The 144179-nt window shown below is 39.5% G+C and overlaps 4 protein-coding genes and 1 long non-coding RNA gene across 16 annotated transcripts in view; 3 read left to right on the top strand and 2 right to left on the bottom strand.

Moving 5' to 3' along the window:
• The window catches only part of slc8a2a (solute carrier family 8 member 2a), a 138883-nt gene extending 130685 nt beyond the window's left edge, over window positions 1–8198 (bottom strand). Inside the window, exon 1 of the mRNA XM_048237603.1 lies at window positions 7852–8198. The gene's annotated coding sequence lies outside the window, so the exon portion shown is untranslated. The remainder of the gene's footprint in view (window positions 1–7851) is intronic.
• A 19530-nt stretch (window positions 8199–27728) lies between these two features.
• atxn3 (ataxin 3) lies at window positions 27729–114433 on the top strand. Of its 10 annotated transcripts, none has more exons than XM_048270395.1 (12): window positions 27729–28000; window positions 28604–28768; window positions 28857–28901; window positions 28998–29083; window positions 49634–49700; window positions 61670–61757; window positions 72312–72447; window positions 77272–77432; window positions 92695–92842; window positions 99776–99834; window positions 102421–102524; window positions 112240–112526. In XM_048270395.1, exons 1-12 carry the CDS (start codon window positions 27977–27979, stop codon window positions 112255–112257), a joined length of 1101 nt encoding a protein of 366 aa, XP_048126352.1. In that variant the 5' UTR covers window positions 27729–27976; the 3' UTR covers window positions 112258–112526. The 10 variants fall into 10 exon arrangements, with proteins under 10 accessions (XP_048126352.1, XP_048126392.1, XP_048126400.1 ...); XM_048270387.1 differs by having other exon boundaries at window positions 27730–28000; window positions 92689–92842; window positions 112240–112521; XM_048270404.1 differs by having other exon boundaries at window positions 27731–28000; window positions 92689–92842; window positions 102439–102524; window positions 112240–112520.
• LOC125312019 lies at window positions 46080–49026 on the top strand. Its single transcript, XR_007196556.1, has 4 exons — window positions 46080–47942; window positions 48290–48428; window positions 48733–48783; window positions 48937–49026. It is a non-coding gene; the product is annotated as an uncharacterized LOC125312019 (long non-coding RNA).
• Window positions 114434–120820: 6387 nt separating the features above from the next.
• Window positions 120821–127763, top strand: serpina10b (serpin peptidase inhibitor, clade A (alpha-1 antiproteinase, antitrypsin), member 10b). Of its 2 annotated transcripts, none has more exons than XM_048268007.1 (5): window positions 120821–120934; window positions 121357–121967; window positions 124097–124199; window positions 124333–124480; window positions 127502–127763. In XM_048268007.1, exons 2-5 carry the CDS (start codon window positions 121376–121378, stop codon window positions 127691–127693), a joined length of 1035 nt encoding a protein of 344 aa, XP_048123964.1. In that variant the 5' UTR covers window positions 120821–120934; window positions 121357–121375; the 3' UTR covers window positions 127694–127763. The 2 variants fall into 2 exon arrangements, with proteins under 2 accessions (XP_048123964.1, XP_048123955.1); XM_048267998.1 differs by having other exon boundaries at window positions 123926–124199.
• A 6459-nt stretch (window positions 127764–134222) lies between these two features.
• Window positions 134223–144179, bottom strand: part of si:ch1073-416d2.4 (coiled-coil domain-containing protein 42 homolog) — a 31199-nt gene continuing 21242 nt past the window's right edge. The window contains exons 7-11 of one of the 2 annotated variants that reach the window (XM_048238071.1): window positions 141175–141347; window positions 137757–137867; window positions 135263–135379; window positions 135101–135166; window positions 134223–134458 (exon numbers count right to left, since the gene is read on the bottom strand). In XM_048238071.1, coding sequence (XP_048094028.1) covers window positions 134375–134458; window positions 135101–135166; window positions 135263–135379; window positions 137757–137867; window positions 141175–141347 — 551 coding nt within the window. In that variant the 3' untranslated portion in view covers window positions 134223–134374. Of the gene's footprint in view, window positions 135167–135262; window positions 135380–137756; window positions 137868–141174; window positions 141348–144179 lie in introns of both variants that reach the window. The other variant, XM_048238070.1, reaches the window with a different exon arrangement.

Here is a 144179-nt window from a genome sequence, read left to right as displayed (position 1 = left end):
CCTTTCATTTGACGTAAGCATTTAATTATCAGTATGCATTTTGGATAACCAAAAGTATTATGGGGAGTTTCCATAGGGCATTTTACAAAAATGCATGAAGCATACCTTGGCAAATAATGGTCCAAAGTACTCATATTGTCATTCTATATTGATCTACTTTTGCACACAGCTTCACAAGACCTCATGCTAGGACTCAAATCCTATCAAGTCAAGACCTAGAGGGCTGAATTGTGGTCAGTTCAGAGATGCTTGTTATCCGGTAGAAAAAGAAAAGAATATTCTAACCTCTGTAACTCTGTGTCAGTACATCACACAGTTATTCTAATTGTTTTCCAAATACAGTAACTACAGTGTCTCAGCTTACCAAAGAAATCAGGCATTTGATTATCGGCTAAAGTATGTACGAACAATGCCCTTCTAAGTCAAAATGGGGCAAAAGTATAATTTATAATTGCTCAGATTTGCAGAGGAAAAGATTTGACACATGGCACTGAAAATTCAACAATGGGCCTACCCTATTCTCCACCACCTGAGCATCCACTAACCAAGGGGCTTTCCTCTTAGGGTGAATGAGAGGATTTGTGGACATCAGACATTTTTGAAAGACAGATGCAATGATTAATGCATCCATGGTCAGGATATAATTATATAATATGACATGATTTTAAAAGTCACCTATAACAATATGCAATACACTTTACTTTATTTAGTGCTAAATAACCTAGACTGGGCTACTTGTTCTGAGCAAGTGTTGACAGTGAATAGGCTGTAAAACTGTTGACTAAGTTACAGATACACTTATAAACAACTGATGCTAATTATCTGGGAAACATTCTCTAGCAGCAGTCATGTTGTCATTGTTTGTGTCAAACAAGTTGTGGATTTGTTGTAACATTAAAAGATGACTTATTCTGTACTGAAACTGATGCTCAAAGCTCCAGTGGTTTTCTCTAAAGATGAACAAAACTTTCGGAAGTAGGTAGATTCACTGGAACAATTCCAGAATACGCGTTTTTCATTGGTTGTTGTGTTAAATCTTACCCAGATACAATAGTGCTATTATCTGATTGGCTATTGTGTAGCCCCTTTCGTTATTTTTGACTGGCTGATAAGTGGCAGGCTCAACTCCAGGGGAGACACGCTTGATTCCTGCCGGTTCCATAGTGAGAGTAGTGCGGCCAAAGACATTTTGGGCGCTACGGCATATTAAATATATTATAAATAGTTTTTCTGCGTGAGAAATACAATGTGTGGCGGGAGAGCATGACAAAAGACTGAAATGAGTGACTGTCACGCTCAATGCATGACACTTGAAAGCCCTGCATTTCAGTTAGCTAGTTACGGTAGTTAGCATTAGGCAACGTTCCAAAAAGACGGTTTTGGTAACATAGCAACAATGAACACTTGATCGAAGCGCTGTCATTCCCCGATGTGAGTCGCTACCAGTGTTGCCACAGTTACCTTGAAAAAGTAATCTGATTACTGATTACTTACTTTACTGATTACTTGATTTTAAAAGTAACTAAGTTAGATTACAAGTTACTTTATTAGTTACTTTCAGCAGCTGCCGACAACACCCCCACCGCCTCAACATAAAAATGATAACCGGTTTTGCCAATACTCACTATACTGGAAGTGCATTTTAACAGTAATGCCAACAATGTATAGCAGACATTCCAACCTAACCTACTTAGATACTGAAATTCAGATGTTTGTTCAATCATGTCTAGTCAGTACACCAAATAAGGAAGGCCTATTTACCTAGTAAAATAAGTAGGTTTTGGTAGTTTAGCCTTTTCATGTAGCCTTGGCAACTAGCCATCTAGTATAGGCCTGAGTAATATGCAAATGAAATTACACTTGTTAAACTCGCCTCAACAAGTCTTTTGCAATCATTTAACCCGCCGTGAGCAATGCTAAAGTCACTGTTACAAACAGTGCAGTGTGCAAGACTATCATTATGTTTTACTCTTATGAGACAATTGGGTACACTTTTTGTAGTCTGATGTGAAATGGGTCTTAAATGTTCCTTTTTGAGGGGCACTGACTGCCATGACACTCCTGTTCCTAGATACACTAATTGAACTGATTAAGTTCGGGAGAAAAGAGATATATAAGCTAAGCCCACCTACACTGAAAACTGATTGGTTGATTTAGCAAAACAGACCATGCTCTCTGTCTTGGATGCGCTTGCAGGCACACACGCACCACTCCTCTCTCTCTCCCTCTCCGTTGTGTGCGCGTTAAACTCAGATGCACAAGCGATTTGAAGTCCGGTCTTGCGTGCTCTTGTTCGCTCTTGGTTCCGGGAGATTTTATGTAATTTGCGGGCGTCAGGATATCAATATGTGGGAGTCTCCCAAAACTTCGGGAGACTTGGGATCTCTAGCTAGACAGCACTTTGTCACCAGCACAGAATGTACAATGTACCTTAATGTTGTCATGTTTAGCTGACACAAACTCAAAATAATGACTGTATAGATAAAATGTGCATCTCTCCTCCCTCCATTGTTTACGTTTGTATTGCTGCGTGGTTTTACATGTGAGTTGTCCTCATGCTGAAAACGTGAGCATAGCCTACATGACGTTAATCCCTGAGACAAGAAGAAAGCAAAGAATATATCTTTTTACTAAGGAAAATGACAAAAATAGTAACGCACAGTGACTTAGATAAGTAACTTTAATCTGATTACTGGTTTGTAAATAGTAGCGCGTTAGATTACTCGTTACCGAAAAAAGTGGTCAAAATAGACTAACGCGTTACTGGCATCACTGGTCGCTACTGGATGTGAGTGGCGCATGCGTCACTTTGCTACTTTGCGAAAACCAGTGTTGTTAGCCACAAAATAATGACATTAGCCTACATAGCAGTAATGTATTATTTAGCGTAAGGCATCACATTTGCACGGCATGATCTCTAATGTCAATTCTAGATTAGAGGCTGAAGTAGCCTGCTAGCGAGAGACTTCTGTAATGTCAATAAAAATGGACCTACATAACAAAGTTTCTTCACTGCTGGCAAGTAAGCAATTACAAGTAAGCAATCAAGCACAACAAAGGCTGTCGCATTTGCTAAAGTTAGCAATCAAACAATCTTAGATAGCTAAAACGTTTTTGAAACAGAAAAGTGTATTATTTCATGGATTTCAGTCGGATCCCTTGGCGTTATGCCGTAAAACCTATCAATCTGAGCATACGCGACTCAAATCGGGGAGTGACAGCGCTCTGAAAATGAGGTTGAGGGCGCTGTCACTGCAAAAAACGTGATTGGTGGACACAGGCCCTAGCCCTAAACCTTGACCGCATTTAGTTCTATATTAGGCTGGGATCTCATAGCCAGAGGCAAGCGGCAGCTGCAAGTGTAACGCAACACTCAGACCATAATAAATTCAATCTCGTTCCTATGGTAACACAAACGGTTTGCCTTAACTGACAATCGAATACTCCCGCGTTACAGTTTGAAAGTTGAACCAAGTTCTGCCGAACCACAGAGAACAATACGAAATCTGCCGCTTGCCTAGCTGATGTGATCCCCGCCTTACTGCACTACCACAAATTGATATAAAAGTTAGAGTTGCTGCGTCTCAACGTTGCTTGGCAACCCTAAATTAAATATATTTCTTGGCAGAAGAATGATTATCTATGAATAAATGGTTACATTTCTCATGCTGTGCCTTTATTTTATTAAATCTTGTCAGATATACAGTATGTAGAAAAGTAATAAGTCTATCGAGTCGGTAGGTTACACTGATTTTAGAACAACTTGCGCATGGTGCCTACTAACGCCCCTTAGCTGTTCTAAAATCAGTGTAACCTACAGCCTCTCCTGGGTTTATTGCTTAAATATACACAGTCCGACCTGTATAAATCTCTTGTACTAAAAACAAAAACACCCTAAACACAGCATATTGGGTTCGTCATACTGGTTAACTAAACAATATGGCGCAAAGAGTGAACTTGGTAGCATTGGCATGGATGTTGCCGTGGCTGTGATTTGGCCATAGGTAGGCCTACGAAGCTGGAGGTAATTTGACAACCAATTTCAATGAGCGAAACAACATGTGCAAAATAGTATGCATCCTTGTTTGTCTATATGTCATGTTCACCCTACTCCATTTAATCACTCAATAACTGTCAAATGTGATGTTCGCTGCCCTCTCACTCTGAATGAGTGGGATGTAACATCAGACAATGCAATACAAAATGTGGAGAGATTACTTGTGATGAAGAGTCAGAGTGGCAATGTCCTGGGATATCAGCAGGATGAACAGGACCCTGTTGCATAGATGTTATGTTAATGTATTATGTTATATAATACATAACATTTTGTGCAGATATCATAGCGATGTTGTTCAAATTAAACAGATGGAACGAGAGTTTACACATGAAAATTGTCTTTGCATTAGGATAGGCAAAGCTACACTGTACTGCAACCTGGAAACAGGAGGCACTAGACCGGTAATTAGAGATGATGCTCTATCCGCTGAATGGTTAATACCTCAACAAAACTGAAGAAAGTGAAGAGGCTCATCATAGCTTTCTGAAAGAACACCTACAGTAGATGAGCTTGAAGACAACTGTTTTTTGAATGGATACATTTTTTTGCATTACAATTAGACTAGTTTTCTAAAACTATTTTTACACTCCACTAAAGGAATGCTTTAGTTGCGGCCCAGTGTAGCCTAGCTGTTATGCTTGGTTAAAAAATGACCAGCCAAAATGGGTACAGATGACAAAACTATGAATATTCAGAGGGCAAACACGTGCGGTGGAAAAAGAGAACTCAACTGACAGCTCATGAAAACCAAAAATCAGTTTCTGAAAACATTAGAATAAAGATGTTATAATACAGAAATGTTGGTATTCTGATCTTTTAATCTTAGTTTGGTTTTGTAGACATAACCACAATCATGGGAAAGACTGCTGACTTGTCAACCAAAAAAACAGAGTCGCCAAAAATCAAGCTGTTTGCATCCCTGAATATTGCAATGTGCAATGCTGGATTGAACTATTGTGGTTAAGATTGTGGATTGTCCTCATAACTATATATTCAAATAGTGCATTTATCGTCTCATAGCCCAAATAGGTAATAATACAGCCAATACAGTATGCTTCAAATGCAATACCTACATACAAAATGTGTTCTTAAAACTTCTATCTTTGTTATCAATGTGATTGGAGACTTGAAGTATGACTGGTTAATTCTTCTCTAGCAGATTGTATTGGAAGCACACATAACATGACTGTCAAAATAACAGCTGCTGTTGTGTCCTGACAGCACATACCTTAATTTAAACTATAGTATATCTACTAAAGTTTGTACACTTTAAACAATGTTTTAACCCTTTAACCAATATCAATCGGTTAAAATTCTGATTGTTGGTTAACAGTAAAATAGTTCATGAACATCCCTAAACAGAGAGCATTATAGAGATAAGAGTAATTTGAGAATGCTATGGTTTATCATAGGCACTAAAAGGAATGCAGTGTGATCAGTGTGCTGTGGGGGAGATGGGATGTTCCAGAGTAGGCTTACCTTACTGGACACACACGATGGGGTAATGTTTCTAGTCTGAGTGTCAGGATGCTTTACCATTGGATTACTGCCTTTACAGTCCAAGAGTAGTGATGGACAGGCAGTGTGTGTTGACTTTGGGGAAATGACATTGAGAAATGACCACACTGAGAAGTTTACGCTGCATTGCCTGGGTCTGCCCATATATACAGTATTATTACAATGATGCTTGTGGTTGCTTAATTTGGCACAGGTGCATATAATTTGAGGTCATCAGATGACAAGATTTGTCAGTAAAGCATAGTTTGCTATTTAAATCTGCTATAAAATGACCTAAGCATGGGTTATACAACAGAGTGCTTAAAACATTCATTACCTACAAAGCAATTCAAGTGAGCATGTGGTCATAGCAATCAGGTAAGCAATGAAACTGACTAGCATTTGTACAAACAACCTTATGTGAACTGATGATATGCCAAGTGGATTTTTTTACTTTAATACTTCTTTCTTGAATTAAACAATGATAGATTTCCGAAGATTGAATACAAACATGTCTTTAACTAAACTAAACAAAACAAGCAAACTAAACCTGTGCATCTCAAACTACACAAATACCTAAGACTATGGGCCCGAGTTTGGCAGCGATATAGGTAGAGGGAAGCCATGTCAACCTGGGGACTCTTAAATGGGCGAGACGTGTTCGGTGAAGTGAAATTGAATAAACCAATCACATGCAACCAGTGTTAAATTCTGATCTATCTATCTATCTATCTTTTATGAATGAACTTCGACCTGACTCTTCCCACTTTGTGCGTCTGACTTTGCTCTGGCCACAGTGTGTTGTATGTGATAGGTCTCAGTATTGCATCCTTACAAAGAACAAGAGCTTTTTTCAGGATCACTCATGATAATCAATAGCTTCCTTTCTTCATCATGTTCTACCATTAACATTGTTATGTTTTTGGTAATGCCACTTAGTTGCAGTTTCTCAGGTACATTTTTTGCTGTTTCAGAGTGACATCAACAGTAAAATTATTAGGAGGATGTAGGCCTAGCCTATGGTGCTGAATTGTACTGCCTTGTATTATTAAAGTTTCTCTTATTTTAGGCTATCCCATTTACATCAATAAGGGCAAACTAATTAACATAAACATTTCAGTGTATAATGCCTACAGAACTTCTTCTCAAAAGTCAGTTTCCATGACTGTAGTACCTTAACACTGTGTAAAGTTCATCAGGAACTGGTAGTTTAAAATAGTCCTCAAGCCAAGATACCCTGAGGCCAAAATGACCCCTTTCATACTTTGTGCCACAGAAAATATTTCTAAAGGATTGCTTATGCCAATTTCATCACTTTAGTGCAGGACAGCCCCCTACTGGAATAAAGCATTTTGTCATCTGAGACTGTTCTGGACTTGAACGGGGCCACAAGGGATATCTTGATTACATTCATAAAGCAAGCCAGGCATTCACACAAAGCTTTACAAGTGAGTGTTGAATGTTTTTCGAGGTAATAGAAATGTGTAAAGTGAAATATCTACTGTAATGCACACATCTTAAAACATACAGAGGACCCAAATAAAAAATTTTGTTAAAAAATGTTAAATAAATAAAATGAAATAAATTGGCCAAAACAAGTGCATTTCCTCTGGACCTTAAATTTAATTTCCGCATGGCATCAAATTCACGAAAACAATAGGCCTATTACAGACAAGTAGCCTAACCCAATCCTGATTTTAGTTTTCATTTATGAAATGTTTTAATCTAAAAAAATCTAAAACAAAACTATTTTTGTAATTTCATTCACAAGTTAGCATTACTTGCTTTACCTGGGAAAACAAGCCAAGGCATTTTCTACAGAGTGAACATAGAAAGTCACCGATTAAAAAAAATGAAATGAGGACCCAATGAGGAAGGCCTACCCCAAACCTGGGGAAACATGTTCCATCTACCAGAGTTCATCATGGGGGGGGATTATGGAAATCACATAGAATGATGAGCATGAATGACATGCACTCTGCAACTCTGCATTGTGGAAACGGATCATGAGACATCATTTAGGCCTGACATACTGTAGGCTAACCTATAATAAGGTGTTGTAAAATGTACTTCAGCTTGAGCCTATTCAGATTCAAGACAGTTCAAGTTGTTTATAGTTTTGTATGGGAACAAAAATTATAACAAGGAGTGTAGTGCTACAACACAGTTTCAGTTGGTATGGAAAGGCATGAGGCTACAATTACAACATAGGCTACATCTAAAGTTACGTCTCGTGTCATCATTGCAGTCCCATTAGCTTTTCGTTGTATGTCTGATAATGTTTATAAATCTCTTACCTTTAACACTTAAGCCAGTGCAGGAGTCTTTGTTCATACATTGGTTTAGTGAACCAAGCGAAGATCACTTTAAAGAATCCGGACTAAAGAGGAGCATAGGCTATTTGACAGGTGTGATCAGAGGACAGACGATTAACTGCGCAGCGGCGAAAACTTGAGCAATGATTGGTGCATCAATGTAGGTCTACCGTGAGTTGGACATGTAGCCTACAAGTAGGCTGATGTAGACCGTAGGCTACATTTTTAGTTGGTTAGTTATGAAGATTCAATCATTGAGCAGCAAGTTAACGACAAGTTAAGACGTCTTGCTTCACTGTTTTTCTGAACAATTCTAGGCTACAGAAGTAGGCTAGCAGACATGAACGCGCCAGTTGTAGCCTATCTAACTGACAGGTGAATAGAGTACCGAAGTGTGACATAGCGTTTCCATGACGGCAGAATCACTGGGTCTAAACCAAAGATTCTAGAGCGGAGTGCTCTAGAATCTTTGGTCTAAACAAACTTTCGAAGTGGCTTAAATAGCATTGAATGTAGACATGTGGCATCATTTCTAGCTAATAAATTGTTTTAAATGTAGGCTATAGCCATTTAAACGTGCTTTACCTGCTAGGCAGCAGCTTACCACATAACACGGATTCCAGGTAGCCTATTTCTTTATAGGCAGGTGTAATATAAAGAAACAAAATTCCAGTGGATATTTCACGTCTTTAGACTGGCGGCTGTTAAGAGTAACGTTTTTTGCATGAAAAATAAAGTCAAAATACGTCCGTGAATTTAAGGATTTTAACCGCATGCTGTGAAGTTACATACAGATCTCTTTTGCGGAGGAAACCCATGCTAAAATAAAACTTTGTAGTCACGAATTTGATCGTGTTGGTATGAATATATGTTGTAGTGATTCCTACGGTGAAAAAAAAATGTTTTTCTTTTTAAAGAATGGCTTGCTAATGTGAATTCTCCCAATGAAATTCTCCCACAGCGACAACATTCTAACTCGATTTCATAATAGCATATACGAGGCTGAAGTTTCGATTCCACCTTAAATATTGCAATTTCTTACCGCCAGGGGGCAGCGTTGATCGCATTTCCGAGATGACACAGGCATACAAGCAGTAGCCTACAAACCATAGACTGTTATATACAGTCTATGGTACAAACAGGCACTCTTCACCTAGACTTAGGCTATAGCCTACTAAGCCTCTATATTTTTATTCTACATTGTCGAATCTTTTGATAGATTATGTCTTATATTAAATACATCTGTAGATAGCCTATTGCACTTGTTGGGGGTGGAAGGGCATTTAATTCAATTTTAAAGTCATTATTAACTTCAAACTTAACTTTCAAATCAAAAGTCCATAGGCTATATTTTAGATTATCAACAGTGTTGGGTAAGTTACCTTTAAAAAGTAGTATTTGCCCATTACTCGTTACTTCTTTAAAAAGTAATCTGTTAGCTTTAACAACTTTACTTAGTTGCCTTCTATGGAAAGTAACTTTTTACGTTAGGCTACTCGTTACTTTTATGTTGCTCGACTTTGGGCAGAACCCAATTTCTGTTCCTAAATGTGTAGGCCTACATAAAGTACTATGGAGGACATAACAGGTATTTCTTTTGTGCTCTTTATTATAAATATAAACAGAGTACTTGACAAGAAAACATTGGGCTATTAGGCTTCAACACCGCCACTGAAGCCCTATTAACAATACCAAATAACATATAGCCTCAATATATCTTATGGGCATATAGGTGAACACAAAATACATAAGGGCTTATTTTATAGCCTTACACTCACATTCCTCCGTTGGCTGCTTCTCGCTTTCCATGACTGCTCTTCATGCCATCAGCCTCTGTCACATACCGTGTGGAGTTTGTGACTGTTGCGCAAGCGCGCAGTAGAGAAGGCAGTGTCACTGTCAAATCTGTCCCTGGGAAAAGTAATGTTGCGCCGAATTGAAAAAGGAACTACGTTTTGTTACCAAATTTTCAGTAGTAGCGCGTTACACTACTTTTTACCTGAAAAAAGTTGTTATGTTACTGTAACACACAACACTGATTATTAAGCATTTCAGCACTAAAATTGGTCCCTATTGCTCAAAACTAATTTGGTGCGAGAAATTTCCCCACATATGGATACTAGAGACTCCCCTCTTTCATATGACCCCCATGGGCAATTCCATTGGAGAAAATAGGAATTTATTTTGATTTTAAAGTCATTGATTTTTTCTTGACACTATATTCAGCACTGAAATTGGTCCTTATCGCTCAAAACGAATTTGTTGTGTATGGGCCTGTATGGGCATACAAAAATCCATACGTTCCAATACACAAAAAATATATTTTAAATGTATTTTCATGACTTACATATATTTTGAAATATATGTAAATATTCGAAATTGGCCTCAAAAATATATTTTTGACACTTAAAATATATTTCAATATATTTATGTTCTGTATGCCCATAGGGATATGGACCAACTTCAGTACTGAATGTAGTGCCAGATTAAGTCAATAATGACTTTAAAATTGAATTAAATGCCAATTTTCTCCAATGGAATTGCTCATGGGTGGTGTTAGGCCTATATGAAAGAGGGGAGTCTATAGTATCCATATGTGGTGGAATTTCTCGCACCAAATTAGTTTTGAACAATAGGGACTCATTTCAGTGCTGAAAGGCTTCATAATCTGAAATCTTTCAAAATATTTGACAATGGAATCACCAGGAAAAAAATATATAGAGATTGTTATAAGTCTGTGAAGAGTGCCTGTTCGTCTGCTACTGCTTTGCTGGCAAATGCCTGTGTCATCTCGGAAATGCAGTCAACACTGCCCCTTGGCGGTAGAAAATTGCAATATTTAAGGTAGAATCGAAACTTAAAGCAACACCAAAGAACGTTTCCTCTGTCGCACACACACTTTTATTTGCAAATAACGATGTCCACAGACAAGGTAGAATATGTTGCATGATTTTATTAAAGTACGATGTATTGTGACATCAGATGCAAGTCATTTTAATTTCTTACGTCTCATTCCATCAAACTACAGATCCGCTACCCGATCTGGCAAACTAGTGTGGTTATAGGGAGGGAAAGTGAAAACCAGCGCCCCAAGTGGTTGCGTTCCTATCGAAGAGCAGCTCCAATGTTAAGTCCCATAGACCTATTTTAAAAAAAATATTGTGAAGCCAAATCAGCGATGTTATCCACCAAAAATATTTTTCAGTGTCTATACGGTAATAATATTCTAACTGTGAAAATGTCAGACCCTATTTTGCCTTATTTAAGAAAATCGAAATTGCTCCTTTTGTTTCATAAACGAACTACAAAAGAAGTCACGTGACTTTACCCTTCAACGTTACTCACGGTAGCATGGTTTGTTTATTAGCCTGGTTAGCATTGACACTTAACACTTACAGCTAGCGCTTCATGTGAGTAGAAGCACAACACCAGTTATCCTGACATAAAGGTTATCACCACGCGGTTTACATCACGTTCCGTTATTACAAAAATATGTTAAGCCAGTTAAGCAAATTGCGTATTGATCAGTTAGAGATTAAGCGCCCAAACATGTGAGGTCACATGCAGCTGTAGTTCCTCATCACCATGTTACGACAAAAACTCAAAACAATTCAACTGATCCTAAAAATAAGGTATGACCACTTGAAGCAATAGAGGTGACCCCAGTGCCTAACATATGGAAGGCATTAAATTAAGATCCCACTGTGCACCGAGATATATTTTTTCTAAAAAAAAATCCCATCCACTCCGCTAAACTCTAGGAACGCAACCACTAGATGGCGATGAGATTACTTTCCCTCCCTATATGTTTTGATCCCGTGAGGGAAATAGCCGATAGAGGGCCGCGTAGGGAATGCAGAAGTGCCGTTCACCCTGTTACGAGTTGATGAACCACTGAGACGATTTTGGAAACATTATTTTAAGGTACAAAAAACTCTTTGGTGTTACTTTAACTCCACCGCATTTTAAATCTTGTCCCAAGTTCAGCCTCATAGTTCATATTAAGTTCTTGAAACCTGATAACGTCTGAGTCCGCCTGTAGATGGGTTCCCAATCAACCTAGCTTGTAAAGTGATGAATGGGAAGCCTGAGAGGAATCGCTTGAAATTAGCAAATCCCTAAAAACTAGGCACATCACACCTTTAGAAATACAGTTAGCAACTTGGATTTTACACCTCAAGCAAGACTTGACACGATGCAAACCGCTATCTTACACCCTCTAAAAATCATTACGCCACTAGAAAAACCTGGTCTAGGCTATAGCGAAAGGCACATGTAAAGCACAGCTGAAGACGCACTGTCACAAGATGCAATCAGCCCCAAACAACATCTCTGTAGGATAAATAGCCTTAGAATTTTAATTCAGTCATTCAAACATTATTGGGGTAATTGTTGCTTTTTCTGGCTATGTTTTCGATTGTAACCCCATGTCAATCAAAAGTGAAAGTAAATAACTGAAGAACTGTTTTGCATTGCCTATGAGACCACGGTGATGATAGTTTCACTTTGCCTTTGAGTTCAAATAATAGGCGAGTGCAGACTGCATGTTGTCACAAACAGGTTTAGTGGAATCCCTGTGTTGTATACACGGTCTCTCATGCAAGCAGATTCCTTCAAATGCGCCGCTGACTGGCAAAATACTGATGCACTGAAGTTGCACTGAAGATGCATACTGATGCACTACAGTTGCTCTGCTTGCTATTAAAGGGAATGACAGATGTCACTCTCATTGGTTGAAAGGATGTAATGCACAAAACACACCCATGACTGACTGATGGAATCGCCCTTTAGTGAGCGCAACACAGCTCGGATCTTAACCTGCTTTATCCAGAGGGAGACATTTTTGGATGCAGTGACAAAAAGCCTACCATGGACCTGGCTGGGAAATGTGACAGTTGTGGAGTCGGCATTCACAGCCTGTCGTTGCAAAACAGTAGCCATCTCCAAACTCAAAAACAGTAGACTAACAGTCAATAAAAGTGGACTGTCAGAGCAGCACAAAATACTAAAAGCCAGGCCTTTGCATCTTCCGTCAAGGGTTTTCGCTGCTTCTTCGCCGACTCTGCCATTATACACACGTTTGTAACAATCTCTCGCGTTTCGTTAGCCTGCCTCTGTGCTGTAAACTGATCCTTTCTTCCTACAGGCAGTAGGAGCAGGCGAGAGAGCCTTCATTCGCCCCGTAATGAGTCATTTAACCATACCGACTTACGAAGATGATTAATTAACACAAAAAAGTTGCCTGGTGTCCCTTTAAACTTTTCATCACATTTGGTGCATACCTAGCCACTTCGTAAATGTGTTAGAATTCGTTCTGTAGGCTACATGAAAAAAAACATTTTGAGCAATCACATAGCCTACATGCAATGTTATCAGTTACATGCAATATTATCAGTATGTGCAATTTGCTTTTGAGCAGTATCTTACAAGAACATTTCGAAATGAATGGAAAGACACAGTGATGATGAGATTTTGCACTCAGCTGTAGCCTAGGCCTGTTAGTGGTGAGCCTATTTACTTGTAATGCTATTCTATTAAACGCTGTGTGCTAGTTGATTAAACGCTGCCTGGTTCTCACACTATTTCCCCCCATGATCATATTGTTTCAGTTATCCAAAAGGCTCGAAGGATGATCTATATTTTTTTTATTATATTATAATGTATATTTACTATACTATATATTTATATAATATGTATATATATATATATATATATATATATATATATATATATATATATATATATATATTATATTATAACTAAAATAAAAAAAACTAATAAAAGTGAGGTGAGGTAACCCCCTGTCAGTGCTCATGGCCCCCACCCGTTGCTCTCTGTCGCCGACCCTGCCTACTCGCAATAACCAACGCAACTCTAATGTAAACAGAGCATGATGTTAAAGGAACACGCCACCCAATGTCAGTAGTAATATATGTTCTTACCTTAACTTTCACGAGTTGAGTCATACCTCTCCCGTGTCGGTACGTGCACTCAAACGCTCTGGTGTGCGGCGCGAATGTGTTAGCATGTTGCTATGCTAGCGGGCTCAGACGTAGCCAGACGTAGAAGTAATCAAAAACATCCACGTTTTCCCGACTTAAATACAGTTACACGAGTAGTTGATTAAAATGTCCATGGTCAAACAACATGAAGTGTGGCGATTTTCCAAGCGAATAAACAGGAGAACTACAATGATGTTGTTAACGTCTGTCCATTGGGAGCTTGCTATGGCTAGCTTTTGCCCTGGGCCTCTTACATCCTTCCCATCCATCTGTGAGCCGGTGCTGCACTTCACTGTCTGGTCGAGGGGATTTCTCGGGACAACAGCTGGAGCTACTCTGAGAAAGATCTGCTGAGGCCGCCGAGCTGTTTCTGACCAGTGAGCTGCCATGCCAACTGCCTGGAGTCTGGATTGAGCAGACTACGTTAACGTTAACATTGAAGAACTCTGCATTACGGACCAACAAACGGTCGCTGTTAAACGTCCACCGAGTTGCTGATTTACAAGATCGCCAATGACTTCGGACTGTTATGCTTCCAGACTGCCAGTGAGTGTAAAGAACTTTGTTGGCGTTGCATGCATCGGTTGTGGAGACACAGCTGTGCGCAGTTTCACGCGAGTCATCATTGCCCTTGGACATTTTCAGCCGGTTGGAAATTGGACTAATTTTAGTTTTAATTTGTATTTATTTGATTTATTAATTTGTTTGTTGTTTGTCTTGTATGTCTTGGTGTCACGGTGCGCTGGCGACTACGCGCCCGTCCGCATCTTTTGCGTTTGTTATTTCTTAAATGTAGTTCTATGTCTTGGTGTCACGGGTACGCTGGCGACTACGCCGCTCCGTCCACTATTGTCTTTGTTAGTCTATGATTTTGTATGTGTCAATGACAATGTCTTAGCCTATATGTGGAGCGCTTTGGGTGGCACTCTGTGCACGTTAAATGCGCCTAATTGTAGATCCTATCCACCACAGAGTTTAGAATCATGCTTGATCGACCCCTCAGCCTCCCCCTCCCCTCTGAGCGAGAGAGAGGCACACACACACTAGAGATGCGCTGATGGACTATTATTTCAACCATAGCAAAACTTCCATCCATCTGTCTGCTGACAGGGCCCGACGCTATTGTAAAGCAATTTACAAAAGATTCACTGAACAAAAATGCTGATGTGGTACATAAACATTTAGCTAAAAATGTGGAGAATGCAATGCAATCAAGCATTTTGGATGATATATTTGCACAAGCTGGCAGAATAGGCAACATGCCGATGTGCGCTTTATTTGGAGACAGTTTTGCGAGACAGAGACTGAGTTTGCTGCTGATATTCTGGGGATAGGCTACAACATAGCCAATGTAGGACTTTAGCCTTTTAATATATTTGCTGCATTGGATCAGTCTTTCTAGAACAGGCAAGAGCTTTCTAGCCTCACGTCAGCAGCGCAGCAGCGCTGCATCACCCATACATTAAAACAACCAGCGGATGGTGGGCGGGTGCTGTTTTGAAAATTGGTCAAAAAACTTTGGTGCTGATGGATGATAAGTTTTGCTATGCAGTTATGGATGAAATAATAGCCCATCAGCGCATCTCTAGTGTGTGTGTGCCTCTCTCTCGCTCAGAGGGGAGGGGGAGGCTGAGGGGTCGATCAAGCATGGATTCTAAACTCTGTGGTGGATAGGATCTACAATTAGGTGTTAAAGGTCACATTCACTGAGAAACCGTTTAATACTTGTTACTTTCGAAATACTATAGCTCACTCCAAGTTGCATATGCATGCTGCACGTGAAAATGATCTTCTACCCCTATTGCCCGCATTAGCCAATGAAAGAAAATACACGGAAAAACAAGTTTAATCAGAAAGAGCCCTTCCCAATGACGCCCGAAGGAAACTGACTATTCATGGCCTCGCCCACCTTGGCTTGTGACCGCCAACAGGAAGACTGGAAGATTTTGCGGCTAGGGGATTGTCTCTCTGCAGCTAGTAGGAGCTAACAGCAAGTTGCCAACATGGCGGAAAAAAAAATCGTTTTATTTCTGGCAATAACACATCAATGTTGCATGTCTTGCCTTAGAAACATGAGTTGAGGAAGAAATGGTTCGGATTTATTGTTGGAACACCACCACCGAAGTAGTGCAACATTAGTTCTGTGTTCCAATCATTTCGAGGGGTACTGGTGTTGCCCATTTTTCTAACCACATGAGCAATCCCCTTACAAAAAAGTAGTATAGGAATCTTATAGTATTTGGGACAAAATATTATAGTAATCTTATAGGAATAATTGGGACATACTGTAGAAGTACTACTAATAACTCTATAATATAACCGCTATAGTTTTTAGTAGTCTTATAGTACTATAGTATTCCTATAAGATTACTGCAATATTTAGTCCCAAAATACTATAAGATTCCTATAGTAGGCTACTTTTTCTGTCATACGTGACAGAAAACTTGAGTAGGCTAACCTCTGCCAATGTCAGGCTATCAAAGCCATAGTTCTCATTACCGGAGAAGTCTTGCAGCACACATTCTCTGCTTCTGTAGGCATTCTGGTACAATTCCAGCAAAATATAGCTAGGTAGGCGTGTTTGCATTTAGATCTATATATATTGGGCTATGACCAAGTGGTCTTTCAATGATAGTATCATGGAATTCAAACCATAACTATCTAGCTATTCCGATAGCATTAGCAGGCTAGGTCAGTGGCTGAACTGCATTTAGGGTGCTTACCTGTGTTGTGAAGTAAAATATCTACTAGGAAGATTGCAAAGACTTTTGACTGTGTAAAGAAATAGGTCTTTATTTTAAAACGTTTCCAACTGTTTATTACTTGAAAGCAAGATGACGATTGTCACAAACGTTTACCTCTTTTAAGATAAATTTTAAGCTGACAGGCAATTGTTAACATTCTATTAAACCAACATTCACCGACAAACGATCAGGAAGCGGTTATTCTTCCTACTCGAATACTAGGATCAAACACATGAAGTTGTATCTCCGAAGACATTTTGTGCAACAGTTTTGACTCGAGTTTTAGCCAGGTTTTAGCACTGTAAAGTTGAATATGGAGCATAGCACAGGCAGAATCGGATGAGGACGCACTGGAGGAAGCGCCACAGTACTGTTAGCCAATCAGAGGTGAATTCATTAGCATGTCATTAATATTCATGACTAGAGGCAAAATCCAGTCGTTCCTCCCCGCCCACCTTCCCCACCAAACTAGAACAGCATGAAACAGACGCAGGACAGCATTTTTTTCACCAAAACCGGCTCACAGGGCATTCATCAATACTACAGACTACTGCAAAATTAATGAAAAAACGATGAGATGAGACCTTTAATTAATATTACTACACTAGGTCTGTTTATTCGCTTGGAAAATCACCACGTTTCATGTTGTTTGACCGTAGACATTTTAATCAACTACTCGTGTAACTGTATTTAAGTCGGGAAAACGTGGATGTTTTTGATTACTTCTACGTCTGGCTACGTCTGAGCCCGCTAGCATAGCAACATGCTAACACATTCGCGCCGTGAACCAGAGCGTTTGAGTGCACGTACCGACATGGGAGAGGTATGACTCAACTTGTGAAAGTTAAGGTAAGAACATATATTACTACTGACATTGGGTGGCGTGTTCCTTTAAGCAGCCTGTTTTTTTTAGTTTTCTCAGCCTAACAACTTTTGCGTTGACAGTGTAATTCCATTGTGCCAATACAGGTCAATAGGTCATTCGCTTTATCGCCTGCTAGTGCCACCCAGACGACAATTCCCCATTTTTTATTTCAGAATGTCGTTCCTCTCTCTCTGCTGAACAGGGGCCGTATTCACAAAGAATTTTAAGGCTAAAAGTAGCTCCTAACTGGCGAATTTAGGAGCAGCTCCTAAAAATAATGGACTCCTAACTTATTTTTTCACTAAAATGTTTTCACACATTTCACTATATGTTTTTTATAAGAGCACTCAGTAGTGTAGTGACAGAGGCTATAGTGGAGGAGGTTGGTGACTCCTATTACACCTTGAAAGTTGATGGAACTTGATGGAACTCAGTTGCATTTGGTTGTGGTTCATGCCATGTCTGCAGAGACCGCACTTTTGGAGTTTTTTGATGTGTGCAATTCCCTCTACAAATTCTGTAGGAAGCCAACGGTTGCTATGCATTATAAAGGTGTTCATCTTAAACGTCTTCTGGACCAGAGATGGACAGGGCATCTTGCCACTGTCTCAGTCATTCTTAAGCAGTGTTGTGTGTAACGCGTTAGAAAGTAACGTAGTTCCTTTTTCATATCGGTGCAACGTTACTTTTCCCAGGCAGGGACAGATTTGACAGCGACGCTGCTTTCTCAGCTGCGCGCTTGCGCAATAGGCACGAGCTACACACAGCAGCCTACCTGACAGAGGCTGGTAGCATGAAGTGTAATCATAGCTCCACGGTATGTGACAGAGGTGGCAATGAAGAGCAATCATAGCAAGCGAGACGCAGCCAACGCTAACTTCTGAGGGATGGAGGTATTCACAATACTTCGAACTCGTTGAAACTGAGTGTTAGTTGGAGCCTACACTGTGCCCTGATTTTGTCCACTGCCGTTAACTCAACTGCCAGCCTATTGATACGATTTGCACTAGCTTTGCACCAAATTTCGGAGGAGCGCCTGTTTAATGAAAGGCTATAAAATAAGCCCTGATATATTGTGTGTTCACCTATATGCCGAAGATGTATTGAGGCTATGTTATTTGATATTGTTTCATAGGGCTTTAGTGGTGATGTTTAGTGGTGATGTTTTCTTGTCAAGTGCTCTGTTTGTGGCATTTTTTTTATAATAAAGACCACAAAATAAATACCTGTTATGTCCTCCATAGTAGAACTTTATGTAGGCCTACACATTTAGGAACAGATATTGGGTTCTGCCCAAAGTCGAGCAACATAAAAGTAACGTAAAAAGTTACTTTCCATAGAGGGTAACTAAGTAAAGTAAAGGGTTACTTTTTTGAGAAGTAACAAGTAACGAGCAAACACTACTTTTTAAAAGTAACTTCCCCAACACTGTTCTTAAGTCATTTAATGACATAAAATCGATTCGGATCGATGCTGACACTGTGCTGAACTATGGCGCAGAGACGAGAATGGAAGCTACAGGCCTACTGCGCGAGGTATCAGAGCCAAGTTTCATGTTCCTTGGCAACTTTACCCACAGGATCCTTTCTCTGTTGGACCCACCGAATAAGCTTCTCCAGAGAGAGGACACTGACTTGTTGACGGGTTTAAGTGCAACAGCATGTGTTAAAAAAGTGCAACAGCATGTGTTAAAAAACTCTGTTGTGATGAGTTTAAGCAGGTGCTGGATACTGCCACGGCCACCAGCGAGTCACTGACTTCCGGGTCCAAACGGAGATGCATAGAGTACACGGATGGATGGTTACATCGTTATGGGGTCTACAGGAGGACACAGATGTGATGATGACTTCGAAATTGAAATTCGGAGATTGTACAACACAATTGATTCGGTGGTTGTGGAACTGGAGCGTAGATTCAGCAAGCGCAACTCACAACTTTACTCCACTTAAACGCACCTTGCGCACGGAAGGTGATCAAACTTCCCTGATGTGAAAGCTGTGAAGCATATTCTCAACCTGTCACAATCAAATATCGTTGACGGCGCTGAGTTTGAAGTTGCTAAAGAGTTTTTAATGTCACAAAAGCAAGCAATGGAGGGAGACTGGACTATACAGCACATCATCTCAACATACCACAACCATCTGATTGCCATGCCTAGTGTGCTGACTGCTTTCAAACATGCATTAACATTTGGCGCATGCACGGCAATGTGTGAGAATTCATACTCCACTCTGAGAAATGTTTTTTTGAAACACAGACGCTCAATGCTACACGAGAGAAAGGCCCGGTTGGTGCAGCTTGCATTCGAGAAAGACTTGACACGCAAATGCACAAGCGAATGGAAGGACAATACTTAGAAGGTTCAGCAGCAACACTCGTCGCCTGCAACTCTTCTGACCAGTGCCGCTGCTGGCCATTTTAGTATCCTAGGGAATTGCTTTGTGGTGCCACCAAGCCCACCCACGACGCGAAAAAAAAAACACGTTTGTAGTTGATTGTGATGAATACACAGACTATTACTGTCTGTGTTGCTGTGTTTGTTTTAGTCATTCATTTGAAATGTTGTTTTTAATCAATTAATTTTAAATAAATGCTGTTTGGTGCATTGTCACTTTAAGAGAGTCTTTCTTATAATGCCCTTTTGCTCTTGCTTGTTTGTATCGCACAATAGCAAAAATATGCACAATATTACATTATTAGCAACATTCATTGCTTTTAAAATGTAATAGCATTTATTTGCTTCACATTTATGTCTGAAATTAAATGTGAATTATGAGCCTGGTAGCTATCTGAATGGAATGTGTTTCAATCAGCTCCGCATGTCATTTGTTTCAATGTAAACGTGTCTTATATTAAAAAAAATAGATAGGCTACACAATGACAAGCCAGCTGGAATCTGCCACTCTATTTACAATGACAAACCTTTCTCCTGTGTGCGCAAGGTGCGTTTAAGTGGAGTAAAGTTACAGACATCCCAAATCTCCCGGAAGTTCCGGGAGTCTCCCGCATATTAACAGCGGCTCCCTGACGCCCGCAAATTAGATAAAATCTCCCGGAATCTAGAGCGAGCGATCAAGAGCGTGCACGCGAGACCAAGACTTCAAATCGCGAGTGCATCTGAGTGACAGGGGGGGGAGAGAGGGGTGGTGCGTGTGTGCCTGAGCATAGACATAATATACATAGACGCCGCATTGGCTGCTGGAAACAAGAAATGCGGCCGCCATCTTGGACCGGTCATACTCCTCGTTGCGTTGCAGCAGAAGACACAAGATGACAGCACTGTGCAGCATGTTCCTTCTCAAATCGGCGGACCATACCGGGGATTTACTTTTCACAAGTAAGATTTAACATAACCGTACTATTGGTTGTATTTTGTGAATAGAATATTACCAGAGAGCTGAGAAGGAGCAATCTTTGATATTACTGTATGAAAATCGTAGCCATCTAGCTAGGCTATGTTTACTCGGTGTTCACCCGGCTATGAACTGAGACTTGATAAGTCATATTCCATAACACTGACTTAGATTACAACTGACACAAGAAGGCTATTGTAGAAATAAATCATACTAGATTTGGCTGGCAAACTTTACACAAGTGGCACAGACTAGCCTATTGGGCAATCGCTAGCTGCTACTTGTAGCATAAGTGTGTTGGTGGTAGCCTCACTATTTCCTGAATAAAGTAACTTTTCAATAGCTCAACTTCTTTATTTTTCAAGTAGCTTAGCCAGACAAGCTACACTTTTCTTGTCATGTGAAATTAGCACAATTTAAAGTAGCTTCCTATGTAGTGAACTAGCCTACTGCTGTGTTTGTGTTAGGCTACTAATACATTTGACTGGGTGGTAGTTTTGTGTAGTGTTTTATTCATGGCAGAGTAACTGATAGTTTAGCTCACTAAAATTTAGTATTAAAAGTAGCTTGCCCAACACTGTACTATTCACATGTCATTTACCCTAACAAGAATAAGATGCCTCTCAAATTCCTTTTCATTCATTTATTTATTATTTTGTATCTCTCCAGAACAACTGCCTTGTTCAAGAAGACTGTGAATGAACTGAACGGTCTCCTCACACCCCTGGAACTGAGGAAGGTGCAGCTCTTCATTGCAGTACTGCAGGTCATCTGCTACACTATGACTGAATGTTTGATTTATGAGCTCCACCTTCATCACCTGCATTCGCCACTCTGTGACCCATTTTCCCATCGTCTGGTTGACTCAGTCCTCTTTTATGGAGTACCCAGTTTACTATGCCATCTTATTTGCCCACCTGCTGTCTGAAGCACTTTTGTTCTCAGCCAAAGTGTACCCAAGCAATTTTAGCAAGGTGGGAACATACAAAATGACATGCACCAGTTGTCGAAATCATAGAACCAACTGCATCACGGTAACTCTGTCTCACTGAGCCTGTGAAGACACTCCCTGATTCTTTACTGATTGCAATGAACGGGTTGATCTTAGCAGTTTCTAAAACGTTTCTTAATTCCTTTTTATTTAATCTCTTCATTGGGGCTGGAACCTTTCTGTGAACTGTAAATAACAGATGTTGTTGATGAACCCATTGACACTGTACAAGTGACAAGTCACCTTTTTGTCTTGAATTGATGAACTGTTACACTTACTATGCCAAACCAATGTCTGTTTTTTAAGGATCAGAAACAAACCTACAAACTTGCACTTTACAATATTTATGGAACTTGTCTAACAAATGCTATTGATATTGAACCCAGTTACTCCATTTCCTTTATGCCACACCAATGTCTGTTCATCACTTTATTTTTGATGGCACTGAACTGAAAATGTTAATGGATTTTTTTCTGTAAATTTAACTCATTAAAACTTGTATCAAACCAGTTTTTGTCTATGCTGTCAAACGTGGATTAGTTAAGTTCCCAGTTTTTATATTGGATGTCATCACTTTATAATATATCATATATCAGAATATTCTATTACTGTTAAGCCCACTATGAATATTAAAATACACACAACCGTGTTTCCTGTATCATACAGCTTTTCTACTGGGAGGTTTACAACTTATTCTGAGTCAATTTACCCAAGTTTGTCACTAAACCACATAGGCCTACTTGAATACCCCTCAGATGTCTGAATGGCACTGATCTCACTTAAATGTTTATGGAACCTTTCTGTGTACTGTGAATAATGCTGTTGATGGAACTTTTCTGTCAACTGTGAACTATATTTAACTCATTAAACTTGTATCAAACTAGTTTTGTCTATGCTGTCAAACATGGATTATGTTCCCAGTTTTGATATCGGACGTCGGGTCACTTTATATCATATATCAGAATATTCTATTACTGTTAAACCCACTATGAATATTAAAATACGCTAAATCATGTGTCCTGTATCATAGCTACATGTATGACCTTTGCAGCAAAAAAAACCGCGTGAGAATCTGTTCGGTATTCAGTGAGATATGATTAATTAAGTGCGCTGACAGTAGTGTTAATTTCGTCAGACGAGACGAGAGGAAATATGTTCGTCAACAACCTTTTTTTTCATGACTAAGACGAGACGATGACGAGACGGCAGTATTGTCCTGAAACACTGACTAAAACTATCTTAAGATGCATTATTGTTGACGAAAAAAGACGAGACTAAAATGTTTTGCATGAAATAAAAACTAAGATAAAATCTCTTCATTTTCGGTCTACAAAATGAGAAGACAGAACATCTAGCTGTTATGTTTTCAAAATATTCGAATGAGTTCATACGCTAACAGCTTTCCTGTAGGCTAGTCTACGTGCTGTTGCTGCAACCCTGTAGCTGCAACACGAAACTACATGGAACAAGAACACTGGAGATTTCTGCAAGAGTTAGCAAGCTAACTATAAGCTTTATGCCACAATGCTACATACCCAGAAGTTGAAGGTTCTCTCATACAAATTAACATCCCCCAGAATGTCCATACGAAAATGTTTATCATGTAATGTCAATTATTTAACTAGTTAGACTGATGATGCAAAGTTTGCTAGCAAGTAAGCTAATATAGAAAGTTCGCTAGCAGGTTAGCTATGGCTAAGATGGAGAGTCTGATTGGGGAATGTGTTGTGTTTGAAAGCATATCGCCATCTAGCAAGGCGGAGTAAAACATTAATACTTTGGCCTACAGTGTTTCTCAAACTTTTTCAGTTTCAGGACCACTAAACTAACCCTATCTAAAAAAAAAAAAGATTAGACCTACTTCAACAGTAGCCTATAATTAGTCTACACAATAGGCCTACTCACTGAACCACTTTGCTTATTGTGTGGATTCATACTGTATGATTTAAACTGGCATATCTTACATAGACAGTGTTGCAGAACTGTTTTTACATACAAGTTGGTTCAATATTGCAAACAACTCATCTATATTATATTTTACCACGTCTGCTCGCGGACTACTTGGGATAGCTTGCGGACCACCAGTGATCCACGGACAACACTTTGAGAAACACTGGTCTACGAATATGACAGTGGTCCAGTCAAATCTTTTACTGTCTATGGTCAAATCCCAGCCGAGCTATAACTGTATAAATCAGAATGAGTAATTATAACAGACGAGTAGCCCTGTGGACACACAATATTGTTGGAAAATTGAGATGTGTGAAACACTATTTGACTCAAATGGTAATCAGAAATAATTAGTTATAAAAAAAAGACTAAAATGTGTTGACTAAAACTGACTAAGACTAAGATACCTTTAGTTTTTTTTTTGATTAAAACTAGACTAAAATGACGAGACTTTTAGTCGACTAAAAACTTGACTAACAAAAATGATATTTGAATGACTAAATATGACAAAGACTAAAAAGGACATTTCGTCACAAGACTAAGACTAAGACTAAATTAAAAATAGGTGACAAAATTAACACTAGCTGACAGTTCATCTCACCGGCCAAACAGATTACACTGAGTGGAGTGGATGACCGGTCCAAGATGGCGGCTCCAAATCTCGTCAGCGCTAGTAAGGAGTAGCGGTCGATGCGGCGTCTATGTATATTATGTCTATGTGCCTGAGCACATCCAATACAGCGAGCATCCTGATTGGCCTGTTTTGCTAAATCAACCAATCAGTTTTCAGTGTAGGCGGGCTTTTTATCTCTTTTCTCCCGAACTTAATCAGTTCAGTGTATCTAGGAACAGGAGCGTCATGGAGTCAGTGCCCCCCCAAAAAGGAAAATGTAAGACCCATTTCAAAGTGTACCCTGGTCTCATAAGAGTAAAAATAATGATAGGCCTAGTCTTGCACGCTGCACTGTTTGTAACAGTGACTTTAGCATTGCCCATGGCAGGTAAAATGATTGCAAAAGACATGTTGAGGTGAGTTTAACTAGTGCCAATTCATGTGCATATTATTCTATATTCAGGCCTATACATGGCTAATTGCCATGAAAAAAAAAATATTAATCTGTATTTCAGTATCTAAATAGGCTAAAGTTTTTTTTTTTTGGGGGTGGGGTGTACGTAATACCTCCCTGAAATGACTTTTTGCAGGTTGGGATGTCTGAAGTTAGGTCTGCTACGTGAGAGCGGACTCAAAAGTAGCATCCTTGCATGTAGCCTACAGTACCATGGCGTTGTTACATTATGACATTATAAAGTTCTCAAACTATTTAGAGGTGGATAAACTATTTCTGACATGTCAGAGGTGTGTAGGCTAAACTGTATTTATTTGCGTTTAGCCTCTACGACAGCCCTTGTGTGTCATCTGAGTGATCCTCCGTCCTCGCTGGAGTAGAGAGAAACTTTATGCTAGGCCTAAAAATCAATTTTACAAAATAGGGGGATGCCGCTGAGCGGCGTACTTTGACCTACACGCAGTAGCCGGCGTCACGAGACTCTAATGTATATAATGAGCACTGCATTAATCAGCGTCTCCTCCGTGGCACACATAGGAAAGGCAGCGCTGTGCTATATAGCACTTTAAGAATTGCATCGCCGGTTAGAATCCGGCCTGATGCACCGGCTGCCGTTACGGCCGTTTCCGTGATCTAATGTTGTTTTACGCGACGCCGCCCGCTGGTCAGCGCGTTCCCGATCGCACGCGACATCTTATGAAGCCTGTTTGCGTCCTGTTTGTTGTGCTTTTTTACTGAGGGCAATCATATTGATCATTGATATCAATTGCAACACCCAGAGGAATAGGCTACTTTCTACTTATTATTATCGACAGTGTGTGTGTAGGGCTACCACATAGCCTCTAATTATCATGATATGGAAATTAACAACAACAAAAAAACTAAATAATAGGCCTAATTAAGAAAAACATAAAATATTTCTCAAATGGCAGTGCCCCCCCACCAATGACCCAATGCCCCTCCAGTAGATCTGGGGCCGTATTCACAAAGAATTTTAAGGCTAAAAGTAGCTCTGGCGAATTTAGGAGCAACTCTTAAAAATAATGGGCATGTCACTCCTAACTTTAGGACTCCTAATTTGTTTCACTAAAAGTAATTCACGAAGCATTTTAGACCTAAAAGTAGCACCTAAGTCTGGGACAGCTTAAAAGAAGTCGAGAGGACTCCTAACTCACTAAGACCTATTCACAAACCGTTTTTAGTGGCATTTCACGTCGCGCTGCTTGTGTAGCGCACATAGGCTATTCTCAGACCTGTCACCTGTCACTCATCATCGTAGGGGAGGTGTTTGGAATCATTCCCTCGTTACAATTATATATAACGGTCACTTCAGTCATGCTCGTGCATGAGTAACGACATCATCCATAGCAACGAAGACTCACTCTTAGTTTAAGAGTTTGCATTTTTCCTTACTAAGAGTAGCGGACCCTGACCCCCATATTGAAGGTACGCTTGCACCTTCTCTGTGCAAGCATCCTCTAACCTGGCCTTTTAGGAGGCTTTCCTCTCAAGACGAATGAGAGGATGCTTAATTGCTTTTTACCTGACATTTTTGAAAGACAGATGCAATGATTAATGCATTCATGGCCAGGATATATCTAGGCCTATACAATATGACAAGATTTTAAAAGTGACCTATAACACTGACTATTCAATACACTTTCATTTTAATTCAGCTCACGCCTGAATTTAGGCACGGTGCCTGAACACTTTAAGCCTGATAATGTCATCGTGTGATAACGACTGTGCGTGCGTGCGTGCGTGCGTGCGTGTGTGTGTGTGCGTGTGCATGTGTGCGATGCTGGCCAAAAATCCTGACATTTTGACCATCCAATCGACCTTTTGTTTGTAAGCAACTTTTCAAGAATCTAACCCAAGATAAAACCGCCATTGTAAGTGACAATTGTATAGCTAAAATTAGTAAGAATGACAATTTCTAGTTATTTGTTTAGTTAACTGCTTTAGCTTTATTTAATAGCAGACCTTTATTATTTTGTTATATTTTCAACAGTTTTAGTTGTGGACACCTGGGGCAGTATTGAGAAAAAAAGGGGAATACATAATTAGGTTCTGCTTTTTTTGCTTATGTGGAATAAACTTTCCTTTCTCTGTCTCTCCTTGTCCCACACACTTCCATCTCCACCTTACCATTTCTAATGAACCTCCACGGTGCGTGCTCCCCCACCACCACCTATGTTATGCTACGCCATTTTTGTAGAGTCAATAAGGCTGTGCATACGCTTATGGACGAGGCACGCTTCAATTAAACTGAAATACACATTTTGGCGATCATGTAGAAAATCCGGGACATTCAGTGTCCAGGATTTTTATTTTTATTTTCCTGGACAGACCATGAAAATCCTGGACAATCAGGAAAATCCTGGACAGGTGGCAACCCTACTTGAGAGCCCTGTCTTAGATAGGCCTCCATATAGGGCCTATTCATTGTGAAAGTGATCAGTTCTCATGCATATTCTATTATGAGAGCAGCAGTCAAGCAGTCAAGTTTATTTAGCACATTTCATACAGGGAGGTCACGGACACCCCTCCGTTTGACTTAGAAGATATGTTTTATAGCCAAATAATGAAATAAACGGCCACATGCGCTATTGGCCTATAACATTTTGTCAATCATCATAGTTAACACATTGGAGACATGCTGGTGACTATTTACTAAAATAATTTTCAACATTCATGCCATTCGTAGCCTTTAATCACAATAAATAACACCGTGGAGACATACGGTCGAATATTGGATTGTTTATTTTTCAACACACCAGTCACAACAATAGCGAAATCGCAAGCAGACTGTTATTTTGATAAGCTTTTTACTACTTTCGGCCGCCATTGCCAAAAGCCGGAAGTAAACCGGAAACCTTATTTAGGCTTATTTAGGCTGCCGTCTCCCTGCTCTGAACCAGAACTCTGACGGAACTCTAAATAGAACACCGGAAACCTAACAAACCTCACATCACAGAATGTCTAATAAGTAGACGGGCTCTGCTCACATGCTACTCTGTAGGCTGTGTTATCGTGTAACTCACCAATGAGAAACGTAGTCGACGGCCCAATAAGAGAAGGGCTTTTACCTATTGCGCTCCTGTAGTTTCGAAGCTTCGCACAAGTTACCTCAACATGGACACGATTTTTCACGAAAAAGTAAGCTCCGGTTTGTCATACCAGTTGCAGTTGTAACCGGTTCAACATGTTGATTATTCTTAATGTATTGCTAGGTTAGACAGACAGTTGGCTGCTAAGTTAGCTGCTGTAGGGACATAGCCGATAGGCTAGCAAGGATAGCTTGCTTAATATGCATTCAAACCCTAGAGTACATGTTCTGTCAGTTAACAGCTAACATTAAGGTCAATCTATTCAACCAAAACCAGTTTTAACATTTTTGGTAGCCTGTGATTTATATCAGACTCCAACAATTTTCACATACAACGTTAACTTAACCGTCAGATCACGAGTTGCACCTTGTTCGTTCAGTGTTTTCCTGATATGCACTGCACTGGGAATTGGAGTTAGTGATTACACTTAAAGACTGTGGGGTTGTTAGATTATACATAATAGGGGTGGAAGTATTCTAAATCATGATATTATTGTTGTCATCTAAGTCTCGTAATACTAGGCGACTATAACTCAAACCATTACAGTTCTGGTCATTGCATGGCAGATCTGATCATTTATTTTGATAATTTGTTGCATTGTATTTTGTCCAAATCCATGAGTTAAGTTCAGAGTTGTTTTTTGGTAAAACAGCAGGAGGGCTCGTTATGTGCCCAACACTGCCTGAACAACCTACTACAAGGAGAGTATTTCACGCCAATAGAACTGTCATCAATTGCTCATCAATTGGATGAGGAGGAGCGGATGAGAATGGCAGAGGGTGGTGTAACTAGCGAAGAGTACAGAACCTTCTTGCAGGTAGTTGCCAGCTCTATTAATCTTTTAAGCTAATAGTTATTGTTACTGTTGATTGCTATTTGTTTATATTCTTTTCTGTCTTTCCTAGCAACCCTCTGGCAATATGGATGATAGTGGGTTTTTTTCGATTCAAGTGAGTTATGAATTCCCAATTTTGCTCTCACACAACTCCCATTTACTCCCTATCTTTTCAAGTTTTCATTTTTGTTATGTGAATGTTACTCTGAAGGTCATCAGTAATGCTCTTGGAGTGTGGGGCTTGGAGCTGATCCTCTTCAACAGCCGGGAATACCAGCAATTAATGATCGACCCAATGTAAGAACGGTTGCATATTTGTGATATTGGCTATACAGTACATGGTCTTTCTGATGTTGTTTCAAAAACCTGAATGGAAATGGACATTATTGTAAGCCCTACAGCTTTCTGTGTGTGTACCCTGGCACCAGCTGACTTGAAAGAATTCAGTCCTGATCTAGCTAGGTCAAGTTTTGGCTCCTCTTATTTTCGTTGAGGTACATCTGCTATTTTTGACAACCTAATAATCCCTACTCTTCCAAGAATACCATCTCTCCTAGCACGAGACAACCTCACACACCTGATATGCACTTACCATGCTTGTCCCTCTCTTCCCTTCACTACCTCCTTCCTCTCCACTTCCCTCTCTTCCTTCCTCTACCTCCTCTTCTACCATTTCTCCTCCTAACATACTTTGAGTCTAGTACTTACAACCAGTGGCGGACCGTGCGTTCAGTGGTTAGGCCTTCAATGATGACTGTTTTTTGACAAAAATAATAATAGTGGGGCGTTACGGCGGAGATTTGTTTTTTACATTTCAGCGTTAAAATGTGTGCAATTTCCCAGCATTTCCTGGTGGGGGGAATAGTTTTCTCTCTCTTACGCGAGTCTGTAGCACTAGAATCTTCGTTACACAAACAATTAATGCTCCGATTGCTTATTGGTTAACAGATCACCCTCAGCAGAAAAGTAGGCTGCTAGGCTATTTATTTACCACCCATATTCACAAGTACATTATAAACTGCTGCCTGCTGCTGCCAGTAAAGACGTGCTATTTAGTCCGTCATATTGAAAGTGAACACCAAGTGTACTCAAGTAAGTATGGGTTTGTGCAGATTACTTTGAAATATTTAGGCTATCGGTTGCCTAATTTAAGTTCATGACCCGCACGCACATATAGCACTGCCACCGGTCTACAATGATGTGTCTAAACCATTTAGTAGTTTAATCTGACATCAGCGAACTTGCTTCAGACTGTGGCTCTCCTATTTAGTTGTAGCTCTAACGTTAACGTTACAGTGCAACTGTTATAGGTACCACGCTGCTCTGATTACTCACGTAAAACTCAGGGATGGATTACTGCACGGGCCTACCAGGCCCAGGGGCCCAAGGGGTTAGGGGGCCCTGAAGCCCAAGCCTTTGCTTGGAATCATTGCCTCAATATCAACAAATCAGGATGTAGACTATGAATCTGATTGAATTTAGTATTGGCCATCCCCAAAATGCACCAGAATACAGGAAATCACATCAAACAAATTAAAAATTGTCTGGGGGAGGACCCAACCCCCCCCCCTCCCACATATACGACAATAAATGGGGGGCTCTTAATACATCTGGGGCCAGGGGCCCGAAAGTTCATAATCCGCCCATGGTGAAACTACAGTAGGCTATCCTACAGTGTTTGCCAAGCGTAGGCTATTTCGTGGTAGGCCTACACTATAAGAAAATGTCTCAACAGAAAATTATAAAAAAAATGTCACAGCACACCACCATGCTATTAAACATAAAAGTCACCAGATGTATTGCCGTATATCTATGTGTATTGCCCTAATGCTGCTACTGCTTGTTGGCTATTTTAGAATGTCTAATAGCCTGGTCTGATTTCACCAATAATTTCCACAAAACTCAGAGAGATAAAAAGTCAGACTAAACTAGCAGGGCAGGGAACCAAAGACAAATGACAATTTTTTACATAGATGCCGATCCAGACATCTTCACCAAAGCCACCAACTCCTCAAGCTCGCATACAGTAGAGTAACCAAGCAGACACTGCAGTCTGCAAGCAGCACAAAAACAGTTTTTATATAGAAAAGGGCCAGATAACAAGCATCTATAGTACTATACTGTACTACAAGTCTATGTTATCAAATAAACATGAAACAAAACTTACCAATTCCTGCATAGGTTACCAGCTACGTGCAGAGCTAGCTGACGTTATGTGTATCTTGCTAACATGTAGTCCAGCTGACACTGTAACGTTACATTAGCCTATATTATTTTGCTTAATGAAGGCGTATCGAAATATATTTTTAAAACAAAAACGGTCAATTTACTGTTCATAACTATAACCATAGTCATGTCAGTGTGACATGTACTTTTCCAGTGAATGTTTGTCTGTCTGACAGAAGTTGCTCACGAAGTTCATCACATAAAACAGACAGCGTCAAAATTCGTGATGAACGTTTCCGGTGTTCCAGTTTAAATGGTGAGCAGTTTAACTGGTGATATAGAGCATCACAGTCCCGCCCTTCCTCCGAGAGAGCTTAGTTTCCGGAAGTAAATTTCCCATTCATTTCTCCCATTGACGTTTTGGAAAAATCCGTATCTAAAGAGTTTTAGAGCATGTCTTAGGCTAATCAGCTACGGAGTAACTCATAAGCATACAACATATCATTTCGAGTGAAAAAACGAAGAGAAAGTCCAAAAAAAGTAAAAGGTACAAGACTCTGTACATATTTTCATTTCCGAGCGAAAGAACTACTCATCCCATAAACCACCGCGCCTCACTGAATAATATATAAACAATGCATGAACCAGCGCGAAATCATTTCCAACCGGCGACAGCACGCGAACCCTTTCCTCCAAACAGTGATTTTTATATAGTGAATGTGCAGTTAATAGCAGTTAATAGCAGTTATTTCAGGAGTAATCGTGCAAATAATAGTGTTTTGGTATTGAATGATATATTTACCATGGTGTATTTTATATCGTGTGTGTGTGTGTGTGTGTGTGTAAAAGCGGTTAACGTTAACGTTAGCAACATTGTGCACTGCACAATCAGTGCTTCATATCTGACTGCCATCCAGATGCATGGACTGGTGCATGGTCTGCTCTTGGACCACCATATTCAGTTTGCTGTGAATTATTACACATAATGTTCATTAAATGTACGAAGAAGTATTTATAGGTTAATGAATGATGATATGACTCGTATAGTATGAAGGCTACAGTAGCCTAGCTAATGTTAACTAGCATTACCAACCTCCCTGCAAAACTCACCACACAACTTTGTAGGTCTTGTCCCTCATGCTGGCCCTTACAAAACCCACAAGCTAACCCTCGGACACACAACAGTCAATAATGTGACCCGATTTAAAGTGGTTTTCACCCCTTTGGACACTCTTGATTTCGTCCTTGAAACAGTGAAATATTTACGGGGGCATGGACGGTTTGCTAACCATTTTACTGCAGTGTCTAGCTGCTAGCCGGTGGTAGCATCCAGCTTGCATGTGCTATCAGCTAGCTAGCTAGCTAGTTCAAAAGTTTAAGTACTTAATGAGCATATACAGGGCTTTTTATGCCTCGACTAAGTTGATGTTTCCTATAAACAACAATTCATGTTCATAGAAACAACAAGGTCACTAAAACATTATATTTCATACCTGTTGTAGCATGTAGGCTAATGCTAGCAGCATTATAATGACATTCTAATGTCTGAAAGGCTATTGATTAGCCTATCGGCTACCTGAAAAGTGAAGTGTTTAAACTAGCATTTACAGTGTTCTATTTGATGGTGTATTGGCCCTGAAGTTCGTGGTGTGATATATATATATATATATATATATATATATATATATATATATATATATATATATATATATATATATATATATATATATATATATATATATATATATATATATACACACACATATATATATATATATATATATATATATATATATATATATATATATATATATATATATATATATATATATAAACCACAATCCTTGTTGATACAAGTAGCAATGTTAGTCTAGAAAGTTTTATTCACATTAAGATTTTCGCCATAGGCAGTAAAAGACTCGCCATCTTTGTCAATAATTTTCGCTGATAAAGTTTTTAAACTATGATCATAACGCCTTTCCACCAATCAGAGGCATCACTGTAGGATTGTGGGATTGTTCAGGATTGTGGGTAATGAAGTACTTATCCAAGACATTGCGATTAAAAGACATTTATTTCAAAACAAGGTTAGTGCCCCTTGAATGTTCGTCCTCTATATGACCATATACAATCGCTTAGTACAGCCTTAGCTGGTTTTGAGTCTACCATGTGCAGTTAAGTTTTTATGGCTTATACCCGAATTGTCAATGGAGAAATTGCATTGAATTCTTACTTCCGGAAACTCCTGTGGGCGGGACTGTGATGCTCTATTTGCAGTGAATATTCAACAAGACCCTGCCTACTTCTTAATCTGCTCTGCCTCCGATAGTGCAGGTTTAGGCTACATTTTCACGAAGTGTTTGCAAGTGAGACAGTATAACGGATATCGCTGAAAACATCACCAGTGTATGTCTAATACATGTCCGTTTAAGCATCATCCACAAATATGACACATACTGAATGAATGGAAAAAAATAAAACTAGCGATCTAGCTGGGATTCGAACCACGCATGGACAAGAAAGAGGATCGGATTAGCTTCTATATCGTCTATACCAATACACTACGAGCCGTTGAAATCGATGCAGGATTTGTATGTATATATTGCACTTTTAGTCAAAGTTAACACAGGTTAACATATGTGAGAAATATACGCCCATGTTAACTGGTGCTATCACAATTTAACATGGGCATATGCAAGCCTCAAAACAACAAAGTAGGTTCATCTTGGCCTCACATACCAAAACCTAACTGATGTACAACAAACTGTCCCCACTAAGGCCACATTTACACATAGCCGGGTATTTAGAGAAACAAATATTTCCCCCCCTCCGTTTTCAATAATAACATCGTGCACACAACATTGTTTTCAAAAAACTTGTCATTTACATCAACCCGCATAAATACGCTGTCGAGCGCCATAATAACTATGCCAAACCTATGGGTGGCAGTGTAGGGAAAGGAATAAAGCCATGCTGGCCAATCAAAATCCTCAGAATCGACATCAACGACTAACACAAGCAGTAAAAATGCTGACCTCCGTGCGATCCTTCGCCTCTGCTCCTCCATGTAGAGCAGTTGTTGCAAATGCAAACAGGCCAGAAGCGTTTGCACAAAAGTAAAAATTAGTAGCACCTTAACAGCATCCATGATGATCCTGATCAGTAGCCAAAGAAACTGTAAACATCAAAGCTCACATGGCGTTAAGGATTTTCTGGCGCATAATGTGGCGTTTAAGAAGCTAAAACGCCGTTTATCCCTGTTGACACGGCAGCACATAACCGGCGTTATCAGAAATCTCCACTTTGGCATGGAGGTTTTAGAAATAATCGTTTTCTGTGATAAAAACGGGGTTTTGGTGTAAACGAGAGGACAAACCGCAGAGGAATTTCTGCGTTTTCCCTTCGTGTAAACGGGGTCTAACACTTTACAATTCCGTTTTGGGGGTTAATACTATAAAACAGTCATGTGCAAAAGTTATCAGAACTTATTGTTATCTTAGTCTCGGTGAAGTTATGCAGTGAGCTGTGATTTGAAGTGATCATATTTTTTTTTTTTCTGAGTTAGACTTATTATTTAATTTGTTGGTCCTAATTTGACAACAGAAAATGGTCATCATGGTAGCATATTTATGGATTACAAAACTTTGATGTAGCTACCGAGAGAGTTTGATGACAGATGATGCTGTTTCAGATTCCCACATAGCCTCAATTAGAAAATAGTTTAACCTACTGCTCGTTCAGCAGCCTGTTGCGAAACATTCACGTAGCCTACATGTGTTTGCTATAATAAATATCTTGATCGATTGACAAATAAGCTGTCACAAGACAACATAGGCGTACCCATTCATTTAATGGGAAAATCATGCTATCATAGAGATGCAAAATAACCAGTGGTGCAACTGGTTAGCAGTAGTGAGCAGTTCGAGGCCCACACGTGATCGTTATTTTTGCGCATTATAATCACGATGTATGATCTGACCACAAAAAAAAACGTATGAAGTGGGGTCATGCATGCAGTTTGTTGTAACTGTTTTGGTATTTGAGGCAAAATTAATCTGCATTATTCAAGGCTTGCATTCGGTGTCATGTCACCAGTTAACATGGACAGGATATCAGTAGCTAGGTAGCTAGCTAGTAGACTAGCACTATAGATTAATGATGGTTGATGATGGCATTGAAGTGACTGCTCGTCTTTCTGTGGTGTAGTGGTAGTGCTGATGCAATGCACATTTTGCCTCCGTGAGACTCATGTTTGAAACCCAACAAAACCTTCGTTGTTTTACTTTGACACTTTGCAGTTTGCAGAGCATTTTGTGTGGATAATGCTTAAGCGGACATGCATTACATGAACCGGTGATTTCTGCGTGTTTTCGGCAAGATCTTTCTTTGTATTCTGTCTCACTGTGGGCTTGTGAAAATGTGAATCTCCTGGCACTTGAGGGGCGGAGGCAGAGCAAAGCTGTTAACAAGTAGGCAGAGTGTTGTTGAATATTCACGGATTTTATGCAAATATCACAAGTTAAACTGCTCACCATCTAAACTGGAACACCGGGTATTCTTTTGGAACATTGCAGGCCCAGCTGCAGTCAGACCTGCCTACCTCGCCATAACAGGTCGATTTGATTGGCTAATCAGTCAGATGTAGCCATCAATCAAGCCGAATCCAAACATATGATTTCTAATGGTTGCTTAGGTACTGAAAACACAGTGATTCCTTGTCAAGGCCTGATGCGGGACTTAACAAGAGAAGACGTGCGATTGGATAAAAATGTATCGCACCCCCTCACTATTTGTTCACACAATCTGCCAATCAAATCACATCGGACAGCGGTGGGATATCACCGAATCACCGTCAAGAACGATCGCGGAAGGAGAAGCAGAAGCAAATAATAAATGCTAACGTACAATGTTATTAAAGACACTATTATTTTTCATTCGTTTGAAAATAGTTAGGCCTTCAGAGAAGGCTTTGAAGGCCCTGACGGTCCGCCACTGCTTACAACATATGTATTCCTGTCCTCTAGTACAGGGGTGGCAAAACTGCAGCTCTTTGCCTCCTCTTGTGCGGCTCGTGGCTGCTCAACTGATGTTCTCACTTCTCCTTGGAATTATGTGTAACAGCACTGCCAATAGTTAGGCTACCAATGATCAAATTAAAATAATTTTACCGTCATGTGATGGATAGGAATCTAGGCCCAAAAGAAACATAAGCAGACACATTTGTTTCTTTAGCCAGGTTTAATGCTACTGCTGCAATCAGGGAAATGTAGCCTGAAGCTAAGAGCAAATAAAGGAACACTGTACATTGAAGAGGATTTGTCTGTTTGTAGCATAACCCTTCATATATCAACGTACCTGTAACCAAAATAATACCGTAAAAAAACATGTTCTACACATTATTTTGGTACTTGGCAGGGCTCCAGCTTAACATTTTAGGGGTGCAACCAGAAAATTTAGGGGCACACACTGTAAATCAACATGCTAACCAAAATATTCACATTTCTACTAATTTCCACTGATCCATACTTTCAGGCTTGGAATTTCATAATTTTAGGGGCAAGGCCACTTGGCCTTCACTTGGGCATATTTGGTGCGGGGCACAAAGGCCACACGTCAGGGCACCAAGGCCAGTTATCCATACAGCAGGCTACATAAAAATGATAAAAGTTCTATTTAGCCTATTCACAGCAGCAGACTTGCGTCATGGTATGAAACAAACATGAAACATGACATATTCATGGTAGGGTGATGGGCGCAGAATGTATTGTGATTAAATTAAAGTTACTCTCCTCACGAACCGTTTACCACAACAACTAGCGGCTAACATCTTTTAAAAGCTGAGAAAAGCTCTTTCGTGTGATGTGATACATGTGATGTGACTAGGCTACTTCGCGAGTAGTTCGTTAGCACACATCTTCACTGAAGGATGGCTACATGATGGTAAGGCGCCTGATGTTGCGCTCACTCGTTGGTGAGAATCTATTACAGCACTTTTTGAATGGTGGGTCTGCGCGTCTGCTTGAGGTTGCTGACGTTCGTGTCTGGGAATGGGACTGCTTGCAATGTTTCCAGAAACTGACATAGTGGTATGTCATCTTCTGCACACATTTTAACAGTCTTCCACAAACTCACGTCAACATTGTCTTGGCTGGAGGGATTTGCCCGCAGTGGATTTAGCTTTGTTCTTAAGTTGACCTTTTGATTTTTATGGTCGCTATAGGGAGGGAAAGTGAAAACCAGCGCCCCAAGTGGTTGCGTTCCTATCGAAGAGCAGCTCCAATGTTAAGTCCCATAGACCTATTTTTAAAAAAAATATTGTGAAGCCAAATCAGCGATGTTATCCACCAAAAATATTTTTCAGTGTCTATACACTAATAATCTTCTAACTGTGAAAATGTCTAACCCTATTTTGCCTTATTTTAAAACATCGAAATTGCTCCTTTTGTTTCATAAACGAACTACAAAAGAAGTCATGTGACTTTACCCTTCGACGTTACTCACGGTAGCATGGTTTGTTTATTAGCCTGGTTAGCATTGACACTTAACACTTACTGCCAGCTCTTCATGTAAGTAGAAGCACAACACCAGTTATCCAGACATAAAGGTTATCACCACGCGGTTTACATCACGTTCCGTTATTACAAAAATATGTTAAGCCAGTTAAGCAAATTGCCGTATTGATCAGTTAGAGCAGGGTGTCAAACTCAAATTCACAGGGGGCCAAAATTAAGAACTGGGAGTATGTCGCGGGCCAAGCGCAACATTTATTGAATAACCAATGTTTTTAATTAATTAAAACTATATACACACAAGAAAAAAAATAGAATGCAGGCATTTCTGAATATAGCCTAATAGAAAAAATATATTTAATATCTGAATAGAAAAAAATATATTGGCCTATTTTTTGCAGGTGAACTATAAAAATAAATAACATTTAACAACTAGAAATGCAATTCCAAGGAATTACCAGTGCATGAAAATGCTAAAGTTGTGATGTAAAATATCATGTATAGTTAAAACAGATAATACAGAGATGGTTACTACGGTGATGCTAGGATAGACGTGGTTGCATAGCTTAATAAAAGTTGATAGTTTAAAAGTAGACTGTTTAAAAGCTGAATGTAGATAGTTTAAAAGTTGTTGATAGACAGTTGATAGTTTAAAAGTTGTTGATGGACAGCTAGTTTAATAGTTATGTTAGCAATGCTAACATGTTAACTAGGTTAACCATGTGACTTAGTTAACCAAGCTTATAATTTTTAGTAGTTATGCTAACTAGCATACTAACTATGTTAACCATGTTACTTAGCTAACTTGGCTAATAATTTTTAGTAGTTATGTTAACTATGCTAACCATGTTACTTGGTTAACTTAGCTAATCATTTTTAGCAGTTTTGTTAAAAATGCTAACTAGCATGTTAACATGCTAGCATGTTAAATATGCTAACCATGTGACTTAGCTAACCTAGCTAATCATTTTTAGCAGTTTTGTTAAAAATGCTAGCAATGCTAACATGCTAACTTTGTTAACCATGCTAACTAGCTACAGTGGGTAGGAGTCATAGTTGATGAAAAGTGTTGACAGTTGATGACAAGTTAAAAGTTGTTGATAGACAGCTAGTGAATGTAGATAGTTTAAAAGTTGTTGATAGAAAGCTAGTTTAATAGATAGATAGTTTAAAAGTTGAATGTAAAAAGTTCAGTAGTTTAATGGGTTACATTGTTTAACAGTGGATTATTGTAGTGAGGACTTTTATTTTGAAACAGTTTTGGGCAGAGGAAACAGTTGAATAGGTTGTGTAGTCTTAATTGACCCAGATTGTATGCTTAAAGCCTGAGGCTGCAGGTGGCCTGAACACCTGCCATAGGATTCTAATTGCTTAACGGCTGTATTATGATGTCACAATCAGCAATGTTAAGTCTATGGGGATTTTTAAAAAGTTTTTCTTTAATAGTTTAAAAAGTATAAAAGTTTCAAAGTTGAAAAGTCATACCAACCCGATCTGTTTGAAGACCTACGTTACAAAGTTTGAATGAAGTTTCTAAGTTAAACTGTTCAAGAGAAATTGCGTACGGAAAAAGTGGTAAGCGGAATAATAATAATAACTAGAAAAGCATTTCCTGAAGGAAATACAGTGCATGAAAATGCAAAAATATGATGTAAAATATCATACAGAGTAAAAACAAACTATATTGGTTGCTAGGTAGATGAGGTTTAATATAGTTGGAATGACTGAACAGTTAAATAAGTGGATAGTTTAAATGGTTAAATTATTTAGGTAGATAGTTGACGATAACTGACACTTGGAATGGCTCTATTGTTTGCTAGCAGTTATGCTAACTATGTTAACAAAGATAATAATGTTAACCAAGTATGCTAACAAGCATGCTAACAATGTTAAAATGCTAAGTATGCTAACCATGTGACTTAGCTAATCATTATAAGTAGTTTTGCTAAAAATGCTAACTAGCATGCTAACATGCTAGCATGCTAACTTTGCTAACCATGTGACTTAGCTAATAATTATAAGTAGTTTTGCTAAAAATGCTAACTAGCATGCTAACATGCTAGCATGCTAACTTTGCTAGCCATGTTACTTAGCTAACTTAGCTAACTAGCTACAGTGGGTAGGAGTCATAGTTGATGACAAGTAACAGTTACAATGGCTGAACAGTTAAAAAGTTCAGTAGTTTAAAGCGTTAAATTGTTTAACAGTGAAATATTGTAGTGAGGACTTTTATTTTGAAACAGTTTTTGGCAGAGGAAGCAGTTGAACAGGATGTGTAGTCTTAATAGGGCCAGTTTGTATGCTTAAGGCGAGACACGGCAGGCAAAAACACTGATTTTTCATGGTCGGGTCAATTTTGAGATTTTGAGCGAATTCACTTCCTGGATATGTATTCTTTCAAACTGCCATAAAGAAAACATCCAAATTATACATTAAAACATTTATTTTATTACATTTTGTCTACTCGCGGCATTAAATTTCTCCTGAATTTACCAAAAGTTAGCATTCCAAAGTGACGTGCAGTCCCGCTTCTGTTCACCAAAGTCTGTCAAGATAAAGCTCCGTTTATCTCTCTATGGTTTGTTTACTGTGTTATCCAAATAAGGGCATTTCCTTTCTATCTGCAACCAATCGTGAAAGTTCAAAGAGGGATTTAAACTTGTGATTAAGATATGATTGGATACTGACGATTTCTGATAACGCGATTCGTTCAGACGCATCATGTGGTGTACTTTCACACTTCCGAGTTTAGCTTTCGCCGGGACCTTTAAAACTCAGAGAAAATGCCTCTTAAACATTCACGAAAAAAAACACAACAAATACAATTTGCGAGGTCTAACAAGGGGAATAAAACAGACAGCCAACGATGTGAAACTCCATCACGAAGTACATCAGAACGTAAGCTGTCGATGGGAAACCGGGGGAGGGATGATTTAGATTTCGCCACACAGCAGTGGCTTCTCGTTCATGTCACGAAATTAAACCAGTTGATATGTGATCTTGTGTGTCCAAATTGTGCCGCATCGGGGTTAACAATCAATATAGATCCTCAGAACCAAGGGTTCTGTAGCAGTTTATTGCTTGAATGTCACAGGTGTAAGGGTGACTTCAGACGAAGTGTCTTCACGTCAACACGTCTTCAAAGTCAGACTAAGGGTGATGTCGCGTTTGACGTGAATGTCAGAATGGTGCTCTTGGCACACGAATTAGGGATGGGCTATGCAGCTCTCAGGAAAATCAGTAAGGTGCTTGGGATCCCTGCCCTTCACCTAAAAACCTACCAAAGGCATGACAGGAGAGTGACAGGTATGGAAACAGAATAGGAATAAGTTATAGCAATAGAATAAAGTGTCATCCCACACTGTGTTGTTTGTTGGTCAGTTTCAGTTTTGCAGTACAACTTTTGCATTTTCACACCAGTGGCAGAAAGAATGAATGAATAGCCTAATACAGCCATTTCAAATGGTTATGTTGCCAGGGCATTGATGAGGAATATTTTCAAATGGCAAGAGATGGAGAGGGGAACACACACACACACATACAGCGAGAGAGAGAGAGAGAGATGCGTGCACACATGTGCCAACGCTGATCAACACACACATAAAGTCTTGATTTATCATGTTCTGCTGTGTTACTAGAAAAAAAGTATACTATTTAAAAAGAAACCATAACTATTCTCCCATTCATATGATGTCATAGTGTAGCATTGACCTCTCAGGTGACCTCTTTTAGTCTTTTATTTACTGTCCACTTGACTAAGTAGCTGATATAGACTACATGACTCACTCCTTTCTGGTCCTTTCCAACAAATTGGAGTTTTTGCCACTCAAGTGAAAATCACTGTGCGTAATGTAAAAGTGAAACCCAACCAAATGAACAGTTATTTATACAAGATACATTATATTTTAGTGGCGGAAATAGAGAGAGGCCTGGAGTCGCTGCACAAGACCAGGGAGCTGATCAGGCAGGCCTATGCTGATGTTGATGCCGAGTTGGCAGGGTTTCTGAGGGAAGATGCAGATGCTGTCATCAACATAGGGGTTTCCTTTGATGGCACCTGGCAGAAACGTGGATTCACCTCTCATTATGGAATCGGTGTTTGTATTGACATTCTCACAGGCCTTGTCATTGACTTTGAAGTTTTGTCTTCATATTGTCACTCCTGTGCCCTAAAGGAGAATGCCAGGAATGAGGGTAAGATTTCAGAGCAGGAATTCAGCAGCTGGAGGGAGACCCACAGTGACTGCTCTAAAAACTTTATGGGCTCGAGTAAGGCTATGGAACAGGAGGCTGCAAAGAGAATGTGGGCCAGGTCGGTCAGTCGCCACCAGCTGCGATACACAGAAATGCTATCAGATGGAGATAGTGCAGCTTTTAAGGAGGTGACTTCACTCAACCCGTACCCTGGGCATGAGGTTGTTAAATTGGAGTGCATTAATCATGCCCATAAGCGCATGGGTACAGCGCTCAGAAAATTAAGTGCTGAGAAGAAATTGGGAGGCAAGGGTGTGGGAAAGCTGACAGCCAACAAGTGTAAAAACTTACAAAACTATTACAGGGGGGCGATATTAAATAATCAAGGGTCATTGGACAGGATGAAAGCGGAGATATGGGCTGGTCTCCTTCATTGCATGTCATCTGATGACAACCCCTTACATACCAGGTGCAGTGCTTCTTGGTGTTGGTATAGGAAAGCTGAGGAAAGTGGTGAGACTCCTGAGAGCCACACAAAACATGTGAGAAACTATTTATCTCGGGAGGTGGGACAAAAGCTCATCCCAGTTTACCACAGAATGTCTAGCGATAGCCTGCTGCAACGGATGCAGCATGGTGGTACCCAAAATGCCAATGAGTGTCTGAATTCCGTTATATGGGCCCGCTGCCCAAAAACTGTCTTTGTGGGCAAGAGCAGGGTGGCAGCAGCTGCAAGCATGGCTATAGCTACTTTTAATGAGGGGGCCTCTGCCATGCTTTCTGTGATGGCTAATCTGTGGCTGGAGAGCACTATGGTTACCATTAATACAATCTCCGAAACAGATGCGCTCAGAGTGTCAAAGGCCAACGGCGTTCAAACAGCAAGTTTGAAGCGTAAACGTAAGTCTGTTAGCGCAGCAAAGAAAATTAAAAGGCACCAACAAGAGTTGCTTGAGGGCCCCACATATAGTGCAGGAATGAGCTAAGCACCTAGGTCTTGTTCTTGGTGTCCTGTTACAACCAGTGCAGTCTGTTCTGTTTATACGTTTTTGTATAGACCTGTGTTTTGGTTGGCTTTCCTGTCATGTTGTATTTTGGTTGGTTCTTGTCGTGTTCCCTGAGCTTGAATTACATAGTCAATGTTGATGTTGTCATTAATGATCAATTTTTCATGTGTTATGAATAGCATCCAGTGATGACTTTGGATATCATACATGGATACATTGACCTTACTAGAATCCAAAGTCATATTTTGTCTGTAAATTGTGATTTTCAATAGAAATTTGCAGAATTTTGCCATAAAAATCTTTAAAGGCCGATTTCTCAAAATGAGTTTTTTCTCACACTCCATGTACGAAAACTCCACATCTATAGCACGTACATACACCAAACTTTCCAGTCTTATTGCTAACTATAGTTTGAAGATATCTACAGAGGGAATTGTTGATATCTCATTCAAATCCTGATTTATATGACATTATGTTCTTAAAAATAAGGCGAAAATCCGATTTTTAAGGCTTTTGACAGTATTTTCTGATTTATTGGAAAACAAAATGAGATATCCATAATCCCCTCTGTAGATATCTTTTAACTTACTATATGAACAACATGAAAAAGGAATTTTGAACCTGGCTTTTTCCAATTTTTAGTTTTTGAGGTTTAAAATATATGCAAATTAGCGCATATTTAATTAGATATTACCTAATTAGCATATTTTAACAGATTATTACAAAAAAATTGCAATACATTTTTTTCTCATATTAATGTGAGTAATCAACTTGTGAAGTTTCATGGTGATATCTGGAAGTTAAAAATTTTACCCTATTCACCTGTAGTGTCTCGCCTTAAAGCCTGAGACTGGCAGTTGGTCCAGGTGGCCCGAACACCTGCCATAGGATTCTAATTGCTTAACGGCTCTATTGTGATGTCATCAGCCCATGTTAAGTCTATGGGGAAATTTTGACTAGTTTTTAATTAATAGTTTAAAAAGTATAAAAGTTACAAAGTTGAAAAATACAAAGCCCACATGTCCTAAGTAAGACCTACGTAACATAGTTTGAATGAAGTTTCTACGTTACACGGTTTAAGCTGCATTAACTGCGTTAGAAGAAGAAGAAGAAGAAGAAGAAGAAGAAGAAAAAGCCTTGGAATAACAGTACAGTGCATTTTCATGCACTGTAACTAGAAAAGCATTTCCTGAAGGAAATACAGTGCATGAAAATGCAAAAAATATGATGTCAAATATCATACAGAGTAAAAACAAACTATATTGGTTGCTAGGTAGATGAGGTTTAATATAGTTGGAATGACTCAACAGTTAAATAGGTGGATAGTTTATATAGGTAAATAATTTACTTGGTAGATAAGGTTTAATATAGTTGGAATGATTGAACGGTTAAATAAGTGGATAGTTTAAATGGTTAAATTATTTAGGTAGATAGTTGACGATAACTGACACTTGGAATGGCTCTAATGTTTGCTAGCAGTTATGCTAACTATATTAACAAAGATAATAATGTTAACCAAGTTACTATGCTAACTAGCATGTTAACAATGTTAAAATGCTAAGTATGCTAACCATGTGACTTAGCTAACTTAGCTAATTATTTTTAGCAGTTATGCTAACTAGCATCTTAACTATCTTAACCATGTTACTTAGCTGACTTAACTAATCATTTTAAGCAGTTTTGCTAAAAATGCTAATTAGCATGTTAGCATGTTAGCATGCTAACTATGCTAACCATGTGACTTAGCTAACTTAGCTAATCATTTTTAGCAGTTTTGTTAAAAATGCTAACTAACATGCTAACATGTTAGCATGCTAACTATGCTAACCATGTGACTTGGCTAACTTAGCTAACTAGCTCCAGTGGGTAGGAGTCATAGTTGATGACAAGTAACAGTTACAATGGCTGAACAGTTAAAAGGTTCAGTAGTTTAAAGGGTTAAATTGTTTAACAGTAAAAAATATTGTAGTGAGGACTTTTATTCTGGAAACAGTTTTTGGCAGAGGAAGCAGTTGAATAGGGTGTGTAGTCTTAATAGGGCCAGTTTGTTTGCTTAAAGCCTGAGAATGGCAGTTGGGACAGGTGGCCCGAACACCTGCCATAGGATTCTAATTGCTTAACGGCTCTATTGTGATGTCATCAGCCCATGTTAAGTCTATGGGGAAATTTTGAACAGTTTTAATTAATAGTTTAAAAAGTATAAAAGTTACAAAGCTGAAAAAATACATAGCACCCATGTCCTAAGTAAGACCACGTAACATAGTTTGAATGAAGTTTCTACGTTAAGCGGTTGAAGCTGCATTAAACGGCGTTAGAAGAAGAAGAATAAGAAGAAGCCTAGGAAGAACAGTACAGTGCATTTTCATGCACTGTAATAATAAGTTGCCTAGGAAGAACAGTACAGTGCATTTTCATGCACTGTAATAAGAAGAAGTTGCCTAGGAAGAACAGTACAGTGCATTTTCATGCACTGTAACTATTAACAGTTTACAAACTCTCCCTCTGAGAATGGCCGTGCTGTTTGCGCGATATCCTGTGCAACAGTAAAACTCGCTTTTGTAGCATCATCACTTGTAACTTGGCTTGGGTAGTCTGCCTTGAAAGCAGACTTGCTTTCAATTCTCCCACCTTCTGTAGCTTAAGCTTCGCATCCAGATCTTTATTTGTCTTCATGTTTAGTTTCGTAGTGCCGTTTTATGTTGTACTCTTTAGTGACAGCTACGGTGAATCCACATACCAAGCAAACGGGTTTGTCCTTGAATAATATGAACGTATAATCGTTTTCCCACCTATCTTGAAAGCTCCGATTATCAATCTTCGGCCGCCATTTTTCGTTGATAGTTTGTCTGGTTGCATGGATACGTGTTTTGTTTATGAACAGAAAAGGCGACATTAACGATGCAACGCATTTTGGGATTTGAAGTGTTATCGATGTACAGTATGTAGCAACTGGATGGGCTGCGTTGCCCTGGGCTGCGCTCATGCGCTGAATAGAATAGCGTGCTGGGCCAGCTCTGACGCGGATGGGCTGAAGAGAATAGGCCTACTGTCGGGCCAGCTCAGATATGGATGCGTTGTATAAACTACGCGGCGGGCCACTTCTAATACAGATTGAATAATGACCTCGCGGGCCACAAATAAGCAGCCCGCGGGCCAGGCCTGAGTTTGACATCCCTGAGTTAGAGATTAAGCGCCCAAACCTGTGACGTCACATGCAACTGTAGTTCATTATCACCATGTTACGACAAAAACTCAAAACAATTCAACTGATCCTAAAAATAAGGTATGGCCACTTCAAGCAATAAAGGTGACCCCAGTGCCTAACATATGGAAGGCATTAAATTAAGATCCCAATGTGCACCGAGATATATTTTTTCTAAAAAAAAATCCCATCCACTCCGCTAAACTCTAGGAACGCAACCCCTAGATGGCGATGAGATTACTTTCCCTCCCTATACATATTTGCGAGTCAGGTCAATTATGTGTTGCAAACTTCCAAACGAATTGTTTTCAGACTAGTAGTCATTGGGGTATTGTTTAGCCCCGTTATCTAGCAATCAAGCAGTTTAGTGTTTTGCCACCGTGTCAACAGAATATCTGCAAAATCCGTTTTCATGTGTAGATTCCGTGATTCTGACCGCGTTTTCTGCATCGCGGAAATCATAGGGCCCTACATGCAGCATTATTTCTCCAAATAATTAGAATACATAATAGGAAGAAATGATGTGGGTTTGCATTCAATGCAACACCACAGATAGTAGCTATATTAATCTTTCCTTTTAGAGGAAGTTAGAAGGTCTTACACTCCCATACAGAAAAATCAAGGGAAAAAATGTATTCACATATATGCAGCTACATCCAGCTTATATTTAAATAGATGGCTACAATATATTTAATACATATATAGTACAAGAATGTATATATGCAAGTATACGTGGGACCCAGCAATGTAACATATATGTGGATATCGTACATGAACATATATGGTTAATATATTCAATTCACTTATTTGCACACAGGCAGTGATGGGTGGGGTTTACAAAAAACCTTCAACTTCAAAATGCGTCACTACCAACGTACTCTAAGGTCGTTGGAATAACGGTTAAAATGTTTGCAGCTTTTTCACTACATAAGCATAACTAACAGCTACTACTAGTCCAAATGTAAAACGTTTGCTCTGGTTAAGTGGATTGGCGGGAGTATGAGGGCAAAACCAGTATTTTGCCGACTGACTGCATTAGTAGACCTAACGTTAATGAGAGACTTTTTCAACGGCTCTGGATGGGACAACATCTTGCTAGAAACAAACGTTATGTGGTGGAGGGGAGGAAGGCTCTTGGCCGGTTTTCGAGGCCATGGTGGTCAAAATTGCTGGTAAGTAGATCTTCATTGTATGCTGAATTGCTTTCATATAACATTTGCAGAAGTTAATGTCCGAATTAACAATGGTATTATTGGTGGAAGCTGGAAGCTAACCTTTGCTACTTTCTGTAACATTAACGTTAGCATAAATTAGCCAGCGCTAGCTTTATTATTTTACACCTGAAAGGGGATTGAAAAATAAATTCACTGAGAAACGTTTGGACAATTAATGAAAACGACTTGTAATGACAGTGAAATACCAATTTAACCTGTCTCCCTCCATATTTGGTAGTATATTTGCCTCTGGCATGGAGATTGATAGCTAGGCATAAATAGAAGCTAACTTATGATTTGTCATGCAAGACAGAAAATGTAACGGTTAACATTACTAGCCTAAGGTGTAGACATTCTATGCACTGTGGTTTAGCTAGCTAGCTGCTATTGTTGCATCATGGACAACACTTAGAGCTAACATTAGCTTTTAAAAATATATTTTTTAGATAGGATGTAATGTGGTATGTGCTGGAGAGTATTAGAGTGGACGTGTAGAAATTGAAGACACAAGTACTGTGCTTAATTTCATGGAAATGTCATTGGAAGTAATGTGTTTTGTTTTTGTGCACTATCAAACTACTTTGTCATGCTTTGTGCACTGATATTCTTGCAAAACCATTCATACCCATGCTAAATTATGGAAATGTAAAAGTTTAATTGTATTGAAAAGGACCATGTATGGTCATGTAGTATATTTGAACACTGAAACCCCTTTTTTTACATTTTAGAGAGGGAGGCAACACTCGAAAGCTACATCAAGGACACCGGAGGAAGGACCAGAGACCAAGACGACCCAAGCCCAACCCGTAGTATGCTTCACTGACAAATGTTGATGTTGATGCTTAATCATCACATAGACCAAAGGTAATCAAAAATTAATGTTTACTTATGAATATAACTTTTTTGTTAAAGGTCTATTTTCGAATGCAGAACATAACCCTTTGTTTCTGAGAATTTATACATTTGTTTGAGTAGTTTTGATCTTTTGAATTTTGAAGCTTCAAGCTACTGGGGACACAAAGTGAACTGAAATACCTTTCCAACCATATCTTTCTATGATGGTTGGTACAGCTTCCCTACAGTCTCAGATAGCAGTCTCAGATGGGAGACACTTCATGAGTGGGAATATCCCAGGACATTACATATTACTGAGTAGTATATCCTTTACCAACGCCACTCTCATTCATGCTGTATATTCTGTTCACTTGCAGGTTTCAGAGAAGGCTGGTAGAGCTCTCTATGAGTGTGAGCTGTGGGAGATAACCCAGAACTGACAACCACCTAAAGAAGAGGTGGCGATAATGGCTCTCCAAGAGGAGGTTGTGAGTCTGAAGGCTTTTATTCAACAAGGTTTTTGTTTTCATACAGATGTGAACTTCTACATTAAAATGTACATGTTTAACTTTAATGAAATAGCAACTTCTTGGTTGTACAAGTTTAGTAAAAATTTGAGGATGAAACTAACTTTTCCTTTCAGTGTGTATCTGTGTGCTTCTCTCTTCTGTGTATATGATATATTAGTTGTGCTGTCTCATTTAAAAGTGTTAGGCTGTCTGTGTGGACTGCTTCACATTTTCGCCTCACCATCATAGATCTTTTCTGTGTTAGTAAACTGTAACTATTTGAGGTCCTAATTGATAATGCTATTTTTTAGGAGGCACTTAGAGGAAATGCCTGGACCCTGAGAGGACTAAGACGATAATTGGTGAGTTTATTTTATTTGTATGTCTTTCTCTCCAACTCACTTTGTATTTATCTCCAATTATCGTGATAACACAACAGTGTTTCTGCACTTTAGCATCTGTATTTGTGTCACTAATATTTTGCATGTTCTATTTGTATGTTCTGTCTTATTCAGAGGCCACCCTGAAGCAGTTCCCAGGCCAGACACTCACTCCAGATTGCTGGGCCAGGCAATAAATGACAAAGTGACAGAACTGAGGTTCCATAACAAAAACAAAGATTTTCAATAAAATAGAATAAAAGATAACAGAAGTATTGTGTGTTTCTTCCTCTTTATACTGATACTATGGTTGATTTTAAGTAAACACAATAGTGAAATATTTATTGATCAATGCGGAAAATATAGTAGAATATGAAATATATGTCTGAAATATATAGATCATGTGATCAGAATCGTCATCAAGGGTCATGTGATCATGCTTCTTAGTGTCATATATTTAAATATATTTAATTATATGCATAAAATATAAGAAAGTGGCCAATATTGAATACTTACTTATATTTTGAAATATATTGATACATGGAAATATATGTATTTAACATAGATGTGCTTATACTGGAATATGTTTAAGCTGCATATATGTGAATATATTATTTTTCTGTATGGGCTTGGTGTGACTGTCTGTGGCGTCAATAGGTTTTGAGTTTGTGTTTTTACTTTACATATTTGAGATTGAGTTCAATTAAAGAAGACATTGCTATAATGATTCATAAATGAATATTACAATTCTCTATATATGAATATTCAATTTGGCATGATAATTTGATATATTTGTGTGTAATTATTTTATCTTTTTTTTTTTTTTTTTTAGAAATGAGAAGGCTTTCATATGCAACTACAAAGAACATTGGTTTACAGTGAGAAAACTTGGACAGCAGGTACTACCACATGTTCCATGTTCTAAATGTATTTTTATGCATCCATCTTTAAATTGCAGGAATTTCTGTCTGTGGGTTTGTGTGTGTTTGTGTGTGTGTGTGCCGCATATGTGTAGAACTGTTCGCCTGATTGATTTCAAACTTGCCTGGTATCTCGCTACGGGCACGAGTGAGTGCAGTGGCAAGTTTGACGTTGTTTGGATGAGAAATACAAAATATATCGGTATAATAGGCACACATTGGCTTTCGCTGCTCCACTGTAGCCACTCCCCCATCTGTGTGTTTGTGTGTTAACTGCATATTAGGTTAGATTAGATTAGATTCAACTTTATTGTCATTTAGCAGAGTGCAGGTACAGAGCCAGTGAAATGCAGTTGACAACCAGAAGTGCAAAAGAAGCATTAAAGGTGCTATAAGCAATGCTGGGTAACATCACTTCTCTTGACTTTCAAACAAAACAGAGAGCTAGCTCGCTACTTCCTCCCACTCCCTCTCGTGTTGTTCCTGTGCAATTGAAACTCTCCTAAACGCGCATCTCGTCTGCAGTAACAGTTTGTTATGTTTTTATGGGCTAGGTTTGCCCAGGTTGTTTTTGCTGCCGTTTTTGGAGCCTGGGCTGTCCCCACAGAGATGGCGTTTTTTTACAGTGTATTCAGGACACAGACAGCTAGTGGTTGGTTAGGTGATATTTGCAGTATATGACATAAAATGTTTTAGCCTAAAAGCGCGTGGCATCGCTTAGAGCACCTTTAAATGCCAAAGTGAAGGTTGAGTACAGTATTCTGTGCAGTTTTGTAGACAATAGAGATTAATTATGTACAACAGTGTATAGTTAGCATATCAGTGACAGATAAGGAGTATAGAGAGTTATGTACAGAGAGTATAAATAGACATTCTATATATATATGTGATCTATATTAGTGATGTATAATATACACTGCGTTCCAAATTATTATGCAAATTACATTTTTCTCAGATTTTGCTGAATAGTTGATGCAAATGACAGTCTGTATAATTTCAGTCTTCAACCAGTAGAGTATTATTTGAATTTTATTGAACAAACCTCCCAAAAATAAAAGCTCAAAATGCACTGTTCCAAATGATTATGCGCAACAGAGTTTCAAGATATTTTATAGGTTGTAAAGAACTAAAAATGGTAATTTGTTGAATTTGCAACATTAGGAGGTGATATTTATATCAATTTATAAATTAAAGGGAAACTTGGCAGGATTTCCTCCTCTGCTGGAAAAATTGTGCATTATGCTATTTCAAACTGTGGGAAAAGGTAATGATAAAGCACATGGATTTGTTTACAAGCTAGCGAACGGTTAGCATACGTTTGGCAGAACTTTGTGGATGTTACAAGCAGAGTTTTCGCTAGAAAAAAATGGTGCCGGTCAAAGTGACCAGGCAGAGGTTTCGTTTTCCGGACATTTTGATGATGTGCCGGTCAAATATCCTATTATCCCTTCTTAATTAGTCAAATTGAGGAAAACTGGAGACAGGCTATGTAGCTTAAAGAATGACATAATCAGGCTGTATAGAATGCAACATGTTCATTAGCCTAACTAAAACATGCCTAACAAGATCTAGCCAGTATCTTTTCATGGACAGCAAGAGTCAGCTTCGTTCGTTGTTTTAAAAAGGCTACGTTGTTTGTTGCTGCTCCAGTGGTGACTGTTTAACTTAGGCCTACACAGATGCGCACACACAAGAATGAGCGCTCACACCACTACCCCCTAATGCTATGCCTCTTTATTTGATAACAATAAATTAAGAAATGCTTCCTATTCTGGAAAATGTGTAGTTTTTTTTTTTTTTATTTCGGCCGCGGTTCAGTGATATCGTTTAATTGTGTCAGATATTATCCGCTGACCAGTAGGCCTAATCGCCTCGTCGAGGAGGCCCTAACCCTGCAGATCATAGACAGAGAACGCATAGGCCTACTGTATGGTTTGGGTAAAGAACACTTTGCATGTCTAGTCTACCTGGGCCTGGCCATGTTTGAACCGCCTCACTCATTTGTTCGTTATTTAACGTTATACGTTCGACGTTTTAAGCGTGCGCTTCCTATTTGAAATTCAGCATAGGCTATGCGTGTTGTTTAATAGCTTACTTTTTAAACGATAGAGCCTGTTCATTTAAAAACATAGCCAGAGGACGTATAATATAGGCTTACATATTAAGGCTTATTCTCAAATTCAGATTGCAGACGGGATTATTAGCCAATTTCAATCGGACAATTTGACCGGAAAGATTTAATTTTGTCGGACATTTCATTTTTTTTTTCGGCCAATGTCCGGTAATTACCGGACAACGGAAACCCTGAGCCCAGCCTAACAAGCATGTTGCAAAATACATTGAAAGACGCAATTAATCAGAAATAAATAATGTAATCTGCAGCGCTTCATTTAACAAACTGCAAGCAACAGGAGGGTTGAGTCTGAACGACACTGAGTTTTAGACATTGAGTTTTTGATGTTTTAGAAATATTTTCGGAATAAAAATTGTCATTTAACCAACTAGATGTACCGCATAGCGGTACAAAATATGACCGCCGCTCAGTCCTGTACATCCGTTCCGCGAAAATAAATCACACTTCAATTTGTCTCCATATTTTACTCCATCCCCCACTCTTGAAACTTTTGTGTATGCTTGTTTGGCATGCCTGAGTGTTAAAGCGGCTGCACAGAAAGTAGCCTACTGGTGCTGAAAAGGTGAATAGATTGTAGAATAGCCAAAGAAGATGTAGCATTGTTATAAAACCTTTAAAATCTCTAAACAATCACAAGTAGGGCAGTTCATCACAGTTCATCCATTGCAACTGGATTGATGAAAGGTCACTTACCCCTGTAGGCTACATTGTATTTGGGAAAAGCAAAAGGTATCAGCATAATGTTATTTATTTATTTTTTATGTATTTTTAAACAAAAACATCTCTGTCAGTTCCATGCCGTTTTCAACAGCTATCAAAAACAAAGGTCATTTTTGGATGGATGGATTTTTTGTGAATGTTTCTTCTTCTACATAAGATTTTAGTCATCTTTAGTTCATGTAATACTTTATTGTCAATGCACAAATTAAGTAACAGTAGTCTGAAACGTTATTGTTAATGCACAAATTAAGTAACAGTAGCCTAGTCTGAAACAAAATGCTGTTTTACATCTAACCAGTGGTGCAAATAACTGACATGTCCAAATGGGCCTTGATGAAATGCGTCGCTAGACTGTTCATACACATTTTAACGGGCCAAAGTTGAAGAGCTTTTGTCCGTTATTGTTAGTGCAAATATAGGCTGATTCATGTTCCCTTGCATTGTTTAACTGAGGTCCATGGCTAGTCTGGCTTTCATCAGACCAAGGTCCCCAGGGAAGAAATGAAATTTTTCCGTAAAAGTCTAGTGGGGCTACATACCCACCAAATTTCATGTACCCCGGTGGTTCGGTGTCCCGGGTATCAATGACCAAAAATTCAGGGAGTAGATGGCGGAAAAAATTCTTGAATTGTGCATGCGATGTACAAATTTATGTTTATGTGTGTGTGTGTGTGTGCGTGCTTGTGTGTTTGCCTGCGTATGTGTGTTTGTGCATGTGCATGCATGCGTACTATGTCTACTGTGTGAGTATGTGTCATACGTATGATTACTGTAAATGTATGTGTGTGCGTGTGTATCTGTTTATGCACATGTGTGCACATGGAATGGGTTAACATGACCCCTGGAGGCAAACATACGGAAAAAATTGGTCATCCTAGGCCCTACAGTTCTCAAGATATTCACAGAGAACTGTGTCTGCCTACCCTCCTTTCGGGGTCCAGTCCAGCGGGGGGCTACAGATCAAAACGAAGAATGACGGTTCCATGCTATCCATGTGGGGGTACATGCCCACCAAGTTTTGTGTACCGCCGGTCTTTCAGTGTCCGGGAATCCTTGTTGGTGTGCGTCACTAAATGTACACATAAATTATTTTATTGTAAGGCCCCCCATGAACGAAAGTACACAAAACTTGGCATGCATTCGGAGGGTGTCATAATGATCCTACACTTTTAATTTTGTGCAGTTTTGACCTTGTCAGCCAGAGATATTGTGATGAAAACACCTAATTTTTTGCTTTTTTAATTTTTTAACTAGGTGGCTATACATGAAATAAGTGGTAATGGGATGGGTTGACATGCCCCCTTAAGACCAACATACAAAAAGGTGGACCTCCTAGGCCCTACGGTTCTCGAGATATTTACAGAAAACGGTCTCCCGCCACCTACAGGCCAGTTGGTGTATAGTAACATAAATTAATTTATTGTGTGGCCCCCATGAACGAATTCCACAAAACTTGGCGTGCATACAGAGGGTGTCATAATGATCCTACACTTCCAATTTCGTGCAGTTTTGACTATGTTAGGTCACAGATACCTTCAATTACAACACCTCATTTTTACTTTTTGTGTTTAACTAGGTGGCGCTATACATGAAATGAGTGGTTATGGAATAGGTTGACATGGCCCCTTGAGATCAACATACAAAAAAAATGGTCCTCCTAAACCCCACGGTTTTGAGATATTCACAGAAAACTGTGTCTGCCCTACCCTTCTTCGGGGGTCCAGTCCAGCAGGGGGGCTACAGATCAAAACTTAAAAAAACGATGGTTCCATGCTATCCATGTGGGGTTACATGCCCACCAAGTTTAAAAATACCCGGTCTTTCAGTGTCCCGGGAATCACTGGCGGAAATTTGGGCATGCGAAAAAAAGAAAAAAAAAACAAAACAAATCTGACTAAACCTATATGACCCGCCCGGCAGCTTGGCGCTGTCATAATTAAGGATGTAGCTACATGCAACCCAGTAGAAGACTATATTGGCAAATCATTGAACACCATACACACATTTTAGCCTATTCTGCACAGTCTCTACACGTGGAGCGCTAATGTGTCTACTAATTATTCATGTGTGAAAGTCATTAGGCTGGAAGCACTAATGTGTCTCAGCTCATTAGTCTACTTTCAATAGGCCTACTGTACAGCCTGAGAGAGGGAACATAACCTATAGCCTAGGCTACTGTAGAGTAGGCCTAGGCTAAACAATCAGTTGTGAAAGTTATTATGGAAGCGCTAATGTGTCTATTGAGCTCATTAGCCTACTTTCAATAGGCCTACTGTACAGCCTGAGCCTTACTGTAGAGTAAACAGTCAGTAAACAAGCTTTACTGTAGAGCAACCATAGCCTACTGTAGAGTAAACAATCAGTTTACTTAGTTACATTTGTTTAGTTAAATCCAGTTTTCTACCCTATCTCCATAATATGCTTAGCCTATAGAAAGGCGAAGTCGGGAAAGTGCTTCAGAGAAAATGTATTTATTGAAATAATGAACAGTCTACATTCTACTGTCTACATTTAAAGCACGTTGAATCCCTGGGAAGATCTGCGTGTTGTGCGGAGGAATTTGTTGATCTTGTTATTGCAGTCCTTCAGGTCACTCCTCCCCATAGCAGGAAACTTTCTTTGCAGTGTTGAGACCACAACGTTTTTCACATTCTGCGGCAGTGCCCTTTGATCCATCCCAGTTGGTGGTTTTGCTCCAGGCTTTATTGTTCCTCTGTGATGATGGACCTGAAGAGCAGGCATCCGTATCTGCCCACTTGGCCGTAGCTCTGTTGGTGAATCTTAGGGTGGTCTTCGGGACCAACATCACGCAAGGTCACGTCTGCGTGTTGACTAGGATCTTGGATGCTGTCGTTGAGTGTGACGGAGAGGGCCAATGGAGACATCTGCAAGGAGGGCGATTCTGGAGCTGGTCTCGAGGTGCACCTGGGGATTGGTCTCTCAGGCGTCGAATAACTTCTCTGCTCACGTCTCCGATCTTGAAATGGACTTGACATGTCATTTGCAATCAGCCAACTCGTTTATTTGGAATCGAATCGAATCAAAAAAAGTTTTTTTGCAAAAAAAATGCCTTTTTCATTTCAGAATGTCAAAAATGCCTTTTCAGAGACAGTTGAGCCATTACCAAACACAATACAATATTGGGATATTGTAGGCCTACTGTAGAAATTTCACTTAAATTGCAACCGTGTGGAAAAGTTGCCCTCCAGTTAAACTTTTCCCCAAATGCTCCCGACGTTGTCCCTACACATAACTGACAAACATTTCCCGACACACACGCACACACCTGCACACGGGCACTTGGCAGTTCATTACCGCGGCGCTACCGGTTTTAGCGTTCTGAACACATTCATATTTCACCGTCACATAGCGTCACACATATTTCTGTACTCACCAGTTTTCATCCACAACATCTCCGCAAGCCGCGAGGTACCCGCTGGTTTTGCTCCACCAAACATTTCCACCACACGCACCAGTATTCCCACGCCAAAGCACCTACACTGACTGCATTCACTTCCCTGTTGTGTGTCCCGCCATCAATGGTCCCCCGAGAAACCCGAACTGTCAAAGTTGCAATCTTTTTGTATTCTTTTTGTTTTGATGGCGTGTCTGTAATTGTGGTTAGGGTTTTGAACTGGTTTTAGGGAAAGAGAAAGTATATTTTTTTTTATAGCGTAAAATAAGGGTAAAATTGTTAGGATCAAGGCATGTTTATTTTTGTCATGATTAATGTCTTTATTTTGTTAATTGTTTTGGGCACTACTCTCCCACCATTTTTTGAGTGACGTTTCTAATGGGTAGGCCCATAAAAAGGCTGAGCTTCTGTCATTCAAGAGAGAGTGGCATAGGGAGAGCAGCTTGCTGTGAGGCTGAGTCTGGTTTGTGAACATTTAACTCTTTGAATCCCTATTAGTTTTGTATTGGTTATTTTGTTTAGTTAAGTCTTTAAGTGTGAGCAACCCTCGTGTTGATTTTTGTTTGTAGCCTTTTTTCAAAGTTTTTGTTTATCACTTTTGAACACTGTAAATAAACCAGCACTCTTAGCACAAAGTTTGCACTTGTCTGTGGTTCGTCAATGTCTCCTTGTACCTTGGTTGCCTGAAAGAGCGCGCATCCCCTTTGTGAGTTTGGACCGTGAGGTCTCATTCTTCACAAACCGCAACATGTCTGCTTGCCGACGTTCAAACGACAACGAAAAATATATCAAAGCAACAAGAGGGTTGAGTTTGAATGACACTGAGTTTTTGAAGTTAAGAAATATTTTCGTAATAAAAATGGTAATTTAACCAATAAAGGCTGAAAACATGTACAGTAAAACTGTAGGCTACATGCAACCTGGCAGAAGACTATAGGCTATTGGCAAATCATTGAGCATCATTCACACATTGTATTCTGCACCGGGGTCTCTACACGTGGAGCGCTAATGTGTCTAGGCCTGTAAATCGTTCAAATCATGTGTGAAAGTCATTAGGCTGGAAGCGTGTCTACTGTCAGTGACTAATGCGAGAAGCGGGTTCTGTGTTGCATGCATTTTTCCAACACTTGGCTGCAAGCGCCCCTCCCCCACCCCCTTCTTTCACAAGCAGTGCAGCTTTCTGAAGTGGTGCTTTTTGAAGCTAATGTAACAAATACCACCAATATTGTTGTGTGGCAATAAAAGTATCCAGGGTTTGCGCAAGTAGCCTAAATATATAAATAATAGCATAGCAGTAGCAATAGCAGCCAACTATTTAGGTTAAGTTTATAACGTTGTGGACGGCCACCAAGCGTCTTCTGCCCCACGGCTGCGCGCGCATCTAGTTTTGTTGGTAAACGGGAAACCCGTGTATAAAGAAAGTTTAACGTGTCCCAAAACAGCTATCAATTAATCACCAAACGTCTTATAAACAAGTCTTACCAGGAGCAACACCTTGCAAAAAATGATAACAATAGGCCTAGGCCTAATAATGGTTAGAATGGAAAGATGCAAGTTAGGCCTATGTTTTTAAAAACAAATGCTCCCGTTACCCCGCAGAAGTTTCAAAGTAGCCTACATCCAGAAAAACTGCGTGAAAGCTGCGTGAATCACCTTGATAATGAAGTGTAAATTTTGAACTAGTACCCACTGTAATATTAATTTCTATACAAACCAAGACGGCAGATTTCTAAAGGAACGCAAGCCCCCACCCCATAATTGTATCTAAATTAGATATGTACCAAAAATTACATTTTACCGTGACTTGAAGAGCTGTAAACAGTGTTGTAAGGCTGCGTAGGCCTACCCGCTCGGAGCTCCAGTGGAATTTTGATTTCGCAACGAGAGTTCTCTTTCGCTCCGAGCACCGTAAACACGGATTTTTACCAGTAAATGCTCCCGTTAAAAACCTAACCAGATTTTGTTCAAATCTACACACCCATGGCTACTGAAAAATATAAGGCTCATTAATCCAATGTGATTTTGAAGTATTTAAAAATCATCTTTGTTTTAGAATTTTTTAGTTTAGCGAAAGGGGCGGAAATTGGTTCTTTTACAATACGTTTGTTGACAAGTTTCCAGCAAGTTTCCTGGCTGGAGTTTTTGTGTTGCTCTGCAAACGTCATCCGGTTCGTAAAAGATTGAGCTTGGTCTGGTGCAGAGTTAGTAAGCGGAACGGAGTGTGAGCAGGCGAGGAGCGGAGTGAATGGAATTTTGTTGGAGCACAGAGCACTTTTTAATTTCTAGGCCGGAGCAGCTGCCCTGTTCCGCTCCAATTTCGCTCCAATACCGCTCACACCACGAGTCTGAGGCATGCCCTAATCCACCCAGAATTCACGTCTTTCCAATATTCATTTTGGAATCTAAGAAGACACATTTCACGAAAACATGAGTGCATGCTACGGAGATCAAAGAAAAACGTCAATTTGAATATGCTTCATATCAAAAGCTAAAGTAAAACTTGGATGCTCAGCCTGTATTTTTGGACCTGTATTTAGCCTGTATTAAAGTAAAACTTGGATGCTCAGCCTGTATTTATCTATATTTATCTTCTATATCTCATTTGTATTTTCTTATTTTCACTCTTGTAGTTTCTCTTTATACTTTAGTCGTTTATGGCCTGTTCAATTTTTAGAAACATAGGCCCCATCTTCTGTTTATTACTGCTTTCCAGTGTGTTGATTTCAGTTTTAATCAGCTGTGCCTCGACTGCCACGACAGGCAGTCTGTTTTCTCAGTGCGGCCTGTTTGTACATACCTCGCCAAGAGTCGCCATGATTTTATGTGCACGTTGCGAAACAAATACGCCTGAAGGTGCAAAAGCGTAGTACATCTGGCCCTGAGTCTGTGGGAAACACTGAATTTCCTCTTATTTTGGCAATGTCTCCATGAAAACTTTATCTCTGATCATTGTAACTGTGGTGCTAAAGCTTACTACGTCCAATAAAGGTCCATAAATACAGTTAGTCAGTTAGTACTAAGTGATTAGTGTGGTTTCAATTTTATATCATATCAGTGATGTGCAGTGAGCACATACCTGGTTAGGCAGTGTGCATTCAGAAATCCAAAATGATCTGTACTATGTTTTCCTGTGTTTTCAAGCCCATATCAGTCCAGTATCAAATGTTCTGAAAAACACTCTAAAAGCACAATGACACTCATAGGCTACACTCATAGGCTACAATCACCCACTTGGTCTTTTAATTGCTCTGGATGTGTGGCCATTTTGTGTCTGCTGGTTGCACAACTTTTGTAGTTCTGCAAAAACCTTTTCTTATGGAGGGTTTTCATTCTTCATTGAAAGGTACCAAGAAATTAGGCCATGACCATTTATATCTATAATGTCTGTACTCATAAAGCAGGGCTATACAACGTCATTACCTACACAAAGGGATGCTATCATAGCTCTCTCTTGCCATGTACAAAAGTGACTGAGGGCTAGGCTGCTTTACTCCTTTGACTTGTAGTGCCACTTAAAAGTATTCCTTCATTACTGAAATGCATTCATTGCACAGTAAACACTTTGGTTTATTACTTGATGTTGATGGCAATATAAACAATACTTGTCAGTCCATTCCAACTGGAACTGCCGTTTTTTATCTTCATTTTTGCGTTTCAGAGACATGGTTAACATTAGGCTTTAACATTAGAATTACTGCTGCCAACGCCGGAATTCCTGTGTAGGCTATGGGTGCGTTCTGAGCACACTGAAACTTTTTAACCGTGCCTTATTCTATTTTCAGAGTGTCAGTTTGAACTTACGAACGCACCCTATATCTTACAGCCCAGTGTGACCGGTGCGAGCCGCACAACATTTGTTTACTTTTTATTTTATTGATTATAGCATAGTCATAAAAGCCAGATTTGAAGGCAGTTTGCGGGCGGGCCGCAGGTAAAATCCAACGGGCTGCATCCGGCCTGCGTGCCCCTAGTTGAATAGTCCTGTCAGAAAGTATTATGATATTATGGTATAAGCCCTTGCAGGTTGAAGTATCAGAATTCGTAATAAATATTTTACCTATTCATAATGCCACTGATGACATTTCTGCCTCTTCTGAAATACTTTTTATAGACCCCTCCATACAAGCTTTCTTACTAAAACATAATGAATGCCATCATGTTTATTTGTAATCAGTTGTATAGGTTAGGAATAAACCATTACAGATATTTTTAGAATTCCTTATGGATACTGGGTTTAAGAAAAATTGGTAACACTTTCTATGAAGGTTGTATTTATAACGCCCTATGAATGCATTCATAATGTTTTATAAGGTGTCTATAAAGCATAGTAATGCTCATTATTACCATCTATATGTATTCACAAGTCGTCATTAGCAACTTCAATGCATTATAAATATGTCAAGATCTGCCTACTCACTTGTCAGTTTTATGATGCATCATAACTACTTTGCTTTGCTAAATGTGTATAGTGATGCATAAAGAGTTTTGACTTCTACTGTATAATATATCTATAGCTATAAGTATATGTAATAAATTTATAATAATTTATACATCTCCCTATAGCACACAATTATAAACAGCTATGGAATATCATAAGTGTTATTTGTCAGCTCTAAGTAAAGTGACAAGAATATGACCTGATTATCCTACAATGAAATGAGAGCCAAAGGAATGCATTTAGTTCACTTTATTTTCATTTAAACCAAAGGTCTATTTTGATTCGAACGATCTTTCATAATATCCCAAGATGGATTTCAGTGGCATTGTGAGTTTTATTCCAATAATAACCACCACCACAAAATATAGGACCATGCCGTGCCACTTTTTTGGCCTGTCTCATTGTGTTTGTGTAATGTGCTCAGAGCATTGATAATCAGTCTGATTATGTGTGTTGGTTTAAATGAAAATAAAGTGAACTAAATGCGTTCCTTTTGTCTTTACCGTCCAGGCTCTCATTTCATTGTGCCTCATATTTGTTTATAAATAACCTTATATCTATTTATAACAACACCTCATTTGCTCTACTTTACCTAAAGCTGACAAATAACACCTATGACATTAACATAGTGATTTATAATATTGTGCATATGGGGTAAAGAGGCTAGACTCGGTACTTAGTTCATTGCACCCTGTAATTACTCAGTGAACTTATATCTGTTAATATCATATTCTTGTCACTTTACTTAGAGCTGACAAATAACACTTATGATATTCCATAGCTGTTTATAATTGTGTGCTGTACGGAGATGTATAAATTATTATGACTTTATTACATATACTTATAGCTATAGATATAAATAGGACTACAGTAGAAATCAAGACTCTTTATGCATCACTATACGCATTTAGCAAAGCAAAGTAGTTATGATGCATCATAAAACTGACAATATAGTAGGCAGATCTTGATGTATTTATAATGCATTATTCAGATTAAAATTATAATCATTCATAATTAGCTGTCATAATGCATCATGGAGTTGGTTATGATGACTTGTGAATACATATAGATGTAATAATGAGCATTACAATGCTTTATAGACTCCTCATAAAACATTATGAATGCATTCATAGGGCGTTATAAATACAACCTTCATAGAAAGTGTTACCGAAAAATCTTACTGAATATGCTTGATCATTAAAGAATGTGATTATTATAGACATCTATTATTGTTGTTTTAGTGGTTTAACCTGAATTCACTGTTGACGGGACCAGAGCTGATATCGGACACATACCTGGCTCTTTTCTTAGCACAGTTACAGCAAGAAGGTAAGCTTCTTAACATGTTTGTATTGCTGCAAGTTAAATAACAATAAGCAACTCTACCAACTGCTACTGTTGATTCTGGTACTTTCATGACACACGCATAACAATGTGTTGAAAAAAGGGCAGAAATATCTAGCTGTGAATTTTATCACCTGCATTGTGTAATTGAGAAGTTGAGGGGTTTTTTTGTGTGTATGTGTTTTTTTTAGCATCTGCACAAAATGCGGTTCCCGAGTAATTCAGTTTTGAAATTGCAACACATTTCTACATGGTCTCCAACTTTGGGCCAAAATTATAATGTATTCTCATGTAAACTATGTCGGTACAAACATTTTTGTAAATCCCACCATCATGGTTCTTTTATTGCCAAATTCCAGACAATCCAACTTACACATTTCTACTGGCATGCTTCCTAGTGACATATGCAAATACTATCACATCATACCTTCCCAGATATGGGTAGCCCAGACTGTCCTAAAATAAGGAAGATATAGCATGTATAGATGGCCATTGCAATGATTAAGATGACTAGCTTATCTTATTATTTTTAGATTAAGTAACTCGGCAACCTTTTTTTAGATTAAGTAAGTCGGCAACCTTTACTTTCAAAAGAGCCATTTTTGACCAAAAATTTAGAAATTAACTTTCTGGGGGCCGCAACAATATTTATACCCTTTAAATACAAGCAGTCTTCATTGTAAGCAGATCAGACATCCCGTCGATAATTCAGTCACATTGGTGGTGAAGGCAAACATTCGGCCAAGCATTTAATTGATTATTAAAATGATCTGTTTTACTCCACAACTTTTTAGAGAGTTTGACACCATTCCTTGCTTGTTCACTCAAGCCACGGCAGAGTTCAAGGGACGCAAGGATGTGGCAAACATTCGTCCAAGCATTTAATTGATTATTAAATTGATCTGTTTTACTCCACGACTTTTTAGGGAGTTTGATATAGAAGAATATTACACTCAAATGTTTTGTACGTGTGTATCACATTTTGAAACTGTAGAAATTATTTGTAACTGTTAAAATGATCTGTACAAGTAATTGTCAATATTACAAATATGCCCTGCACTTACAAATCTAATCTACGGATACGGATCGGTTTTACAGCTACAAATCATCCTACGGTTCACAAATATTTTACCATTACAAATCAATATTCTACACACAAAAAGCTGTCGTACAGTTACAAATCTTTTCTACAGGTGCACAGACTTTTGCACCATCTTTGGTATGAGAAGCGTCTCATATGAATTGTGTATGTATGTGTATCAGGATTTGTAACTGTAAAACTGATTTGTGATTTAACAAAAGAATAACACAAACAATTGTAGGTATTATTCATATGTCCTTCACTTCCAAAAATATTCTACAGGTACTAAACCTTCCACAGTTGCTGTCTTTCAATTACGAAGCTATTTTGCCATTACAAATCTCTGCCGCTCGCTCAAGTAAATTTTCTGCAAGTACAAGTATTTTTGAGACTGTTCTGGCACTTCCTGTTGAATAGCCAATGGCACAGCTCAAGTTTGGCTAGCCAATCAGGAATCTTAAGTTCACTAACCAAATATAGCTGCAAGCAGCAATGTGGAGGCCTAGCAGTGCACTAGCAGGAATGGCCTTGCCATGGCATGAGCAAGCACTCACAGCAAGTTTGATGGCAATTGGTTTAAAGAATGGCTGAGATATCAGATCATTTACTTTGTTACAGTGCCCCTAGAGGCCAAATTACACCAATTTCCTTGTGTGTTCTCACAATCAGCTACCATGTCCGTGTACCAAGTTTGGACTTCATACATTAAAGCGTTGCTGAGATATGAGCTCACTTTCTTTATTACAGCCCCCCTTAGAGGCCAAAAAAGACCACCTTCCTTGCATGTCCTCACAGTCAGCTACTATGTCCCTGTATCAAGTTTGGACTTCATACATCAAAGCATACTAAGATAAGAGCTCACTTCCTGTATTGCAGCGCCCCCCCATAGAGGCCAAATGATGCCAATTTCCTCGTGGGTCATCGCAATCAGTTGATAAGTCCCCTCACCAAGTTTGACTACATACATCAAAGGCTTGCTGAGATAAGAGCTCACTTCCTGTTTAGCGGCTTCATCGTCATATTTGATTGGCTGTCACGGGCAAATAAACTTGAAATTGAAAAATCTGACAAGAATCGTTTTGTGCATCTCAGTCTGAAGATCATCTCCGCCAAGTTCAGTGAATATCGGATGAAATTTGTGACCGCTGAAACTTTTCGTAGAGTTTGGATCAAATCCAATATGGCGGTGGTCCAATATGGCAGAAAGTGACGCGATAGGGGTCGATGAACTCTGGATGGTCCAAGAATTCAGACGCTACCTCAATTGTGAAAATCAGACAAAAGAGTCAGGAATCACACGGCTTCGTCGCCATATTTGATTGGCTGTCACGGGCAAACGAAGTTGAAATTGAAAAATCTGACAAGTATCGTTTGTGCAGCTCGGTCTGAAGAGCCTCTCCGCCAAGTTCCATGAAAATCGGTTGAAATTTGTGACCGCTGAAACTTTTCGCAGAGTTTGGACTAAATCCAATATGGCAGAGGTTCAATATGACAGTGATGTAAAAGGGGTCATTGAACTTAGGTCGGTCCAGGGATTCCAACGGTGCCTGATTTGTGAAAATCGGACACACCGTTCAATGGTCACATGCGTGAATGTGAGTCCAGTTTCAACCCATTGGTGGCGCTAGAGTGTTGGGCATAGAGTTCTGTAAATTGGTGAGGGTGATCAAGGGACAGTCCTGAGTCAGTGCGCCGAATTTCATAACTTTTGACCCAGCGGTTCAATTTTCGGCCAAATTTTGACCTGTTGGTGGCGCTGGGTTTAGAGGTCCGTAAATGAGCGTGAGTGGTCTGTAGAGTGTCCCGAAACTTTCTGCCAAATTTCAGCACTTTTTATCCATGCGTTCTATGGGCTGCCAATGTCAGAAGTATAATAATAGGAAAAGCTAGTAACTCAATGGGTGCCTTCGCAGCTTCGCTGCTAGGCCCCCAATAATAGGAAAAGCTAGTAACTCAATGGGTGCCTTCGCTGCTAGGCCTCCAATTACAGAGTCAGGTGGCAGCGCATCCCACCCTATGTGGGTTGAAGAGGCTTGATTGTCAGAAGAAAGATGTTACAGTGGGCAGTGCTTCGACTTGGCCAGCTTCACTCGCGGTCCGCGCGCGGTATCACGCAACTTTAATTTGTATTTTTCCAGTGAGACGCTGCAACAACCCAAACAACCGGTAGATGGCTCAAGTGAGCAGGGTGTCTCGTAAAAAGAAATGGAGCCTGGAAAACCCTACACAGACTTCACTACAGACTTTAGCAGACTGGTTTAGAAATAATTTAATAGCCAGAAATATGCCTGCCCTGCCCTAATAAAGAAATATTTGGTTAACTGCGAGTGAATCCCGTTTGCAGCCGTAGAAGAAACACAGGACAAATTAAATATTCTGGTGTTCTCCGAGTGCAACGATGATAGACAGACATAATTTGGACAAAATATAGAGCATATTAACCTCCGTTGCTCAGCCAAATGCCTTACTGTTACGTCCTGTTATCACAGAGTTAGCCTACAGGCGATAAACGATTTTTGATGGTGCAAGTTTACTTCATTAGCGGTTTATTTATTTTTTGGATTATTAAAGAGTGTTTTTCAGTTAAAGATTTGACTTCGTGCTTATTCAGTAGAGCATTTAGTGCTCTCCCCAATCCCAGACGTTCACATTGCATGTTTGTTTGTAATGGATGCAACCATGAGATAGGCTATCGTTTGATGGCAATGAGTTGTTAACAGACATGAACCAAGACATATAGCCCAGCAGCAATCTAGGGACTGTTCGTTATTTATTGAAGGGGCCACCGGAGGAATTTTGAGTGCTTCAGTTGCAAGTTGCATGACCCTCTCTTGCCTGCTAGAAATTGTTCAATGACCCTCCGACAGAATTGTTAAAAAAGACATGACCCTCCCCTGCCAATTGTCGCTGTCTTCCGCCCGCGCCACAGCCACACACTGTGATAACGTTCTTAAATCCATCTTTCTCGTGAGCTTGCATGCTACCAGTCCTTCCTTTTCAAATGTGTTGCGGCTGTTTGCACAATTTCACAAATAATCATATGTGATTAATAAAATGACACATAATCCTTGTGCACGGGGACCGAAACGACGCATGCCAACTTTTTCCGTGTTTATCACGTATTTTAACTTTCCCCCGCTGTCTTGCCGTTTTAATGTTTTCCCGTAGAATATCCCATATTTTAATACTCTCATAACAGCCCTGACATCGGGCCTGTCTCTGTGTTGCCCTGTTGCTACCCCTTGCCCTTCCAACGAAACAGATGTCTTCAAATCATCGTTTTCCTTGCTTGAAGGCGAATTTAGAGTGATGTTAACCTATTTAAGTTTAACGTGATTGTCGTGGAGAGCACGATTCATTGGCGCTTTGCATGTTCGGCCTTATGTCTACGTGCGCACCTGAGGCTACTCAGCTACAAGAGAAAGAATTTCCCCTGTTTGTATGTTCACTGCAAGTTGGCCTACCATAACTTACCAACTCTGCACTGTAGACCCTAACTGGCTATTTATATTTTTCTGTAAAATAAGCAAATGTATTTGTTCAACTTTATGAAGCAGAATTACGCATAGGCTACTTGGAACATACGGTAATACATTTGACAAAGGACAGATGTATGTTGCTAGTGACAAAATATTAACTTTCAGTGTTTTACGATGTCTTTGTCATGGGGAAGTGTTTTTCCCCATGCATTTATTCTAGGTTACTGTCAGTGACTGCCGTGAGAGAAGCGGGTTCTGTGTTTCGTTCATGTCAGTGACTGATGCGAGAGAAGCGGGGTCTGTGTTGTGTTGCGTTGCGTTAATTTATTTTCATTGGGCATACCATGCCGTGCCGTCCACAGCTCTTCAGTTCTGACAAAGCCAAAATTACTCCTTTTGAAACAATGAGTGCAGGAAGCACGTTTGTATGGTTATATTGCTTGACGGGGGGGATCCCAAGCAGCTTTCAGCCATAAGGCTACTTTGAGAACATTTCAATTCACCCGACACTAATATTCAAAATGTTGAAAACTATTTCGGCATAGCCTATAAAGCAGTTTAATTAAATGGAATGTTAGTTGTAAACAAACAAGCTACTTGGTGAGGCTTGGCCTCACAGATGCGCTCGTGCCTTAGATGGCAGGAAAAACCTGCACGATAGGCCTATTAACTAACCACCCGATTCACGTTGGCTGGGGGGAAGGGGGGCCATCAGACATTTGTGGCCAGTTTATCCGGCCCTGCCCCCAACAAATCACACCTTCCCACCTCTGACAGCTTAAAAGAAGTCAAGAGGACTCCTTACTCACAGACCTATTCACAAACCTGCGGCATTTTGCCATGTTTTGAAATCCTATGCAGCTACAGGAGCTTCCAATCGTGAGGAAGCAATTTTGCATTGTAGGCATAACTAACATGCAATAACGCCGCCAACAACAACCAAAACTAGGCTAATCATTGTCAACATGTAAATTAAATGTAACATTATTGTGAATCAAATTAAAATGTTCTTTTTTTGCAAACGTAGGCATAGTAACAGAATAATTTAATAATGTTACAAAGATACTACATCAATCCATTATGTTTCATTAGGCTACTAGGCTATTTGTTTTGCCTTGATTCATTTAGGCTAGGCCTTTTTATTCAGGGGCAGATTCACAAAGAATTTTAAGGCTAAAAGTAGCTCCTAACTGGCTTAATTTAGGAGCAACTCCTAAAAAATAATGGAAGTGTCACTCCTAACTTTAGGGACTCCTAATTTTTTTCACAAAAAAGTCATTCACGAAACATTTTAGACCTAAAAGTAGCACCTAAGTCTGGGACAGCTTAAGTCGAGAGGACTCCTAACTCACTAAGACCTATTCATAAACAGCTTTTTGTGGCATTTTACGTTGCGATGTTTTGAAATGCGTAGCCTATGCTAACAGGAGCTTCCAATCGCTGAGGGAACAATTTTGCATTCATAAAAGGGAGGCAATAACGCCACCAACAACAACCAAAACTACTCATTGTTAACATGTAAATTAAATGTAACGTTTCATTGTGAATCAAATTAAAATGTTCTCCTCTTTGCAAACGTAGCCTAGGCATATGGTGAGAGATTAATTTAATAATGTTGCAAAGGTAGGCTACTGCATCAATCCATAGGCCTATGTTTCATTAGGCTACTAGGCTATTTGTTTTGCCTTACTCTTTATTCATTTAGGCTAGGCCTTTTTATTCAGTTATTAATCATCTTCCGTCCTTTGCACTACTTGTGTAGCGCACGCATTCTCCGACCTGTCACCTGTCACTCATCATTGGAAGAGAGGTGTTTGGAATTCCCGCGTTACAATCGTCAGCCAATCAAGGTGGTCACTTCAGTCAAGCTCGTGCATGAGTAATGACGTCATCCATAGCCACGAAGACTCACTCCTAGTTTAGGAGTTGTCTGAAAGGCTTTGTGAATAACTTTTAAGAGAAAACTCCAAGCTAAAATCTTTAGCGATTTAGCGAAAAGTGCGATTTAGGAGTAGCCTACTCCTAGTAGTAAGATAAAAGCCTTTGTGAATAGCCTACGGCCCCAGTTATTCATCATCTTCCGTCTTTGTGTAGCGCACGCATTCTAACCTGTCACCTGTCACTCATCATCGTAAGGGAGGTGTTTGTAATCATGCCCGTGTTACAATCATCAGCCAATCAAGGTGGTCACGCTTGCCCATTTACCCAAATTAATGGTTGAATATTACTGATGATCATTGTTATTTAAGAACATGCAGTGTGCGTAGGGTACCAAAACATTTTGCTCGTAAAAAGCATCATAACACATTCTGGCGGGTCTGTTATTTACTGTAGGCGCGAAAACCACAGGCCTTTATTTTGGGCATTCATTCATTCATTCATTCAACCTTTATTTATTCTCGGAGGGTCATTGAGGGAAGCCCTCATTTTCAATGAAGCCGAGATTACAGAAGCGAAGCAAAGCGCTCCACAAACAAGTCAACATTCGAGGCCTTCTGTTGAAGAATTTTATATAAAGCCTGCACTAACAGTAATCCTCATGCCCCTGATAGGCCTACCACAGCTGTGGATAGTGTGGAATGTTCAAGAACACAATCCAATGTGTGTCTCTATTGTCCCCCGCTGACCACCTCACACCGAACCTTGCAACAAACTTACATGACACAATGCCATAAAATATGCCAGTTTTAGGACACAGAATAATGTTTGTAATGATACCAGGTAGGCCTACGTTTAACAGTACCTAACAAGTGTAATGAGCTATTCATTGTCGAAGGTGCATGGTGAAGTGAAATTTTTACTTTGGAAAACAAACATTTGCCGATATCATCACGATCATCAGACTATTGCAACAGATTCTGTGTTCTGGACTGCAGGTAACTTGTTAAGCCAGTGGTTCTCAAACTTTTATTTCATTCCCCACTTTGATTAAGGGGCATGACTGATGATAGTGGAGATAACGTGTTTTCCCGAGGCTTTTGCAAGTCAGCATCTTCGACGGTAGTCTATTAAAAATATAAGTTTTCGATGTCCCAAACGGAGAGCCATACTTTATTGTTTTTAACGATCTCTATGCTACTCACAAAAATGTAGGCATGGGGACATGATGAAGTAGGCTATCCAACTGTCCTGTGTTAAATTATTGTGATTACGAGCCAGTGGTTTTCAAACATTATGCGTGACTCGGACATCTAACTAAATGCAACAGGCTCATATAGTCCTAGCATTCGCAAAATGAGGACAAATGTTTTGTCAAATTGCAAATAGCTATTCGTTTTAACGAATTTTTATGATAGTATGAAGTGCTTTTTGTATAGGCTACTATCTTAATCTTGGAATATGGGGAGGGAAGTGGCGCGTCTGCAGTCAGCCAAATATGAATGTAATTCTGCGGCATAAGCAGGTGTATTTGTTTATTGTACAGAAAAATAAAAATGACATGTCAAGCAGTCAATTGACTACATTGCAGTCAAGAAGTAGGGCAAATTAAGACACTGTTTTGATTTGCGTAGTTGCGTTACCCCCAACACTGACATTAACAGACAGCAAATTAAGATATTTTTTCGTTTTGTGGAGTGCCACCGGTAGGCTATCAAAAGCAGATTTCGATTTTCGCTACCACCGTGTAGTCAAGCCTTAAGCCATACCCAAGTAGCCTTAATCGAGGTCATGTTTAATTACAATTTATTTTGTTATTGAATTCGTAGGCTGGGATTCCTCTCGGTAACAATTACGTTTAAAGGTAGCCTAGCCTCCTGCTTTTTCAGAAGGGGCGGCAGTCAGGCTACTGACAGAGCGACGCACAGTGGCTGAAAGTGGTACTAAAGCTTCACGCAGCTTTACGCCTCGTAATGCGCGACTGAAGTGGCCATTTGAAAGCGATGCCCACTGTAGGCTCACAATGGTGCACACGGGAGAAACGCTGGCAAAACAATGGCAAAACGATGTAGCTTACATGGGATTAATTCAACACCGATATATGGAATATTTGCTTTCAGTGTTGGGGAAGTTACTTTTATAAAGTATTGTTTGCTCGTTACTCATTACTTCTTAAAAAAAAGTACTCGTTACTTTACTTAGTTACACTCTATGGAAAGTAACTTTTTACGTTACTCATTACTTTTATGTTACTTTTATGTTGCTTGGCAGAACCAAATATCTGTTCCTAAATGTGTAGGCCTACATAAAGTTCTACTACGGAGGACATAACAGGTATTTCTTTTGTGCTATTTATTATAAAAACAAATACCACAAACAGAGCACTTGACAAGAAAACATTGGGCTATTATAGGCTTCAACACCACCACTAAAGCCCTATGAAACAATATCAAACTAGATGTACCGCAGAGCGGTACAAAATATGACCGCCGCCCAGTCCAGCACATTTTTTCCAGAAAAATAAGTCACGCTTGTCAAATTGTGTTCATTTCCTACTTTGTTTCTTTTTTGTGTGTTTGTAATGAGTGTGTGGTTGTTTTTGTGTATATGTGTTTTGTGTGTGTTTTTTTGTGTGTGAGTGTGTGTGTGCATGTGTTTGTGTATGTAGGTGTGTTTGTATGTGTGTGTGTGTGTGTGTGTGTTTATGTGTTTGTGTGCATGTTTGTGCGTGTCGTGTGTGTGTGCATGTATGTGTGTGTGCATGTGTAGTGTGTGTGTGTGTGTGTGTGCGCATGTGTGTGTCTATGTATGTGTACATAAATAAAGCAAATCAGGGAATCACCTACTCTTTGCGATAAGTGCCATGGGATCTTTAACAACCATGGTGAGTCAGGACCTCAATTTAACATTCATGCAAAGGAAAACATCTCCTGCAGTACAGTGTCCCTGTCACTGCAATAGGACATTGGGATTGATATTTGTTTGGTGGCTTTGGCCACAGGGAAGAGTGCCACCTACTGGCCAGCCACCAACACCGCTTCCAACAGGAACCTACTCTTCCAAGGAGGTTTCTTATCCAAGTACTAACTAAGCCTGCTTAGCTTCAGTAATTCAGCAAAGTTAGGGTATCTGCTGGTCTGGCTGCTGCCTAAAAACAAAAGGTGAAAGGTGATTCTAACTGTCTCACTGATTTGCATTATACACACTCAATTCTCACTGGTATTTGCTAGACAACAAGTACCAAAACATGATTAGTTCATAGATTTCACATGTAAAATACATTTTATACAACCCCACCCCCATCTTGCCTGTTCATAATTCTGAGAAATTCTTGAATTGTGTGCGTGAACGTGTGTGTGTGTGTGTGTGTGTGTGTGTGTGTGTGTGTGTGTGTGTGCATGCATGCATGTGCTTGTGGGTGTGCCTGTGGGTGTGCGCCTGTGTGTGTGCATGTGCATGCATGCGTACATGTCTACTGTGTGTGTATGTGTCATAAGTATGATTACTGTGAATGTATGTGTGTGTGTGTGAATACCTGTTTATGCACATGTGTGCATATGGAATGGGTTAACATGACCCCTGGAGGCAAACTGACGCTTCGCTGCGCGGCGGTCATAATAACATAGCCTCGATACATCTTAAGGGCATATAGGTGAACACAAAATACATGAGGGCTTATTTTATAGCCGTATAGCCTTATACTCTTTCATTAAACAGGCGCTCCTCCGAAATTTGGTGCAAAGCTAGTGCAAATCGTATCAATAGGCTGGCAGTTGAGTTAACGCAGTGGACAAAACTTTCTCACCCAGGCACAGTGTAGGCTAGGCTACAACTTACACTCACATTCCTCCCCTTAATTTCAACGAGTTTGAAGTAATGTGAAATTGAATTGCGTAGCAGGCAAAACTAAAGAGGAGCAGTGCTAATGCTTTGGTTTTCAGATTGTAACTGTGATGAGCAACAGTCTTTCTGTTTTGTGTGTTTTGAGCCTAGACAAACCATCTTTTGGTTTTTCAAGTCAATTAATTTTCTCTGTTATCACGGACTATGTCTCAATGATGTATAATTTGAAAAGATATTTCTTTTATTGATCTTTCTCAGGATATTCTATATTCGTGATCCGAGGAAACTTGCCGGAATGTGAGGCAGAGAAGATTTTGGGGATTGTACGTGTAGAACAGCAGCAAAGGCCCAAGCTGATTGGTGAAGATGATGCACAGACAAGTGGTGCCCAAAGGTGAGCAGGTCTAAAGGGTCAGAAACCCGGGATTTTTTTACTTTATCTACTTAGTCTTCCGGCTACATAGAGCCCACCCATGTGTCTGAGCGACCTATGGTTGTCGAGGTATAAGCTACAGCAAGGAATTGGACAAACAAGCTGTCAATCAGGTACCCCAGCTTTGATTGAAAATAACTCAAGCCTACTGCAAGCCTCGAAGATGAGACCCAGATGACATGGATGCTGCCTTATATGAAAAACTATTGAAAAATACTGTCTAAGGTGATTTCTGAGGCCTCTGTTAGCAGTGAGCTAGTCTATCATATGTAGGCTATGCTGTATCTACGGAGCGTGAGTTTTCTGAAGGCTAACAAGTTAATAATAAATAACTAGAGAATGTAATTCCTGGGAATTACGAGTGCATGAAAATGGAAAAATGGCTGCTGAATAAAATATTGTTGAATATTGTTTAAAATCTAATCCAAGTAAAAAGATGGAGGTAAGATAGAGAAAAAAGTTTGGTGGGGAGTTGTAGTTGATGACAGTTGGAATAGTTGAACATTTAAAAAGTTGGATAGTTTAAATGGTTAAATTATTTAATAGGGAATTATTGTATTGAGGACTTATTTTGAAGTTGAAGTTGAGGACAGAGGAAACAGTTGGCAGGAGTTGTAGTTGATGACAACTGACAGTTGGAATGGCTGAACAGTTAAATAGTTGGATAGTGAAAATGGTTAGGTTATTTAATAGGGAATTATTGTAGTGAGTACTTTTATTTTGAAACGGTTGTGGGCAGAGGAAACAGTTGGCGGGAGTCATAGTTGATGACAACTGACAGTTTGAAAGGCTGAACAGTTAAATAGTTGGATAGTTAAAATGGTTAAATTATTTAAAATGGAATTATTGTAGTGAGGAGTTTTATTTTGAAACAGTTGTGGGCAGAGGAAACAGTTGACGGGAGTCAAAGTTGATGACAACTGACTGTTGCTAGAGTAGTAGAGTAGTAAGGTGGTTGCTATGCTGGTTGCTAGGTTAATGATGTTGGTTGCTAGGTTTTAACTGTGAATGTGGTTGCTAGGCTGTTGCTAGGGTACTTGAAGTCGTTGCTAGGTTGTTGCTAGGGTGTCCATGGTGGCTACTATCAGAAATAAAGGAGTTACTACAGTGGTTTGCTAGTATAATCATGTTGGTTGCTATGGAAACTGACATAGATGCTTAATTTCAATGGTTGCTAAATTGGTTGCTAGGTAGGTGGTGGTTTAATTTAGTAGGCTAGAGGCATAGTTGATGATAACTGACAGTTGGAATAGTTGAACAGTTAAATAGTTGGATAGTTTAAATGGTTAAATTATTTCGGGAATTATTGTAGTGGAGACTTTTATTTTGAAACAGTTGTGGGCAGAGGAAACAGTTGAACAGGATCTGTAATCTTAAGAGGGCCAGATTGTATGCTTAATGCCTGAGACAGACAGTTGCTGGAGGTGGCCGGAACCATATGGCTCTGGCCGGAACACTTGGGATAGGATCCAAGTACCCTATTGTGATGCCATAATCGGCAATGTTAAGTCTATGGGGAAATTTTCAGTAGTTTTTAATTAATAGTTCAAAAAGTATAAAAGTTACAAATATGAAAAATACATTCCAAACCTGTCCTAAGTAAGACCTACGTAACGCAGTTTGAATGAAGTTTCTACGTTTAAATGGTTGAAGCCGCATTAAACGTGGAAAAAGTGTTAGAAGAAGAATAAGAAGAAGAAATCGGATAACAGTAGATTGCATTTTCATGCACTCTAATAAAGCCTGGTTAGCTATGAATCTAAAATGTCTTATGGTGCCTATGTGACTGTCTTGTCACAGTCTTCTGCAACATAGTAGCATTTTCTATTATATAAGGGATAATGGACGACACGGCATTTGGTTCACAGAAAGAAATGCACGCGTTCAAGGTGGTAAAACGGCCCTGACACGCCAGCGGAACGTCGTGGAGTCCATTATCCTGCTTATGCCACTTTTGCCACTTGCGTTGTGCTCATTTGTTGTTATAATTTAAATGTTTTAATCGCTAAAACTCCAAACCCTAGGACAAACTGCCGTTACTAGTTTTAAATGGATGGTTGCTATGGCCAGTCGTTTATTTCCATCTCTCTGGTCAAGCGGGCATATCCCAAGATTCTGATATTCTGATTCTGAACCTTAACTTTGAAACATTGCTATTTTGCTTAGCCTACTGCCATGTAACTAGCTAAAAGCCACCTCCAGAACATAGCAACATTGTAGCATATGATGAACGTCTGTATTTTACAGCTCTAATACAATGTGACCGTTCATTTAAACTTCACAACGAGTTTGGCGAATTAACATACAAGTGTGATAAGGCCAAAAAACTGGGTACTTAGATAGATACTTTATTGATCCCCAAGGGGAAATTCAAGGTCTCAGTAGCATACAGACATCACACACAACATGCACTTACAGCAGAAATGGTAAATATAAGTATAAACATATAACACAACACTGTACAATAGAGACAGTAGAAGATAAGAAAAAATATCTAAACTAAATACTAAATATACTGTATAAATTAAATAAAAAAATCCACAGTGTGCTTGAGGGTGATCAAGCATGAGACGCTTGCAGTGACAGGGCCGGGACTGGCCTGTAGTTCTGCGTGCATGGTAAGGTGCTCAAGAGAATGAGTGTCATGGTGAAGGTGCAAAAAGTAGTCCAACAGTAGTCCTGTAGTTCTGCGTGCATGGTAAGGTGCTCAAGAGTGTGAGTGTCATGGTGAAGGTGCAAAAAGTTGTCCAACAGTGCAAGGATAAGGTCTAGAGACCAGCATAAATAATATGGACAAATAAGAGAGTACAGTATAATGTAGACAAGGTAATATAAAAAAATATGTCAGTGCAAGAATAGGTTGAGGTAATAGGGTTACATCCATTCAGTATTGTAGCAGAAGCCATTGGTCGTGTGAGCTAATATAGCATGAAAAACAGTCTAGCAGTAAAACAGTAGTAAAAACATTAGGCTGTGGACAGTAGTAAAACAGTAGTGGACAGTCAGTACTCAAAAATGGAGAGGGTGGAGAGGCAGACAGACTATGCAGGGAAGTCTATCTCTCCTCTTCCCTTTAGTGAAGCATTGAACAGTTCAATGGCCCTGGGGACAAATGACTTCCTCAGCCTTTCAGTTGTGCATGGCAGTGAGCGAAGTCTCCAGCTGATCAAGCTCTTTTGCTTTTTAATAGTGCTGTAGAGTGGATGACATTCATTGTCCAAGATGTTGATCAGTTTGCTCAGGGTCCTTTTATCTGATATAAATACTTAATTAAAACTTCATAGGTATTGTTACAAGCCTGGCTCAAAGCAAGCAACAGAGTATAGTAGGGAAAGGCCACACGCGGAATAGCAATATATATATATATATATATATATATATATATATATATATATATATATATATATATATATATATAATATTATATATTATATATATATATTATATTTATTTCATTTATATATATATATATATATATATATATATATATATATATATATATATATATATATATATATATATTAGATTTATTAAATGAATAAAATTTAACAAAATGGGTTAAGTAAAGTCAGTAATGGAGTTGGCTTTGAAAAATTAAAAGTGTAAGCAATCGGTGTACTGCGGTGTAGTGATTAAGCAAAACAAAATCCTAACCGGTGTGGGAGAGATGGAACGGCGGGTCGTCGTCAACCTGGTCTTGTCTGAAGCGCTTTTAAAGGCCCAGACCAGGAAGTGATTAGCACGACTCCAAACACCTGCGCCCAGCTCACCTGTATGAGACAGACGCAGCACACAGACAGGAGGAGGAGCCTGAAACTGCATAGTATACCAGGATCAAATAGAGACGTGCAAATACGTTGCGAGATGTTTGCTATTTACAATAGCAGAGTAACATATAAATACATCGCGACTCTACAGGGAGCTCTACAGTCGCCAAAAGTACCTAAACCTGCATAGTGTTGCTTTGAGTTTGGGCCCCTAGTTTTTTTTTTGTATCTTTGAGGTCAAATTCCCAACATTGCGGTATCATTTCCTTTTGATATAAAGCACAGTCTATGAGCTCCACTAGGTGAAAGCAAAACCTTGTGGTTGTATATATTCATTGAAAACTATGATAGAATGGCAAAAGTGTTAGTCTGAATTTGACGACAGCTGGATTGAGTGAGTGCCCGTATAAACTTTCAGCTGGCTCATGGAAAAAGTACCTGACTAAATGGACAAATATATTTTTTAATTCACTTTAGTTGTCCATACGTTTGTTTTCACTGAGTTATCCCAAATCAGAAGTTGCCGCAATGTTGAGAATATGGTCAGAAAATTCTACAGAGAAGTTTGGAAATTTTAGTATGGAAAAAGTATGGAGTTTTAAAATGGAAAATGTGTAGGAACCCTGCAAGTCACAAATTTGATCGTGTTGGTATGAATATACTGCAAATTACAAGAGGCAGATGACACTGATACGTGTTTTCCTCTCCAGGAGCTCGAATTCAATTGTTAAAGTTAAAAATACTTAAACTTTTTGAGGTTGCATTTTTTCAGCAATTGGTCGTTGCTTGGTTGTCCGCCTTAGCCATGTCAGGGAGTTTAGCAAAATATAACGTGTCATAGCAACAACATGTAAACAATCAGGTTACACCTTGAATGTTTTTAACTCTCACTACATTGGAATACTCACGTTTTGGACATGGAAAATGTGTGCCTGTGAATACCGCCTTACTGACCATTTTAACTTGTTTCCAGTTCAATCTGATTACATATCTATTTTTATGTTCATTTGACCTGCAGGCCAACCTTGAAAGTCAAGGACCATGGACTTGAATTGGAGGAGAGAGTGTTGGATTCAGATGAAGAAGAGTTAAGGAAGGCCCTGGCCCTGAGTCGACAGGACATGGAGGTGGAAGATGAGGAGGCTGACCTCCGTAGAGCTATCCAACTCAGCATGCAAGGTGGAAGGAAAATGTTCTTTATTTATTACGCAGACAGTTAATTTACATATAGATAGTGAAATCCTTGTATCCTTGTATAGATAGTGAAGGCAAGCCCACAAACACACAAGGCCCGTTTGTAAAAGATGTTTTAAAGCCATTCAGACAAAGGGCTAAGTAGACAGACATCCCGATAAAGACAGACGCAAACAGACATCCCGATAAAGAATTCAAAGAATGCCAGGTTAACAAAAAAAATGTGATAGAATTAAGCAATAAGCCCCGAGAGGCCGTAGGTTACACTGATTTTACAACAGCTAAGGGCCTAACAACGCCCCTTAGCTGTTGTAAAATCAGTGTAGCCTACGGACTCGAGTGGCTTATTGCTTTTCTAAAACTGTTCATTTAAATTTAAATTTAAATATTTTAATAAGTTTCATAAAGTAAAGACACAACATTAAGAAATAAAGTAATTTATTAATAAATAATCGTTCTTCTGCTAAAATATCTAGTTTCCTCATTAGGATTGTTGCCAGGCAACATCAAGACGCTGTAACACAGCCAGCGCAGCACAACACTGCCCATAACCAAATTGTTTATTTACTTTTATCTGGATGTCACCATTAATTGTACAATTACTGAAATAGTGTTCAACCATGTTCACTCTTTTTTACTGGCATTTGGGCTGTCTCTCTTCTTCTCTCTGCGTAGTATGACTATCACTAGTATGACTGAAGGGACGATTCGTCACTGACATTATTTCCCCTTGCTTCTAGGCCAGCATCAGACAGTTTTTGTATTACTGTGCTTCGCAGGCAGTGATTTGTGTAAATGCTTTCTGTGCCGGCTGCTTTACAAATTTGTGGCAGCATGGAGCCCAGGAAATTCACCTCCATGGGCTCTCTGGTATACCTAGACAAGAAAAAAATATAGCGGTTATATTGCAATTGTTGTTATTATTATTACATAGCCAATTGTGCAATGTTACAAAAAGAAACAACTTACCAGACTTGATCACCTGCATAGTAGGGCTGTCACTTTACGTTCGAAAATCGATTGCACAATCGATTGGACCAAACAACACAAGTTTCGAAAACTAAAATAGGGAATCGATTTTAACCAAATATTTACACTATTAATTTTAAACGAAATAAACAAATAAAAAAAGATACAGTGGGCAGTGCTTCGACTTGGCCAGCTTCACTCGCGGTCCGCGCGTGGGATCACGCGGTATCACGCGGTATCACGCGGTATCACGCGACTTTGATTTGTATTTTCCCAGTGATACGCTGCAACAACCCAAACAACCGGTAGATGGCTCAAGTGAGCAGGGTGTCTCGTAAAAAGAAATGGAGCCTGGAAAACCCTACACAGACTTCACTACAGACTTTAGCAGACTGGTTTAGAAATAATTTAATAGCCAGAAATATGCCTGCCCTGCCCTAATAAAGAAATATTTGGTTAACTGCGAGTGAATCCCGTTTGCAGCCGTAGAAGAAACGCAGGACAAATTAAACATTCTGGTTTTCTCCGAGTGCAACGATGATAGACAGACATCATTTGGACAAAATATAGAGCATATTAACCTCCGTTGCTTAGCCAAATGCCTTCCTGTTACGTCCTCTTATCATGGAGTTACAGGCGATAAACGATTTTTGATGGTCACAAGTTTACTTCATTAGCGGTTTATTTTTTTGATTATTAAAGAGTGTTTTTCATTTAAAGGTTTGACTTCTTGCTTATTCAGTAGAGCATTTAGTGCTCTTCCCAATCCCAGACGTTCACATTGCATGCATGTTTGTAATGGATGCAATCATCGTTTTCCTTGCTTGAAGGCAAACTTAGAGTGATGTTAACCTATTTAAGTTTAACGGCGTGATTGTCGTGAGAGCACGATTCATTGGCGCTTGCATGTTCGGCCTTATGTCTACGTACGCACCTGAGGCTACTCAGCTACTAGAGAAAGAATTTCCCCTCTTTGTATGTTCACTCCAAGTTGGCCTACCATAATTTACCAACTCTGCACTGTAGACCCTAACTGGTTATTTATATTTTTCTGTGAAATAAGCAAATGTATTTGTGCAGAATTACGCACTAGGCTACTTGGAACATAATACATTTGACAAAAAACAGATGTATGTTATAGTGACAAAATATTAACTTTCAGTGTTTTACGATGTCTTTGTCATGGGGAAGATTTTTTCCCCATGCATTTATTCTAGGCTACTGTCAGTGACTGCCGTGAGAGAAGCGGGTTCTGTGTTTCGTTCTTGTCAGTGACTGACGCGAGAGAAGCGGGGTCTGTGTTGCGTTGCGTTCATTTATTTTCAATTGGGCATGCTGTGCCGTGTCGTCCACAGCTCAGTTCTGACAAAGCCGAATTTAATCCTTTTGAAACAATGAGTGCGCACGTTTGATATGGTTATATTGCTTGACGGGGGATCCCAAGCAGCTTTCAGCCATAAGGCTACTTTGAGAACATTTCCTAATTCACCCGACACTAATATTCAAAATGTTGAAAACTATTTCGGCATAGCCTATTAACTTTCGACCACCCGATTCCGTTGACTGGGGGCAGGGGGTCATCAGACATTTGTGCCCAGTTAATCCGGCCCTGCCCCAACAAATCACACCTTCCCACCAGCTGTGACAGCTTAAAAGAAGTCAAGAGGACTCCTAACTCACAGACCTATTCACAAACCGGTTTTGTGGCATTTCGCCTGTTTTGAATATGCGGCTACAGGAGCTTCCAATCGTGAGGAAGCAATTTTGCATTGTAGGCATAACTAACATGCAGTAACGCCACCAACAACAACCAAAACTAGGCTACTCGTTGTCAACATGTAAATTAAATGTAACATTATTGTGAATCAAATTAAAATGTTCTCTTTTGCAAACGTAGGCATAGGCATAGTAACAGATTATTTTAATAATGTTACAAAGATACTACATCAATCCGTATGTTTCATTAGGCTACTAGGCTATTTGTTTTGCCTTACTCTTGATTCATTTAGGCTAGGCCTTTTTATTCAGTTATTCATCATCTTCTGTCCTTGTGTAGTGCACGCATTCTCAGACCTGTCACCTGCCACTCATCGTAAGGGAGGTGTTTGGAATCATTCCCGCGTTACAATCATCAGTCAAGCTTGTGCATGAGTAATAACGTCATCCATAGCAACGAAGACTCGCTCACTCTTAGACTGTTAGTCAAAGATTCTAGAGCGCTCAGCTCCAGAATCTGTTCAGGAGTTGTCATTTTCCCTTACTAAGAGTAGGCTAGCCTAGGTCTGAAAGGCTGATACCAGTTAGGCCTACGTTCAACAGTAACATAAGTGTAATGAGCTATTCATTGTCGAAGGTGAAGTGAAATTCTTACTTTGGAAAACAAACATTTGCCGATATCATTGGATAGGGAATAGGCCTACTTGTTTATTTTTTACGTAGCCTACAATGGGCAGTTCAGACACAGCCGAAATTACTCATTTTGAAACATTTGTATGGTTATATTGCTTGACTTAAATCCCAGAGAGTAGGCTAGGCTACCGCACCCCACAGTGATGGGCCTAGCGGTCTTACGCTTTCAGTGTGGGGTATAAACAAGCTGAGAATTTAGCGGTGTCACGTCTGCCTGTCACAGACGTGGGGAGCTGAAGCTTGGGATACAGTTACTACAGTACTACAGTTATTTTCACTTTTATAAATGCTTTGTTTGAATGCTGTTGGAACAAATAGTAGTTGATTATAAAGGCAACTTTCTGTTGCAATATTCTGTGTGTTCTGGACTGCAGGTAGCCTAACTTGTTAAGCCAGTGGTTCTCAAACTTTTTCTTTCATTCCCCACTTTGATCAAGGAGGCATTGACTGATTATAGTGGAGATAACATGTTATCCCGAGGCCTTTGCAAGTCAGCATCTCCGACGGTAGTCTACCCTATTAAAAATATAAGTTTTCGATGTCCCAAACAGAGAGGCATACTTTATTGTTTTAACGATCTCTATGCTACTCACCAAAATGTAGGCATTGGAACATGATGAAGTATCCAACTCTCTTGTGTTAAATTATTGTGATTACGAGCCAGTGGTTTTCAAACATTATGCGTGACTCGGACATCTATGCAACAGACTCATATCGTCCTCGTATTCGCAAAATGAGGACATTCAGACTGCACGGTTTTAGTCAAGTCATTTAAATGTGCTGGTGAAACAGTTGTGTACTCTGGGCACAGTTCTTCCAGAGCTTCGTGCCAAGTAATAAGCGTTGAGTCAAGATGTTTGTGTGAATGAAACGAAGCGTAGGCCATAGTGTGACATGCGTAAACCAATGGTGTACAGATGACGCCACAGGGTTTTATTTAAGAGGGCCTACGTTTGTATGTAGGCAATTTATATTCACAATACTTAGGCCTACTAAAATAAATAGTATTTTATTTGTATTGGTTGTTTAGAGTAAAAAAAATCGGTCTGTCTTGACGCAAGTTTACAACTGGCAAGTCGGTCGGACTAAAAGGGGGAAAAAAATAAATATTTGGGTCTGTTCTAAATTGACAGGGTCGGTCGGGTTACGGCAAACAAAAATATTTTTAAGGATGGCCTGGCAGTGTTTTTTTGCGCGTCTGCAGAAGTCAGCCAAATATGAATGTAATTCTGCAGCATAAAGCAGATGTATTTGTTTATTGTACAGAAAAATAGTCAATTGACTACATTGCAGTAAAGAAGTAGGGCAAATTAATTTACGAAACCAAAACGTGGGTCATAGTTGTCTAAGCCTCTATTGCGTAGCCTGTTAAAAACGTCGCCAGATAGTATTAAATCGGTAACAACATTGTTTTCTGCAGAAGCCTACCCAAGGCTACAGATTAATTCTGAACAGTTATTTCTCTACTGGCTCAATTATCACACCACTGTTTTGTGGTCGATTTCGATTTTCGTTACCACCGTGTAGTCAAGCCTTAAGACATACCCAAGTAGCCTAAATCGAGGTAATGTTTAATTATGCATGATTTATTTTGTTATTGAATTCGTAGGCTGGGATTACTCTCGGGAAGTCTCCTGCTTTTTCAGTAGGGGCGGCAGGCAGAGCGATGTACAGTGGCAGAGCGACGCACAGTGGCTGAAAGTGGTACTAAAGCTTCATGCAGCTTCACGCCTCGTAATGCGCGACTGAAGTGGTCATTTGAAAGCAATGCCCACTGTAGATGTAACAAAATTCACAAACAAGAATATAAGAATATAAAAGAATTCCAAAGTGCAGTAAACATTGCGAAATCTAAAAAGAAAATTCCCACCAATTTTACGCACCGGGAACCGCTGTTTCAATCAGCCGCTGTGCTGCTCGAGGACAACGCGATCAACCTGTGCGACATGTAGAGAGACGAGTGATAGGCCCTAATAACTTGAGGAGTTCGATGTGGAAGTACTTCGGATTTTTGGTATATCAAACTATGGAGAAGAACAAAGCGGTAGGCTACGTAAAACTGTGCAATCGATTTCTACGTAGGAGAAATTTGTTTGACATTTCTAATTGTAAACACAGACACAGCTACGTTGAAGCCTGCAGTCATGTCACTGATGTAATGGCAGTCCACTCGGCTTACTGGTTTTCGAGAATGTTGCACTTCTGTTTGTCATTGTGCACGAAACTTACGCCAAAAAATCATCAGAAATATTGCTGGCTTGCGTCTACAAGCGCCCTCTTTACGTTCGTCCTAATGCCTCTTAGTTGTTTGTAGATTGGCCTATATTTGGCGTTGAAAATGGAAACGTCATTTTAGACATAAAAAATCGATTTTACAATCGATTCAATGAACACTTATGCATAAACTACTGCATAGTTTGTCCGTTTTGGATGGAGATAAAATCTGGTGGGTTGGGAGGCAGCAACGACAGGTACTTCTCCAGCAAAGCAACAGGACACAGTGGGTTCCCCGGCTGCTCAAACATAAACCCTCGCACGTCCTTCTCGGTGGAGTTTTTTTTACCACCCCAAGAAATGTGGTTGCTGGTGATGAACTCTGGATCATTCAGTAGACACCAGGATTTGCTAATGGGTGGGTCGTTGATATGCTGATTAAGCCCTGCACGTAGGCCAATATACAGTGGGCATCGCTTTCAAATGGCCACTTCAGTCGCAAGCAGCGGCTGAAGTCGCGGAAGCTTTAGTACCACTTTCAGCCACTATCGTCGCTCTGCCACTGTACACGCTCTGTCCGTGGTAATTGTTACCGAGGAATCCCAGCCCACTTAATTCAATAACAAAATAAATCGTAATTAAACATTACCTCGATTAAGGCTACTTGGGTATGGCTTAAGGCTTGACTACATGGTGGTAGCAAAAATCGAAATCTGCTTTTGATAGCAGAACGAAAATGAAAAAATATCTTAACTGGCTGTCTATGTTATTGTCAGTGTTGGGGGTAACGCAACTACGCAAATCAAAACAGTGTCTTAATTTGCCCTACTTCTTGACTGCAATATAGTCAATTGATTGCTTGACATATCATTTTTATTTTTTTGTACAATAAACAAATACACCTGCTTATGCCGCAGAATTACATTCATATTTGGCTGACTGCAGACGCGCCACTTCCCTCCCCATATTCCAAGATTAAGATAGTAGCCTATACAAAAGCACTTCATACTATCATAAAAAATTCGTTAAAACGAATAGCTATTTGCAATTTGACAAAACACTGGTCCTCATTTTGCTAATGCTAGGACGATATGAGCCTGTTGCATTTAGTTAGATGTCCGAAGTCAATGCGATAATGTTTGAAAACCACTGGCTCGTAATCACAATAATTTAACACAGGACAGTTGGATAGCCTACTTCATCATGTCCCCATGCCTACATTTTTGTGAGTAGCATAGAGATCGTTAAAAACAATAAAGTAGCACTGTTGCAATATTCTGATGATCGGTAATGATATCGGCAAATGTTTGTTTTCCAAAGTAAGAATTTCACCTTCGACAATGAATAGCTCATTACACTTGTTGCTGTTAAACGTAGGCCTACCTGGTATCATTACAAACATTATTCTGTGTCCTAAAACTGGCATATTTTATGGCATTGTGTCATGTAAGTTCGTTGCAAAATCTAGAGAAATGTGTGAGGTGGTCAGCGGGAGACAATTGAGACACACATTGGATTGTGTTATTACTTGAACATTCCACACTATCCACAGCTGTGGTAGGCCTATCAGGGGCAGGAGGATTACTGTTAGCGCAGGCTTTATATACAATTCTTCAACATAAGGCCTCAAATGTTGTCTTGTTTGTGGAGCGCTTTGCTTCGCGTCTGTAATCTCGGCTTCATTGAAAATGAGGGCTTCCCTCAATGACCCTCCGAGAATAAATAAAGGTTGAATGAATGAATGAATGAATGAATGAATGAATGCAGGCTTGCCCAAAATAGGCTAAAGGCCTGTGGTTTGCGCAGCCTACAGTAAATAACAGACCCGCCAGAATGTGCGTTATGATGCTTTTTTACAAGCAAGATGTTTTTGGTACCCTAAGCACACTGCATGTTCTTAAATAACAATGATCATCAGTAATATTCGACCATTAATTTGGGTAAATGGGCAAGCGTGACCACCTTGATTGGCTGATTGGCTGATGATTGTAACGCTGGCATGATTCAACACCTCCCTTACGATGATGAGTGACAGGTGACAGGTCTCAGAATGCGCGGCGCTACACAAGGACAGAAGATGATGAATAACTGGGGCCGAGGGCTATTCACAAAGGCTTTTATCTTACTACTAGGAGTAGGCTACTCCTAAATCGCGACTTAAAGATTTTAGCTTGGAGTTTTCTCTTAAAAGTTATTCACAAAGCCTTTCAGACAACTCCTAAACTAGGAGTGAGTCTTTGCTATGGATTACGCCATTACTCATGCACGAAGCTTGACTGAAGTGACCACCTTGATTGGCTGACGATTGTAACGCGGGAATTCCAAACACCTCTTTTTTTCGATGATGAGTGACCGTGACAGGTCGGAGAATGCGCGGCGCTACACAAGTAGTGCGAAGGACGGAAGATGATTAATTACTGAATAAAAAGGCCTAGCCTAAAGGAATAAAGAGTAAGGCAAAACAAATAGCCTAGTAGCCTAATGAAACATAGGCCTATGGATTGATGCAGTAGCCTACCTTTGCAACATTATTAAATTAATCTGTCACCATATGCCTAGGCTACGTTTGCAAAGAGGAGAACATTTTAATTTGATTCACAATGAAACGTTACATTTCATTTACATGTTAACAATGAGTTTTGGTTGTTGTTGGTATGTTATTGCATCCCTTTTATGAATGCAAAATTGTTCCCTCGCTGATTGGAAGCTCCTGTTGCGCATAGGCTACGATTTCAAAACATCGCAACGTAAAATGCCACAAAAAAAGCTGTTTATGAATAGGTCTTAGTGAGTTAGAGTCCTCTCTAATTTAAGCTGTCCCAGACTTAGGTGCTACTTTTAGGTCTAAAATGCTTCGTGAATTACTTTTTGTGGAAAAAATTAGGAGTCCTAAAGTTAGGAGTGGCACGCCCATTATTTTTAGGAGTTGCTCCTAAATTCGCCAGTTAGGCTGAATAAAAAGGCCTAGCCTAAATGAATCAAGGCTTAAACATATAGCCTAGTAGCCTAATTAAACATAATGGATTGATGTAGCATCTTTGTAACATTTATTAAATTATTCTGTTACTATGCCTACGTTTGCAAAATAGAACATTTTAATTTGATTCACAATAATGTTACATTTAATTTACATGTTGACAATGATTAGCCTAGTTTTGGTTGTTGTTGGTGGCGTTATTGCATGTTAGTTATGCCTACAATGCAAAATTGCTTCCTCACGATTGGAAGCTCCTGTAGCTGCATGATTTCAAAACACGGCAGAATGCTGCAGGTTTGTGAATAGGTCTGTGAGTAAGGAGTCCTTGACTTCTTTTAAGCTTTCAGAGGTGGGAAGGTGTGATTTGTTGGGGGCAGGGATTAACTGGGCACAAATGTCTGATGGCCCCCCTTCCCCCAACCAACGTGAATCGGGTGGTTAGTTAATAGGCCTATCGTGAAGATTTTTCCTGCCATCTAAGGCACGAGCGCATCTGTGAGGCCAAGCCTCACCAAGTAGCTCGTTTGTTTACAACTAACATTACATTTAATTAAACTGCTTTGTAGGCTATGCCGAAATAGTTTTCAATATTTTGAATATTAGTGTCGGGTGAATTGAAATGTTCTCAAAGTATCCTTATGGCTGAAAGCTGCTTGGGATCCCCCCCGTCAAGCAATATAACCATACAAACGCGCTTCCTGCACTCATTGTTTCAAAAGGAGTAATTTTGGCTTTGTCAGAACTGAAGAGCTGTGGACGGCACGGCATGCCCAATGAAAATAAATTAACGCAACGCAACACAACACAGACCCGCTTCTCAAGGTCAGTCACTGACATGAACTAAACAGAACCCGCTTCTCTCACGGCAGTCACTGACAGTAACCTAGAATAAATGCATGGGGAAAAACACTTCCCCATGACAAAGACATCGTAAAACACTGAAAGTTAATATTTTGTCACTAGCATCATACATCTGTCCTTTGTCAAATGTATTATGTTCCAAGTAGCCTATGCGTTAATTCTGCTTCATAAAGTTGAACAAATACATTTGCTTATTTCACAGAAAATATAAATAGCCAGATAGGGTCTACAGTACAGAGTTGGTAAGTTATGGTAGGCCCGATGGAAGGGCTGTTATGAGAGTATTAAAATATGGGATATTCTACGGAAAACATTAAAACGGCAAGACAGCGGGGAAAGTTAAAATACACGGATAAACACGAAAAAGTTGGCATGCATTGTTTTCGTCCCCGCACAGGGATTATTTGTCATTTTATTAATCACATATGATTATTTGTGAAATTGTGCAAACAGGCTAAACACATTTGAAAAGGAAGGACTGGTAGCATGCAAGCTCACGGAAAGATTGATTTAAGAACATTATCACAGTGTGTGGCTGTGGCGCGGGCGGAAGACAGCAATTGGCAGGGGAGGGTCATTTCTTTTTTTAACAATTCTGTCGGAGGGTCATTGAACAATTTCTAGCAGGCAAGAGAGGGTCATGCAACTTTTGACTGAAGCACTCAAAATTCCTCCGTGGCCCCTTCAATAAATAAATCTAACAGTCCCTAGATTGCAGCTGGGCTATATGTCTTGGTTCATGTCTGTTAACAACTCATTGCCGCCAAACGATAGCCTATCTCAAGGGTTGCATCCATTACAAACAAACATGCAATGTGAACGTCTGGGATTGGGGAGAGCACTAAATGCTCTACTGAATAAGCACTAAGTCAAACCTTTAAATGAAAATAACTCTTTAATAATAATAAAAAAATTAAAAACGCTAATGAAGTAAACTTGTGACCATCAAAATCGTTTATATCGCCTGTAACCGTGATAACAGGACGTAACAGGAAGGCATTTGGCTGAGCAAAGGAGGTTAATATGCTCCATATTTTGTCCAAATGATGTCTGTCTATCATCGCTGCACTCGGAGAAAACCAGAATGTTTCATTTGTCCCATGTTTCTTTCTATGGGCTGCAAACGGGATTCACTTTCGCAGTTAACCAAATATTTCTTTATTAGGGCAGGGCAGGCATATTTCTGGCTATTAAATTATTTCTAAACCAGTCTGCTAAAGTCTGTAGTGAAGTCTGTGTAGGGTTTTCCAGGCTCCATTTCTTTTTACGAGACACCCTGCTCACTTGAGCCATCTACCGGTTGTTTGGGTTGTTGCAGCGTCTCACTGGAAAAATACAAATTAGAGCCGCGTGATACCGTGTGATCCCACGCGCGGACCGCGAGTGAAGCTGGCCATGTCGAAGCACTGCGCACTGTAGCTGCTCAAACCGTAGGGCTTACCTTTTCCGTTTTTTATAGTAAATAGTAAAATTGCCGCAGAGCCTGATTAAGATCAGCTTTGCTGACTGATGTCAAATCTATAGATGTTTTTTTCTCGGCACACCAAGACAGGAAACAGCGGACCACAGTGTCATTTTAACGGTGCCGATTTCATTCCTGGATTTTTTTTCAACTCCTCAATTTCAATCTTGCTTATTTCAGCGTGCCTTAAGTTGCTCTCTTCCTCTATCCTGTCCTGCTCTTTTCACCACTCTTCCAGACTAAGCCCACCCAGCACATCAAAGTTTACGACAAACTCTGCCATATTGTAGCCGACTGCTCCTTTGTAACTTTGTAATGGTTTTTGTTACAATTCGTCACGCAGTAATACAGAACAAAATTAAGTCAAGGTGTATGTTTATGCTGGATTTTACAACAGCATCGAACGCGATTCAGCCAATTACAGTCAAGGACCGGAACTATCAGTTTTTGAAAACACCATTAGCCTACATCAGGGATTCCCAAACTGTGTTACCTGCCACTAGGGGGTACTTGAGATGAAAAGGGGAATGTCGGAAAAGTGTTAAAAATTATTAATTAATAAATCACAAATAATTCATAAATAATAAAGAATTTCGAATCGGGTTATATTGATATGGAAACGTGAAATTAAAGGAAATCAATTGTAAACTCTATGGCAGGCAATATTTTCATTAAAAAATAAGCTACCCACAATGCATTTGATTTCCTGCGGGCAGAATATCTGGCGCGTTAGTTTCGTCAGAGCCCGTTTACGGAGAGCCGGATCACTCCCTATTAACTCCATTGTACCTGCAATCTGCTGCAGTTCCGCTTAGGGCTTATCACAAATAAGTGCAAAAACAATGGGGTCTATGGAACTAGACGGTTAAATGTGTCTCTTTCACCTGGTTGTCGCTTGAAAGATTGATTGTGGTTTCTGCAATATGGATTATAGGTCAAAAGTTGAATGAACGAAAGTACTTACGCCCTTTCGATTTTTACAGGTTGGGTCGTTGTTGCCCACAACACACTAGCTTTCTGCTAATGAATGACGTCATTGACACATTTGAAAGGCTTTTTAGAACAAATACTACAAATACTTTTTAGAAAAAATACTCAGCGGTGTGTATTTTCTCTGTCCCCTCTTTTTCTGGGCAAAAAATTATATCCCGAGAAAAGTGGATTTGAGGGGTACAGCTTCATAGACCTCCATTCATTCTGCACTTATTCGTGAGCGCCCTCATGTGGAACCAGAACAGGAACTGCAACCAGTTCAGAAATCGGAAGTTTCCCGAGAGTGGCGTTTCTCCCCTTATAAGACATTCTCTGGTTTCGTGGAAGTATAGGCTAGGTAGAAGGCTACGCAAACATGGGAAAACTGGCTAAGAACAGTGTTAGCACTGTTCAGTGTAACAGTGTAAAACACTGTCCAAAAGGCATAATTGAAGCGATTGAACAGGAGAAGCGAGAGAAACAGAGCAGGAGACGGGTAACGATGGGATGGGGGGCAGAATGATGAAGGTGGAGGTGGAGCGCAGAGAAAAAAAAAGAAAGGAGGAGACAAAAGACTGCGCTAAGAAAACGAAAGTAGCCTATGATTAGGCATATGGCTAGGCTTCACATGGATTGGGAGACAGACTGCCCAAAGCCACAGTGCGTGGTCTGCAGTGAGGTGCTATCTAACCAGTCTAATGTTGTTCTCCACACTGTTTTTTTAGCGTGAGAGCTCATAGACTAGTTGCACATTTTGATTTTGTTATTTGTTATCAATTAAATATGATACCTGGAATCATAGTTCGAATTACTGGGGGGTACTATACCCCCCAATGAAGACCCAGTACCCCCCAAAGAGACAGAAATATTAGTTTTGGGGGGTCAGATAATGTTTCTGATATTGTGAAAAAATATCGTTACAGTTACAATACAAGTCAACTCCTATTTTCACTGTAGGAACATTTTAATGTAAAGCGATTTCAGACACCCCTATTGTGGACCGTACCATTTCTAACCACCGTGGCGCTAGAAGCAACTGAGATCGAGAACCACTTCAACTTTTCAAGCAAGTGTCAACATTGCATGACAAAACGCTAGTTAAATTCCTCCAGTAGGCTAAATTCAGTTTGCTGCTGTCGTGCATGGGTAAATGTAAGTTGCTAGCTTGTTGAAGATTTTACTACCTTCATTTATAACGTGTTTTGTTCTTTCATAGCTCATGTCATGTCTTCATACATTGAATTACTGGCTACTTACCTGCTACTTACCCACTGAGGCTAGTAAAGTGGACCTCGGTTAGTTACCAAGGTTAGTTAGCAAGATTATTTAAATCAAGCTTTACATTGTGGTGAGGTAAAATCGATTGTCATTTCCAAGGAGATGAACTCCATAGCCTAGGTGTTCATTCTCATTTTATCTTGAATAAATTATTGTGCCTTTTTTAAATTACTTTGACACAGATCCTGTGTTTTTATATTACCGGGCACAAGAGGGTCTGATGTAACTAAGCCTACATATGTTATAACATCAGAGAAACCTGTGGAAACATAAAAGTAGCCTAGGCTAAATATTATGTGCTAGAATTCGAATTTGTTTTTAATTGGTTGGTATTGTTTTTACATTCTATTATTTCATATTTTTAGTTTGATGAATGTAGTTTCATCTGAGAACCCTGATACTATCTTAATGAAACTAGGATTTTATTTTATTCAAAGAGACACTATGAGGAAAAGGAAAAGGCACACATCAGGTTTTTGGTGCTAAAAGAGTAAGCAGGAAATATTAACACTAAGATCTACAAACAATTACATTAAAAGTGTAGGTGCAGTTAGGTTTTATACACTGTTCATATGTGTTAAGGACCCCCCAATTCCAGTTGCTGCTTGCTGCTACTGGAAGAAACTGGAATCCATGCATTTCCACTGAATTATTTTTGGAATCTGATCCCTTATATCATACCTGTTCATTCTTACTCGTTGCTCGACTTATCGTGACTCAATGTCTCAATGTCTCGTTTTAAATGTCAGGGCCCTCGGAAGTCTACCAATGAAGTGTAGAGATACATTGAGCCTCGTAAATGGGTGTAAAACAGTGATTTATTTGCATGGCTAGCCCGGGCGTCAAGCACCACTATTGAAAAAGCTGTTGGTAGCATCGGCTAACTACCGCCAGATTTTGGAGTGCAGGGGACAAGCCGAGATGGGCTATGAGACATACGTTCACACTCGGTATCATGTTTCAATACACTTTAGGTCAATATCACACTGGAATTCTCCTTTAACACAAACTACTATTTTACTGACTATAGACCCTTTCAACAATAAAAACAAAAACAATGCTTGAACGTTCTATTTGGGTCCCAATCTACTTTTTCTGCATTAAGATAACATGGAATGTTAAAAAGGAAGTCTTGTGGGGCCAACTATGATGCTGATAATGGAACTCTCTTGAAAGGGTCTATAGACATAATAAGCATGTTGGCCCTTTATGATGATGAACCCAGCATTGACCTTCACACCACAAAATACACCTTTTAGTTTAGGATTTTGCCGTGGTATTGAGAGCGAGACAACAAGTCTCTTCAAGCTGATCCAACTCTCTTTTCATGCCTTCTAAAATACCTTCGAACTACCTAAACACTTTTTTTCAAAAGCAGCTGCGATGTGTCCTCTATGCTGCCTAATACCCAGAAATATGTGCAGCAACTCTCCCAAACTGCTGTGTAAACATATTGAATGATGGAATTCTTCTCATAGCTGCTGATTGCAATGAAATATCATTTTATTGACATTTTATTTGCTTAGATTTTTCAAAATCTAGCTAGAAGAAAACACTACTATGATTATACCGTCATTGTAACCATTGATAGTGTCTGTTGTGATTTATGTGCTGTCTGTCAGCCAATTTTCTAACGTTAATCTGCTAGCTTACATAAAGTAGTTTAATGTTCTTGCTGCATGCCAATGTCATACCACAGTCTCATCGTTATCTTAAAAGTCCGAAACCATCATTCTTTGAAGATGCCTTAACTCTAAAGTCATATCTTATCTGCAGACATGCAAAAGAGTAGATGCCATCTGTTTGGAACACACCATACATTCTCAAGGTTGACAGTTTTTTTGTAACATTTGGCCATATATTCTTTTAATTTTTTCTTACATTTTCATAGGTTGATTCATATCTCAAAACTACAATCTGTACTACCTGATTGGCTAGTGAGAAAGATTGGTGTTTATCGGTCATTCATTTGACCATATACCAAGTGAACCCAAAAATAATACCATAACAAGCTGTCTGTGAAAACATACAAAATGTAGTAAAATGACGTCATACAAGTCCCATGTCTAATTTCTGTTTGGCATCGGCCCCTCATAAAGGTGCAGCTCCTAGAACCTCCTCCACCATACCTAAAGATGGCAGTGTTCCTGTAACATCAGGAGGCTCATTGTCCACAGGGACCATAGGTAGTCCACGGGAGAACAACCTCAGCGCTGAAGAGTTACGCAGGAGGAGACAAGCTTACTTTGACAGGCATGTATTTGTGTTTGTATGTGCTTGCTTGTGCAAAATAATTACAACTGTGTTAAAGCTACAGCTCATCCTACAGTTACAAATATTTTACCATTTCAAATATATTTTACAGTTACAAATCAATGCTCTACATACACAAAGCTGTCCTATAGTTACAAATCTTTTCTACAGGTACACAGACATTTGTGCCACATTAGGGATCACACGTGTGTAGTATTGATGAGTAAAAAGAGTGATAAAAAATAATATTTTGGCGTTTTGTCTTAGTTTCTCAAAGGATACTCCAACTTTCAATTGAGGCAAATTTACTGAGAAGAAAGAAATAGACTGCATAAGAATGAAGAACTAATACAGAATAAATAATTTTGTAGACCTAATGAACTAGTGTGGTCCAGTTTTCTGTCCAGAGTAATGTTTTGTAATATGCTGGTGTGGTTTTAAAATGAAATGTCAATTTGAAGGTGACAATGTCTTACTCCAACAAATGGTTTAATGTCTGACACTACACTATGGCAGTGACAGTTGGGGGTCTAATATCTGATTGATAACTGGCAGTAGGCCTGCACGATAAATCGTTATAAAATTGTGATCTCGATTCACCCCTGTGCGCGATTTAATTTTTAAATGGCTTTGATTCTCATTTAATTTTACCAGGTGACTGCATCACAAATGCTACTACTTTTTTCTGTGAGTTTTAAAGCGCTCCCAAGCGCTGCAATGCTCTCCCTTCTCTCACAAAGTGCTCTAATATATTGACTTATTTTTTCCATAGCAGCACGCAGTGATTGCTTATTTAAAATATAGGTTAGCCTAGATACATTCTTTCATTGTGGAAATAGAGCATGCATTCTCTCCCTGCACTGGTCTCCCTCAAATAGTTTGGCTTCAGGCCGCACCGCTTGTGCAAGGACTTTTCATGCAGACTACTGTTGCGGTGTAGCCTAACAATTTTGATGCATTCAAGTTAACTTTGCAAAGTTAGTATAGCCTACTTATCAGAACGTTGTTAATTGTGTTGTCAATTGCAAATGCTAATTTATTCAACGTCTCTCTACTGAACTACGTGGCTTAATTTGCTAAGGACGTAGAGAAACCACCAGTTTGATAAATGAACAGTAGTGGAGAAATAACCTAAAAAATAATCTGTAGGCCACTGCAAAAAACATTGGGTACTAGTGACAAGAATCAGCCAACCACTCAGTCTCAAACCGAACTGAATGGCCAGTTGAATGTTAATGCTCTAAAAGGCAAGCAGTTCAAGAGTGCCAAGAAATCATTCTGTTTTTGATACTGTACTTAAATTGACAATTGACAAGCTCCATTTCTCTAGAGACTGAAGCTGTAGCTGCAGTATGTTGATTGACATGTTTTAGTTATGTAAAGATATGTTCAGATAGAGCCTGTATCAGGACCATATTTAGTTCAATGTGTTATATGTAGGCTACTATTTTTGGTAGCCTACTGTACTTAAACGGCCAGTTTTTTCTTTATTCATTGAAGCCTCTATGTTTACAGGCTCGTGACGATGCACAATGTGCTATATGTGCCAAAATCTATGTTTGGTACCAAATTGTTTTGTTTTGTCATTGTTTATGTGTGCAATAAATATTACACTGAGGGAGAAAAAATCGTGGCAGAGAATCGTGATATCAATTCTAAGCTAAAAAATTGTGATTCATATTTCCCCCCGAATCGTGCAGGCCTAACTGGCAGTTATAGAAAGTTGAAGATGTGAAGATTCCAGTCTCAGACAGTGTGCATTTAGGCCATGCCAGTGGAGAAAAGTTACGGATTCAAATATCCTAAACCAGGTTTAGGGTACTATATTTCTGCAGTTTAAGTAGTTCGGCTAACCACAGTTGCTAAAGTTAGCTATTGTTAGCATGTATCCACTTTTATTAAAGGCTAATTATTGATACTCCAGATTGACAACTCATAAAACTTAGTTTGTGATTCAATACTAAAAACATAGAGAACCCTAACATTTTGATAAACCTTTTAATGTCAGCCCCAATGGCACCGACCTCACTCACAGTGCCCCCCTCATCCCTCTCATCCCCGTACTGTACAATCAATTTTATGCACCATAACATGAAGCACCATAGTAATATACCTCGTTTTAAAGCTAAGAGTCTCAGGAATCGATCAATGTTAATCTATGACGATGACAAAAAGTGTTTTGTGCATTACTGCATTTGATTAAAAACACTATACATCTTATCAAACTACTATAAAATGCCCCCTCCACCCCCTTGTGAAGCCGTGACTCTCTTACTTTCAATGTAGATCAGATAAGGATGCCAATATCCCGATACGTCATACATGGTCTTGAAATGTCGGTAAGAATCTATAGTAGTGGAATATACAGTGGGTCCCCGTTAAGTTTGGACGGGTTCCTTCAGGAATCACGATCCCCATTTTCTCAGCAGAAATGGCACAAACTGCAGTTGACACAAACAACCACAAGGTGTCACTTTGGAGTTCTGCCACTACTATTTTTGATGCGACTTGACTTACTGCTTCCATGATGCAGTTTCCAAGTCAGTAGAACAATCAGAGAAAGCTGAGCCATTACCAAACATATATGATAATACAATAGCGTGAGTTTATATATGTTATACCCTATTTGTCACGGTTACTTATAGATTTGATAGTGTAACGATAAGTTTATAAGAGCATAAGAGACTTTCAGCGGGGCACGGAAACTTAATTTGATCACGGTAGTTTAAGCTTACACTTGACAAAACATTCTAATATGAAAATGTAGATGCAATTGTTGTAAGATGGTGCAGCTCCTTTAAGAAAGCACCGTGCAAAAAAGTAGAAGTGCTGGAGCGAGTCATATTCAAAATGCAAAAAATAACACCGCAGATAAAACCAATTATCCTCATTCATTGCAACCGCAGCATGCCTGCTTGCCGACGTTTAAACAAATAAGATATCAAAGCACCTTTTGCGTTTGAATGTAACACGAAAAAATGTTTAAACAGCTGGACAAATGATTTAGCTAATTGATTATAGCCTGTACACCAGCAATTGTTGAACATTTGGAAAAAGATCGCTCAGCTGTTGCCACAGTCACAGGCAATGTAGAAACAACATGAGAGCAGTAGGCTACACACTTCCCCGAATGTGGATGTTACACTGTCATAATCTACCACCAGCCTTTTGGCAAGTTGAAAAATAGATGACTTCTGTGAAATCTCTGCTTTAAAGCTAGACCTAAATGAGAGGAGTTCTGTTGGGAATGTCGGTGCAATGTCCATGCTATAATGGTCTGACAAACGTACTGCCTTTTCAAGCAGTTCATCATCACCTGCGAGTTGAAGGATCATAGGACGTAAAGACTCAACCACATAACAAGTTTTCCGCATGCTTGCACATCTTTGGGAGAGCTGACTGATTATGATGTCCAGGGTTGCATTAAATACCTGCACTTTGAAGTATCTCTCTGCATCGGTTAAGCGTTCATCTTCCGATAGTTCGTCAAAGTGACGCTTCACTCTCCGTGCTCTAACATTTTCAAATGTACTCTGAACCCCCATTTATTTGCGAGTGTCTGGCGCTTGTAGCCTTGGCCTGGCCAAAGGCACGCAGGTAGTCAGAAAGGACCGGTATAGAATTTTCCAGCAATTGCATTGCGGGGGTAGCGACGGAGGTCACAGGCCCTGGTGCGACTGCACTTGCTGCACCTACTAGGCCTAGTTACGCCACTGCGTGGAGCGCTAATGTGTCTACTGTAAATCATTCATGTGTGAAAGTCATTAGGCTAGAAGCGCTAATGTGTCTAAGCTCATTAGTCTACTTTCAATAGGCCTACTGTACAGCCTGAGAGGGGGAACATAACCTATAGCCTAGGCTACTGTAGAGTAGGCCTACAGTAGGCTACTGTAGGCTAAACAATCAGTTGTGAAAGTCTGCAACTAAAAGTTTCCTAATGGAAGCTAACGTGTCTATTGAGCTCATTAGCCTACTTTCAATAGGCCTATTGTACAGCCTGAGAGGGGGAACATAACCTATAGCCTAGGCTACTGTAGAGTAGGCCTACAGTAGGCTACTGTAGGCTAAACAATCAGTTGTGAAAGTCTGCAACGAAAGTTTCCTAATGGAAGCTTAACGTGTCTATTGAGCTCATTAGCCTACTTTCAATAGGCCTATTGTACAGCCTGAGAGGGGGAACATAGCCTACTGTAGAGTAAACAATCAGTTTACTTATTTACATTTGTTTAGTTAAATCCAGTTTTCTACTCTATCTCCATGATATGCTTAGCCTATAGAAAGATCTAAGTCGGGAAAGTGCTTCAGAGAAAACGATTTATTGAAATAATGAACAGTCTACATTCTACAGTCTAAATTTAAAGCACGTTGAATCCCTGGGAAGATCTGGGTGTACAGCGGAGGAATTCGTTGATCTTATTGATGCAGTCCTTCAGTTCACTCCTCCCCATAGCAGGGAACTTTTTAGGCTATGCATTTTAGGCTACCCCTTCTTTGCATTTTCCGGTGCCACTTTTTCCGACACTTGGCTGCAAGCTCCCTCCCCACCCCACCCCTTCTTTCACAAGCAGTGCAGCTTTCTGAAGCTGGTGCCTTTGAAGCTAATGTAACAAATACCACCAATATTGTTGTGTGGCAATAAAAGTATCCAGGGTTTGCGCAAGTAGCCTAAATATATAAATAAATTAAGGACATACAATCCTTAACATGAAAAAGCTTTAACGTAGCTTAATGTCCCAAACAACAAGTCGTTTTATGCTCATTATAAAGAAAGTTTAACGTGTCCCAAAAAACAGCTGTCAATTAATCACCAAACGCCAAGAGGGTTGAGTCTGAATGACACCGAAGTTTTAGACACTGTGTTTTTGAAGTTAAGAAATATTTTCGTAATAAAAAAATGGTCATTTAACCAATAAAGGCTGAAAATGTACAGTAAAACTAGGCTATACAGTACATGCAACCCAGCAGAAGACTATTATAGGCTATTGGCAAATCATTGAGCATCATTCACACATTGTATTCTGCACAGTCTCTACATTGGGAGCTTAATGTATAGGCATACTGTAAAATCATTCAAAATGTGTGAAAGTCATTAGGCTGGAAGGTGTCTACTGTCAGTGACTAATGCGAGAGTTCTGTGTTGTAGGCTATGCATTTTTCCGACACTTGGCTGCAAGCTCCTCCCCCACCCCCTTCTTTCACAAGCAGTGCAGCTTTCTGAAGCGGTGCCTTTGAAGCTATTGTAACAAATACCACCAATATTGTTGTGTGGCAATAAAAGTATCCAGGGTTTGCTTAAGTAGCCTAAATAGGCCTATATAAATAAATTAAGGACATACAATCCTTAAAGCTTAACGTAGCCTACATGTAGATTAATGTCCCAAAACGTCAACAAGTCGCTTTTATGCGCCATTATATATGGATTTCTATGAAACGTCAAAGCACCATAGAACAGCATAGAGCAATGCAAAAGAGCAAAAAGAATAAAACTTTTTTTTGTGCTGACAACTGCACCAATTCAAACACGATGGTTAGAGAATGTTAAATATGTTCAATATCCCTAACGGAATGCATGTCTTAGCCAAAAAATGACAAAATACGATGTTATGTTAATAATGCAAATGAACGGCACACTTTGAAATATAGTCGAAATGAGATGTTATCATCACTGAGACAACAGGGGTATACAATAAAATCCGATTGTAGCTTACAGCAGCCGCTATTTAGGTTAAGTTTATAACGCTGTGGACGGGCCACCAAGCGTCTTCTGCCCCACGGCTATGGCACAGTCTTGAGTGACCGGATTCGCTTTTCCTTTGTCATATGAATGCTGCCATTTTGTTAACATTACTGTTAAGGAGATGCTGTAGGCAAATGCTATATTTCAACCTCGTTAGTGTCAGAACTATTCACAAGGTTTCTGGGCAGCATTTTTATGTTCTGTTAGCGTTTAACTTCTCATGACTACCGACAAAGTAGCCTACTGCCAGCTGACGAAGCTCTCATTTTAAAACATTACTGAGACAGGCACTATACAATCAAGAAATCTTGCCACTGAATCCAAAACTATGTTTAACATTATGTACAAAGCTTAGGCTACAGTGGATTAGCATGTTGCAGGGGCTGCTAAAAACAGAGAAACGCACTGAAATCCTTCGGCCAATCACAGCCCTTGCTGTCGAATGCGCCACCGGGTTCGACCGTTGAGGCACAGCGGACTATGCTGCCCCAGCTGCTGCAGTTGTCCTTACATGTCACCCAGCTGCGTGAATCACCATTATCGTGAATGAAGTGTCAATTTTAACGGGGACCCTCTGTACATGTTGTTTTATTCATAATACGTTGGTAGATGTATAATCCATCTTATACAAATACAAATATTTAGAAACAAATAAATTTCAAACTTCTTCTTTCCGTGTGCTTTCCTTGGTCTGGAAGGTGCATACTTCCTGCTACACTCACATATCAGCGTGATCACGTGACTCTCCCAGTCAGATTGAACCCACCCATGTGTCTCTGTATTTCGTTGCCAGTACATCACAGAGTCACCCTGACTGTTTCTGAGAATTCTACTGGGTCTAAGCTTTCCAAAGGTACCAGGCATTTGAGGATGGGCCAAAGTATGTGGGAGCAGTGCCCTCCTATGTAAATGATGTGCAATGTCGGGCAAAACTCTCAAAATGAGGCTGAAATTTAAGAATATAAGTTGCTTAACCTAAACAATGTATCATTTACGAAGATTAAGAACTGCAGGTAAGGAAAGCTTTAGCCGACTGGTTAAGTTACGTGTACAGTATTTAATTCGCTGTAGAAATGCATAAATACTGTAATCGGATATGCCTCTTTCTAAGCTGTACTCTGTTGTTATATTGAAGTGAAGGGGAAGTACCCAGAAAAGTCTGACTGATCAGCATTTTTAATGTTCTGCCTACACAGGCAGTCTCAGCTCCAGACACAAGTCACTGCTTCACAGCAACAGGACAGTAAACCCACAGGTATGACCACAGACACCACCACTTTTTGATATGTCATCATCAATGTTAACTGAACTTTAAGTTACTGGGACAGGCCCAAGTCACTTTCTTCAAGTTTTATATTTGCTTTAGTTCTGTGAGCAATTATGACTGTACTGGAATTGGTCAAGCTGTATTGTATGCTTTATTGCTGTAGTTTCACTGCTTAGTAAATCTGTTAAGTGCCAAATGTCAAAATGTTGATAAATGTCAGTAGAGCCCGACTGATAATTGGTTTCCCAATATTATTGGCCTATATTAGCTATTTGATGAAATTAGCTTGCATTAAGCGTCATTAAGCATAAACGTGGATACCTTGAAAGTATTGTGGCAATGGTGGTCTTCAAAGAAAAAAACACTACTTGATTTATGACAATTGTTTCATCATTTATTGTATAAGAGCCTTTCATTAGGATAGCTAGGCCTATCTAAACATATTATGTCCCACCTTGATCAAAAGTCTTCAATATGCTAAATATTAGTGTGAAAAATGTTACATTGTGTTTGCTAAAAATGAATATCAGACGATATATTGGTTATCAGTTTTTGAAGTCCTCAAATATCAAAATCGGTATTGGTCTTTAAATCCCCATATCAGTCGGGCTCTAAATATCAGGTCATGATTTCAAGACTTCTGGGTCATTCCGTGTCAAATCAGACAGAATCCAGGAAAATGGTTGCTGCACCATCTCAGATTTTGTTTGTCTACATCAGTGATCACCAACCTTTTTGAGCCCAAGATCCCTGACCTCGCCCTGAACAAAGGCAAGATCTACCTTGAGCGTCAAAAGAGAATTAAAGCTAAAATACTTCCAATTTAAGGCCTTTTATTTAGGCAAATGTATCAGGTCAAAAATATCACATCCTCCACCCCCTTATACAGGCGTCAATGAGATAACAACACAACAGTCTTTACTTGATTTTGAAGATTGACTTGAATACATGATTTTGTTTTTGATTTTCTAATTGGAGTGTTTGTGACAAAACGTCATGATAAATTTGATAATGTTTGATCGCTGTTTTGGTATGAAGCATCTTTCACGTAATGAATGTGCACTCTAGAAAGTGAAAGTAACCTAAGCCTAGGCCTACAATGTGCCCCGTGTCTGTAGCCGTCTGAGCACGTCTGCAATCGAATCGACATTCTTCAAATGGAGAACAAATTCCTGACAGTTCCTGATTGCTAAACTTTCGTTTTCATTTTATGTCAGTTAGCAGTTGATGTAGAAGCACCTAGCATAATTTGACTTCAGCAATGACAAGTCCTGTTGTGAGAGAGAGAGAGAGTGCACCTGCAAAGTGGTGCTGTGTGCGCGTGTGTGTTTGCATGGGGTTACGTTCGGTTCAAGTCAGAAGTTGGTCCGTCCGGTCCCGCATTCACACCACTCCATTATTAGATTAACGTTATCAGACAGCGCTGTAAAATGTGTGCAGGAATTTCTCGCATTATGATGGCTAGAGTTGCGGGTCTTGAATAAATCATGCGCTATACCCACAATCCCGCACTGAAATTTAGGCCCTGTAAACGTTGGGGAACATGCGGGAATTTGGTGACTGTTTTTATTTTTCCTGTTATTCTCGGCATCTACTGGGCAAGTCCTAAAGATCTACAGGTCGATCACGATCAACGGGTTGGTGACCACTGGTCTACATAATGAGTGAGTGAGTGAGACCTGGGGCCTCATTACAGAAAAATATACTGCTTGTCCTATCTTAACTTAAGTTTCAAAGATAGGAGAAATCCTATTTTCCTATTACAGAAGCAGTTCCTAAACTCATGGCTGTGTCCGATGTGGGTATCATATCTGCTAGATACGTCATAATGGAATGACATGTCGCCACCTCATTCGTCCTAAGTCGAGAGTAGAATTAGGAGGGCTTACACTATGTCCTAACAGGATGTGATGCAAGCAAACATTTGCAATAAAATCTGTTTAATTACATTGTTTTCAATTGGAGTATCTGCTAACTGCACTGACTGCATCGACGTGAACAGTGCGATGCAACAAAACGTTTTGAGAGAACTTTTGTCGGACAACCCATTTCTATTTTCTTTCTGTCACTCGCATTTCTGCTATTTTGAATGAGAAATATGACTCAAAAAAGGGCATATTTATATATATTTATAAAAGAGCATATTTAATGGATTCAGTGTAGACAGACATAAAAGACAGTCGCCTGCCCGGACCTATTAGGACATGGTGTTACAGCTGCTCAAGCAATGCCTGAGGCAAATTTAATATAATAAAATAAACATTTTGGAAGAATAAAATAAAAAAATATATAGGCCATAAAGGTCGAAATGTTACGAGGTTAAATTCGAGATTTTATGATATTAAGGTAGCAATATTAACCCAGCAGTCAGCAACCACTGCAAAACTCTTCAATATGCTAAATATTAGTGAAAAATGTTACATTGTGTTTGCTAAAAATGAATATCAGACGATATATTGGTTATCAGTTTTTGAAGTCCTCAAATATCAAAATCGGTATTGGTCTTTAAATCCCCATATAGGCCATGAAGGTCGAAATGTTACGAGGTTAAATTCGAGATTTTATGATATTAAGGTAGCAATATTAACCCAGCAGTCAGCAACCACTGCCGGAGAAGACCATGGAGAATGGAGAGTTACATGGAGAGTGATCTATGTGAGCTACGGATCAATCAACAGGTATGTTGTAAAATTTTCTCAATTATTTCTCATTAAACGTTGGTGGTAAATGCCAGTGTTGGGCAAGCTACTTGGAAAATGTACTGAGCTAAGCTACCAGTTACTTTGCTCATGAATGAAGCTTCACTACACAGAAGCTACCACACAGTCAAATGTAGCAAGCTAAGTTACGCAAACACAGCCAAAAGCAGCGCGCTACATGTGAAGCTGTGCCAACTTAACATGGCAATCAACATGAGAAACTACTACTATGTTTAAATTACCAGATTCATACAAAGTTAATTCCATTGGGTTATCAATATACATAGTCACTATTCACCTTATTCAGCCCCGCCCATTTTTTAAAATTCCACGTTGTCTTTAAACTTCCGGTCGGCTAGCTACAGTAGCCTACGTCTAGTTAGCTTCATTGGGATGATACGGCAGAAGAGGATAGAGAGGCTAACTTGGGAGGAAAACGACAAATGCCATCAGGAGGTCAGACTGCAATATTGTACTTCGCTACCCAAGGCTATTCAGGCCTACGGAGTGGGTAGACAATGTGACAGTGGCTGCTGTATCGTATGGAGAAACTCACAAATCCTTATCTGTTTGGTAACTATGGTAACTAGTTTAGAAAGTCATTACAGAACAGCCGCTCCAAAGTCAGTGTTTTCCAAACTTCAGATTGGAAAGATGTATAGCAGAAATGTCTTAAGTCACCAAAATCCTAAATAAACGTTCCTAACTTTAGGATGACCCATAACATATGATGCCAGTCATCTCGATAGAGCTCTGTTATCTCAATGTAATCGCAATGGATGTACTGCTCAATCGGAAGTTCGGAGACAATGTGGGCAAAGCTAGCCCCATGTTTGCGCGCGGAATAAGGTGAATAATGAATTAAATCAAAGACCAAAGATTGCTGGGATTCCATATTTCTTTATTTGAACGTTCCAGCCAAATCAAGCCAAATCAAGCTCAAATCAAGCTTTTTAAAAGTGTGTGTGTGTGTGGGTGCGGACAATATTGGAGGGTGTCCGGGGTGTTTCTCTCCCTGGAAATGTTTGAAATTCAGGTTTCTTCTGTGTGGCTCATGTGACATGGCCTACATTGTCTACCTGCTATGACTTCACTGCTTGACACTACCCTTCATTGAGACATACCCCATGTTATCAATGAAGAAAACATTTCAGAAATTACATTTTGTGCAACTGAGTTGGCACAACCATAACTTCAGGTGAACGGAGATGCAGATCATCTCACTAATTAATTTATTTGTGCAAGTCCATGGACTGCGTTCACTCCAGCGAGACAAGTGGATGTTTTTGTGGGGATGTTATAACACCCATGACCCTCACGCTTGCAACGCCCCTGCTTCCAGCCAGTAAAGAATAATGCCTGGAGTAATAGGCTTAACAAACAAAACTACAGAGGTCAAACCATCCACAAGGACATATATTTATCAAGGTACGCCCAGGGCGATTGAATATATTCTTCTCTATCTCCTCCTTCTGCCATTTTGTTCCCACTAACTTTCTCACAGTCTCATAGATCTCAAGTCCAATTGCTGTTAACTTGTTTTAGTTTGATATCCTTTTCTTCAGTCAGTTCACGACTCTGCACAATTAATCTCATTACTGACATCTGCAGACAAGGATGGATGTCAAACAATGCTCACTATACGGTCCGATTGGAGTTCAAAGTCACATGGAAGTCGAGGGCAGTAAACAGAACGCTTTGGATGGCTGTGCAGACATTTTGTGTGCCCCTGTTCCGAACAATCTTGAGTGCTTGTGTTGTGGATAATATCATTTATTTTCTAGACTACAAACTGTTTCTCCGCTGTGTTAAGCCATATAAAATTGCTTCTGAGGTCGTTACCACGCTACTTGATCAATAAAAGGGTAGTGATGCACCGATATATCGGCAGGCTATATGGGCCTTTTTTGCTGCCATCAGCCATCTGCGAAACGGCCGATATTAGTGGCCGATATGTTCAAATATGCTGACCAGGACTAAATCGCTGATAAGCGTCTTTGGTTAAAAATAAACCTCTTCATTACCTTTTGCTCGAACCTGTCATGTCCCTGGTTCTAGTTCATAATTCCCCAGTGCTGCTACTCTGGCTGGCAACTTCGTTCAGTTGTCTAGCTGACGATTAAAACTCCACGACTGTATAGGCTGCACAGCAGCCATTAACCTGTTCACTGGGGACTTTGTTTACTGGGGACTTTGAGTACAGTGACAGTGGGGGCATTTGCGAAATCCAAGGGGGTTGGCGGCGCAAACATTTCATCTCACAGGTGAATTGATGCATAATGTTATCCGCAAGTAGTTGACACAGCTAACCATCAAAAACCCAGCTGTTCTAACATTAGCTTACCAGCTAAGGCTCTAGGCTACATACATGCTGCTAACTGCTGATAACTTTGCCTGTTTAAAGAGTTTTGTCTCCGCGATTGGCTTTGTTGTGATATGAACAAACTAGTTAATTTGCATGCATGCGTATTGCGCTGCAGTGTTGATGATGCAATAGTAAGTCCCTTCACCATACTTGCAGTACACTGCCCACCCCCCCTCTCCCCTACCTACACAGCACAATATTTCATCAGGAAGCTTCTCCAACACACATCCCCAATAGTGCTGCCACTAACGACTAATTTTCTAACGACTAATCTTTTGACTAATTTTTCGATTAGTCGACTAATCTAAACGACTATTTTTTTTTTAAATCAAGTGTTTGTTATTTTGTTGTGTCCGTTTTATTTTGAACTCAAAGTGAAAACGTAAAATATATATCACCCTACTTTAGTTAGAAGCTGTATTACTGTAAGTAAACTGTTCAAAAACATTATGTATTAAAAAACACTTATTTAAAATGCTACCTTCAGATCTAATGTCAAACCTCTGATAGACTTTATTTGTATGCCAGTGTTGCCATGGACATAGACAACTTTTTTGACCTGAGGCCCGGTCATGGCATACTTTGGGGTCATAGGGCCCACCTACATGAACCCACCCCCCATCAAATTATTATTATATCACATCACAATTATTATTGTTATGCTATATTGTACATGCACTTCAAAGCAGCCAGTGTTTAAAGTGCTAACATTGTTCACAAAAAGTTTGTGAAAACATGCACATCAGAGGACTGCTTTACTAATGTAAAATATAATTACAATAGTTCCATTGCTTTTGCATGGTTGCATGATAAATACTTATCAAAACAACAGCAATTATATGGGTGTCAAAGTTTTGGTATGTTTCCCTCATGCAAGCATCATACACTGGTAGGCAAATGGAAAGAATATTGACATATTTAATTATGCCACAAGGTTTTGGCCACGTTATTCAAATTTGACTATACAATACTCTAGATCAGTGTTTCTCAAACTTTTTTTCTGGGGATCCACTTTTTAAAAATAACAGACTATCGCGACCCAACTCGTGACTGTGGTAGTTAACAAACTAGATCAGTGGTTCTCAAACTTTTTCTTTCATTCCCCACTTTGCATTCTCGAGCCCCACCTGTCCCTCATCGCTCTAAGAAAGTGGTAGGTCAAGCTTAAAATTGTCAAATTTATTGAAATAATGACAAGTTCTAAATATATCCTCTTCAACAGAGTTAAAATCAGCTGGTGCTGCAGATATAATAATAAATAAATACATAACACATATATTTCTGTTTTCCAGCAACATATTAGGAAGCATAGGCCATTTTACAGCATTGTACAATATATTCAATGAAATACCAACATGCTGCATTAAATGGATCCATAATCCAGTCATACTGAGCACTGCTGGTTGGGAAATATTTTTGAAATAAACTTTGCAGGGATGTGATGTAGGCCTACTGTTTAATACATGGGATCACAAGAGTGCCTCCCAATCAGACGTTTCAGCGATTTGGCCAGAAATCTCAAAGGCATAATACTGTCGCGATCGAGGCGCCTGTCCCATACAAGTTTTTTGGTGAATGCAGTAATTTATTTGCTAGGTGAGGTAGGTGCTTGTCTTTGCCTTGTAACTGGACATTTAACTCAAATGTATCGCTAAGATATATCAAATATATCGCTAAGATAGGCCAGCTTCGTCAAGAAATGTTCATTAGTGAACGTGCTTGCAGATTCAAAACATGCTCTTCCTCCAAGAAGAGGCGATTCGAGCTCAAACACGCGCGACAGCACTTTACCTCGGGAAAGCCACCTTGCCTCGCTGTGAAACAGTACAGCCTTTTGGTCAGCTACCATCTCTCGCAGAAAGTGCGAGGAGAATAGGCCGCTTTTAGGCGGGTTTTGATGAAATTCACCACTCTCACAACAACGTTCAAAATCTCATGTAGGTCGGGACTAATTTAGCTGCCTTGACACGAGCGCTTCCCTGTGAATAACACAGTGTGTCCATTGCACATCGGGTGCTACCTGGGCCCAGGCTACAGATAAGAAAAAAAAAAAACGCCAGTTCAGCCCCCACCTGCCATGGCTCATGACCCACAGTTTGAGAAACGCTGCTCTAGATAGTGTATTATAGTCTGTGCTCTGTTTTTATGGAAGTTGCATAAATCCACATTGTTCCATTAAATGTAGTTTCATAATTAAATAGCCTTCCAATAGGTTGAATTGGAGCTTTGCTACCAACTTTATCAAGTGGTTTCAGTTTCTCTCGCGCATTGAATGAACGCTCATACCACCATTTAATTGTATGCCTCTATGTTTGATAACATCAAATTAGCAAGTATTTCCTACTGATTGCAGAAACGTTTGTTTTATTTTTCTGTCAGTCCGCGGTTCCTTGATCAATTGCGCAGCAAATTATCAGATGAAGCCCCGGGAATAATTTCACTCCGCGGCTCCGGACAAGCAGTGTCCACGTTACGGCCGGTGCTGGTCCGCATGGCCCATAGTTTGAGAAACGCTGGACTTTGAAAGGCGACAGGAGTTGAGGACTTTGCGAATGAGCCTAACATCAGCATGTTCAAAGCAAGTAGGCTACAGGCACTTTGCGCGTCTTACCACATAGGTTGTATAGATATAGATTTGTATGAATGAATTACAGTAATGACACGCCGTTGCGTTGTCAACGTGAGACACTCTTCACTTCATTTATTTGAATTTCCACAATACTATATTAGTCAGAGTATGGACTAGTGTAACCTACTAGCTTAGCTCCCCCCACACTCTGCCTAATAGCCTAATGAATTGCGCTGAAAGCAGGCAGCTTTGCAGCTTTGCTGCTGACATTAACAGTTTGCGTGCATAGCGGGGTTTAAAACATGACTGCCAACGTCTTAGTAGCCTGTTTAACATCTAAAGACAGTCATTGTACTTTTAAGGAGTTAATAACAGAGAGTTAATATAACATTACAATGAGCCGTTTGAGACCAAAAATAAATAGTCAATAGTAAAACGACTCTTCGACTAAAAAAATTGCCGTCGACTAATTTTCATGGTCGACTAAGTCGACTAATCGCGGCAGCACTAATCCCCAACATACTTACAGCACACTGCCCCCCCAATACACAGCACATTGTCTCATGAGGAAGCTTCTCCAACACACATATTGCACACTGCCCTCTCCCCACATACACAGCACACTATCCCTAACTAGACCCCTGGCAGTTGGGTTAGCCCCTTGAGCCGTGGATCTGCCCAAGGTTTCTTCCTTGGTAAGGACGTTTTTCATTGCCCCTGTTGCTCTTGGGTGCTCCTTGTTGAAAACACGACAGTTTCTGTTGTGTTTTATTTGGCATTTTGTAAAATCCCATTGATTTCTGTAGGAAGACTCATTGCGCGTTGATATTACTGCGCCACCGTCTATGCTTCAGGTTCAAATATTGAGCGGAAGTTTATACACGGTTGTGAGGTGTCTGAAAAAATAGTTCCACAATAGCAAATAAGACGGCTGGAAATCATACATTCCGCCGATATATTTGATTTTAATAATCAACGAACACCACTAACCACTCGGTGAGTTGCACAGTTTTGAAAACGAACGTTAAGGGTTGTTTTAGGACATGTTTGAGTATGCCTGTTGGCAGCCACTCTGAGTAGTCAAAGGCGATTCAAAACAAGTCAGAAAAGTCGAGACAGGACCAATTGTCAAAATGTCGGTGTCCACCACTCTAGTTCATCCAAAACAAACCAGAAAAGGGACTCAAAGTGCTAAATACCGGAATTTTCCTTTAACTTTTCTTAATATTCATGACAAGTTAAATTTAAAGAGATGGTAGTACAACGACGGACCACAAGTGGCACGCCACCGGCGGAGCACCAGCGGTCCACTATCTGCCAATCTGATTTTGCTATCTGGGGGGATTCCCGACATGTTAAACAAGGAAAAAATCCTAAAGAAATATTATAAATAATTGTCCCTAATAGTAAAAATATCAGTCCGAGAGTCAAAGGAATTAATCTTGCCGTTCAAATGCCAATTAAATCCCAAATAAAAAGGAGATCTCTCCATTTTTGAGGTGAGTGTCCCTAAATTAAAGATGCCAAGGTATTTATCTCCATGAAAACTTAAACTGACTTTCTATTTATTTATGTCCAGGTACAAGTTATCTAATGTTGTGACTTTATTGAGAAGTTGTGTCATCTCAACTGACTGATGAAGAAGTTGGTATGATTGAAGGGCAAAGGTAATATGTTTTATAATATGAACAAGGGACCCTAGTTTAAGAGTATTACTAAAGGCTGATTTATGCTTCTTCGTCGACTCCATGCAGAACTTGTAAAAGTTATTGAGAAATAGACACAGTATATCCCAATAACCTAGTTATTGTAACAAAAAAATAAGTCTGTGGGCAGTTCTGGGAAGTTCGCTTGCTAACATAAGACACCACACAAATAACAGTAGCAATAGGCACAATTGGGTAACCCCATCATTGTAACCAGCATATGTTTGAGTTAATTTGTAAACCTTATGTCAGCGAACTAACATGTTGCTACTACCCACAGTAGGTTGCTTGAAGCAGCTGGCTATCAACACACAGGTCGAGTTGACCAATCATAGTCCTTGCAGTCTGCGTCGCCTCGACACAAAGTTACAGTTTCTTGGAGGTGAACGTCAGGGGACAGCGTAGGGCTCGGAGGGGGGTACACGGCGACACAAAGGGTTATGTGGGGCTTTGCCGTTGATTCGACGCAGAAACATAAATCAGCCTTAAGACGCTAAACGTTTCTTACATCCAAACATCTACAACATAACATTCAAATTTATGAATGCAATTAAGGTAATACAGATTTTGATATTTGTTGGGGATGGCTACTTCCAGAAGTGCAAAAAATCCTCCTCTTGAGGGAAGGCACACATCACCCTATTATCATTAGACCTGTGTGGTAGAATTTTATGGACTCCATTACTAGAGCATCCAAGAGTTAAGCTACACCAGTGGTCCCCAAACTTTTTCTTCAGAGGGCCAGCTCACTATGCCTGGCTCTAAGAGAGAGCTAGAGACTGGGAAGTATGCCAGTAACCATAAATAGCTTAGTGCTGTGAACAACATCGGTCTTCATTAGTTTAATATTAATCCATTGCATTTAATCATAGGCTATTGCAACACCATTGTTAGCTGTGTTTATATTGCCATCATGCCATATCAATGCAAGATGTAGTTCAACATGGAAATAGCTCAAATTAAATAATACTAATAAAAAAGACTTCAGCATTCCCAAAAGTATATTTTATTCAAAATTTGTGAACTCTGAATTCTGTCTTTGTATACACAGCTCAAATTGTGAACAAGCAATATCCTACAAATAATTTGAAATTCTCAAACTATGAGAATTTTATGAAGTGCTGGCAAAAACATCTGAAATGACCACCATTCTAACTTTCACTTACGTGGTGTGAACTGTGTGAACTTTCTTTGTATGAACATTTGAACGAGTGAATAAAAATAGAAAATATAGCTGCAAGCAGCAATGAGGGGCCAAGCAGAATAGGCCGGAGTAGCTACGGCGACAAGATAGAACTCAGCAGGCACCCGCGATAAACACTTTCAACAACTTTCACATCAAAACATAACTGACTTTGTAGGGCTGAAACAGAGCTGAGTATTGCCGCTGCCGCCTTCGCCAGCCAGCACCCCCCCACCCCCCACCTAATCACCCCTGCCCGTCCTGCCCCGCCGTTGCACGCACGCATTAGAATTAACTGGATGGAACATCTTGTCATCAGTTTCACATCAAAAAATAAAAGATTGCTAAAACACAAGCAACTACAGATCAAAATGCAATATTGCTAATTGCAGCACTCCCTACAGGTCAAAGGTCACCAAATGTTTTGTGTGTCCTCCTAATGGGGTGTTGAATCTATGTAGTAAGTTTGGTTATGATACATGGCAGGGTTGCTGAGATATGAGCTCACTTCCTGTTTGGCGGCTTCGCCACCAATTTCGATTGGATGCTACGGACAAACGCTTCCGTCAATTGTTACAGAAATCAATGCATTGACAAGGCATGGTCTGAAGATGGTCTGTGCCAATTTTGGTGAGGATCAGATGAAATTTGTGACCTAGGGAAATTTGTTAGTGTTTTTGATTTAAATCCAATATGGCGGCCAAATCAATTATGTTGATGTCATAACTTGCCATCTGTCGACATAAAGATGTTCCAGAGTATTACCAGACACCATTAGTACATTGTAATTCTAAGCACAACAGCAGCTACAGGCCAAAAAGCATGTTTCTGAATTACAGTGCCCCCTAGAGGTCAAAGGTCACCAACTTGAGTGTCCTCCTAATGGGGTCATAAGTCTACCTACCAAGTTTGGTTTTGATAACTGCAAGGGTTGCTGAGATATGAGCTCACTTCCTGTTTGGCGGCTTTGCCGCAAATTTCGATTGGCTGTTACGGGTGAACGGTAATACTTCCGAAGACGAAAAGCACGAGCTGAATGAGGCTTGGTCTGAGAATGATCTGTGTCAAATCTGGTGGGAATCAGAGAAAATATGTGACCCCTGATACATTTTAAGTGTTTTTGATGAAATCCAAAATGGCGGAAAATGACGTCATATGGTGCGTTGAACTCGGCTTGGTCCAAGGATTCCAACGATACCTCATTTTTGACAATCGAGTCAACGGGTCAGAAGTTACGTGCGTGAACGCACCTCCAACTTTGGCCTGTTGGTGGCGCTAGAGCACTCGAAGTGCCGGCATGAAACTTGGTGAAATTAATTATTGGACTGTCCCCAATCAGTGTGCCAAATTTCACAACTTTTGACCAGACGGTTCTATGGGCTGCCATAGACTTCCATGGCGGAATAATAATAATAAGAACAAAGAGAAACACAATGGTTGCCTCGCAGCTTCGCTGCTTGGCCCCCAATAATTATTCCAGAAAGTCCCAGAAATATGACTTGAATAGAAGTTAGGCCTATTAACAATTAATTGACAAACTTTTAGAATATGTTGAGCACTGACACAGTCATCATTGGCCTATCTTACCTTATTTGCAGAAAGGCCTACATTTCATTATGTTTTTAATGGTAAACTCAAAACAGCGCCAAAATAACCACCAGTGGACAAAAAGAGTATTACATGTGTACTGTTAAGACTCGCCATAAAGAATGAATGGGGGAAATTATGGAGGTTATAGTTTGACGGTGTCGTACTCCTGTGCGGGCCTGATGCTATGTACCACGGACATTTTTTTGGGGGGGCCTCATTTCTGTTGCAGGTTTATAAAACAGATTTTAAACACTGTTTGATTGTTGGTTTTATTTTCACAGGTTGACAGGCCTCAATGAACAGTGGACAGTGATGGTCTACCTTTAAACTGGCATCCACCAGACATCACTAGACATGGGACACTGAAACCTGATTTCTCTTAATGAATATCTTAACAAGATACAACACACATTGTAAAATACTTAATAAACATGTCCACTGTTGTTTTCTCTGGAACTGATTTTTTTGACATTGGTAGTAATGGATTTCCAAATGTATACAAATTTTACAGTTTCTATGAAATGTAATTAGCTGATATTACAGTAGATATGATGTATTTTAAAAATGTATACGTAATTTGAAGAAAATAAAGGTAGGCCTACACATTACAGTATTACAAGAGTGGTTTTAAATTTAATTTCGGCAATTTAAGACATATTTTCATTAATTTTAATTTTGTCATCTTGGGTGCAATGGTTCAGATAGCTATTTAGCAAAAACTGCATTTTTTGTTTTTTAGGGAGCCTAGCGCTAGCAGCAGTCATAAATATTATATGTAAAGAAAAAAGTAATGTATGATGCCAAATGCGTACAAAAACAAGTTTATACTACCGGTAATATAACTCTTTTTTCACTCTTTTTCCAAATCTATGCCCTTGTACAAAATCAATGAGCATGCCATGGGTCTATACAAACTTGTAAAGATTTAGTAATACTGAGAACATGTATGTCTTCCACCCTACAAAGTTTGGGCTGGCTATGAATAGTACTTTACATGATATTAATGCCCAAGCATTGCTTCCCAGATGAAGACATAGGAATTGAACATAAATATTTTACAGGCCTTTGTTTTGGAACCCATTCATGATATAGACAAGGGTTGAAAAAAATATGAGACGATGCAACAACAACTTTATCTGATTTGACACAGAATGACTCTTCTTTTAGATGTGTTCATTTTCAGATACGTTCCTGTCCTATTTGGTAAGATTTTCATTTTTTTTCTGCCCTCTCCGGTTTAGATGGCCAGTAGCAGAGACCAAATGCCAAGGAGTGACGTAAAAGGTTGTAGTTATGGTTGACGCCTTAGGTTGATGACTACACCTATTTTACTGAACTGATGTTTGCAATTTGGAGCTGATTCGCTCTGATTTAAACCTGTGTGTGCAAAAGAAAGAAAGAAAGAATGGATAAATGGACTTCTACACAGTGGAAGAATATTTTATCTGCTGAATATACTCCGATTGTGATGGACAACAGAGCTGGAATGGACAAACCAATTTCGGGGGTGACCTTTCAAGTCTCAGTAAAACCAGTTGTTTCTGTATAAAGAGCCTAGTGTAACATGACAGGAAATTCACTTATGTCCCTCAAACCTGTACTGCTATGCTGTCCTCCCAATTACAGTCATTTTTTATGGTCTTGTCCTTGCTTTGAGTAAATTCTTTCTTCAGCCATTTCATTTTGGAAGCATAGAGGGAGGCCTTGCTCAACATTTGACATTTTGCCGGGGCCTCTCTCATGAGTAGAGATATAAGTGAACACAGTCTTAGGTAGTTGAGTTAGCTGGGTTGAACCTTGAAGAGGCAACTGTGGAATATGTAAAGTACCCCTCTTCCATTCTCTACTGTTCGGTCAGCCATTCAGTTAACTGTTACCTTCCCAATGAGGGGTTGGCATTGATGCTTAGATATATTTTGACCAAATAGGGGTTAGCATTGATTGTCAGATGAATTTTGATGCATTGATTTTCTAACAAACTGTGTGGTTCTGTTATGATTAATCACAGAAATATGTTTTTCTGACAAAGAATTCTGAAACATTTTTTTTTTTTTTTTCTGCCTTTTTTCCCCTTTTTTTGGTATGATGGATGAGGGCAAAGCATAAAAGTAGGCAGATCTATCTAAGTACCATTCTACTTAGGAAGAAAAGTGGTGAACACGGGGTTGGCTCGCATGTAAACTTTATTTAACCAAGCTACAGTACAAAGATATGATGAATTTGATGTTAAGGTCTCAAGTTAACACAGGAAAGCTTGACAGATGGCAACAGATAAGAAATGCTTTATGTATTTGATATTGCAGCTTGATAAAATGCAACAGGTCATACCATTTTTAAATTCAAATTTACAATGTTTTTTTTCTGCATCTACTGGTCACAATCAAATGTTTGTCATTATTTTTATGATTTTGTGGTACTTGATGTCATTTCTATTAACTCCATACAGTTTCTGCTAATTAAAATTCTTTTATCCAAGTGAAGTGCTTGATTATATTAGCATCACACATTTCAAAACTAAAATGGTGTTTTTATTGTATTCACTACAGGTGTAGTTATAATGTTTTATACAACAGTTCGATCCGATTAAACTATTTATTAATTGCTGATTGAACAAGAGGCATTCCATTAGTCATCAAGAGTGGTGATGTGACAGAACATCCCCACTCAAACTTTTACAGGAGAAAGGCGGCTGGCAGATAGATCGTACATGAGCTCAGATGTATTTTTTGGTTTTTAGTTTTAATAGTACTTTCTTCTCGCTAACTTTTACAAAATATAAGGGCACAAACCTTGAACTTATTTGTTAATACAGAAATACTGCAATACTACCAACTAATGAGTTAGCTCCGCCATATTGGATTATTTTTTCGAGTTTGCATCTCACTTTTCTCGAATGGTGTTAGAAACGCCAAGGCTTAGATTATAACAATTTTTTTAATTGAATTTGAATTTATGAATGAACAGAAATGAACATAACATAAAGGAATAATAACATAATAAACTAGAAATGTAATTGCCAGGATAGACAGTCTCAGTCTGCAGTATTATACAACAAAGACAACAGTAAATGATTGGGTTTTATCAGTGAACACTGTAACAACAATATGTTAAGACATGACAGAAGTGAGGAAAAAACAATCAAATAATAAAAAAAAGAAACCTTAGCATTAAATACATACCTGCTCTGTTCTGCTCAGAACTTCTGTGATGAGATCTTCAAAGACGTTATGGTGACAGGCAAGATCAAAGTGAGGGAGCGATTTGAACCTGGGGTCCAATGCAGTGCATTTATTAAAGAAATCTTGGAGATCTGGGTCAATGTATCGGATTTGCATGTTCTCTGATCGGTGCATCGTCATCATTTCGTCCCATAGACTTCATTATCATTGTTTTGAGGGGTAGGATCATTGAAACCGACGGTGTTGTTTCAGTGCTCAACATTGTAGTGATGGTCTTCAAAGGTCTCATAATCTTAACCACACTCTCTGCGATGCTCATCTCCTGATCTGACAGATGTGAGGCGTCCTTGTTCTTTACTGATTTATCTGTTAATGCAGAGTAAATGGCAACTTGCTGTTCCGGATAGCGCTTAACCATTCCGTAGCTGAAATTCCAGCGTGTCGACACATCATGTATGAGGCAGTGTTTTGGCAAGTCGAGGATCACCTGTTTACACTCAAACATACGCAGCCGTCGTGCTACGATGGAAAAAAGTAAAAATCGTTCTGATTTTTCCTAGTAATCGAGATACCTGGTTGACTGCCAGTGTTTTTTGTGCGGCCTTAACAGGGAACAGATTAGAATGTTGGTCAAACTATAATAAGGAGAACACCAATAATAAACAACAATGTCAAATCAATCAATAGCCTAATAAAATTAGGAATGAAAATGAGAGAAAAAGCAATAATAAACAATAATGTCCATTTAATCAATATTATAAAAACATTGTCTGTGGTCACTGAAATAGTTGCTCCAGGCCTCTCTAGTTTCCACTCTGCCTCGACCTCCTGTAGATAGATAGATACTTGATCCCCAAGGGGAAATTCAAGCTTCTCAGCTAGGTGAGTGCTTGTGTGCTGTTCATACAGAGGCCACGTCTGTAAGACTGATGCTTTCATTTCCCACTCAGAGTTAATAAAATGAGCAGTCACAGTGAGATCCTGTAGTAACTAGCAGTCACCGTAGCACGAGAAGTCCAACCATCAGTCATTAGTGAAACGGAGGGTGCAGCTGATAGGCTAACTCGTGCTCCATCAACGTCCGTGTTCGGTTGTATATTGAGACTATAATTTGCTTCATATGTGGACGGGATGGCATGTTGTTACGAGGTTCGAGTACATACAGCAAATACTTGAAGCAAGGTTCCTCTACGAGTGGGCGCATTGAAGATGACATGTAAATTCCTATTGCTTCAGTGCTTTGGCCCTATTTGTTAGATCTAATGGCTGGTTAAAGCTGCAGTTGGCAAGTCTGACAGATTGAGGGGACTTACCCAAATTTTCCCCCACTACCACCGAGCATCTTCTCATGGAGTTGCACCAGACTGTGATTGACAGTCAGATCTCACACAGCCCTGCTCTGATTGGACCAGAAGAACCGGGAGCTGTGGATTTTTGCAAAACAAATAACAGGCTCTAGTTCAGGGATGTCAAACCGGGCTGCTTATTTTATTCGCGAGGTCATTATTCAATCTGTATTAGAAGTGGCCCGCCGCGTAGTTTATACAACGCATCCATATCTGAGCTGGCCCGACAGTAGGCCTATTCTCTTCAGCCCATCCGCGTCAGAGCTGGCCCAGCACGCTATTCTATTCAGCGCATGAGCGCAGCCCAGGGCAACGCAGCCCATCCAGTTGCTACATACTGTACATCGATAACACTTCAAATCCCAAAATGCGTTGCATCGTTAATGTCGCCTTTTCTGTTCATAAACAAAACACGTATCCATGCAACCAGACAAACTATCAACGAAAATGGCGAAAGATTGATAATCAGAGCTTTCAAGATAGGTGGGAAAACGATTATACGTTCATATTATTCAAGGACAAACCCGTTTGCTTGGTATGTGGATTCACCGTAGCTGTCACTAAAGAGTACAACATAAAACGGCACTACGACACTAAACATGAAGACAAATACAAAGATCTGGATGCGAAGCTTAAGCTACAGAAGGTGGGAGAATTGAAAGCAAGTCTGCTTTCAAGGCAGACTACCCAAGCCAAGTTACAAGTGATGATGCTACAAAAGCGAGTTTTACTGTTGCACAGGATATCGCGCAAACAGCACGGCCATTCTCAGAGGGAGAGTTTGTTAACTGTTAATAGTTACAATTACAATTTTGATAATTGTTAAATGTTATTTATTTTTATAGTTCACCTGCAAAAAATAGGCCAATATATTTTTTCTATTAGGCTATATTCAGAAATGCCTGCATTCTATTTTTTTCTTGTGTGTATATAGTTTTAATTCAATAAAAACATTGGCTATTAAATAAATGTTGCGCTTGGCCTTAATTTTGGCCCCCTGTGAAATTTGAATTTGACACCCCTGCTCTAGCTGGAGGTAGAAATGCGGGGTTTTTTTCTAAAACCGACTGATTTATGTTCTGTGGAAGCATAGTGTTGGTTTCAGTGAATATGATCAAAAAAATCTTGCCAACTGCCGCTTTAAGCTCTGTAGGGAAGAGGAGTTGAACAGTTTTCGTTCCACTAATTTGGCACATCTGGGTGATGGCGTCGGATATGCGTTAGTGTAACAGAGGTCGGTTTGTTCGCTACTCACAGGCCTCGAACCTGCCACCTCAACACACACTGGCATGGGAGTCGAACGCTCTAACCACTGAGCTAAAAGCCCAGGCTTCCAACTCATGGGTTAAAAGCATTCTTAAGATTAGGGGTGTGAGGATTTACACATGCAAATAGCATGCAAGCTCAATTCGCCTCTGTTACATTAGCATGTTAGATGTAACTCGCATACTCAGCAACTGCTGAGCAACGCCGACACAAAGTCTTCGCCTTATAATAATAATAATAATAATAGTAGTTAATAGATAATAGTAATACATTTTATTTGTTACATAGCGCCTTTCAAAACACCCAAAGTCGCTTTACACACTAGACATTTATGCGTAAGACAAAAGATGCCGGACGGAGCGGCATAGTCGCCAGCGTTCCCGTGACATCAAGACAAACAAACAAACAAATTTACAAAATAACAATTGACGCACAAGACAAAAGATGCCTGATGGAGCCCCGTAATCGTCAGCGTACCCGAGACACCTAACGGTAGACATACTGTACAAGACAGACAACAAACACAAATTAACAAGTCATAAAAATAAATAAATAAATAAGAAATGAAAATAAAGAAAAGTCTGTGTTAACTTAGTCCAACTCAGTCCAATGGCAATGATATGGCGTAGCTACAGCTGTGTCTTCAGACCAACCCGGCGGATTTAACGTTAACAGGCCTTCAGTGACGTTAGTAGGCCCTATAGTTAGACTGCAGTCTAGATCACTGGAAGCATAACCAAAGATCCTTGATGCTCCGCTTTAACCCTCTCTGGCATAACGGTCTGAAGTCGTGGGCGATCTTGCAGATCAGCAACTCGGTGGACTTATGATAGCGACAGTTTGATGATCTGAGAGATTGCAGTTCTTCAGGTCTGCAGCAGCTCGGCGGTCGCGGTAGATCTTTCACAGAGTAGCATCTAGGTCCAGCTGTCCCAAGAAATCTCCTCGACCAGACAGTGAAGTGCAGCACCGCTCAAGGATGGATGGATGGAAGGATGTCAGTCCAGGGCAAAAGCTAACGTTAGCCATAGCAAGCTCCCAATGGACCAATGTTAACGACATCAGCCGACTTGGAAGCAGTAACGTTAAAAGGGACTAAGAATAACACGAAAAATATAAAAAATAACGTAAATGAAGAGAGAATACATTTAACTACACAAATCAATACAAAAAATTGACATGACATAACATAAAATTACGAACATTACATAAAAACAAACAAAAACATGATGCCAGACGGAGCGGCGTGTCTCGCCAGCGTCCCCGTAACCTAGCAATTCCTAGTAACTTATCCACCACTCTCTCGCCTGTGCTACTGTAGCTGACTGGGAAACCGAAGTTTTCCCAAACTTGCGATCTCAAAGAGGCCGGCGGGTCCTCTTGTTCTTGTGGGTCGCCACCAGAGGTGTAAAAGTCCAGCTTCAGAAAGTAAAAGTCCTGCCACATTTTTGTTCCAACCATTCACTTAATTAGCTGATTCTAATCAGCACAACTCTTAAGACGGGTAGATCAGTTAATCACACAGGTAGAACAAATACATGGCAGGACTTTTTCTTTCTGAAGCCGGACTTTTACATCTCTGGTCGCCACCAGTCACCATATTTGTGCTGCTATTTCTGACTCACTTACTGCACTGGACCATCGACCTGACAAAAAACTGCATAGGCTAGCCTACATAGGCGGAGCTTGGCTACATAAGCGCCAACCAGCGATTCAGAGCTAAGGCGGGGCTACAGATTAGGTGTCCCTAAAGAACCCGCGTCTAACAGTAGTTCCGCATTACATTAATTAAATTGCACGCAAGTTTTATTTATTTTTATACCGTTTATTCTATGTGTAAATTTGTGCACCGAACCGTGACGCCCATACCGTTTCGGTTCAATACGAATACATGTACCGTTCCTCCCCTAATATCTAGCTAAATAACTAATAAAAGTTGTGGTTGTTATGGCCCAATTGCTATGTCAGTTAGCATTGTGCTAGCTGAGCTGCGCTTTACCGTACTCCTTAAAACTCCTTTATCAGGCACAAGCGCCATTCGCTAAATGTATCCAAACCGCCATTTTTTAACCACTAATAATGCTCAAAATAGCACCACACGTCTGCAGTATGAATAGGGTCCTGTGTTGGGAGTAACGAATTACAAAGTAAGTACAAAGTAGGCCTAACGTGTTACTGTAATTCCACTACTTTTAGTGGTAACGAGCATGTAACAAAGTATTTTTATAAATCAAGTAACGGAATTACAATTACTGAAATTTAAATGGGTTTGTTACTTGCGTTACTCTGTTGATCTTGAATGAACGACTGCAGTTACACGCTTCTAGATGCATTCTTTACAGTTAATAGCAGCACCTCCTCACATTCCTCCTTATTTCGGATTTAAAACACGCCAGAGTGCATTAGGCTAGCCTACAATTTAAATGGACATCTCTGCTCTTTTTCGCCTATTGCGAAATATAATAGCCTTGGCAAGCGTTTAACTCGAGAGGAAAATGTGGATTTCACTTAGCCTACCAAATAAAGAAACCTCCACAAATAGCCTACAGCGACTTGAGTTTACATCAGAATTGACATCCACAGTGTTATGGATTCATTTGTCTGCAACGGAATATGCAATTTCTTTCTTCTCTGGAGCACCTTATTTAACTGAAGACTAACAACAGGTTGAGCACCGCAACCTTCTGCATAGTGTGCGACAATATCCCCAAACCCTCGGATGCGCATTAGAACTTATTTCAGTAGGTAGGCTTTTCCTAAACTGATGGTGCTTTAAATGCTATACAACTGTGTTCAGCTTAGTTTTGCTTAGTTTTATTCGTAGGGTCCCTACTCATACTACTGCAGAAGAGCATTATTAATGGTTAAAATATGGCGGTTTGGATGTGGCCCTTAATACTTTCACTGGATTGTAAGTGCTAAAGCCAGTCAAACTCGGTACCAGAGAGGGTTAAATAGTAATCAAGGATCTTTGTCGGCACCCATTCGATCAACATAATCTAGCTCTTGAGGGGGTGTTCGACTTGGTGAAAAAGACCCTGGGTTCAAATTATTCCAGAATTACACACTTAATACAACTCTGTTAATGAACAACCCCAAAAACACACTTGTACTTTGTCTCTCCAAACAGAGAATGTTCTGTCTGTTTGGCAATTTGTCACAGGAATCTGTCAAGGCAGCAAACGGTAAGTGTCTGAGAGTAATGTTTTATGGGTTTATGCACTGATATAAAATATATGTATCATAAAAACAAATCTAACATCATGGGCGCTGAGATTTGCATGAGCAATGTTTTCTGAAAGAGATTCAATTTATTCTTTGAAGGTCATACTATTCATACATGCACTTAGTTAAGTAAGCGTTTCTTATGAATTATGGTTTGTATATTACTGTATTTGTTTGTTTATTTTCATTAGGATATTGATTAAATTGGAATAGTTTATTATTGTTATTCTCCCTAATGTAGTCTTACCAGCATTTTAAAATTGGTCATCGTTAATTTTAACTATTGTATTCTTTTTATTTGTATGTCGCTAAAAGCATATGCGAAATCCCTTAACCATAATATGTGTAGATTAAAAAATATATATTTTCAATGCATTTAAAGGTAATTTGTACAAGCAACAATGATGACAACAGTACTCTTCCTCGTGGTTTGGACAGTCTTGCTCACCCCTTGCCTCTTGGTTCAGGAGGAGCCTTCACCTAATATCACACACCTTACATTTAAAAATATGGATTTTGCCATGGACCTGTACCGGAAGATTTCTAGCTACCATGATAACAACATTTTCTTCTCACCACTCTGTTTGTCCACTGTGTTCACCTCCCTCTCCCTGGGTGCTCGTGGCTCTACCCGAGATCAGATTCTTAAAGGACTAAACTTGGATCTGTTAGAACACCAAGGCACAAGTAGTCTTATACCTGAACTTTTCCAGCATCTCCAAAGGAACATAACCCAAGATAATGCATTAATGTTCCACCAAAGCACAGCCCTATTTGTGGGACAGGACTTTGAGATTGAAATGGCATTCAGTGAGCAGATAAAAAAGTTCTTTGGGGCCGACATCAACAATGTGGACTTTGCAGACCCAAAAGTTAGCATGGCTACCATAAATGAGTATGTGAGGAAGCAGACAGGAAATAAGGTGAAGGAAATGGTGTCATCAATTGAGCCTTTCACAAAACTCATGCTTATCAATACAATTTTCTTCAAAGGTAAGATATCGCCTATAAATGCTGTTCAGTTGTTACCATATCTTCACTTTTGAATGAAGCTTTAAAGGGGAAATGTGTAAGTCTATAGGACTCAAGTGGTTTTGAATGCATCGACATTCACCATGGCATTCTTCAATTGATTTGCATTGTTTGATACAGCACTTCTTCAGGTATTATAGTAGTATTATTTGACAGTACGTCAAAATGGTTATTTCTGGGTCATTTTCAACATTTAAATCTAGAAATCTACCACATAGTACCTTTAAAGCAATTCGCCTTATTCATCCGGCAGCCATTGTAGGCCAGCATGAGGCGACTGGGTACACTTGCCATTACACCTCAGTCCAGCAGATGGCGGTAATGCACTCTGTTTGCAAACTGCAAAAAAAAAAAGGTACAACGGTGATGCAGATTGGATATTCTCTCAGAGGAAAATAAGTTGTTCGGGCGAACGTGAACTGGCAAACGTGAACTGAACATACTGTATTCCTGCCTGATGAACGTTACTGTGAACTCGTTCATTCTGGTGTGTGTGAACGGCACGCTCTCTCAGTTTAACTTCATTCAATAGGGTGCCAGATTTCTAAAGAGCCTTCCAGGCGAAAACCTGGCTAAAACACACCGTAAACAGGCATTAATGTGTAGCGGACACCAGGCAACATTTTCGTGTTAATTAATCATCTTCGTAAGTCAGTATATGGTTAAATGACTCATTACGGGGTGAATGAAGGCTCTCTCGCCCGCCCCTACTGCCTGTATGAAGAATATCCCACTTGCAAATTCAGTGTATCCTACCCGCCTACCTTCAGTCTCACAAAGTCTCAGACATTGCGAGAAGCAGGATCAGTTTACATTCTGCATCCCCAGCACAGAGGCAGGCTAGCGAAACGCTAGCGATTGTTGCAAACGTACAGTATGTATAATGGCAGAGCCGGCGAATAAGCAGCGAAAACCCTTGATGGAAGATGCAAAGAAACGGAAAAGAGCTTCAGACCGAGCGAGGGCTCGCACACGTATCGACATGTACAGACGGTATGGGGAGCTTTGTAAAGAAAAAGCATCAGGCTTGCCTGGTATCTCTTTAAACGCTTATTAGCGGTTTGTGGTAAAACTGGTCACGTTCGATTAGCATGAAAACATATCCCAGAGAACGGACGAACTCGGTACACACGTGTTATCAACCCCTTGATTTGATTTGCGCCGGAATTGTCCTTTAACTGCGCACAGTAGCGGCTCTGTTGTCATCTCCCACTTGCAGCTGGACAACTTGGTGGTACTGGTACAGACCTGTAGCCTTTGAGTAAAGTGGAAGCCCAGCTTTCATAAACTTAATAAAATATTGCTGATAAAATAATTGCTGTCTGAGGTTCTATATAGGGTATGGGAATACTTTTGAAAAACAATAGCTCACAGCAACATATGGAAAAAAAGAACTATAAACTAGTATTTTTGGAACTGTGAATTTAGTTCAAAATGTTGAATTATGAACTGAACTAGTTCATGTAGAAAGTGAACTTTCCCAACACTGCATATGTGATAATATAATAAACACGGCAAGTCAATATTGAGTAAGGATTCACTTTAGGCTACACATGACACACATGATAATGATCCCTAAATGCTTGGACCGGCTGTATTAGGCTATTGAAAAATGTCAACGGCCAAATGCTAACCCCTGGTCAGAGTAAAGTCTTCTTCTGTGAGTTTTTTTTTGGGCAAACAGAGTGTATTACCGCCATCTGCTGGATTGAGGTGTGAAGGCAAGTGTACCCAGTAGCCTCGTTCTGGCTTACAATGGCCAACGGATGAATAAGGCAAATAGATTTGTTCCTTTTATTTCTAGATGCTAGTTAGAAAGAAATATATTAGGTTAAAATTGCCTTCCTCATGGTAAATACTTTTAACATCTGCAAAATTTGATTTTTTTTCTGTCCTATTGATATTTTTACATTGCAAAGGTACCTGGGAACTTCCTTTTAACCCAAATAACACAGAAAATGCCCGCTTCTATGTTGACAAGTACAACATTGTCCAGGTGCCCATGATGTTTAAAGATGATAAATTTTACATGACATATGACAAGGAATTGAAAGTCAAGGTGTTACATCTTCCCTATGTGGGTGGTTCAGCCATGCTTATTGTTCTACCTGACACTGATACTGACTATACTGAGGTTGACGAAGAAATTACAGCGGCAAGGTTCATTCACTGGACACAAAATCTGAAGAAAACGTAAGTGAAATATAACTTTTATCTACGATAAATACACTATGACATGGTTAAAATAATGTTTTAAGAAGGAATTTTACAACATTTGCAAAGCTCCTGATATTTCAAACCTTAATTCTTTCTTGTCTCTTGCAAGGAAACTTGAGATTCACCTGCCCAAATTCAAGATGGAACAGTCATACACTGTGCAAAAAATACTCCCAGAGCTTGGTATTACAAATATCTTTCAAGACACTGCAAACCTAACAGGACTGAGTAAAAGTCCTGGATTGAAAGTGTCAGAGGTGTGTTCATTCAAAATGTGTTGATGCTTTTCATATCACACAGGGAACAATATGGAAATAATATATTTAAATCATTTTACACCTAAAATAGCAGTGTAAACATTTTGATTTAATTACATGTTTGGGGGGTGCCTATTGTGTAAGACAAAACAAGAAAACAAAATCTAAAGGCATTTTATGGACCAAATGTCCATATGGACTTAAAAATGTCATGTCAGAATAGCAGTCATAGCATAGCAGAATTAGCCTGGCCACACCCACCTAGATCTCCTTTCAGGGAGATACTAGTCTGGAACACCATAGTTCGCTAACATGTCCATTGCTCAGCTCGGTTATGGAAACGCTTTTGTCCCCCTACCCAGTCTGCAACAAGAGGGGATGACTCTATAGTCGAAATCAAAAGTGGCTGTGGTAAACGGTAGTAGCAAAGCCTGCAAACATAATAAATTGTAACCGGAAGAATGTGTACGTGTATTTATACCAAAGGCCCGCATACATTGTTTCCTGACTGCCAGTGCTGTTTATTGTCAGTTTGCAAAGTTTAGGCAAAGTAAGAAGTAACGGTTACACTTTACGTGACAGTGTCATGTCACTCTTAGGTCAACACTGTCATGAACATGTCATAAACAAGTCATAAATGCTTATGACATAACTATTCTGTTATTAAGTGACATTTGTTTTTTGTCATAACAAGTTAGGGTTAGGGTTAGGTTTAGGGTTAGGATTGGGGCTATAGGATTAGGGTTAGAGGTTAGGGTTAGGTTTCATGTGTCATGACAGTGTCATGTGTTCATGACGGTGTCATGTCACTCTTATGTCGATACTGTCAAGTAAAGTGTTACCGAAGTAACGTTATGAATCCCTGATCAATGTGATTGGTTGGGCTGGTCTAATGATTTCGAAGTTAGCACAAAGTCTACGCCCGTCGACAGTGGTGGAATGTATCCAAATCCTTGTTACTGTACGCTACTTAAGAAAATTTTCCACATAATCTGTACTTTACGGTAGACTTTAATGTAGGCCTAGAATCAATAGTACATACTTTTGACTTTTGCAGCAGTTATCTGACTATAGGCTACTTTCTACTCCACTACATTTCTACAATACGTTCCGTTGCATTTTTTCCGCCAAAATGCCTATCTGACCAGCACACCCTCGCAGCACTTCAGCAGCCTTTGGTTTACTCGCAGTTTCTCAAATATTAACAAAGTAGCACTCACAAAAACTGTTCAGAAGTCGCAACCAAGTCTATGTCTGCAATGAGCCCTTGAAAAGCATTAAAATGTGTGTTGGGCCCTCCTCCCATTGAAGATCTAATGTTCAGTTTCAGTGAGCAAGTAGCCCTGTTGAGAAAAACTAGAGTAGGGTTTAAATTTACAGGTGCATTAACATGTGAATTTACAACTAGAAGGGGGTCACTTGCGCTTCAGCCTGGTTGGTGCTCACGGAACAGGACACAGAAGTCAAAAGAGGAGACCCAAGTTCTAACTAGGACCAAGGAGCAGGACCGGAGCACACACATTTTAAAATTATTTTTCAAGACTTTGACTCTGAAGAAGACGCATGGACGTTGAAATGTTAGTCGGTTTGCACTAATTAAAAATCACTTAAAGCTTTGTGTGCTCTGGTCCTGCTCCTTGGTTGTAGTTAGACCTTGGGTCTCCTCTTTTGATGTGCATTTACACGTTATGTGGTAGCCTAGAAGCTATTTTGCCTAGTAGGCTACGCTATATGCGCAGAAATAAAATGGCCTGGAATTGGTGTGTATTCAAGTCATATTCTTTTCTCCTGAAGTTTATGAATGAAATTACCGGTATTTCCAGATTCCACTCTGATGCATAGGTAGCTACCAGTCTGCCAAAGTTCTCATGTAAGAACAATCAAAAATATCAAACTAGCAACTGCTCATTACATGATTCCATTGCCAGCAACAGGATGATTATTACTATTGGCTATACCACTTTTTTATTAGCCCAGGGGAGGCTATTCCTATGTAAACTATCCTGTAAAGATGCATCCCATACAGATACAGATAGTGTAGTTGTAGGCAAGTGATGTACTTTAAGTGTCCCACTCAGGCCCTGCAATCAGGTACGTTTCTTCCAACTGCAGCATAAGGCACCTTTACTTTGAGCAGCAGCACCAGCACGTATAACCTTTATACCATTTATAGTCTTCTTTGTTGGTTTTGCTTAATGATATTTAACTCTGCAGATCACCCTGGTGGTAAGCACAATTACATTAGCCTAAAATTAACCTAAAACTAACTTCATTAAAATGCCACAGCCCAATCTGTTTTTTGTTCATTAGAATATAGATATTTAAAGAATAAATTGTTATAAAAGTACTTTTACTTAAGTACATTTAAAAGCAGGTACTTTTTTGCTTTTACTTAAGTAGAGTTGTCATTGTGGTACTTCTACTTTTATTAGAGTAAATATTTATCTGGTTATTTGTATTTTTACTTAAGTACTGAGTTTCAGTACTTCTTCCACCACTGTCCGTTGAGATGTGAGAGTTGGAAAGGTTTACCAATAGTGAGTGATCAGACTCTACTCACTTTGGGGCAAATTCTCAATTAGTGCAAGGGTGCAGAAGTAAAAAAAAAAGGCGCACAACTAAGCACTTTCCAGCCTTCTGCCCTTGACGTAAGTCTGTTACACAGAATATTACAAATGAACATTGGAGTATCAAATTCGGTGCTTAATGTGCTGAAGTGGCTTTATGTTTTTTCCCATTACAGTGTCATATGGTGGCATATTTACTGACGTTACCTTATGAGTGAGGCTACATTGTTAAATAGGGAAAATCCGTTATAATCACCTCGTTTGGACACTGGAGCTTACCGACTGCACCTTCAGTTTCAACTTTCGAAGTCATAATCCAACATAACACATTTAAATATGACAATAGCTTTGTCATAGGAAAAAGGAAACTGGTTAAACTGATTCAAAGTGAATTGTAATTGTATTTGTGTTGGAAAAATAAGAATTAACTGTAATCTTGTGTGTTTTTGTGTAGGTGTTGCACAAAGCTGTGATTGAGGTTGATGAGATTGGCACCACGGCTGCAGCAGCCACGACTGTGGGTATCACTGCTTTCTCTCTGCCTCATACCTTCATCATCAACCGACCTTTCTTTTTCTTTATTTATCATGAGAGCACAAATAGCCTACTGTTCATGGGCAGAGTGATAGACCCTTCTAAATGTTGATCTTTTTGTATTTTCTTTTAGTGTAACTACATATTAAAATGTAATTAAACAGAATTCTCTTAAATAGAAATACACTGCATTGAATTTTTAATGCTTTTGAGCGCTAATTCATGACTTGTCAGCTTGGTTAGAGTTTCTTCAGCTATACTGCTTGACAGACTTAAAGGTATCCAATGCAGTTTAGGGTTTTTGTTGTGCTACTGGCTCCCCCTACAGTTGTGAGTATGTTTTACACAATGGTCATAATTTCCATTCTTACATAGCACCCTTCCTCCAGGACACATACTGTACATGTGGATTTATTGACAAACTGGCAAAGAGATGTATGTCAACTGACAATGTACTACTACACGATTTCATACAATTGCACAATTGCCATAAAGCAATTTGTGATTCTACAGCATGTTGGCAAGCAAGTCGTTAGGCTGGTTCTAGGCTGGCAAGGCTAGGACTACAGAGTGATTCTCCCTATTACAAGTCTGTTTGCCCTCAGAATTACCTTGGAAGCTGGGCCTTGCAGTCCAAGTCCACACAGGATGTAGCTACAAGGACTTCACTGAGGTGAGGGGGTGAAAGACACAGCAAGCAAACATGGATTTTGCTTGAGAGTGCAGATTTATTTACAGTTTGAGAAAAAGGAGTGAGCCGACAAATAGAAAACAAGAAGACTTCAGACAAAACTAAACAAAAATCAACTAACCGGTTTCTCAATCCACTAGCAAAAATTACAGGAGGGTTGGTGAAAAGGACTGGCTACCTTTTCAGAGACAGAAAATCTGCCACCATGGTCTGTGATAGCAAAGTGCCAGGAGGACAGAACAGCACTAAGTGCTGGGGGACATAACAGCACTGAGTGCTGGGGACATAACAGCACCGAATGCTGGGGACATAACAGCACCGAATGCTGGGGACATTCTTTCACACAAGCTTACGTCACAGATCACTTGAGGTGCAAACAATATCAGAGTTTTGGTTGATTTGACCATCAGTTAACTTTGAAACAGCACCTTACTTTGGATAGACAATAGCAATAGATCATAGGAGTGATTTAACATCAAAAAATCTAGACTGGAGTAACTCAACATTAAGCACCTCCAATATGTTTAGTGGTGCTGTCAAATATCTCGTTATAGTTACCAAAATGATAACTATGGAAATAGTTATAAAAAACGTGTATTCATTATACAACTAAACACGACAAAATACTTTTATAACCCTTGAGCCAGCTCCTTTCTATGTGATCTCAATGGCAATGCAGCTTTTGTTTGAGCCCTCCAACATACCTGTTACTGAGGGAATAACAGGCACCGAGTGCCAGGGAGAGACAACCTCTCAACAGGTTGCCAGGGATCTACTGGAGCCCTGGTAGCGGAAGTCCTTTGGTCCACGACAGGCAGTCAAGAAGGAGCCCAAGCTGGCGGCACTGCTGGGATTCACAGGGTCGTAGGTCCTGCATGTCACTGTCACGTGGGTCCTATTTCTAGCATGCACGCATTTTCAGTGTGGCTCGAGCCACCCCTGAAACTTGTGTGTTATGCAGGCAGTGTGCACGCTCTAACCTGTTAACATAGGCGCTAGAATCAAAACGAACAGGTAACACAGCTGACACTCAGTCGCCACACTTGCGGTCTAAATAGGTCCTTATTAGGTTTGTGAACATCCAGGATTTTATTTCTTACAGGCAGTTGACAACTGACATGGGTGGGAGCTAGATATAGGGTTTGTGTGTCATCAGCATAGCAGTGGAGTCCATGTTGACTGTCCATAATCTGGCCAAGAGGCAGCATGTAAATGGTGAAAAGAAGGGAGCCAAGCACTGATCCCTGGGGCACACCATGTTTAACTGGTGCCGGGGCGGAGAGAGATAGGACTGGAACCAGGAGAGTGCTGTGCCAGTGAGCCCAATGAATTCAGAGCGGTGGTTCAGGAGGATGGTGTGAGAGATACTGTCAAAGGCTGCAGAGAGGTCCAGGAGGATGATACTAAATGAGGCCATAGTCAGCCACTCCACTCTCCAGTGACTTGTTGATTATGTTGGCCATTGTGTGGCATATTGTGGGAGACATGCCTTCATAAGGGTGGTCGGCATTTGGTCCAGTTTGTTGGACGAGGCCTTGGCATTAGATACCAGTTCCAAGACTTGGTCAGCATGGAATAGGAGGTTGATGTAGAGCAAATCAACTTCCTACTGTCTGATCCATCTATCTATAAAGCAAGAAGCGTCTGTGTGTCTGTCCTAATATCTGTGGCACGCATATCCTGCTGACCGTTTGTCAGACTGACCTAAGATTTCGTATGTGGCTCACGCGTGGCACAAAGGTGTGCAATCTCGATTTTGAAGATTTTTGAATGCATATTTTTAAATATGCTTATTTACGTAGGATGTTTATCGCTGCACTGCACTGTTTCCAAGGGGACCAGTTTCAGGGGAGCTTCACCACGTCTATTGTGTGGCTAGGTCTCACTTTGATGATAGTACGCGGATTTTGCAACAACACGGCAACAAACACGGGTATAAAAAGTATGTGCAATAAACTGACACTTCGAATAGCCCAGGCTACTTTGGACTTGAGACTTTGACTAAACAAACGACAATTCCGACTGCAAGGTCCCAAATTGAAACGAGCGATAGGCTAATGCCACATAGCTAGACAACAAGTGGCAGACTGAGCGACGTCACTTATGCTAAAGACTGTTTTTGAGTTACATCGTTGCAAATTTCAAACAATGATGCATCATTCCACAAAATGGTTTGTCTTCAGTATTAGGAAGTTATTCAGCAAGCTTAATATACATTTAGCCTTAACTCAAAACAGTTGTTAGGCTTATGTCATTCTGATCTGTAGAAATGTCACATGCAGCCATGCCTAAATGTATTACACATTTATTAGAGGCCACATTAATTATAGGCTAATTTATTATAATATTCAGTATTCATTATTGAATGCTTAGCTGGAATGATGTTTCCCTATCATCCTATATTTAAAGCAGGTATACCTGTGGGCATGTAATTGGGCTACGGGTTTTCTTCAGGAATGGCATGTTTGAACAGACACTGCACTAGTTACATAAAATTACAAACATTACATAAAAACAAACAAAAACATGATGCCAGACGAAACGGCATGTCTCGCCAGCGTCCCAGTAACCTAGCAACTATACATCTCAATTTTACATCATTCTATGCATTGTGTAGGCTACACACCCACATACCACAGCAAAGAAAGCACAAACATATCTCAGATCCACTGTTTATTGTGTTAGCAACATTCTAATCTAAAAATGCAACACTCTAGCAACCATCTCAAGTACCCTAGCAACAACCTAGCAACCACTTCCATAATATCAAGCAACCACCTTACAGTAGCAACCAATATGATTTCCCTAGCAACACCCTAGCCACCATCTAAATTACCCTACCAACCAGCATAACAACTGCTTTATTTAGCATAGCAACCACCATATCTACCCTAGAATAACCCTAGCAACCATCTCAAGTACCCTAGCAACCAACATAGCAACCACTTTTTATAGCATAGTAACAACTAGGTTCTTGCTAGTGTACATATGGTGGTTGCCATACAAAATAAAGTGGTTGCTATGCTGGTTGCTTGGATAATCATGTTGGTTGCTATGGTGGTTCCTAGGTTGACATTATGGTGGTGGTTGCTAGGTTGTTGTAAGGGTAATTGGGATGGTTGCTAGGGTAGATATGGTGGTTGCTATGTTAAATAAGTGGTTGCTATGCTGGTTACTGGGTCATCATGTTTGACATTATTTTAGTAGTTGGATGTTGGATAGGATGTTAGATTGATGTTGATAGACAGATAGTGTAATGGATGGGTGACTGGTTTGAAGTAGCATGACAAGCCAGACCCACATTAAAATGTAGGGTCTGGGCACTCGCCGTTCGCAGTGCTCAGTCCGAGGGGCGGGATAATTGGTTGTCTTTCAAATTCCCTCTGCACGCAATAGGACAGCGCTGACTCCCATGCGTTTTCCCACCAGCGGAGCTAGTTGGCTAGTTCAAACTTTTGCCAACTTAAAACAAGCTTAACTCGTGTTACACTGTTGGCCAACAGCAACATCCATCTTCTTTGTTTTCAAGTAGCAGGGAATTCAAGCCAAACCGTTGCAACTCTGCCATCAATCATTATGTTAAAGGGGAACTTTGCAACTATTTCAACTTAATAAACCCGTTTAGAAATCATTTGGATGGTTAAATGACCTGTTCCGGTGAAAATGGTGACTTTCCCCGTTGCGCCTAGCGTCCCCAGGCGGAAAACCAACTTTGCAACATTGAGACTACCGTCCCGGAAAGAGAAGTGAGAAACAAGAAACTCGTTTTAAATCGTGTTTCTTACCTTGTAACATCCACATAGTTCTGCCAAACTTATGCTAACAGTTCGCTAGCTTGTAAACAAATCCATGTGCTTTAACATTACCTTTTCACACAGTTTGAAATAGCATAATGTGCAATTTCTCCAGCAGAGGGGGAAATCCTGCCAAGTTTCCCTTTAAGCCCGCCTAACGAAGTCACACGATTTGCACACGATTTGATTGGCCTGATAGAAGTTTAATTTTTCGAGCTCACAAGCCAACGGAGAATTGCTAAACTAGCCCCGGAAGCAAATGTAATTTGCTGCCGCTAGGGTGCGTCTAGATTTCTAGGCTAGGTTTGAAGTAGATGGATGCAGAGAAATTTGGATGGAAGGAGCCTTGTATCAGTATTGCTATGGTAATTGAGATAGTTGCTAGGGTGTGATATGTGCTAGGATATGGTGGTTGATATTCTAAAAAAGTGGTTGCTATGCTGGGTGCTAGGGCTATGTTGGTAACTATGGTGGTTACTAGGTTGACATGGTTTAATGGATGTTGATAGACAGATAGTTTAATGCAGTGGTCCCCAAACTTTTTCTTCCGAGGGCCAGCTCACTCTGGCTCTCTGGCTCTAAGAGAGGGCCAGAGACTCGGAGTATATCAGTAACCGTAAATAGCTTAGTGCTGTGAACAACAGCAGTCTATCTTAGTTGATTATTCCATTACATTTAATCATAGGCTACTGCAATTTAATACCATTGTTAGCTGTGTTTATGTTGCCATCATGCCATATCAGTGTAAAATGTAGCTCAAATGAAATAATACTGATAAAAATACTTTAGCATTCCCAAAAGTATTAGCAGGGAGTCCCAAAAGTATATTTTATTCAAAATGTGTGAATTCTGAACTCTGTGTCTTTGCATACACAGCTCATGTCGTGAACAAGTAATATCCTACAAATAATTCAAATAACTCAAACTATGAGAGTTTTATGAAGTGCTGGCAAAAACATCTGACACCACCATTCTAACTTTCACTCATGAGAAATTTGTGAATTGTGAATTTGTATGAACATTTGAACGAGTGAATAAAAAATAGAAATAATTATCCCAGAAAGTCCCAGAAATATGACTTGAATAGAAGTTAGTTAGTTATTAACAATTAATTGATAAACTTTTAGAATACTTTGATCACTGATGCAGTCAGCATAGGCCTCTTACATGTTTGCAGGTAGGCCTACATTTCATTCCGTTTTGGATGGCAAACGCAAAACAGCGCCAAAACAACCACCAGTGGACAAAAAGACTATTACATGTGTATTGTTAAGACTCGCCATAGAGAATGAATGGGGGAAATTACGGAGGTTATAGTTTGACGACGTCGTACTCCCTTGCGGGGCAGATGCTATATACCACGGACATAATTTGGGGGGCCACCCAAAATGAGGTGGCGGGCCGTAGTTTGGGGACCACTGGTTTAATGAGTGTGTATAAGTAGATAGTTAATGGATGTTGATAGACAGATAGTTTAATGGATGAATGAATGGTTTGTAGTGGATGGATGAGAGACAGTTGGATGGAAGGTGCCTTGTGTTCTTGTGGAATAGAGAGAGACACAGAGAGAAATAGAGCCTAGTTGAGCAGATGGCTGCAGAAAGTCTATGGTGAAAATAAGCTTTTTTTGTTAATATCTCAAAAAGTATGAAGGTTACAAAAATGGAAATATATGCCAACCTGGTCCATTTGAAGACCTACGTGACAAAGTTTGAACAAAATTTAAATGGTTCAAGTTTAATAGCGTACGGAAAAAGTGGTAAGTGGAATAATAATGAGAAGAAGACTTGGAAGAACAGTATAGTGCATTTTCATGCACTGTAATAAGAAAAAGAATGCACTGTAATAATAATAATAATAATGATAATGATGATGATGATGATGATGATAATAATAATAATAATAATAATAATAATAATAATAACAATAATAATAATAATAAGACTGTAATTAACAGTAGCTAATGTGGTGGTATAACTTCTATGCTATGCTATGCTTCCGTGGTAGCAGAACTTTTATTCAACAGCTGTTATTCGAATATCTGTGCAAATCCTTAAATCGTTTGCTTCTTGAATAGGAAATGGTGAATGCACAAATAGTAAAATTATCTTTCCAGTGACAATGACAGACAAAAAAAAACATTCAGTAAAGATGCATTCCTACAAGTTACTTTATTCATATATCATGTAAAACAAAAAGACTTTTGTGGCAAGTCTGTTATATGTTACAAGTGGTTAAAAGGGATCTGTATACAGATAATTGTATAGAAGATTAACAGTAGCATGCAGATAAAATACTCTCTGTAGTGTTATATGGGTAGTTTCACAATAAAGGTAAGTGAATTGTTCCTAAACATTCTTCCATTGTCACATTTCTGCCCATGTAGCGTACACTGGAGGGAAATCAGGAGAGAATATGGATGATTAATTTGGCTTGACGGTTGTTCATCCAGGCATCTGCACAAGTGCTGTGGATGATGACTTTATGTAAAGTTATGTACTTTATATACTGTTGGATGCATTGCATGTCGCTAGGCTCCGATATGCAAACAAGCTTAGAATACTCGCAGCAACCTTCTTTGAACTTGGCAAGCTCTTCTCCATCTTAAAATTATAACTGTGTATAACTTAAAATTATGTAACCCCCTTTACAGCTTCACGCACATAAGAAAACGTCCACATTGTAATTATACCAGTCAAAACATGTAAATAGAAAAATGTTGAGTTATTTTGTCACTTTTGGGGGGTATTGCAAGTTCAACCACTTTAGCTATCATTCAAAATTCATGTTTGACGAACATTTGGCCTAACACTCACCCTACTGTAATTGTGAAATTACCCATATTGAAAGACAAACATCTCCAATATCCTCACATTGTGTCATGTTTCATTAAAATGTCCCTTCAGCATTATGAATGTGCTTGGCAGTGTTTTTTGTCATCAATTGTCAATTTGTCATCACTGTTTTGATGGATTTGTTTTTTCTTTATTCTTTGTGATCCTTTCTCTGTGCCAACTGCAGAGCTACTAATTACCTGTGAATCTGATTCTACAAGGAGTGTGACTCTTTCCTCCATATCTGCTATTCCCAGCAAGTGCTCCTGTAACAAAAATTAAAAAGAGGATATTACAGATTTTACAAGTTCAAACATTCTGTTCAAATTCATTCAAACAAGCTTAACTGGAGATTACTCCACCTTTATCATGTCTATCATATCTAGCACATCTATTTCCTCAAGAAGACCATAATGTGGTAGATAACACTGTTCTCCAAGGTTCCTGACAGCAATCAGGAGGCTTCCCACTTCCTCAACCTGCAAGAGATCAGAGAAAGGGACCTCTGACATTATTTCAGACAAAAAACAAGTGTACCTCTAGTTAATGGCATGAAAAAAATGACTAGCACAAGAAGAAAGCAGACATTATGTGTGAGATAAACACAATAATGAATATTATTCACACAAAATAATTTGTGTGAACCCAAAATATGTTTAGAAATATATATAATATAAGGATAATATAAGGAAACACTTTAAAAGTTGACAATTATATGACTAGCAACTAGTCTAGATTACTAAGATTCAGAAGAGATATCAAGTAGGAAGTTTGATTTGATATAGAATTGTGTAAAACTAGTCACAGGGGACTTTTCTTAGTCCATCACTAGATATCCTTGAGTATGGATGGAAACAAGGACAACACGGTTATGCACCAGTCCCTACAACAGATCCCGGACTACCTAGTTGCAGCTGAAGGGGACTGTGTAGGGTTGGGTATCGTTTGGGTTTTATCCGATACCGGTGCGATTTAGATCGATACCGAACGGTGCCGGTGCCAAAACGGTTTTAAATTAAAATGGTCTAAAGCATGAATTGCTTTTTTTTTATTGATAAGACAAATTTGAACATTAAATTGAACTTATATTCAATTTGCTATCAATATCTCATTGCTCCTACGAATAATACATTTAAATGTTAAAACGGCTTGCCATGCATGCACACACAATGGTAAGCTCGCCATAAGGTATGTTAAAACCGCTTGCCATAGAACTGCCAGGTCATGGACAACTGCATTTGCAAGCAAGCTAATCTAATAGGGACTCTACTTTCCAGTTAATTCAGTGTGTTCCCAAATGCTTCAAGAAATGTCATGTCTTAACCCATAACACGCAATAGTTTTTAACATGTTAGGCTACATGTCGGTGTGGAAGTGTTTAGATTCCCAGCGCTAGCCTAGTAGGCATTTTAACAGCAACTATGGCTATGCGCTAACACCAGTCAGCTGAATTTAATTAGCAATAACATACGGAGATGGTTTCGTAGCCTCTTTGACAGCTCAGTGACATCAGGTATGTAACCTACATATTTATGTTTTTGTCAGCTAACTTTTAACATGATCTTCATATTCATTGTGATGCTATATGGGCCTCGTACACATGAAAGATTAATATCATGCCATTATGTTGTTTAGAACACACCGTGAAATAAAGTTTTCACCTTACAACTTTGCTGATAACATTTCAAATAAATGCCAGTTAGCGCATTAGCAAGGATATTGTGTAACGTATAGGCTACTGTTGATGTTGTTTCATAGCCTTTTGCTTGTGTGTAGTTAGGCCCACTGCTAGATTTTGACAGGAGCTCGCAATAACGCTTAAGTAAGCTACTTGGGCTCACGCAAGCTGTCAAACACTGTCCACTCGTCTATGTGGTGCATTCAGTGTTTATGTTAGCTAACTGTATCTGGATGTGTTGCTATCAGAGCAAGACGTTAGAGATGGTGCATGACATGCAGTGATGCCTCGTATAAAAAAATAAAATAAAGAAACGCTATTTAAGCACCGAAATGAGGCACCGAAATCCACGTTGTTATTCGATGCAGTTACTACCGTTTGCGTCGGCACCGGTGCCATATTAGAACCGTGTTTCGGTGCCCAACCCTAGGACTGTGACACTCAGGTGCTGCTGTAAAAAGCAAGGAGGGTATTTCTGCTTGTTGGAACTGTCATGGTAACTCTTGCCAGAACATCAACCAGTCGGATGATAACAGGAGTGAGGGAGTGCAGGGGAGTTGGATGAGGTTTGTTAAATTTTAAACTGATTAAGGAAGTTTTTTTTTTAAATTGTACCATAAAACCACTTGTATGGACTTGGAGTAATTTTTACTCAAAACTAATGGCTGGGATAGATTCAGCACCTCTAAAAACCACAGATTTGGCTTGGGATTGGGACACCTATAGGAACACATAGTAAAAAAAAAATTGGTATTGGTAAGATTTTTTTTTGCAGATTGGCGAAAAAAAAAGCCAAACTTTTCATTGCTTTGGCCATTTATGATTCAATCAGCAACATAAATCGCAAGCCCTTGATGCAGGCAGCCACAAATACCAACAAATTCTTCGGTAAAACTTAGTGAGAATTCAGCATCGTACAGTCTAAAAATCTTGTAATTGTTGTCATGTTGTTGCCAGCAGCAATTATAGTGATGTGATTGAGAGCTCAACAACCATTTTTAGACCAACACCCGATGTCAATACAGCCATACAAATAGAATGATTAATCAATAGCTGTTGAGGGCTGACTGTGGATGGTGAGAATATCAGAATATTAGTAATGAACAAATCATTACAACCCATTGTAACTGATTTGCAACATCAGAATATACAGTACATGACCGGTAAATATTGCTGACCTGGTCCCGTGATTGGCCTTGATGCATTTGTGTGGTCATCTCCAGTAGTTTGGTCCTCTCTGTGGCTCTATCCCACTTTGTCTGCAGTTCTGATAACTCTTTGTTGATCATCTAAATGGATAAAAAGATAATTATTTATATGTCTGTACAGGCACTTGTCAAAAATTGAATTGATCAAAGCCCAGGAAAGTCACATTTGTATCAATGCTATTTATTACGGAAAATATCTTGAACAAATAATTACAAATATAACCTGTTCGTTTAAATTTTCCATAAAAAAAATAAAAATATAATCATGTTGACAAAGTTAAAAATAATGATTTATGCTTAAAAAAAATGAAAAAGTTTTAGGCTTGAAATAAAAAGTCCTTTCATCAAAGAATCCTCCATTTGTTTCAATTACAAACTTTGCTACATTAAAGCTTCTCTGTGTCTTTGCTAGATATGATTCAGTGCTGTCAAAGTTCATGCATTAGCTCACTGCATTAATATAAAATATTCAATATATATACACAGGGCTGTACAGCACGTAGAGTTTTTAAAATACTGAGGTCCAAAAACTTTGGACCCCACCTAAGCACACACACTTGGAGGAAGTACTGAAACTCAGTGCTTAAAGGAATTTTCCGGAGTAAAATGCACTTTAGATCAATTTACGGATGATTGGGAGTACATACGTTGAGTTGACATCAAAATCATGTCATTCAGATGTGTTTTGAGAAAGTTAGATTTTACCGTTTTTAGTCAAAACTCGTTAGCCTGGAAGTGACCCGGGCATGTCATTTCGCCGCTACAAAACGCTATTTTTATACCTCTTCTACAGTTCCAAAAAACATACTTACGTGCATTATAGGCTATGCCGATTGTGGTGTTTAGTTTGTTTAAACCAATAGGCTAATGTTGTGGGGAACAGTGTTCACATTAGGCTACAGTCCCCTGTAAGGATACTCCAGATGGGGCTATTTTGAAAGTTCCTTACAGCATCATGTCAATCATCATTGCCTTGTTTCTGAACACCCAATGCTGCCAGTTTAGAAGCAATGCACCTGTTGTCTAAAGTGAATCATTAGCCTTCAAGTTACTATAGGCTGTTTCTTCCCCCTTACCTCACTTGTGAGGTAAACCATTACCAGTCATCAGCCATCCTTGTGTTTGGCCCTCATCACACCTGAAGTCCCATCCCTATGACTGCCCTACCATCGCCTGTTGCTGTCCCATTACCCGGACTCCTGGCCCGAGCAGCCTAGTGACCCACTCTACAACAACTCCTAATCCCTATGGACAATTCATTCCCTACACTGGACTATTTGAACATTCTGACAATATATAGGATTCATGCATTATGGATATGTAGCCATCCTACCTCTTTGTAACATATACCTCAGGTGGATTTAAACACCATGTTCTATTCTCTACACCTAATTAACCTTTCATTTATCATGTATACAGACCTTACTGCCCTGTAACTGACCCTAGGCAGATGGGTCAGGCCCTTGAGTCAAGGATCTGCTCGAGGTTTCTTCCTGTATGTACACTGTATCTTCAATTCTAGGGAGTTTTTCCTCGCCCCTGTTACTCATGGGCTCTCTCTGAATGTTTTAACACTCTGTAAAGCGCCATGATACATGTGTAAGGTTTTGGCGCTCTATAAGTGAAATTAAATTGAAATTGAAATATAGGCTAATAATGTCTGCCAATTTGTTTCACCTATTGACCATCTTAATGGTTCAAAGTTCACGTATTCTCCATCCAATAGACTAAGTCTATTGTTACCCAAGTCTTGTTATACATATATTTTCACATGCAAAAATGCAACATACGTTAGCTGTTAGCTGTCTAATATTGTTCATGTTAATGACATTGGGAAAGCCTCTAGCTTTTAGCTGCATTAATGTAGGCTACTACTAAGTTTTTTTGTAACATAATTTGAATTAAATTAAAGACATTTCGGACGCACCTATCTGTGCTCAGGCATAGGAGCAAACAATTTTTGGTTTGGGGAACGTTCCCCGGACGTCACTGAAGGATGCAGGAACATTTGCTGCTAACGTTCCCTCACAGTCATTCAGGAAAGTTTCAACACCGGAACTTTCCTTTATGGTCAAATCTATGGTTCCGGGAATGTCCATGAAATGTTTTTTGAACCATATAAAACTCGAGCAGAGAAACAGTTTTTATAATGTGTTTGATAGATAATTTCAATCCACGTCTTATCCTCTGCACAGGATATGGAAAAGGTTTCATATGAGTAAAAACTATAGGCTAGCTTTCTTTTTGCCACTGATTTTTATCTCCAGGTATCAGGAGTAGCAATGGGCTTGAAGATGTCTCCAAGTTTTGCCTCCCTCTACGTAGGACTATTTGAAGCTGAGGTGATCTTTAGTACAAAAAAACTTTTTTAGAGAATATATCATATTGGAAGCGCTACTTGGAAGACATTTTTTTCATATGGAAAGGTGATATAACATCTCTAAGAGAATTCCATAATTACATGAATGATAGTAACCAGCATCTGAAATTTACCATCTCAGTGGATGACAAACAGATGAATTTTTTGGACATTTTAATTGAGAGAGAAGGCAATATATTAAAAATGAACCTCTTCCAAAAAAGTACTGATAAAAACACCTTGCTACATGGTGAGTCATATCACCCTACAGCGTTGAAAAAGAACTTGCCCATTTCCCAATTCAACCGAATCAGAAGGATCTGCAGCTCAGAGGAGGATTATCAAAGTCAATCGAAAATACTAAAGGACCCTGTACTCCAGGGTCATATTAGTTTATAACAGTTGAGATAATCTCCGCTAAATGAAGCGCATACAAATCTTATCCAGGACCTCTACTATAGGGTCTAGTGGGCATATCGTAGGGCAACAACATGTTAGGAGTTTAGACACTTTACTCTCAGTGAGAGGGGTGAATGAAGGTAATGATGCGCCAGTGATAGCCTGAAGGTCTGACTGCTGCATGTAGGGTTCTTTGAAGCACCCTTAAGCCTGGGGAGGTAGGTTATGCCTGCTTGGTTCAGAAAACTGACTACTAATGGATGCTACCTTGTTAGTGAAAAATGAAGCAAAGATGTCAGCTGTGAGGTTGGTAGTTGGTGGAGGATTGAATAGTTTTGAAGGTGGAAATGTATCTGCTAGCATACTCAGGGAAATGTGGAACTGGAACTCATGAAATGGGGGTATATAGGATATTCTTTGATGAAAGTAAAGACTGAGGAGTCTTACAGCATTGTCAATATTTCCTGTGATTTCTGATAAATAATGCTACCTGTAGTATTTTTGGTGCATTCCACAATTTTGAATAATAGCATTTTGCACATTTGAAAGGATTGATACATTTAGTTAGACATATTTATGATATATTCATGATATATTTCTATATATTTCATATTCATGATATATTTCTACTAGTTTATGTGTGTTGTGCTCCTGCTTCAGAATTTCAAGGTTCCTCTGGCCCAATTCCAGCTCCTCTACAAGGGAAACCAGTTGTCCAACTAGGTCTTGATGTGTGATGGACAGTGTCTCATGTCGCCTAAGGATGGACATGACTGGAGAGTCTGCTGCATTCCCAGAATAACCTATAATGACATTTATTTTCATAGCAGTTCAGAGGACATGTAAGACATATAAGACATTTGGTAGGGGGTTCTCTACAGTTGGTTTGAGTGTGCTCATAAGTCTACATGACCTGGCAGAATTTGTAAAATGTGTATCATTCTTTTGAGAAAACACAAGTGATTGGGCAAAACACATTACTTTTATTTTTAACAGGATTCAAATGAAATCACAAGGCATCACAGAATAGTGCAACCATTTAACAAATCATAGCAATAAAGAAAAATAGGTTGTATTTTGTACCACGTAGCAGTACAAAATACGACTCTAGCTCAGTCCTGCACATTCTCTCTGCAAAAATAAATCACTCTTTGTCAATTTGTCTCCATCTCCTACTCCATCCCCTACTCTTACAACTCATGTGAGTCCTGTTAGTAAAACCTGCTGTTATAATGTGGTTGTATTCAGCTCTGGAATCAACATCAAAAAGGCCCCAACTGCAGCCGGTTTTAAATCTAGACTTAAGACCAAATAGTTCTCAGATGCCTTCTGCTAATTGCAATACAGGCTTCTATCATGATGGTCTAAAGCTCAGTCTAAAGTTTATAATCATCACAACGCAAAGCTTATTATGACCGCCGTGCAGCGAAGAAACAGATACACACACACACACACATACATTCACAGTAATCATACATATGACACATACTCACACAGTAGACATATGTACGCTTCCATGCACAGGCACATATGCAGGCACACACACACACACACACACACACACACCCACACACATAACATAACACAAACAATCAAGAATTTCTCAGAATTATGAACAGGCAAGATGGAGGTGGGGTTGTATAAAATGAATTTTACATGTGAAATCTATGAACTAATCATGTTTTGGTACTTGTTGTCTAGCAGATACCAGTGAGAATTGAGTGTGGATAATGCAATTTAGTGAGACAGTTAGAATCATATAGGCCTTTCAGCGTGATTTATTTTTGTGGAAAAAATGTGCTGGACTGGGCGGCGGTCATTTTTTGTACCGCTCTGCGGTACATCTAGTTCCTATCATAGACTTGAGTTTTCAGCCATGCATGTCTCTTTTTTTGAGCAACGCACCAAAGAGTGTGGCAATTAACGACCTAAGGAGGGGTGTGGTGTATTGTCTACAAATCGCTATCGTACACTACTGTACCTAAAACACCTTACGCCACTGACCAAGAGAAAACTGGTCAGAAATCCATGCCAAGTTGTTTATGTTATTTTAATAGTGTGTTACAGTGATCAACAGTGATGTGGGCGGGTACACAACGCACCCTACTTCTCTCACCCACGAAAGCGCACCAGTGCACATCCATGCAAAACATTACAAATTACACAATTACAATGGGGAAACATAATTAGAATAAAGATATTCCGAAATACATCTCACAATGAGTAGTTATAGTGGATGGAATCCACTATCTTGAAATCTCCTGGCTTCTTCTTCTTATAACCTTTTCTTTTTACCTTTTCAAAAACTTAATGCGGCTCTAACTGCTTAATGTAGGGATTAAAAATGTTACAAAACATATTTTTCTCTCTATGACATCACAAAGGGGGCTCATTTAGAATGGTCGTAAAGTAATCAGGTGCGGGTCCACCTGCATACAATCTGACGCTCCCTAAACTAGTCCTACACATACTGTAATTAATCGCCTTTGAACCACACTGCTTTCACACTGCTCAATTCTCTTCAAGAAAGTTTACGTTCTTGGTGTCTGCTTCGTCCAACAAACTACGACGAAACGGACGTTTTCCTACCACATCCAATGTAAGTTACAATTAATTTGAATGGAGTATGCGAAGTCTGCAAGTAAGCAAGCAAGCTGGCGTTACCTGTCATCGATTAGCAACAAACTCGTAGCTGCTACGTCCAGAGAGGACGTTAAGTTTAACTCTAGCTAGTTTGATAATATTGGTATTACGTTGAGTAAGTTCATAACTTGATTAAGTTAACCGAGGATTCAATAGGTAAGTAATATTGTTAGCTAGACCTCAGGAATGTTTCTAGGTTGTGTGCAGTGGCGGCGGTAGTGTTAGCAGCTAAGTAATTAGCTTCACACTCAAATTGTCAGCCGCCTTTCCTAGCGATATCTGGCCTGAAGAGGGAAATGGCCTTCTATGGCAAACAGTCACTGGCTGAAACTTAGCCTTCATTTTGAACTACGTTTACAGTATATGCGTGGTAGGTTGTGCCGTAAAATGACTTGATTGTAGGCTTACAGCTGTTAGTTTGTTGTTCAGTTGAACATATTTATCTAACAACTGTCTCTTTTTCCCCCCTTCTATTTCTGGTGCTGCTTCACTCTGCTACTGGATGGTGGAGGATCAGGCTGACTGCAACAGCTATGGATGCTATACTGAATGGATGGCAGGAAAGCACAGCACACGTGAATTTCTAGATGAAGAAGAGTGAATAACTGCACTTGCTTTTCAAACTGATAAGTTGTCAATGGTTATTAATGCAAGCTTGTGTAGCCTAAACCAGACATACCTAGGCCTAGCCAAATTTGTTCTGTCTGTAGATAAAAGCAGGATATGAATTTTCCAATATTTTGACAGATTAATAGTGGTTTACTGAGGTTTAATATAAATTGAAATTCCATTGAAATCACATCGATCTTTAGTTTGGTTGTAATTTCAACATATTGTTTCAATATTCATTTTAGTTGAAATACCATTTTGAATTTGTATGAACTCAAAGATTAAGTGATTCAATGTTTTTTTTTTTCAGGAATCTCCCCACCAACATTAAGCGAGCAGCTTTTCATCCACTATTGCAATTCATCTGGCATTGCATTTCTAGT

This window comes from Alosa alosa, chromosome 2, assembly GCF_017589495.1.
Source record: "Alosa alosa isolate M-15738 ecotype Scorff River chromosome 2, AALO_Geno_1.1, whole genome shotgun sequence".
Taxonomy (NCBI): domain Eukaryota; kingdom Metazoa; phylum Chordata; class Actinopteri; order Clupeiformes; family Clupeidae; genus Alosa; species Alosa alosa.
The sequence above is the reverse complement of the archived record's forward strand: the minus strand, read 5'-3'. Positions and strand labels throughout refer to the sequence as shown.

What these genes read in the sequence shown, in the direction of transcription:
- serpina10b (XM_048267998.1), top strand. Translation starts at nt 121,376, where the DNA reads ATGATGACAACAGTACTCTTCCTCGTGGTTTGGACAGTCTTGCTCACC. An exon ending in CAATACAATTTTCTTCAAAG is followed by an intron (nt 121,968 to 123,925) that starts GTAAGATATCGC and finishes TACATTGCAAAG; the next exon opens with GTACCTGGGAACTTCCTTTT. An exon ending in ACACAAAATCTGAAGAAAAC is followed by an intron (nt 124,200 to 124,332) that starts GTAAGTGAAATA and finishes GTCTCTTGCAAG; the next exon opens with GAAACTTGAGATTCACCTGC.
- atxn3 (XM_048270387.1), top strand. Translation starts at nt 27,977, where the DNA reads ATGGACACGATTTTTCACGAAAAA. An exon ending in AGTACAGAACCTTCTTGCAG is followed by an intron (nt 28,769 to 28,856) that starts GTAGTTGCCAGC and finishes TGTCTTTCCTAG; the next exon opens with CAACCCTCTGGCAATATGGA. An exon ending in TGAGAAAACTTGGACAGCAG is followed by an intron (nt 49,701 to 61,669) that starts GTACTACCACAT and finishes TTGTTGTTTTAG; the next exon opens with TGGTTTAACCTGAATTCACT.